The 144,179-nt window shown below is 31.2% G+C and overlaps 9 protein-coding genes across 41 annotated transcripts in view; 5 read left to right on the top strand and 4 right to left on the bottom strand.

Moving 5' to 3' along the window:
• Positions 1-21,694: 21,694 nt before the first annotated feature.
• On the bottom strand, positions 21,695-23,165 carry LOC127066298 (NADH dehydrogenase [ubiquinone] 1 beta subcomplex subunit 5, mitochondrial). Its single transcript, XM_050999840.1, has 3 exons — positions 22,999-23,165; positions 22,272-22,483; positions 21,695-22,160 (listed from the first exon to the last, which is right to left on the bottom strand). Exons 1-3 carry the CDS (start codon positions 23,084-23,086, stop codon positions 21,909-21,911), a joined length of 552 nt encoding a protein of 183 aa, XP_050855797.1. The 5' UTR covers positions 23,087-23,165; the 3' UTR covers positions 21,695-21,908.
• A 2,750-nt stretch (positions 23,166-25,915) lies between these two features.
• Positions 25,916-40,727, top strand: LOC127066293 (facilitated trehalose transporter Tret1-like). 5 transcript variants are annotated; one of them, XM_050999827.1, is made up of 10 exons: positions 25,916-26,417; positions 28,728-28,943; positions 33,640-33,860; positions 35,206-35,335; positions 35,722-35,857; positions 36,339-36,795; positions 36,885-37,134; positions 37,625-37,831; positions 38,243-38,435; positions 38,518-40,727. In XM_050999827.1, the coding sequence occupies exons 3-10, from the start codon at positions 33,826-33,828 to the stop codon at positions 38,766-38,768; spliced, it is 1,659 nt and encodes a 552-aa protein (XP_050855784.1). In that variant the 5' UTR covers positions 25,916-26,417; positions 28,728-28,943; positions 33,640-33,825; the 3' UTR covers positions 38,769-40,727. The 5 variants fall into 5 exon arrangements, with proteins under 5 accessions (XP_050855784.1, XP_050855783.1, XP_050855787.1 ...); XM_050999826.1 differs by having other exon boundaries at positions 33,636-33,860; XM_050999830.1 differs by having other exon boundaries at positions 25,917-26,417; positions 33,636-33,856.
• A 1,134-nt stretch (positions 40,728-41,861) lies between these two features.
• On the bottom strand, positions 41,862-81,081 carry LOC127066286 (CLIP-associating protein 1-A). Of its 16 annotated transcripts, none has more exons than XM_050999793.1 (28): positions 80,789-81,081; positions 66,965-67,070; positions 65,272-65,443; positions 64,997-65,173; positions 64,154-64,230; positions 56,109-56,140; positions 55,936-56,020; positions 55,225-55,302; positions 54,614-54,771; positions 54,299-54,535; positions 53,808-54,061; positions 53,561-53,745; positions 53,271-53,396; positions 52,928-53,038; positions 52,702-52,731; positions 52,491-52,586; positions 52,193-52,373; positions 51,778-52,015; positions 50,796-50,861; positions 49,954-50,285; positions 49,540-49,843; positions 49,280-49,440; positions 49,047-49,200; positions 48,719-48,851; positions 48,466-48,625; positions 48,089-48,320; positions 47,811-48,023; positions 41,862-47,367 (listed from the first exon to the last, which is right to left on the bottom strand). In XM_050999793.1, the coding sequence occupies exons 1-28, from the start codon at positions 80,975-80,977 to the stop codon at positions 47,164-47,166; spliced, it is 4,491 nt and encodes a 1,496-aa protein (XP_050855750.1). In that variant the 5' UTR covers positions 80,978-81,081; the 3' UTR covers positions 41,862-47,163. The 16 variants fall into 16 exon arrangements, with proteins under 16 accessions (XP_050855750.1, XP_050855754.1, XP_050855755.1 ...); XM_050999797.1 differs by having other exon boundaries at positions 48,104-48,320; XM_050999798.1 differs by having other exon boundaries at positions 47,811-48,017; positions 48,104-48,320.
• A 477-nt stretch (positions 81,082-81,558) lies between these two features.
• LOC127066290 (uncharacterized) lies at positions 81,559-88,998 on the bottom strand. Of its 4 annotated transcripts, none has more exons than XM_050999815.1 (11): positions 88,114-88,998; positions 87,507-87,569; positions 86,926-87,054; positions 86,715-86,849; positions 86,434-86,591; positions 86,047-86,112; positions 85,548-85,698; positions 85,272-85,472; positions 84,535-85,168; positions 84,182-84,449; positions 81,559-84,055 (listed from the first exon to the last, which is right to left on the bottom strand). In XM_050999815.1, exons 1-11 carry the CDS (start codon positions 88,186-88,188, stop codon positions 83,920-83,922), a joined length of 2,016 nt encoding a protein of 671 aa, XP_050855772.1. In that variant the 5' UTR covers positions 88,189-88,998; the 3' UTR covers positions 81,559-83,919. The 4 variants fall into 4 exon arrangements, with proteins under 4 accessions (XP_050855772.1, XP_050855771.1, XP_050855774.1 ...); XM_050999814.1 differs by lacking the exon at positions 88,114-88,998 and adding an exon at positions 87,812-88,049; XM_050999817.1 differs by lacking the exon at positions 86,047-86,112.
• A 134-nt stretch (positions 88,999-89,132) lies between these two features.
• On the top strand, positions 89,133-112,032 carry LOC127066295 (PTB domain-containing engulfment adapter protein 1-like). Of its 3 annotated transcripts, none has more exons than XM_050999831.1 (9): positions 89,133-89,281; positions 106,999-107,117; positions 107,353-107,420; positions 108,510-108,692; positions 108,800-109,126; positions 109,295-109,512; positions 109,607-109,821; positions 110,572-110,798; positions 110,903-112,032. In XM_050999831.1, exons 2-9 carry the CDS (start codon positions 107,045-107,047, stop codon positions 110,975-110,977), a joined length of 1,386 nt encoding a protein of 461 aa, XP_050855788.1. In that variant the 5' UTR covers positions 89,133-89,281; positions 106,999-107,044; the 3' UTR covers positions 110,978-112,032. The 3 variants fall into 3 exon arrangements, with proteins under 3 accessions (XP_050855788.1, XP_050855789.1, XP_050855790.1); XM_050999832.1 differs by lacking the exon at positions 89,133-89,281 and adding an exon at positions 99,251-99,520; XM_050999833.1 differs by lacking the exon at positions 89,133-89,281 and adding an exon at positions 103,853-104,059.
• Positions 112,033-113,176: 1,144 nt separating this feature from the next.
• Positions 113,177-129,301, top strand: LOC127066296 (chloride intracellular channel exc-4). 4 transcript variants are annotated; one of them, XM_050999835.1, is made up of 5 exons: positions 113,177-113,691; positions 121,758-121,797; positions 125,932-126,237; positions 126,403-126,729; positions 127,273-129,301. In XM_050999835.1, the coding sequence occupies exons 1-5, from the start codon at positions 113,633-113,635 to the stop codon at positions 127,351-127,353; spliced, it is 813 nt and encodes a 270-aa protein (XP_050855792.1). In that variant the 5' UTR covers positions 113,177-113,632; the 3' UTR covers positions 127,354-129,301. The 4 variants fall into 4 exon arrangements, with proteins under 4 accessions (XP_050855792.1, XP_050855795.1, XP_050855794.1 ...); XM_050999838.1 differs by having other exon boundaries at positions 113,203-113,691; positions 121,758-121,801; XM_050999837.1 differs by having other exon boundaries at positions 113,203-113,691; positions 121,758-121,813.
• A 786-nt stretch (positions 129,302-130,087) lies between these two features.
• Positions 130,088-141,386, top strand: LOC127066292 (TGF-beta-activated kinase 1 and MAP3K7-binding protein 3-like). 6 transcript variants are annotated; one of them, XM_050999823.1, is made up of 11 exons: positions 130,088-130,660; positions 135,036-135,138; positions 135,528-135,666; positions 136,311-136,806; positions 137,601-137,984; positions 138,087-138,299; positions 138,870-139,021; positions 139,097-139,190; positions 139,737-140,003; positions 140,963-141,019; positions 141,114-141,386. In XM_050999823.1, the coding sequence occupies exons 3-11, from the start codon at positions 135,559-135,561 to the stop codon at positions 141,137-141,139; spliced, it is 1,797 nt and encodes a 598-aa protein (XP_050855780.1). In that variant the 5' UTR covers positions 130,088-130,660; positions 135,036-135,138; positions 135,528-135,558; the 3' UTR covers positions 141,140-141,386. The 6 variants fall into 6 exon arrangements, with proteins under 6 accessions (XP_050855780.1, XP_050855778.1, XP_050855776.1 ...); XM_050999819.1 differs by lacking the exons at positions 140,963-141,019; positions 141,114-141,386 and having other exon boundaries at positions 130,089-130,660; positions 139,737-140,711; XM_050999822.1 differs by lacking the exons at positions 130,088-130,660; positions 140,963-141,019; positions 141,114-141,386 and adding an exon at positions 132,815-134,330 and having other exon boundaries at positions 139,737-140,711.
• Positions 141,387-141,488: 102 nt separating this feature from the next.
• LOC127066297 (pre-mRNA-splicing factor Syf2) lies at positions 141,489-142,525 on the bottom strand. Its single transcript, XM_050999839.1, has 3 exons — positions 142,376-142,525; positions 141,861-142,297; positions 141,489-141,744 (listed from the first exon to the last, which is right to left on the bottom strand). The coding sequence occupies exons 1-3, from the start codon at positions 142,463-142,465 to the stop codon at positions 141,579-141,581; spliced, it is 693 nt and encodes a 230-aa protein (XP_050855796.1). The 5' UTR covers positions 142,466-142,525; the 3' UTR covers positions 141,489-141,578.
• A 752-nt stretch (positions 142,526-143,277) lies between these two features.
• The window catches only part of LOC127066291 (DNA ligase 1-like), a 4,802-nt gene continuing 3,900 nt past the window's right edge, over positions 143,278-144,179 (top strand). The window contains exon 1 of the mRNA XM_050999818.1: positions 143,278-143,529. Coding sequence (XP_050855775.1) covers positions 143,278-143,529 — 252 coding nt within the window. The remainder of the gene's footprint in view (positions 143,530-144,179) is intronic.

Genomic DNA, 144,179 nt, shown 5'->3' with positions numbered 1-144,179 from the left:
ATTTATAACAATACGCCTTCTCGTATCACTCTTTTACCATGTATACATATATATATATATACATATATATATATATAACTATATATACATACTTATAGATACATAGATATATATCTAAGTAGAATATATCCCTGACCTGTGCCAATGCGAAAGGCGAGAGGCGAAAACATCGTCCAAGTCGGTGCGCTCTTACCATTAAAACTTGTACATACATACATATAAAACATACATACATACAAAACATACATATATGCATAATAGACACGTCTAAGTAAAGTACCTATCTTTCTTTTGCCCCTTTTTTTTTAATTTTGTTTCTTTTTCTCCTACTTCTTTTTTTTTAATTTTCTTTGGTTCTTTTCTTAAAAATTATTTTTCTTTCTTTCTTTCTTTCTTTCTTTCTTTCTTTCTTTCTTTCTCTCGTTCGTTCTTTTTGTTTCCTTTTTTCATTTTGCAACACATCATAATAACTCAGACATCGCAAAGATGATCGAGCATTTATTTGTTTTGTCTGTCGTTATCACCTGACACTCGTTTTCCTATTTATGGCTATAGTCGATCGAAATTATCTTATGCAATTACATGATGCATTTGTGATAGTTCAAACGTTACACGAAACACCATGTTTAAATACGCAAGTAAGTACACTTTCGTCCTGAGTATAGGATATATTTAGACTTACAAATAAGTACTTAGTCGGTTCGTCAGATCGATCTTGTTTCTCTTGAAACAATGACGAGTTAACTATCTTCAATAAAGAATATTATTTGTAACTATTTCAATCTGGTACGTTCGACGATAACATTTCTTATATCTATGCACGTATGTATAAAGATATTTTTGCATGACTTATCCCAATTACGATCGATGGTATCGTTCTTCCATCTTTGTCTTCTTTGTCGCAGACGGAAGTAGAAAAGATAGAAAGATAAATATAAATATCGTACGAACGTATAATTGTTATATTCTCGTCACCGGCTAACGAAAATTATCTTTTCGCATATATGTCTATTTACGATTGGGATCGTGATCTATTACGATGGAATCTAATCAAAGATAAAAGTAAATATAACGAGAACGTTCGTGAGCATGTTCGCAAACATACATATGCACATATTTAATACGTTTATAATTGAAAAGAAAAGAAACATAAAAATATAATCACAGGATCTTGGTGATTGTAGTCTCTTAATATATGCTTATACATAGATGCATAAGGGTACGTATACATATATAAATATATTATCGATATTTAAAAAAAAAAGATCAATGATAGATTAAAAATAAAAAGAGAGAGAGAAAGAAAGAATAAAATAATAATAATAATAATAATAATAATAATAATAATAATAATAATAATAACAACAACAACAATAACAACAGAAACGAGTTGTTACCAAGCATTGGTAGGTACATATAACTCGTCCCTGACCTGCAAGAATAGTCATTGATTCTTTACTATGTCATTTAAAATCATTCTTACATTCTCTTGAAGCATCGCTTTCCCTTCATCTTCTCGTTCTAAACTTTTTTATTTCTTCTTTTTTTCTCCATCTCTTACAAAAATCCACTTAGTAAATCGATAATATATACATATTATACATACATACATATATATATATATATATATATATATATATATATATATATATAAAACCAGAAAGAAAACGATGTTTCTCGTTTACTCAACTTCCGTCCTGAAAAATGTCAAGAGTGATTTTACGAGCAACGTTAATCACTTCGCTCCGGATAATATTTCGTGGCTGACTGGTTGCAACAATGAAAATTATTTTCTTTGAAAAACGAAAGAATGAGAATCTATTATCTAAAATTTATTACAACGATCGCGTACGAGACATCTCTGTGAACTCTTTTTTCAGACTATGATTGGTTAAAGGTCGAAATAAAGAAAGAATAAGAAGGAAATAAGAAAGAAAGAAGAGAGAGAGAGAGAGAGAGAGAGAGAGAGAGAGAAAGAGAGGGAGAAAAGTTTGATTTCTTTTATCTGCAATGTCGGACAATGACAGAGTCGCAAATATAATAAACATACAATTTCATATAGACCGAGTGTATATAAGAAATAAGTAAACAAGTACATCGGAACTGCATTCTATGCTTTAAAATAAATAAAGAAAAAAGAGAGAGAGAGAAAAAAAAACGAAAAAATAAAACGTTCATATCTCGTGTGAACGCTTTTTTAATTTTCTTTTTTCTTTCCCCCGACTTACAATTCGTTTTATGTCATAATTGTAAAATAATCTTTTCTATCCAAGAGAATTCAGAGAAATTATTTCAATAATCATCTCAAGTTTCAATAGACGTGTGATTCTTATCATCGCAATTGTCGAACACGTTGTACGAACAGGTCGGGCTTTGTACCGCATTTGAAAGCAGCCTTGATCGACAACACGTTGACGAAGTATTTCAACACTATCAATTGGAGTTTTATAAACTACGGACTTTAAATGTCGTCCTCCCTCACTATTCCCCTCGACCAACCGACAGATCGATCGATCCCTCCCCCACTCGTCTCTTGCCCTCCCCATAAGTTAAAATCAAGTGGATTCTGGTCCGGACAAACCGTGAATAACAAAGTATAACTCGAAAACAAGGTCACATCGGGCATACATTTTATATATGAACTGTTTTTTTCTTATCTTCTTTCTCTTTCTTTTCTTTTCTTTTTTTCTTTTTTTTTCTTTTATTGTGCGTAGAATCGACACCTGCCGTTGCTGTTACTTCCCATATGCAACCGGGCACATTCTTCGTATACGTATATTTTGTATGGGATTCGTGCGATTGAACAATAAGAGAATAAAAAGAAAAAAAATCGCGGCGCGTGAGATTAATACGAGAATAGTCATTTACAAAATTAGGCGCTATTTATTCATTGAATGATTATGTACCGATATGCAAAGTGCTTCGATCTTTCTTTAATACGACTATTTTCAAGTAATAGATAATTTATCTTTATTTGTTAAATCTTCGAGGACATTTAATTTATTTTGTTTTTCAAACTAATCAATAAAGAGACAAAAGCAACGTATAATCAACATTTTTGCTATAATAATCGCAATAACAGTTCTAAGAAAGTAAATTACGATAGTAATTCTAAAGAAAAAAATTCTTAATGAGTTTGACAAGTTTAACACGTATTTTCGAATAAATTAATTTAACGTAATTTAATGTGATACGTAATATATATATATATATATATATATATATATATATATATATATCGAAAAAAAAAAAATCGATTTATACGAAATATCTTAATTAAGAAAACGAAAGAGAGAAAGAAGAAAAAGAGAAAGAAAGAGAACTTATGACAATGCAATTCCTCCATTATTTATACTTTAATACTATTAACGTAACGTCTTAACGTAGTATCATTCCTTTTTAATATTTCTAACAGAAGTAAACGATGCATTTAAAAGTTATCGAACAAATTTTATTAATATTTCGCATAGAGTGAAAAAAAGAAAAGAAATATTATTCGCAAATTCTAATAATCTTTCTGCAGTAAAATTGATCGAAGAGCAACGAGGGATAAATAAAATAAAATAAAATAAAACAGAAAAAAAAAAGAAAAAGAATAAGAAGTCCTCGATAAATGATTTTTTAAGGACGTAGATTCGAAGTGAGCAAGGTCAACGTCGTCGGTACTTATTGTCTAGCAAAAGAACCTTAAGAATCGAGGAGGAATCGACTCTCATCGAAGGACGGTTATACGGGGCTAAGGACCGTCTCCTTCGTATTTTCCATAGCGAATGAAAGAAAGATGGTGGACGGCTTACTGACCTCGGCCACCGATCAGTTTAATGCCTTTGAGTCTCGTACCCATGTGTTCTCTTTCTCTTTCTCCTTCTTTCTTTCCTCTTTACTTTCCTTCTTTCTTTCTTTCTTTCTTTTTTTTTTTTATTCATCGTTTGCCTTCCGCCTCTCTTCCTCGTCACGGTGATCCGATTCAACAATGTAATTCACGCGTCGCCCACGCGCGACCCAAATCAACATTGTATGCTTTTGCTTTACGATATATAATTACAATATCGAGTGCAATTTTAATATTTTGATAATATATTAATATATATCCGGTCAATTCTTATTTCCCTACATTTATAATTATATTAGTTGTCAATAAATATTGTAATATCAATAGTGGTAAAATTAATAAGTTAGTAAAAAATGTATTAATATCAAATCATGTAATTGCGAAATTTGTAATATTATTATTAAATAATAAAAAAGGAAATATATGTATATATAATTACAGATATAATATTCTTATATATATATATATGTTATTTATAATATTATTAATAGATGTATATTAATAATTGGTTAGGATATATACGTATATATTATACGTGATCATATATATTTTTATATATATTAGTCATATATTAATTATATAAAATATATTAGTTACTCGAATAATTATGAATTATTTGTACGTACATATTTGTACGTACATATAATTTTTAGATTTTTATTACGATTTGAGTTAAAAAAAAGAAAAGAAAAAATGGAAAGAGAAAAAAAGAACAAAATAAATTCGATCACGAGATAAAATATAAAACATGAACAATTAGAATCCTTGTTAACAGGGAATATGTAGATAAGATAAAAATAGTATTAGATCGATTAGCAGATGAATTAATTGAATTTCAACGTCGAATGTCAGAGGTACAACCAATCATGTCAATTGAAAAATTGTTTTCGATTTAGCCTCGCGCCACTTAATCGCACGATGATTCAATTAGCGCCGGCTCTCACGAGTTTATACTTACTTTACCGATCAACCGTATCACACAACTCTCGAATATATGTTTTGTATGTTATATCGTATCTCATTCGTCTTATCTTCTTTCTCAAAGTTTTCCATCAAAATTATGGTTCCTACGAAGAAAAAAAAAAAAAGAAAAAACAAACAAGCAAGGAAGTCTACGCAAACAAATAATAAATAAGGTTTTACTCGCGCGTTTTACTATCATATTAGCATTATAAAAAAGGAGAAAGAAAAAAAGATAAATAAAACTCTTATTGTATCTTCAATTAAAAATCACGTTATGCAATGCTAACAAATTAAATAATAATAGTCAATAATAATGGACAATATATTGTTAACTAAATAAATATCTTATCGAAGTTAGATCAATTTTTATTTTATTCAAAAATATCATAGAAATTATTTTACGATCTAACGAATATAATTTTTATATATGTATATATCCAAATAATTATTAATATTTTAATATTATATATAAATATATATATATATATATATGTATACATATATATCTTAAAAACAGATCATTTTACATAAACGTAAAACTAATATATAATATGATATTAAATCATGTCAAGAACACTTTATCTAAGTAGATATATATACATTGACATATATTTACATTGAGACGTGTACATATATTTATATATATATATATATATATATATATATATATCGATTCGAAAGAATGACGAAAGAAAGTCTTAATGATCGAAGTAGGAAGTTAAGTCCAAGGACCTGTCGACCCGTCGATGATGACTCGTAGCTCGTGCAACCGTCACTACTCCTGTCAACGACTCTTAAACGAATGCGTGTTACGACTCTACGAAAGGCTTCCGGTCGTAATCAATCGGTCTGACCTTACATATTGTAACTTCTTCCGTATCCTATCCAACGATAGACATGAGTTATGAATAGTTCTAAAGAAAAAAAAGAAAAGAATAGTAAAAAAAGAATGTGATCTGCCACTCTCACTTTTTAGCCAATCATTCAGCAATTACATACATCGATTCAATGTTTTCACATTGTTTCAATGTTCTTTTTCCAAGTAAAAGAAAAAAAAAAAAAAAAGAAGAAAGAACAAAAAGGAAAAAGTAAGAAGAAGAAGAAGAAACAAAAGATCCTCTTTTATTAAATGGAATCTCGTTTCTCGTTAAAACAAATCAATTAGAGATTTAGATAAGCTAAGAACTCTTTAACTGTGCTGTTATATACTTCTTTATCTTACGATTATCATTGTGCATAGATAATTATTAAACCATTAATCTTAGAGTGTAATAGTCGTGCTATTTCGTCGAATAAAAATATCAATAGCCTCATTCTTTTATTCTTTAATCTCGAAAGGATCGGAAAGAAGAATCTAAAGATCCGGAAAAATGAACGAACGATCGAAGTAGTCGCTCTTTTTACATTTTTTGCTTTTTTATTTTTTTATTTTAGGACAATTATTTCTTTTTTGTTATTTTTATTATGGCATTTGTAGCCTCTCGATATCTCTCCTATTTGTAAAAACACGAAGTCATTCTTTTACAGGTTTTTTTTCCCTTGTTTAATTATTTTACAGTATTTTTTCTTTTTAAATACTTATTACGTTTATGTACTTCATTTATTTTTTTTTTTTTATTATTTTTCTTTGCCACGACGTATTTGCAACCTATCGTTGTCTTTCCTCTTCGTATAGACACATTCGTATTAAATGATCTTGTTTATTTCATAATTTGAAAAAAAAAAAAAAACACAAATTACATTGAAGAAGCAATCGATGGAGGTACGGTGCATGTAACTATGCTTTCGATTATATTTTTTTTTCTTAAAAGAAGCTAACTAACTACGTTCTTTCAATCGTCTGAATATATAAAATATTAAAATTACGGCAAATTAGCAGTGTTACTACTAATCTAAAATTGTAATAAAAATGCCGCGGGATATCAGCTTGCGTAATAATTAACATCAAAGTGTTAGAAAAAAGAAAATGAGCGGGTAAGTGTTGCGGGCGTATTTACGTTCGTACTTACGTACCTACGTACTTACAATACATTCGTTACGTACATTACATTCGGGATATATCGAGAAAAATCGAGATAAATCGTGCTTATTGCTAGACATCGAAACTATCCGCCATTAGCCTTTTCCTTTTTATTCTTTTTTTTTTTGCAAAGGTCTTCTACTGATTACACAATCGGTTGGCAAAAAAAGAAAAAAAAAGAAAAAGAAATGATGATTAAAAACTAAGAAATCATTCTGTTCGTCTCTTATCATTTTTATCGGTATTATAATATTATTACCAACGTACCGTATTATTGAGTTGACTAATGCAACGTAAACAAATCTGTGTTGTCTAATAAATACAATAAAGAATCATGGAATGATTAAAAGTCCCGATAGTGATTAATCGATGAAGAGAAAGAAAAAAAAGAAAAAAGAAAAAAAAAAGAAAAAAGAAAAAAAGAGAAAAAAGAAACAATAAAAAAGAAAACGTAAGAAGCGTATCACTTGGCTCTAAACATTTCTTCGTTTAAACTATGCCGCTGCTTCTTCTTCTTTTTCTTGTATTCAGGGTTAATTGAATCACAACCAACAAGAGACTACCATTCGTTCTTGTTATTAAACGATCTAAAGACACTTACGGAAAGCATTATGTTGCTTTTACCTTATCTATCGATAAATTGCTCGACCAATTTGACGAGTTGAAAGAAATACGGTCAAGTACTTCAAGATCTAACCGTTTTTTTCTTCAATAATCATTATCATTAATTGTTTTTAAAGTCTTGGATAAACGGACCTTCGAGAAAGAAAAAGAGAGACGGAAAGACAGAAAAAGAGAGAGAGAGAGAGAGAGAGAGAGAGAGAGAGAGAGAGAGATTGAATGATCGAACGTTTCACTTAAAACGTAAAATAGAAATAATTTATCATATCTTAAATTTAACAAATATGTGTTAAATTTCAAACATTATTTATTTTTAATCTTTCATCGTCAGTGGAAAAAACCATCGAGTCATTTGAAAGGATTATTGTAAATAAACTAATCGGCACGATTTTTATGCAGTTTCATTAGATATCGATCGTGTGAAAGAATCGCGTAATATATGTCTGGAAGTATTAATTATGTTTTCTTCTCTCTCTCTCTCTCTCTCTCTCTCTCTCTCTCTCTCTCTCTCTCTCTCTCTCTCTTTTCTCTCTCTTTCTTTATATACTAGTGACGTATTCTGATAGAACCAATAAGAAAGATGACAAAATTTTTTATTTTATAAATCGGCCCGTTATCTTAACTAGCATTTATATCTATATTTACTATATTCTTATCTTCAATCTTATATTTTGATTATCATCACTACCTATGAATCAATTACGTAACTTCAATCGATACTATAGATAGTTTGTAAAACATTCTAATATGGAATTTTCTAAAAGAATTTTTAATAAACTCTATTATATTCTCTATTATTATATTCTATTATATTTTGTATTTCATATATATGTATATATGTGTGTGTGTGTATTTGTTGCTTTCTATTATTTTCTTTCTTTCTCTTTCTTTCTTTCTCTCTCTCTCTCTCTCTCTCTCTCTCTCTCTCTCTCTCTCTCTTCCTCACTCTTTCCCCCACTCTCTCTACGTTTCCTTCTATCTAGTATATAAATAGTTAACGAAGGATCAATGCGATTCACACGTGAGCGATTGCTCGGCCAGAGAACCATACTGATTAAGAACCACATTAAATTACATAATACCGATAATCCGCGTAACGATGATTAAGAGATTGCGGTACAACATAAACGACGATTATATATACACATATATACGTACATGTATATATTTATATGTGAGATAAGCAAGTTGACCGATCATTCGCGTTGTTCTATCTCGCTTGTTTTCTATTTCCACCGATCTGGTACCATGATGCTTAATCAAAGCAAAAAATAGATTTAGAGAAAGAATGATGGAGATAATAGACGTAGATAAATAGATTAACACGTTGACTCTCACGCGAATTATATACAAATCGATACATCTATTTGATTAATGCCTTTTGTAACCATTTTTATAAAGTAAACATTGAAAGTATATAATATTTATTTATATAATATTATTGCATTTACTGTACGTGATAAAAATATTATAATTATTTAAAAGAAATTCTTAAGAATATTATCGGTGTTCTAATCATAATTTTATCACATATACATTGCAATAATAATGATTACGTATAATACAAACTTCTAATTTAGAGAGAGAGAGAGAGATAACAGAAGTAAGAAAACAAACAAATTAAATTTTATTTATTTGTACAATTGTAATAAGTCAAACGAATAATAAGAAAAATAAAAGGTTCGTTAAAAATGTTTTGTAAAAACTGATTTTTTTTTTTTCATCTTTACAACGTACTGTAATATTCTTAGATTCTCGCAATGAAAAAGTTTGTAGTAGTTTTCATCAATTATATAAAAAAAAATACATTAAATTTTAAATATCATCTGAAGAATATATTACACTGAATATTTTCGTGATTCTCTCTCTTTTTGTATTTCTCTCTCTCTCTCTCTCTCTCTCTCTCTCTCTCTCTCTCTCTCTCTCCCTCTCTTTCTCTCTCTCTCCCTCTCTTTCTCTCTCTCTCTCTCTCTCTCTCTCTCTCTCTTTCTCATACTCGTTCATACATATATGCACACAATGTAATTTTATTATATATTATACATCGGATAATAAGTTCCTCCATAAAACATAAAACGTATTTTATGATTAGCGCGTGAAATAATATCACGTAATACTATGCGAAATAATATCACGTAATACCTTCTTGTTGGCCATACCGACGTAATACGAAACAATTGACGCTGACAACGATCCAAGTAAGTAATCGTCCCAACGCGTAAAATAATTTTTCCTTCTGCGTATATAATATAAACTTATTTTATTTATCGGACCAGTCAATCTCGGTTACGATTCACAACGATTTAAAATGCAATTCCAGTTGAGCGAAATTATTTTTGTATTTTTTGATTCTTTTTTTTTTTTTTGGTGTCCTTTTAATTTTTCCATTATTTTTCCTCTACGCGGATATACTTCTCGATTGGTATTTATTTGAGTTAGTATTTTAAATAAATGGTCGGTAAATATAATATAATATCAGTATGCGATACTGACTTTTAATTGTTTGTACTGAATTAAATATTCGCATATACCGATCATTTATTTTACGAGTTATTTAGCGTATTAATTAATGGGAATATTAATCGAATAACTAGAGATGTATGTTTTTGTATTTCTTTTCTTAAGTATTTATTTATTTATATTATTTGTCATATTAATTTTTTACTTATTACTTATATGATTATTTTTTAATTATTTTTTGTTTTTCTTTTTCTTTTTTTTTCTATGCATAAATAAAAACGCAGGAATTTTCCGGTAAAAATTAATATTAACTAATTGCGTCGGTATCATGCTCGGTGGAATGAGATATTATCACAAACATATATAAACATAAAAGGATCATTTCAATTTTAATCACTATCCGATTCGTTCTTTACATAAGTTATTACTTCAAACAACCATTAACTTTTTTAAATGGTGATGGCAACTATTTTACTAATAAAGTAATAAAATTCGACATTAATGTTGACAAATTATTTTTTGTTATTCTCCGATAAAAATCATAAAATAAACGGTAAAAGAATCATAAAATAAATCTCTTCTTGAAATTTACCTATGTTCTTGAAAAAAAAAAAAGACATCAGTCACTCAATTATCAACAAAAATCATACTTAAATTCTATTAATGTACATACAGAAATAGATACTTAAAAAATTACAAATATCGCACTAGCATTGTTTTATATTTTGTATTCTATTTTCTATACATACGTTTCATCTATCTATTATTGAAAATTGACAGTAAACAAAGTGATAATAATCTAGAAATAAATTATGAGTAATAATATTCTACTTATTGAATATATTTGTTAGCAAATAAATATGTTTACAAATATTTCAACAGATATCCGTCACTCCGATCCGATTTTATATTCATAATCAATCATCGATTTAAACTAAATTAATAATAAATAATTGTCTAAAGGATTTTAAAGGAAGGAAGAATGAAATAAATAAAATAAAAAGAAATAAATAGAAAGAAAGGGAGAGAGAGAGAGAGAAAGAGAGAGAGAGAAGAAAGAAAGAGAAATAAAATTAATTACATAATACAAAAATTATAAAATTTTCTTAATAATAAAAATTATAGGAGTCTTTATAAAATAAATAAAATTTAATAGAGTCCAATTGTGTTTAATACTCGAACATTACCAATAACTTAACAATAAAATTTCAACGATATAATAATAAAAGACATAACGAGATATAATGTGCTGATAAAGAAATTTGAGTGTAATGGAAAAAGCGTGGGAATTAATTCTGATGAAATTAATTCTCAGCAATCTTACATAAAAATATAATATTTTTAAATTCGCCGAAAGAGTGATGAAATTATTTCCATTGACTGAGTTAATCAATGAGTAATAGAAACTATTCGTATAAAATGATATGCAATGAACGAATGAAATCGACGATAAGACTGATAGATAGAATTTGTTTAGAATTCGATATTGCAATCGATATGTTGACTGTTACGATGAGATCTCTCAAAGAGATTTAAATCATGTTTTTAACAAGGCGTGAATGTAACGTAACGTAAACGAAAAAACAAGTTTAACATGCGTCAGTAAATTCTATCTGCGCTCTGCAAATTGTATAAATATAACGTTTTATTATACTTTTTATCTTCGTATTATACAGTATAATTTAATCGGCAAGATGATTAGCACGTCCTGTAATTACGAAAGAGTCCAATCGGTATTTAGTCACGATTAGATCAATTAAAAATCCTCACAATCAATTAATACAATGTAGAAATACATAGTAACACACTAGAAATATAAAAAGAAAAAAGGAAAGAAAAGCAAACAAAGAAAAAAAAACAATTGTCGATATTCTACTTTTGTAAAAACTCTTTCATGACAATTTAATAAAAAAAGAAACAAATATGTATCCATTCTCCCACTCCTCTTCTATCTTTTTATCTCTCTTTCTCTCTCTTTCTCTCTCTCTTTATCTCTCTTTCTCTCTTTCTCTCTCTCTCTCTCTCTCTCTGTCTCTCTCTCTCTTTCGTAATATGTATCGTAACGATATGAATCGTTTTAACAAGCTTCAATTTTTCTTTTACGAACAGTTCTTTCATTTATTTTAACGTAGTATATACTAATGAATATAATACTTTATATATATATTATATATATATATATATATATATATATATATATATATATATGTATAGCGTTGGTTAAATAATACATATTTATAATTTACGTAAGATATACGCATTTCTGATAAAAAGAATATTTAAAGATTCTTAGGTCACACATATAAAAATTACTAATACATCATGAATATTCGTAAACATTTTTACATAACTAAAATAGAGATTGGATTATAGTTATACACTCAGTATAATAAACGTAATGTAATCAAACTATAACATAATAGTTATTTGAATAAAACATGATATTAATAAAAAAATTGTCGTCTTAAATAAATAATTTAGATTAATTTACACTCCCAAAAATATAGAAATAAGCAAACATTAAGATTTATCAATTAACATTTATGTATCACAAATCTTTAAATATCATTTTAACAAGAAAAATGGAATTACACATCATTTTCATAATAAATGGTCTTACTTATTAACTTTTGTATTAAATTTTGTATTAAAAAATTATATTATATTATTGTAGTACTTTATATTTCGCTTTATTTATATATAATACAAATATATATAATATATTATAATATTTTGTATATAAATAGAATTATATATATATATATATATATATATATATATAAAATATTAAAAATTCCGACATTACTTATCGATCAATCCAATGTCGTAAAGTATTACCACTAATTGGATAAATATATATACGTACATTATATTTTATATCTTATTTCTTTATATAAAATATTGAAAATTCCATCGTCACTTATTGACCAATTAAATATCATAAAATATTATATAGAAATGAAAGAAAAAAGATAAAACAAGACTCGAATGATAAAAGTAACTGGAAACGTTCCATGAATTAGGTACTCACTTACATTCTATATCTACATATGTCTCTCGTTTCTTTAAATCCAGTGAGTTATGCAATTCTGACATAATAGTAGTAGAAAACTACGGTAGCCATGGTAACCGTGGTAACAATAGAAGAAGCAAAATGCATGTAATCATCAAAACGATCAACATCGATGTGATTATCGATGAAATACGATTTGTTTCTTTCTATGTCCCGTTTTCTTTTTTTCTTCTTTTTTTTTCTTCTCCTTCTTCTTGTTGTTGATGCTTCTTCCTACTTCTTTTCAATTACAACCTAAAACGATTGCGAAATCGTCCGCTCGTCATTATCGAACGTAAGTAATTGTTCTATGAACATAATTGGATTTTTATTAACTCCTTCGAGCATATAATGCTGCTTAACTATACGTCACTTACAACTTACGTAACTTATCTTTCTCCTTCTTCAAATTTTGTTTGCAATGGTCACGAGAAATAGATATACATAGTTCATTCACTAGAACGAACGAACGATCGTAAATTTGGCCGGCGACAGTCGAACAAAAGAAAAGAAAAAGGAAAATAAGATCGTAAATCCTAAAAAACGATTTGATTTATAATGATTGAACGATCGAATAAGACAATTTCGCAAAACGAGTAAACTTCTGACGAACTATTACATGACGCAACGTATTATCCCCCTCCTTCTTTTTTTTTTATTCTTTTATCTTTGCGTTACATTATGTATGTTTAAAGATCGCGTTTTTTCCTTATTTCTTCACAAGCGTGAGAAAGATAGCAAGAGAAAAAGAGGGTGAGAAAGAGTGAGAGAGAGAGAGAGAGAGAGAGAGAGAGAGAGAGAAGTAGAGGGAGAAAACAACTTAAGAAACTTTATTAAGATTCAAGTAGGAAGTATTTTATCGGTCAATCGGTACCATTCAAGTGATTTAGATATATACTAATATAAAATAAAGATGAAAATATGAGGAAAAAATTATCGGTTAAATTGCTGATTAAAATCTTTTCGATGATGTCTAGGAAATAAGATGGAAAAGAAAAAAACGAAAGAAATAAATAAATTAAATAAAAAAAAAAGAAGGAAGATATCTAAGTACGTAAAACTAAAACAACTATTACGTAGCCGTGAGTAAGTAAGTAAACAAGTAAATAAGATGTATTCAATAGCATCGATATAATATTTTATTCCTGTTTCTGTTATCTTACACATATTGCGTACACATTTATTGCAAAATGATCAACGAATAGGTTAAAAACGCATTAGAATTCGTGTTGAATAAGGGAAGTAAGGTGTACCGGCGATTAAGAAATTGAGACCGTGGAAAATTCGAATACGATTCGCGTTGCGTCATTTTCTTCTTGTTAAAAAAAGAAAAAGAAAAAGAAAAATAAAAGAAAACGGAAAAAAGAAACAGAAGTATCGGATAATTAGATATATGTATACAAATACGTGTGTATGTATGTATGTATATCGATGACGAGTAAATTAGAGTGCAAGAAGAGATCTAATGCGAGGGTGATTTATATGATCCGTTCGTAGAAAGAGAAATAGACAGACAGAGAGAAAGAGAGAGAGAGAAAGAAAGAGAAGAGAGGACGGAGAAGAATAAAAAACTATAGTGTTACGAAATTGTTACGATTACACGTATATATTATCTACGTATATATGTATATGTTCTCGTAAAAAGTAATAAAAAAAAAGAAAGATATCACGATCCATCGCCGAGGGGGTGATGTCCTATCGTCAAGATCTTCCAACAGAAATTACGATTTGTTCAGAGTGACAGTCATTCGTTGAAATCATATGTTTTTAAGCATTTCTTATAATAGTTCATGATTGAGCTCTATTATAAACACGTAACAGGCTATTATTTTCCAATAGAAATTTTACACGTTCGACTACGAAACAAAGCTTGCTATAATATAATTCTCATAAAAAGTTTCACTCTTTTGTTAAAATAGTTAAAAATACTGGCCGATCAACGAGCCGAAATGAAGTTTTGTTTGTAATTAAGTTCGAGGTGGAACGTTTTGTTTCTTTCTTTTTTTCTTTTTCTTTTTTTAAAGTGATCCTCAAAGTCGACGTTATTATCATCGTTTTTATCATTATTCTGCGAGTCTTTTTTAATATTGAAAAAATACATAAAATAATAAAGTAAAATATTAAATTATACTAATTTAAGGAATTTTAAGTCTAAGTTCCTTCTTTGCTTCCGCATCGATAAATGCATTCGCGTTCGACATAGTCGACAATTTACATATATACATACATACATATATAAATAAATAAATAAAAAGAAATATATATATATATAAACGTCTATATGTAGACGTAGGCGCCTATACTACTCTGTATTCGTACAACAGCAATCTAAGAAAACATTATGCAAGGTACAAGTCAGCAGAAACCTGGCCTTGACAATGACCACTAACTGTGGCTCGTGTTTGCGTCGACGTGAGACCTGTCAGCCAACCAGCCAACCAACAACTGGCTGAACGCGATCGGCAGGCTTATCTTCCGTAATGTGTGTGTATGTTTGTTTTACACCATAGCATTCATACAGCGTGCATACATGTACGCTATAAAGATATTCGTAAAAACTTGATATCAAAAACGTCGAGTAATTTTTTAATAAGATATCATCTGCGAATTATTAAAATTATATTTTTCCTTTTTTCCTCTTCTTTCCTATTTTTTCTTTCTTCTTTTTTCTTTTTTCTTTCTTTTTCTTTTTTTTTTCTTTTTTTTTTCTTTTTTTAATGATAAAAATAACGAAACTCAAAACAACGCATTTAAAGAAGATTGTATCTAAATGAAATATTTTAGTTGAATCTTCCTGGTTACTTGACAGATTGCGTGTTCAAACTCATCATGATTCTCCGTTGAGAAATTTAGATATAAAGAATTAGATAAAAAGATAAGAAAGGTCCATTTGTTTTTTCAAAACTCGTTTTATCAAAGTTTTCTTGGAAATGATTAAGCAATATAATATTTATCCTATTCGTTTTAGTTTATAATTCAATTTTATTTCGAATAGATGCAAAATTAAATTGAATTATTTTATAAATTTCGAAAATTCGAAGATTAGAATCGAATCGACGGTTCATATGTTAAATGATACTCAACATTCGGACGAATTATTTGGACTGCAACGATTTTGTTCGGGCGACGTAAGTTTGCACATCAATATTCATAATGCACATTACTTATGTTCTTACTCGATCGTATAATACGTACAATGTATGAAACACATAAGATTTATATAATCCATTTAATAATATTCCGTAAGTATCAAGGAAACAATTTATTCGCATTAAAACATTAGATGTTTGTATATTTGCCGATAATTCGACGCTTTTTATTAGTTTTTTAAATACCAAAAGACACTTTAAAACATGTTTGTAATGGTTTTAAAACAACGTCTTATTCTTTATCTACGATTATATTATCATTGAATATTTCAATATTTACATTGCAACTGTTTGTTAGCGATGAATCCAATTACGATTAAAATATATTACACTAGCGATAAATATTAAACTTGCAAACAGATAAAAAAAAAATGGAAACGTCTTTTTCTTTCTTTCACTTTTTTTTTACCCTCGCATATTCACACGTCACACGAAGCGTTACGTGAGTAGAATACTTTGGGAGACGAACTAATCATCACGTAACACTAAGAAAAAAGTCGTTATGTCGTAATTCTAATGACTCACAAAAGTATATGTTTGATTTTTCTAGTCAAGTTACTTTTTTTTTTGTTTTTTCTGTAAGAAACGACGAACTAATTTATATGTCATATCAAAATTATTCGGACTATTTGCAAATCTCACAATTTCAAAACATCATTCTTCAATCTATTCTTTCTCAATATCGCCATAATGAAGTTAATCAACAAATTAAGTAAAAACATGCTGGATTATGAAAGATCTATCTCTCAAACAGAATGGATTAAATATCTTCAGAATTAACAATAAATAATGCTTCATTTTTTCTGTTTCAGAAACGAAGAGGACAAACAAAATGACACGTCTACTTCGATTACTCGAACACATCCAAGAGTAATTATACCATTTTGTATTATATTCTATTCAGTAGCATTAAGATCTATTATATTATAAGTTATATTATATTGCATTATATTGTTTTATATTATATTACATTATACCGTATTATATCATATTATATTATATTATATTATATTATATTATATTATATTATATTATATTATATTATATTATATTATATTATATTATATTATATTATATCATATTATATTATTTTGTAATATATTGTATTATATTGTATTATATTATATTATATTATATTATATTATATTATATTATATTATACTATATTATGTTATATTATAGCGCTATTTATATGATAAAATAAATATAAGCATGTAACATGTATATCGTTAATAAATATAAAATAAAAATGTTTAACAAAAAAGAAAATTATGTATAATTTACTAAATCCTACCTAATCTTCCATCACACCCCAAAAAAAATATTCTATACCAAATTCTGAAAAAGGCGCAAATTTGACTATCAAATAAAAATTTATTTCAAAATAACAAAACCCGGGAAGAGAGAGATGGCAATATTAACATATGCCGAGAATTGTATCAGGATCACATGATACTCAAAGAGGTGGCACGCGAGATCATGCCACCTGCAGGTAAGGTATATGCTCCTGTTCAAAAACTCGAATTACGAACAACGCGGCAAAGTTTCCCGCAAAACGAGAGTTCTATTAGGATCACATGATGCGCGAAGAGGTGGCACGCGAGATCATGCCACCTCCAGGTAAGGTATATGCTCCTGTTCAAAAACTCGAATTACGAACAACGCGGCAAAGTTTCCCGCAAAACGAGAGTTCTATTAGGATCACATGATGCGCGAAGAGGTGGCACGCGAGATCATGCCACCTCCAGGTAAGGTATATGCTCCTGTTCAAAAATTCGAATTACGAACAACGCGGCAAAGTTTCCCGCAAAACGAGAGTTCTATTAGGATCACATGATGCGCGAAGAGGTGGCACGCGAGATCATGCCACCTCCAGGTAAGGTATATGCTCCTGTTCAAAAATTCGAATTACGAACAACGCGGCAAAGTTTCCCGCAAAACGAGAGTTCCATTAGGATCACATGATGCGCGAAGAGGTGGCACGCGAGATCATGCCACCTCCAGGTAAGGTATATGCTCCTGTTCAAAAATTCGAATTACGAACAACGCGGCAAAGTTTCCCACAAAACGTGTATTGTATCAGGATCACATGATGCTCGAAGAGGAGGCATGCCGTTTCCTGCTACCTTCTGGTAAATTATTTTTTCTTGTATGAAATTTCAAATTCTGGGTTATATGGTGAATTCTGGTCCAATCTAACTTTATTAGAATTATCCTTTTTCAATTAATAACATTTCTACTGGTTATTTATTTATTCTTCATACATTCATTATATACGGTTTAATTTTTTTTATGGGAAAAGAAAGAATTTTTGTGAATGGATTATTAATAGAATGCATTGAAATTGTATTTATAAGAAACATTTATTTTATCTCAATTATTGTATACATAATGTATTGTATTTGTTAATTATAAGGATATTTCTTAATCGTATTGATCGCCTTATGGTATAATACAATATTACAGAATTAGAAGGCATACAGTACAATACAATATAATGTACAATGTATACATTTTTATATATTCTATATTATATTAATTGTGGATCATCCTTTTTGTGTTTTCTTCTTTTTGCCTATCTTCTATGTCTTCGTATTTAATTCTTATTGTCATCACATTTGTCAAAATTTTTCAAACATTTAAAATTTATTTAGTTACGTTGAAATGAGTCTGATCAACTAAAACAGAAATTAATTAAGTTATTTTTATATTTTATATTAAATATAATTATTTTACATTCTATATCTAAAAATTTATTTTAATTTAAAAAGAAATATCACAAACTTACTTTGTTTCTATACTATCTTCCTCGTATAATTCCTGTGCTGTTTGGACTGGAAGGCTGGGTTGTCCACCATTAATTTCCTTTTTCAGCTTGTATCTTGTAATAATAATCGGTTGAAGTTCATTAATAGATCTTTGCAAAGAATGAGATATCATTATTAATGGCCCATTTTTTGCTCTCCTGCAAGATATCTTGATATGTTTCCAATTTTTTCTGCTCTTTATATCATTATAGTTCTGTATTCCTGAAAGAAACCTATTAAACATACATGATCAATATTCACATAATTATTTTAGTTATTATGAATTAGTGTTAATAATTACCATTTATGTAGTCGTTTCAGCACTACTTTTCCTTTGTCGAAAATTTATATCTGTAACTCTATTAGCTTTTATTCTTATTAAAAAATCAACAAAAGATTTTTGATTTATCTTACTTTGAAAAACGTATTCTGTCATCTGGAAGCATTATTCTTCTTATCGTCTCATATTTCTATATCCATTATTAATCTTCCTAATTGTCTATGCTCAAAACATCAAAGTTACGTTTATAATTAATTAAAACTTAATGTTGATAACAAAAATATAGAAATGTATATAGGTATATCTGCAGTTATCAATAAATTAACTTCATTAAGAATGATAAAACAGTTTTATAAATACCCAAGATGTTGTTTCCCAAACACGTTATAAATTATTAACCAATTATTCCATAGCATTTTTAAAAATTCACTCTGCATAGTATAGTATCATTGACGAATTATATCGTAGATACTTGCGAAATCGTTAGCCACGTAAAAACGTGTTAATCATTATGAAACTATTCCGTATAATTATTTTAAACTGCTTAATTACTTTTACTTAAATAATTAATAAAATTAATTTGATCATAAAATCCTTTTTAGATGTCTTCAATAAAAATTTTAATGACTTATTTCTTTTCTTCAAATAATTGTTCCACAAAATCTGAGTAATTTTCGTACTGTTTCTGTTAATGTTTTCTTTATATTCACTTCATATAATTAACTATTTTCAATGTTATCTTTCTTTTTCATTCCAGAACAGTGTTTTGAGTTCTTGTGATAAAAAGGGATTTTTTTTATACCTAACTTTGTCTTACGTAGTAATTATTAATTAAACAATATACAATCGAACGCTGGGACTAAACGGACGATATAAATGGTAACTTCCACGAATTAATATAATATATAACTCAATAATAGAAAGAATAAAGACTATAGCCAATTTTTAAACAATTATAAAGAAGGAAATTATGTCAGGACGTATAGTAAAACAGAAACACGCATATATAAAGAGAGTGTCCCGTTTAAAGGATGACAAGATCGAATTTCTTACGAAATAAATTTCATTTAATTATGATCGATCATTTGATAAACACAAAAAAGATACAAAGTTTATCTTTTGCTTAGAGCATGCAGTTTAATAACTGATAACTGCGATGCAAGGATATTCATGATCATAAATTTATATTTTATAATAATAAATAAACGTATGTTACATGGATTCATCCCAAGAAATGTCATCGAACTGTGAAAAGAAAAATATCTACTTTTATTTAAAACGAAATAAATTTGATTTTGAAGTTTAACTCCGTCGTTCGACCTCTAAAAAAAAAAATTAGTACTGTATGACGCACAAACAAATCCGTAAATAAATTTTTTTGTGAGTCCATCAAAGGTCCGTCAAGAAATATTGCAATTTTTAATGATAAACGGGACAAACTGTATACGTATATATGTATATATATCTTCTAGAGATTTTTTTTCTGTCATATATAATTTACATATTAACTAGTAATAATATCTCTATAAAATGGATAACAAGTATAACAAACAGAACGCTACGTAATCATTACCTCTCACTACTAATATGGAATATAAAAAAAGATATATGTATATAAAGTATATAAAAAAATGAAAAGAGAAATAAAGAAATAATATATTATAATATATATAAAATATATTCTTTAATGGAATATATTTTTACTAATAATGTCTCTATGAAATAAAGAAGTAACAAGTACGACAAACGTAACGCTATATAACTATTACCTCTCACTACTAATATGAAATAGAGCGTAAACTAAGGCATTAATCGGAGAATGATAACTAAACCGTCGAATTAGAGGTAAGAATATTAAAAGATTCGAAAATATGTAGAAAAAGAAAAGTATGAACTCGTTATGAAAGATACTGATATACAAAATAAAAAATAGAAAACAAACGATAATAAACGATATAAGTTTCAATTCATCAGATATATAAGAATCTGAACATTTTAAATGCGCGTATGTAAAAAGTAACCTTTGAAATTTATATAAGATGTACAATCGTTAATTAACTCGATATATAAGCAGACTTTTATAAAAGCTGATTTTTTAAATTCTATACTTCCATATTTTACTAATAGATGGCAACAAATACAAGAGGATTATATATGTTCATCTTTATGCGTCGGTAATGTCGTCATAAATCACTTAAAATGGAACTAAAATCCAAATAAATTTTACTGTATTTCAATAAACGATCAATCCAATTTTTACTTATTACAATCTTAATTATCGATTAACTAACAAAAAACTATGAAATATTTATCATGATATAAGTAATATTTTATAATGTATAAAATCGTGTGCCTTTATTGGATAATCCTTAAAAATAAGTAAAAGCATTTATAAGCACTGAAATATGCATTACAAAAAAGAAATATGTCTTTGTTTTTTGTTACATAAAAAAAAATAAAATTTGAAAATTAATATTCTAAGGAAATACTCAATTTTTGGCAATCTGAAATTATTTTCAAATGCCTTTATTAAATGTAATTTGACAATGGTATAATATATATATGTGTGTATATATATATGTATATATATATATATATATTATTGAATTATTACTATAATAACTTTTTACTATATTTATGATTGCTATTTTTCTTTTTCAATCCACCTGGGCAAGTACTTCATGTATCAAGATCATAAAGACTTCTCATTTCTTTATTAATCAATTATTTTGAGTAAGTCCTGAAAGTATCATCTTGTTCTATGTCATACTTCGCCCGATGAACATATTTGGCAGTTGTTGGCGTGTAGTAGAAGTATTTATAATCGTTTCGTTGTTCGATCAATTCTTCAATGCGTCTTTGAAGCTGTCTTGTTTTTCTAAGTTCTTGTTCTAAATACACAGCATTTAAATATTTTTCATAATCTTGCTGATGCGGCGTATATACATAACGAACAAGAAATCTAGTTATCGGGTGCTGAAAATAATGAAAATATAAACATATTATGTAATATAACCAAATATATAAAGTAATGATATCATATCAATAATATTAATTTATAATATTAAATGAATTAGTATTTCATACTTTATAATATTCCCAAGGCTTTGGTGTATATCCTTCTGGAATAGGTTCAAGTGTTGCTGGACCCACAAACACATTTACGCAAAACGTAAGGATTGATAATGGTATTACACCCAACATAACATAAAAATGTACCAGATCTTTACATTTTGACCATTGCCATCTAGTATTTTTTATCATCATCACTTGGTCATGTGACATACATCTTATTTGATCTGTAATGATATAAAGTAATAATATATTATTAAAAGATTAAATGTACATCGAGACTTACCAATTAATATTTATATATTAATTTAATAGTAATGATGGTTAAAAGTAAAACTAAAGATTTCAAGAAATATTTGTAGAAATATGTCAGACAAATCAAAACGAAATAAAACTGATATAAGAGATTTGTATATATGACATTCTTTTATATAAACTTAAATTTTTGAAATATGTACAATATGATAATTCATAACCTTAAATATATAAAACTTCATTTAATCTAATTTATTATACATAGCAAGTTATTGTATAATAAATAATATTAATGTTTTAAATTTACACTGAAAAATGAAAAAGGATAAAATTATTATCATAATTATTTATCCTAATTATTATAACTAATTCCCTATGAAATGTTGCATAACAAGATTATTATATCGTTCATAAATCGTTTATGATTTAAAATTGACATGGATATACAGATATATAAAATATTCTAGCTATATATTTTAATACTTACTATTTATAGAAGATTCTTTTGACAATAATATAGGAAGTCTACTGAGTTTTTGGCTCGTAGAACGCAGAAAGTTACTCCAGACTGCCATCTTGCCTCTTGCAGACTGAACGTAGTAACACGAATGATCGATTATCCATGTATCGTATTGTGACAACTAATCGAAACAGCGCGAAATTTCAAACATAGTAAATTGTATAACTATCTTTCAAACAAAATATTATAAAAGATATAAAATCTAAGACACTTGTCAGACTATTTGTACGTTAATTCATATGCATTTTTATATTATTATATTTTTGAACGTTTTCAGATTTAAAGAGAAGTTTATAAATTTTCAAAAAAAGATACAAAATAGAAAAAGAAAATAAATAAAATATAGTGATCGTAGAAACGTAAATATTTTAATTGTCATTGAAAATTATAATTTCAATTATCAATATTTAACAAATAACTGAACACTAATTCATAATTCCTCGTTATTACATAATAAATGTAATGTTAAATTATCTTTTCCTTTTTATAACATCTCTTTGAAGTACTTTAGATATATAAGTTGTTAACGATTAGAAAACAAATCGCATTTCTAGATAAAATCAATTACGCGTAAATACAAAACAGATAAGTGAGTCTGATTACGTTACAGTTGCGTGTCGATTGAAAGATAAAAGTATGTAATAATTTTTAAAAATAAGGAGAATTTTTGTTTAATAAATGATTGGTAGTAATGTATTCGTTCGTAGTAACACAATAATTATTTCTTTTCTATTTTCTTTTGATTTTTTAAAAATCGATCGTGAAAAATAAAAAAAGAAATCCAAAAAAAAGATGATGGGCAGGGGAAATGAAATAAATATTTTGTGGTAAGGAAATTTTCAAGATATAAAATTGTTTTGATACGTCCAAGTGACCAATGTTGCCGATGCGATTTAATAGACGCTTAGCGTCAACGCGAGTCGGGTCAAGTGAGTAATTGAACTCAAGAAACGATTGTAAATTAAGATCACTCTGAGAACCCTGGTAACGTGATCGCACTTTCGAGAAAAGTCAAAACAATTTGTTAAAAAATAAAAGTATCCGCGAGAAAATATTAAAAGGAGAAAAAGAATAGAATAATGCGAATAGAATTTATAATTTCTTCATTAGATCTTATAAAATGAATTTTTATTTTAGAGACCTGTTAAATAAGATAGAAACGAGATAAAACTAACGTGATAGTAAAATTTCATAAAAAATTTATATGTCTATAAGTATTTATATTAATTCCTACACTAATAAAACTAGATATTTTTATTAATAAAATAAAATTGCAAATATAATATTTGTTGTTTAGTCATTTTTTCTTTTTTCTTTTGTATTTTTCATGACATTTACTACATAATACAAAGGAGCCAACGAAGACTTCGATTACAAAGGATGAGGAACTAAAACGATATAACTTTCTTAGTATTACTCAGCATATACCTTTAATCTACAGCTTACGAGACAGTAATTTAAGTATCGTCAGTAATAAATAACTGAAGAACAGTAATAACAACCAACGTAGTAACGCAAAATTAAAATAAGGACTTATCTATAAATAACTTTTGACTATCGATGAATATCAAACAATAAAATTTGCTAATTTTTAATGTTTAAAAAATAAAAGAATACGATTGATATTCTTTCTGTTTCATTTAATGGATGGTTAAATGGCGTATCTCTGTTCTGTCGATCGAATATCTCTATGCATAGGATGCTTACACAAATGATTCAAATAATAATATCGAAACACGTTATATAAATATACATAAATATATATATATATATATATATATGTATAAATATATATAATCATTGTAATCGTTTATTGATAAACTTGCAAAAAGAATAAATATTTTTAATAATCATTAAAAATTACTTAAAAAAGAGTTATCGTATTTTTTAAATTGTAATATAAAGGAGATAAAAGAAAGAAGAATCTAACTTATCAACTTGAAAATATTTAACAAAAATATTTATTTTTAAGTCTCAAGTTAAAATCTTTCCAACTATATAGATCTATCGTCTGTTCCAGAAACATAAATTTAACTAATTTTGATCATCGCACTACTTTCACAAATAAGACAGAATGCAACACATTAAATTATAATTTGTAATACGAATCGAATAAAACGATTTAGAGAACAAAAGAGAAAGAGAGAGAGAGAGAGAGAATTTAAGACAAAAAAGATAAAATAGAAGAAAAAAAAAGAAATACTAAAAATCAAATATCAAAAAATTAATTCGATTCAAAAGAATCAATAAATTCAATTTAGCACGATAAATTTTTTGGCGTAATATTTATTTGCATATCAAAGCCCATCGATGTCTTCTTTTAAACGGATTAACATATCTCTATTAGCATAGTGTTCCGGCTTATTAAAAAAAGAAAAAAAAGAAAGAAAAAGCAAATTCAAATTCACCGATACAATTTATTTTACCTATGCGTAACCTTGAAGAAGAAAGAGTGTCGTTTAAGAAAAAAAAAAAAAAAAAAAAAACAACACGAAAAAAAAGAAAACAAAAAAGAATCGATGAAAGAGGGTCTAGAAATTTAGGCGTGTCGATCGAAAAAGAAAGAGAAAAAGAAAAAGTAAAATATATTTTTCGAAGGTGCGTTCGATCGCATGTCGTACTTTTTTGTCAAGATAGATGCACAACCCTTAAATTGGCAATGGATGAAGAATCACTGTTGCAATATTGTATGTTCATCGAATGTATCGAACAACAACGATGATGACAATGACAACGAGGACAACGACAACGACGACGACGACGACAACGACGACGACGACAACGACGACGACGACAACGACGACGACGACGACAACGACGACGACGACGACGACGATCTGCGGCGACTCGATTTGCGGCGGCTCGACTAACGGTGTGTGTAAAGAAGCACCGGCAAGCCGGATGGCAGTCGCGTCTCGACCGTCGTGCGTTTCGCTTCGTAAGGATTATTTTTCGCGTTTCCTACCCTTCTTTATCGTTCCCATATATCCTTACTTCTTATATCAGGACACATTTATATATATATATACACACACATATATACATACATATAGATATATTATTCTACGGACACGTATATGCGCTCGTGTGCACGCATACAAAATTATACGTACACGTACACGTACACGTACACGTACACGTACATACACGACGAACACACACACATCATATATACATACTAAAGAGATTTTACGGTTTCGCCCTTCTCGACTATTCTCTTCGCCGATTATTCCCCCATACTCTTTCGCCGTCCTGCAATTCCCGTTTCTACTGGAGCAACGGACAGAAAAGGAACGAACGGCTCTCGAAACGGAGACCGAACGACCGCGATCAACGTGAACGAAGCGGTCTACTAAGGAAAACAGGGAGGAGAGCAAGGAAGAAAGGTGAGTTTCTTCCACCATTCTCGAATTCCAAACAACTCCTGCGCGTCCTTAGATTGCTGTTACAAAATATATATTTTTATACTCTCGTCTCTCTCTCATTTGCATTAGACTTGTATGACCATCGCAAGTACATTACGTATTGTATGTATTTATTTATGTGTTTACAATATTTATATATGTTTGTACATATATATATATATATATATATATATATATATATATATATATATATATATATATATATATATATACATATATACATCCTATATTAGCAATATTGTCGATCAAAAGCATCGTTCACGTCCTTTTTTTATCTTTTCTTTATTCTCTCCATCGCGTAAGAAAATTATTCATGGTATTACTGCACCGACCATTTTGTATTAAATACATCAGGTAAAATAATTAAAAATAATCTACCGAAGATATTACATAATGCTATTTCTTTTTTCTTTTTTGCAACGTAATGGCAAAAGAAAGAGAGGAGAGAGAGAGAGAGAGAGAGAGAGAGAGAGAGATAGAAAAAGAAGAATAAAAATTCTCTTTACTATACTCTTTTTCAGAACACATTAATCTTAGATATTATCTTCAACCACGCGTGATTTAGCTTCTTTTTCTTTTTTATTAATTATTATCTTTTTTTTTTCGCATACGTTCTATACGTGTCTAAGTCTTGCGATAATGTATGTGTCAATTATTATCGATATGTAACTTTATATTACGACCGTGACCTGTAAAATAGTAGAATAATTTATCGAACGATAAAGCAGTTTCAGTTCGCCCATTTCTCGATCTCTGTTCGTGTAAGCACTTGGAAAGTTACGTATAAAGTCGGTAGTATGTCTGTGTTAGTCGGCCATATAGGCGCTGGTTTCCTTTGTGCAACCTTTGATCGAACTATGTATTCGAACGAATGGATTCAATCGCGTCTGAAAGGTTCGTTGAATCAAATTATAAGTATTTGTATTGTTAATCTAACAAATATTTATAGAATAAAGAAATATATTTCTTTAACAAACGTCATTACGTGAATAGATATATTCGATGATTTAGTTTTACTTTAAGATAAAATGATTATTAGTTATAATCAATTTGATTTTATTATCCGAACGTTACGATCTCTTACGAAATACATAAGACACAAAGACTTATCATTTTAAAAGATCAAAACACAAAAAGAATTGATCAACGATCAATTCTAATTTTACCTTAGACGAGTCTCATTTCAGAGTAGAAAGAACAAGAAGAACGATCCCGTTAAACTTGACGCGCCGGGAAGAAGATAAAACGATATCTTAAGCATTCAATCTCTTTTTTTCTTTTCTTTTTCTTTTTTTCCTATCTATTTTTTTTTTTTTTTGGTTTTTTATACGTACTCGATAAAAAATTGTATTTGCACTGCTTCCTATCTTTCTTTCTCATGTTAATCGCTAAATAACTCTTCAAGAAGATTATCGAGCCTTCGATCGATGAATGATCGAACAAGGTGAATCGTTCTTTAATAAAAAAAAAATATAATGATAGAAATCTTCGAGACGAATATCTATTTTACGTTACTCACGTTGAATTGTTCAACAACGTGATAGAAGAATGTAAAACACGTGTCTCTCTTTGAACGAGAAGCCTGTTGCTTCTCTTTTATAAGAAAAAAAAGCTGGACAAATCACAAATGAATTTCGCTACTAATTGTAAGATCCTTCCTACGAAAATATATTACTTTAATCCTGCTAATAAATATTACATTATAACTTCGATCGAATGATAAAAAGGAAAATTACACGGACATGACGATCTATGATTTTTTTTTATTCTCTTTCTTTCTTTCTTTCTTTCTTTCTTTCTTTTCTCGTTTCGTTTAACGTACTTTCGTACGTAAAGAATCGACTTGGATACAGATAGGAAGTCTTTCTAAACTGCTCCAGAATCTAATCGTTAGAATGGAATTTCTAACTTACGATTGGCATAGACAAGATCGAAAGGAGTTTAGACGTAAGAGATCGATTTCTTCGATAGGCTATAAAACTCGATCGATTTTATACTGTATTATCATTTAATAATAATTTTGCAGTTCTTTTTTTTTCTTGTTTTTTCTTGTTTTTTCTTTCTCCGAGCCCCACCCCTCCTCCCCGCTTACCTCTTTCAAATTAGTAACCAGGGAAAGCAAAAGAAAGTTGTTCGTTTTAACATTTCTCGTAATATTTTCCACGTAGAAAGTTTTCCATAAAATTGTCTTTGACGATAAACGATCGACACGTGTTAATATTGATTTTCTCTCGTGTTCATTTGTAATGTTCGTAAATGTGATTGTTTCAGCGAATAAAATGGTCTTAGTATCGAGGCACGGCATATCCAGTTGATGAGGATTTACTTTAGGAGCAACGTAATTCATTTCTACAAAAGTGGAAAAAGTGGAAAAGAAAAAAAAAGCGAAAAGGAAAGGGAGGAAGCTATTCGACACAAAGGCCGTTCATCAGTACATTAATTTAATAAAAAGGCTTGTAGGACAAACATGGATCCATACTCATTAAGGTGAGTATAACAAAGAGCATAATAATATGATTTATATTTTTGTTTGTACACGCGTATTTTCGTTTAATCTGTTTATTAGAAAGGAATATTTAAGGAAACGAAAGAAATTGAAAGAGAACAAATTTGCCAAGAGTATTCATTTTTAAAAAAGAAAGAAAAAAGAAGAAAAAAAACGATAATTCGTAATATCGTTTTTTCCTCGATAAGCAATCTTCTTTATTTAATATTGAGGTATTTTTTTCTATCTTTTTTTTTTTTTTCTTATATAAGTATTTTTTTCTTTTTCCTTCGGTTGATTACGAACAAACTTGTAAAACACAGCGTTAACTGGAAGTCAGACGTAATAATTTGACACGGAAATTTTCGATAACTTTTCGTGACTAATACTGTTTAATTACTTTACTATAAGAAATAAACATTTATTTCTTTTTTTTTTCGTTTCGAAGATATAACGAATGGCCATTCCAACAAAATTCACGAATTTCTTATTCCTCAATCGTACCCGAAACGATATCTACTCATTACGTTTTCCGACCACGCAATAGTATCTATCTACGTAGCAGTAAATTTCTTTTTTTTTTCTTTTCGAAAACATGTCCTTGTCCTAATCCAACGTGATGTTTGCAAGCCATAAAAGAAAAAAAAAAAAAAGGAAAAAAAGAATAAAGAAATTGCATAGCATCATCGTAAATCGAATTGCCAACGATTATTATTAAGTCAACGGTCTCAAAATCATTGATATCTCAAATCTCTAGATTAAATTGTCATAAGTACTACAAATGATTAATTTATCGCGATTCAAAAAAATGTGTCGTAAAAACGTTTTAATACATGGACAAACATAAAAATTACGTGAACTTCCTTTTGCATTTTTCTTAAGCTTTATTGTCATAGTTTTATTATATCGTTTCCAATGACATAAGAATTCTTACGTTGTTTATTTTATACCATCTTTCTATCTTTCTTACTTCTTTTTTTTCAATTCATTACTTCTTTCTTGAAACAAACTAAACCTCTCCTTCCTATCTTATTTCTTTTTCTACGAAGAATCTTTCCAAATTTCATTTAGTCTTCGTTGCAAACAAAATTTTGTTTGATCATTTCTCTCTCTCTTTCTCTCTCTCTCTCTCTCTCTTTCTTTCTCTCTTTCTTTCTCCTTTATCTCTACATGTTTACTATGATAATGAATCATCACTGATTACCGATTGAGCAGATAAACTGATATGATCGATTATATTTTGATATTATACTTATAACAAGGTAAGGACTTACACTATTCGACGAATTTAAAAGATCATTCAAAAAAAGAAAGAAAGAAATATATATTATATATACATATGTATAAACACATACTTTGATAGAAATAGGTACAAAGATTTCTTTATTTATGATGATCGTCAAAGAAAAAGGAAATGATCGGACTCGCTTATATAATACAAATTCATCCCACGCTAACCATACATTCGAATATATGTACTTACTTACATATGTGCACGTATTACTTCTCGATCCTTGAGTAAGTATCCATTTATTTAACGATGTTTTTCTTTGAATGACGGATAAGAAACGACAAAGTCCTAAATTTGGCCGCAGCTAATGGTAGAGAATTTTTAAAAAACTTTGACATTATTTTCGGACTAAAATCAGTATAACGATTTGATGTATTCTGAGAATTTGGAAAGATTGCGATTGAAAGAAATTACCTGTTTTATTTCTATTAAGTATTCCTAGTTATTATTATTATTATTATTATTATTATTATTATTGTTGTTGTTGTTGTTGTTGTTGTTGTTGTTGTTGTTATTGTTATTATTATTTTTATTGTTGTTGTTGTTGTTGTTGTTGTTATTTTTATTATTATAATTATTATTATACCGTCGTTACAATATTAATTTTGAAATATTGCAATGTTAAAAAAAAGTCATCATTTATCTTCGAGAAAATTCATATAAATAATAATAATATATATTTTTTTTTTTTCATAAACAAGTGTATGTTTTTATGTTGCGGTCACAAAATAAACGATTGCAATATTTGCCTTTTTTTTTCCTTATGATTTATTTTTTGCATTCTCATGTATTTCTGTTATCATGTTCATTTTTGCTGTCTGCTGTTTAAAGTATAGAATATATACATTAACGTATTGATAATAAGTATCTTTTCTATTTTTTATTTTTAATCATCAATTATTCAACAAAATAGATTTTATTTATTAAGGTAATACATTTAAAAAATTCTATGTTTTCCTGAATATTTAACATTTTTATGAACTACGTTATGTACTTAGCACATTTACGAACTTCGTTCATTTCAACTTTTTCTTTTTTCATTTTCTTTTTACTAATACTATAGAATAATTTTTATTAATTGAAATACTAGTAATAATTAACGATTTTGATACCATTTTCGACGGTCTTTATCGAAATTTCAAAACAAAATAAATTATAAAGGTAATGCCTAACAGCGAAGGCGTGTTAGATGACAGAAACTGATTACAATTCTTCCTGCCTCGATACTACTTCAAATTCAAAATATCCATGACGTAACATCATGTATATGAGAGCTAGATAGATAGTCATTTCAACGCATAAGCACAACCGACTAAGAAACGTGTCGGCTATTATACGATATTTCACAGACACCATTAACTAATGTGGCGAATTTTTTTTGTAAGGTTATTAACCCTTACGGTACGTGAAATACGTCAAAAAAAGAACTAAATTAAATCAAGGAAGAAAGAAAAAAAAACTTTTTGCTCGAAATAATAATTTCATTCTATTATTTTCTTTTCTTTTTTCTCGTTTTTTTTTTTTTTTTTTTTTTTTTTTACATTAAATCTCGAAACGCTCTTTGCATTCAAATTTAAATCTTTTTAATCATATTTTCATCTTTTTCAATATGAAAACAAAAAAAAACCGTTATTAAACGTAAAGGATTAGATAATCAAACTCGACCAATGATACATTTTTATTTTTAATTATATTCTTCTTTTTTATCTTGTCTTTTTTTTTTTAATAATTTTTTTACATCTTGAAATGATTAAAACGACATTTTAATCTCTTTTATACCAGATGGCTCAGAGTAAAACACTTTTGCATAACACGTGTCTTTTAATCAAGTATTATTTGATCTGCATACAATTTTTTAATGACTTTTAATAAATAAAACAAAATAATCTATGTAAAGAGAAACAAGAGGTAAAAAAAAAGAAAGAGAGAAAGAAGGAGATAATTGTTCAGAACGATATTTAAAATATTAAATTCATAAATCAACAATGGTATCAAAGAAAACAAACATAAATCATTAATTACAGTGGAAAATATATGTCTATGTATTTAATAGCACATAAAAAGTCAATGGTCGTAGGTGTCAAAAAAATAAATGTTATTCCGTTCTCAACATATGCGAGTGTAATATATTCATTCTAAATCAATTCGAAATATATATATATATATATATACACATATATCAAAAAAGCAGGTATTTTAATCTGTAAAACTGTTAATCTGTAAAAAAAAAATGGTTTCTCATTTTATGAATCAAATAATGAGTAGTTCGTTGATCGTCGTCGATCGTTACGTAAGGAACAACAAAAAAAAGAAAAAAAGTGAAAGGTCTAAGAAAAATTAAATTTTGAATAATGCAGGAAGCCTCGAAAGTTTTTAAATATAGTACGAAAAAAAAATCGATTAGCCTTTTTAGAGACTTTTTAAGTTCATCTTTTTTTTGTTTTTCAGATTGCAAGATCACTTAAGAACGTAGTAACTTTTGTCCCACCCTGTATAACTCGCAGAACTATAATTACTGTCCCTCGTATAGAACGAACGATCGAACGAACGAACGAACGACGAACGAATGAATATTGCACGTTCAAACATATTAGTCCGATGATGTATTACACTTTACAATACATACGTCTTTGGCGTTTTCAACAAGCAGCAGACAAAGCAAGCATCGAGAGCGTGAAACGTTTGGATCGCGTAGAAACGTGAAATGTCATCGAGTAGACCGAGTTAGCTTTGTGTTGTACACCTCTGAACAAAAGTTCGAAGCACCTTATACAGTAGTTGTCGCTGGAGCGATTCCTTAATTTTTCTTAAAGTTATTCTAAATCATTTTTTTTTTCAACTTTCTACTGTGTCGTATAAAATAAATTCGATCAATTTGTAAACGTACTCGATGATACATTATAATCGATTAATTAATTGATTTTTATATATTTATTTTACATATAAACGTTTATTAATAAAATTCCTATTAAGATAGTTATATATTATTTATTTGATCTATAACAATTACAATATACATATATATATTTACGAATATAACTATCTTAATAGGAATTTATTTAAATCAATGTTATATATTATTTATTTGATCTATAACAATTACAATATACATATATATATTTACGAATATAACATTGATTTAAATAAATTTGAATAATTGAAAAGACGTATTACAAGTACTTCAAATTTTTGACACGATTAGTTGAGTCTCTGTATCTTTTTATCTCTCTCTCTCTCTCTCTCTTTTCTCTCTTTCGAAAGATTCATTATAACTTCCAATCAAATCTAAAACGTTAACGGACCAATAAGAAAGAGTTAGTAGAAATAGCGAAGCACGGAAACACCGAAGCTGCGGCATACAACCTTGGCGAAAGAATAAAAATAGAATTTTCTCTGACGAAAGGAAGAATGGATGAGAGGTGGTGGTGTTGGTCGCGGTGGCGTTGATACGAGAGATACAAGATATCAACGTGTTCGTGAAACTGCCATCGGGGCTGTCGGCCGTAGTATAAGAAGGGTCCATGGATGAGAAAGGAAGATAATAACGGTGCTATCGCGACTCTCTACGCGAGTAAGAGCGTCGATAATAATCGATGAATGCTACGGAATGGCGTGCGACGATATGTAGGTAGTACTGCTTTTCTTTACGACATTAAAAAAAAAAGAAAAGAAAGAAAGAAAAAAAAAAAGAATTGAAAAAAAAGCACAGCCGGCATGACTGAGCATAATTCATAACTATTTAGAATCTCATATAACGTCATAATACTTGCAAACATACTGAGTGCATAATCGAAAACAATCAAATAACAAAAATACGTAAGCATTTGTGTATACATGTATAGACACATATATGTATGTATATATTTGCGTATGCAACAAGTAATTCACGATCGTCCAAATGTTTCATCATTATATATCATCGTCGTCCGTCGTTGTAGTTCTAGCTTAGTCGTAGTATTAGTCGAAAGCAAAATGTCATTTAACCGACATTGACCGATTCCGTCGATTCTTTCTGACTTCAACTTTCACACGCGTTTTTTCAAGACGTTAATTGCAGGATGAGCGTGAGAAAAAATAATCCTTGTGAGAGTGCTTAACGTTCGTAAGATCCTTTCGAAAGATGCTTCGTTCGAGCAAGTTAACCATGTGTATACATATATATATATATATATGTGTGTGTATGTATTATATATATATATATAAAAGAATGCATGCCACGAAGCATTACATATATCTATGTGTTTATATATATATATATATTTGTACATATATATGTATGTGTATGTATAGTATCTACGAATCGAGTAAACTCGATTATGAATGCATCTAGAGAACATATGCCAAGTCCCGTCCATTAATGTCACTTTGTTACGAAAGGCAATTCGCTTGGAAACAATCGATTTGACTTTGCAACTTGACATAGAGTTAGCCTAGGAAATGAATAAGTAGTTAAGTTCATTAATTGTTAATTGTAACAGATCGTTGGATTTTAAGTTCCAAGACTTCTTTGATCTGTCAAACTTTGATCTCTGTAGATCTGAACTTATAAGGATCACTTATATATGTTTAAGCAAGATCTTCGACAAATAATATTTCCTATGTGACAATGCGAATAATAAAAGAAAAAAAAAAATAGCTCAGAAGAATATTTCAAATTGCATAAGCATCGCATTAAAATTTTTTTCACGCTCAGAATAAAATTCATTAGAACTAGTCCAGCAGTTAACATGAGGAATAACGCAATTAGAAACACACATCGACACCGCTAATAATGTATGTGGCACAAACTAGAGAGCGATCGACAAGAAGCGAATGCAATTCCATAGTTGACATACCACATAGATAATACCTACCTGTTTGCGAAGAATCGCAGTAATAAATAATTCTCAAGAATGTAGTTCTTCGAAAGATAAAATAAAGAAAGAGAATATCAAAAAAAAAAGAAAAAGCAAAAAAGAAAATTATTCTTACAGTGTCGAACGTGAGGCATCGAAGAACATCGAGGAAAATGAGAGAGAATGCTTTAAAGATGCAATCGTGTCAAGTCGAAGCCTCAACAAGAATTTCGTCGAATCGACGAATATTAGAAGTGCTTTTCGCCAGGTAAATGCTATTACATTAAATAGGTAAGATTTTTAAATAGGAACACCTGAGCGAAAATATCTTACGTTAATTATTAACAAATGATAACAATGACTTCTAAAGAAATTAGAATCTAAATTAGAATCTAGTTATTAATTCTAAAGAAATAATTTCCGAAAAAAAAAGAGAGAGAAAAAAAGAAAACGACCTTGCTCTCTGTCACTACACTTACGTATATATATATCTTTTCCTGCAATAAGTACCACAGTGCGGTTATTATAATTAAACCGAAACATTCAGATGTTCCTACTTAATTATCAAAAAATCATTTCATATAAAATATCTCGAGAATTAGACAAGATTATAGTCGTATAGTATCGTTATCGAATAAATTCTAATCGATTTAGATCTCAGCGTGCTTCATCGCGGCTTCTTTCCACATAGTAGTTGGTCTCAGTATGGCATACTCGGCTATCCTCGTACCGCATCTCGAGGCTAAAGACGCGGAAATACCAGCAACGAAGAAGGAGAGTGCTTGGATAGGTAAGAAATGCTATAAGTAAGAAGATTGAGGTATTACATACATACAAGGTGCGAAAACGAATGAAAAAGATTGACAAATAGATAACAGAGAAAGTTAGAATAAAAAAGAAGTCCTCAGAAAATAGGTTGTGGGAGGTTATTGAAGGAGGGTTTGGCGAAGGAAGGTGCGATGTTAAGTAGTCGGATCGACGAGTAGTCTACTTAGCAACGCCTTAACGCGGATTAAATTAGAGCTCGAGAAGAGTATGACGGCTGTGACCTGTCGAGTTCGCATCTTTCTTTTTATATCGAGAAGCAAGAAACGTTCCTGTTATCACCCCTGGGTCATTCGCAAGTCAGCTTAATGAAGCAAATAACAGTCTATTGAGAGTATCTATAAAAGAAACTTTATCCCCTTTCTTCGTTTCTCCTATTTTTATTTTCATTTCTATTTTTATTGTTATTTTTATTTTTTTGTTTTCGTCCTATTTATTTGTTACAGCTAGCGTGGTGGTATTGTTCGTACCAGTTGGTGCAGTTCTAAGTGGTTTTCTAATGGAAACAATTGGAAGGTTAAAGACATTGCAGATCGGTGCTATCCCATGCATTGTAGGTTGGGCATTGATAGCTTCCTCGAGTAATCTATCAATGCTTCTAGTCGGTCGACTATTATCAGGTATATCATGTGCAATGGGTAGCTCACCTGCAATTGTCTATATAACGGAAGTCGCTAGACCAGACTTAAGAGGTTCGATGATATCTTTCGGACCAACCCTCGCTTCCTTTGGTATGCTTTTATCGTATTTGAAAGGTGCTTACATACATTGGCGTTTAGTAGCTTGGCTCAGCATAATTTATGCTGTTGTACCAATTATCTTAATACAATTCTTCGTACCGGAGTCACCAGTCTGGCTAGTTTCGAAGGGACGAGTCGACGACGCGAGAAAATCCCTAGAATGGTGAGAAGTATACGATCAATAAAATAATAAACATTCCCGTGAAAAATGATTCCTTTGATCTCAATTGGAATCTGATATTTAAAATCCAGGTTATACAAATCCGATGAGAAACAAGGTACCGTTTCGCAGGCCGAAGCACAGTTCGCAATGATCATGAAAGAAAATGAAATTAAACTGAGCGAACAACGAAGGAGCAAACATGGCAACGCCTTTAATAAATTACGTGGTTTTCTCAAGCCTACCGGATGGAAACCGATGACGATACTCTTTCTGTTCTTCATGTTTCAACAATTTTCTGGGATTTATATAACCCTCTTTTATGCTGTCACGTGGTTTCAAGTAAGTCGGACTGAAAATTATATATATTTAGTGGAAAGTAGATCGTTAATATAACGTTAATAAAAACAAAATCTTTTCCTCGTTATCTATAGCCAAGCTAACGATCAGAGAAAATATCGAAACTATTCATTTCCGATGTACAATGTTTTAAAATGAATAATTTCTTTTTCTCAAATTTCTCAAAAAAAAAAAAAAAGATAATAATAATAATTCTACCAAAGTATCGAATATAAATATTACAGAGAAAATTATTCTCGTAACTTCTTCCTTTTTCTTTTCTTTTTTCTTTGGCGAAATTTCATGAGGCGAACTTATATAATACATTGTTGATATACCTTTGACAATTATTTGCATCCGGTTGCAAACTAAATATATTGAATATTAATAATTCTAGAATGATATTCAGTTTAAGTTTAACAAATTAATTTCCTTATCCCTAGGGATAAGCCATCAAATGAAAATGTTATCATTGATTTACTTCAAACATTAGGACGTTGGCGCCGGCGTAGACGAATACCTATCATCGATCCTGGTGGGTCTAACCCGATTTTTATGCTCGATGGTAAATACTTGGCTACTTCGACGATTCAAAAGAAGACCATTATGTATACTTTCATCGTTGGGAATGGCAGCATGTATGATTGTTTCCGGTTATTTCACTTTACGTATTCATCAAGGTGATCGAAGCGGTTACTGGGTGAGTCCTTCATCTAATAATTACCTAATAATTTACCTAATAATTTTATCTAACATTATCTATCTCTAAATCGTTATCGAGAAGAAGATTGAGGATATAAATTTACTCGATATCGTTCACATATTTATATCAACATATTCTATTAAGTTGATCGAATTAATCAAACTTAAAAATTTTCAACACATTATATATCTAAATAAATTAAAACAACACGACTTACTGATTACCTGTTGATCAATTCAATCTCAATGTATTTTTATTCGTTTTAACGTTAGATATTAAACGACATTAATTATCGATCAATATATCAATATTATATTATTAATATATACCGTCGGAAATTTTTATAAATACATTTAGTATTGATATATATAAAACATTGAGAAAATAATGACCAGAACAATGTTTCAGGTACCAATCGTCTGTCTTTTGCTTTATGTTTGTACTTCTATGGTTGGAATGTTGACCATACCATGGACAATGACGGCCGAGTTGTTCCCAACAGAGATTCGAGGAATTGCTCATTCCATTAGTTATTCAATGGCCAATTTAATTATGTTCGCTGCACTTCAAAGTTACCGTAGTTTACAAGACTTTTTAGGAGGTATGACGATTTATTTAATTTAACACTTGAATCGTTAACACAACACGAACAAAAAACTAACTAAATGTATATATGTATATAGGCTCTTATGCCGGTCAATGGTTCTTCGCTGGCGTTTCATTGGCATCTACAGTCTTCGTTTTATTGATGTTACCCGAGACACATGGCAAAAAGTTGTCAGAGATCGAAGAATATTTCCAAAATCATTTCTTAGCAATCAGTTTTGGTAAATCAAAATCAACGAAGAAGCATCGTACGCAGAATAGATCGCAACGAAGAATGAACACGGCGGCTAGCGAACCACTTAATCCGAAAACTGTACCGAACGTTTAATTTAGTTTAGTTTAGTTTAGTTTGTCCTTAGTTTCGTCTTTCACCTTCCATTCTTTTTCTTTTGTCTTAAAATAACAATAGACGTGTAGATACGTAAGTATGTATGTATTTATAGGTATAGACACATACTTACGTATCTCATATAAGTATATTGTATAATAATAATAATATTAATAATATTATTATTAATAATAATAGTAATAATAATAATAATAATAACAGTGATTTAGGAAGATGAAAAACATTTATGTTTGCCGTTTGTACAAAGGCGTCAATACAAGCAGAAAATATTGTTTAAATATGTTCTTAGAAAGAAATATTAGAATTTGGTTTAAAGCGTATCAACGTAATCGTCTGTTTATAAGTTTTGTTTATTACTTCATATGAAAGCCGAGAACGGTCGAAAAGACAAGCAGAAAAAGAATGTCGATGCTTTGATTATGACTGTGAATCATTATTAGCATTATTCCTACTTTCAACGATACAATCTGTAATGATAATAATGATGATGATGATAATAATAATAATAATAATAATAATAATAATAATAATAATAATAATAATAATAATAATAATAATAATAATAATAATAATAATAAAAATCGAACAATCTGTTAATTAAATTTTACGTAATCGATCTCAAAGATGACCACGAAAGATTATATTTAAATCTATATATGTTGACGATATGCTATCAACTTTGTGCGATAATAACAAAAATAGCCAATATAGACGTGAGAAAGTAAACAGAGAGAAAGAGATGGATTAATGTGTATGTATGAGAACAATAAAAAAAAAGAAAAGCCAGTATTAGAGAAAAAGAAATACAAGCTAACATTAAATTCTTGTAATAATGATGGTATTATTAAAGAATATCAATGTCTCTGTAAACAGTGCCTTAGTTCGTACCGAAAATCGAACATTTTCTAACAAAGTTATAATATTACGTATCGATCTGATTTATGTATTATTCCTCTTTGTTAGTTTTGTAATAAATAATATTTAATATAACAACGATTACGATCTAATAGTAAAATGCATGGCTACGACGTGTTACAAATATAAAATAATATTACTTGATATTTCGAGTTACACTTTTCTTTTTCTTTTTTTATTGGATATGAATGTGATATATACACGTATGTTTGTATACATATACATTATATATATATATATATATATATATATATATATATATATATACACATAAATATATATACATATACACGTTACGTAACAACAGTGCATTGTTTTGTTCTTTTATAATAACGAACGCGATATATACATATATATATAATATGTTGTATATATGTACACGATATATATATATATACAATAATGTGTGTGTGTATATATATATATATAAACATGCTACATGACAATAGTACATTGTTTATTTTCTTTCTTTTATAATAACGAATGCAATCGTTATTAATAATAATGATAAAGATCCGAATTTTTAAATAGAGAAGGAAAAAAATGTATACTTAAAAAATCGCATTGTACTTATCCATCTTCTCTTTTTCTCATTTCCCACCATTTTGTATGTTAAAATTTTATATATATATATATATATATATATATGTGTTATCATGCACAAACAAGATGACAAGTTTGTGAGTACGTGCAAGTACCTAATACGTAAAATTTTAATCGAATAATAATGTTTAACATTTACATTTTATTTCTAATACTATGTTTTTTTGTTACGATTTTAATAATTTTAGAATATAAGGTTTCCTAACAAATTATTCGTACATTATAATTTAATTTCCGTAAAATGAAAAGAAAAAGAAATGTAAGAAGCATGATTCAATAAAAAAAACTTTGCAAGTCAAAGTCCGAAAATATTTGGTCGCACATCAGGTTCTCGCATGCGCCTATAGAGATGTAGGATATAATATGAATGTAATATTACATATTAAAACCATTAATAAAATATTCACGCAATAAGATAGATCTTTAACGATTTTCTTTCTATCAAAATTTTCACTTAATAATCCTTATACGATCACATCCCTAATAATAAATACTAATAATATTATACAATGTCATCATACGATAATATTCGTTGACAAAAGAAAATCATTATTTTATCGCAATACTTTATTATGTCAAGTTAGCAATTACAATAACAATACAATTAATATCATCGTAGTAGTAATTTACAGTAATACATTTTTGTCAGCGTGAAAAAATCATCATTCTTGACAACTTTATTATGCGTACATCATTATAATCATAATCATCATCATCATTATCATCATCATCGTCGTCGTCATCATCATCATTATCATTATCATTATCATTATCAATATCATTATCATATCAGAAGCTCTCATTCTTTAATGTGTCTTTTCGACTTAGTACGTCGAAAATCTTATATCATTTCGCGATGTTCGTGTAAAGAGGAAGGAAGTGGAAAGAGAGAATCGCCATTTTTTTTAAAAAGCACGCAAATTTACGATTAAAATATTATTAACGTTGTACACGAGAGAATACACGCTTTGCACTCCTCCATTCAATCACACCGTACCGCATCCGTCCTCTTTCTCTCTCTCTCTCTCTCTCTCTCTCTCTCTCTTTCTCTTTCTCTTTCTCTCTCTTCTTCTCTATCACTCGATAATAATTTTCCCTTTGAAAGGAAATATTACACGATATACACATAACATAGATGAACATGATTGTTCCTGCCAATGTTTCGACGAGGTGTCTCGAGAGGAAATAAACAAAGATTTACACATTCGAAATGAAAATAAAAGGGGTGAGGGAGAGAGAGAAGGAAAAGGAAAGGAAGAGAAAAGAAAAAAAAAAAAGGAAAAAGAAAAAGAAAGAAAAAAAAGAAAGGAAAAGATTTAGCGGACTTTTCGAGACTCATTGTGCAAATTGTATAGTATATGTATGTATGTATGTATAATGTAAGTACCACTTACGAGAAATAATAATAGAATATTCATATGAGAGCGTTCGTGGTGTACAGTGTTGTAACATACATAAACATAAATTTGTTATATACTTGTTCGTCGACGCAAATATTTTCAACTAATAAACTTGCCAATTGCAAATTTTCTTATAAAAAGCTTTGCTCCTTAATTTTCTTTTCTTTTTTTTTTTTTTTTTTTTTTTTTTCCCTCCGTATAATTAAACTATTTAGATCTCAGATTCGCGATCGTATTTTTGCTCAACTTATTTCTAAAAGCGAAACGTAAATAATTGGTAATTCCGTAATAGAAAATGTCGAATGTTCATATTCGAATTTTTCTTTCACAAAATTGCAAATTATTTTCGAAAGTTACATTCATCTCTCGATGAGTCGAACTTTCGCACAACGTATAATGTATGTATAACGCATTATCGATTAACGACTTATACTTTTACTTTTCTTTTCGTTTGTTTCTTTTTTGTTTACTTTTTTTTCTTCTTCTTCTTCTTCTTCTTCTCCTCTCTTTCTCCCTTACATTTTACAATAACGAAAAAACAAACAAACTTCGATCATCGATTTAACAGCCGATCGCGCACAATATCGTTTTGAACAATCTATCGATCGATCGTATTGATTTATCTCTCATTGCTTTCTTATGCCAATAAAAAGTATGTATGCATGTATTTATGTATGTATGTATCTTCCGAGATTGAACATATCTAATATATATAGAATAGTGTCGTATAGAAAGGAATACCAATTGTCGTCGATAAATATTTTTCAAGCAACAAACAGCACGTAGTAGCTTTACGAATACAATAATCTAGCATTGTAACGGACTGATTCGTGTTATAGAAGCGTGTAAATATTAACATTCATTTATTACAATACAAATAAGTTATTTTTTTTTCTTTTCTTTTTCTTTTTTTTTTTTTTGTCGGGTAAGAGTAAGAATAATGTAATGTAAGCATTAGAATTATTAGAACAGAATCGATAGCCACATCACCATTTGGAATTAACGTACATCCGTTATTCTCACGTTAATCCTTATTAAAAACCTCCAGCAAAATCGCACTTAAATAGTTATTATATAATCGTTAGATAGGTTTACCCTTTCATTTTCAACATTTATTATAGCTTTGTGATTCGCGCATTGGCTTTGCCCATTTCATTATGCCTGATTAAATTAATATAATTAACAAATTCGAAACATAACATTTAAAAACGCTCGTGATTCGTTAATTTGTTAATTTCGTAAAATTATTACGATTGTTCCCTATAAATAGAAAGAAAAAAAAAATTCAAGTTACATATTTCGAACGAATAGAATAATCATGTCCAGCTTGTCTCTTTTTTTTTCCTTTTTTTTTTTTTTTTTTTTTTTTTTTTTAAAGAAATAATCGATTTACAAACACAAACGATTTACTAAATGTCTTGTAAATGATATTCAAGAAAAAAAGAACAAGAAAAAGAAAAGGAAAAAAATCAATTGTAATAAAAATGTACAAGTGTACATTTTTTAGTTATTCCTTTGCATAAAATTATCACGTTCATATTTGTATCATCAATTATGAATAATTACAGAACACGCACCCTGTGTATATAGTTAAAAAAAAAAGAAAGAAAGAAAGAAAAAAAATAGAAAAGGAAAGAAAAGAACGAAAGAATGTTTTTCGAAATTCTCTCGATTCTTTGTTTCTTCCTTTTCTTTTTTTTTCTTCTTTGTTTTTCGTTTCTCTTGAAAATTAGAATAACATTAAAAGCAAACTCAGGGCTGCTTGCCAAGAAAAACATAAATTCACGGTCGGCACGACCAAACGCTGGAGGCAGTGACGATGTATTCTCCTAATTATTCTCACTTAAATACTAGATAATATGTAGGTTGTACATTATTTTAATACTATATGTATACATATATACACAACCGATACCGACCGTATGTACCGTCGTCTCGTCCATTTAAAAGTAATTTTTTCCTTTTTTTTTTTTTTTTTAATTCGGACGATGAATGAATAAATGAATGATTGCACGAATGAATGAATGAATGAATTAATTAATTAATTAATTAAAGTATAAAGACTACGGATATCAAAGATGTGAGAGGAAAAAATAAGTCGAGAAACTTAAATCTCTTAGAACATGAACTTCTAAAAACGACAATTTCTATTATTACCGATCTCTACACGTATAAATTTTCGAGATCCTTATTGCAATATTATTTGAAAGAACGGTATAATGCTTTGCCTTTTCGTCTGATATTAAAAAAAAAAAAAGAACAAAAATAAAGATAAATGAAAAAAAAAGTGAAGGCACGATACGAAACCTACACTAAATTTGCTCCAGCAATGAACATTAATATTATTGCATATAAAAAGAATAAAAAAGAAAGCAGAAAATAAATAATAATAATAATAATAATAATAATAATAATAATAATAATAATAATAAAATTTTTTCGATCTATGACATATTATGATGTACCGTATGATTCTGAATGATTTTATTTCCAGGATTAAAAGAATTAATTTATGTATGTATGTATGTATGTATGTATGTATGTATGCATGTATGTATGTATATACTTGACTTATCGCTATCGCAAATTAGCCGCGAAATCATAAATAAAACAGAAACCATAAAAAAAAAACGAGCGATGTAAAAAAGACAACTATCATCAACGAAGCGCTTCCTTTATGTTATATTTCTAAAAGCAGAAACTAACGAATATTAAAAAATAAAATGCTATTCGTACGAATAAAACGTTATACACGTCTTTCGTTTATCTAATACTCGTCGATTATTTTCATAATCTTTTTCACCTGGATATGTTTGGCACGATTTGGCTCTGCTAATTGCCTCTTTTGCTGAATATACGTGTTAACACCATAATTTATTAGAAATTCATTAGTCGAAAAAAAATATTTCTAGACGCTTGTATCATTATTATTATTATTATTACATAAAAAGAGACACGTTCCCCGTCTCCATTCGTATTATTTCTTTTCAGATCTTTTTTTCTCACACTTTTTAATCCTACATCATTCTTACATATGAAGAAGCAAAGGCAATAATGCTTTCTTATATAAATAAAGAGAAAATCTTCAAAAAGAGTTAAATAAAAGAAAGTAAATTAAAGTAAAAATAAAAAATTGACGAGGGTAGAAGAAAGAAACGAGACAAAAAAAAAAAAGAAAAAGAAAAATATTTCTAACAATAACATCTCGACGATTCCCGACGGTACTCCGCCATGTCTTTGCTAACGATAATTAATAAGAAAAGGACAATGATCGACTTATGTCACATGACGCACGCATTTGTATAAATGCATACGCATAATATCTATGTATGTCTCTCTGTGTCTGTGTACGCCTGTCTCTAACACTACTGTGTCATTATGCACGCCGCGTATATAATTTTATTTTTATATAATAAAACAAGAAAAAAAAAAGAAAGAAAGAAAGAAAAACAACAATGGCACGATATTTTACTAAACTCGTTAATGTTAGCTTTGATTTAGCGTTCATTCAAGTATTGGCAACGCGATGGACTTTTAATAATAATAATAATTATTATTATAATTATAATTATAATAATAATAATAATCGTAATAGTAATAATAATAGTAATAAAAATAATAATAATAATAATAATAATTAACATTACTCTAGAGCACATTGGATTATCGAAAAACCTCTATAGTCTTATTCTCAGTTTTTTTTTTGTTTTCCGTTATTGTTACACGTAATTCGTTCATTCACTTTCACTTTCACTCACTCTCTCTCTCTCTCTCTCATTCTTTCCCTTCAACAAAATATTTCACATGTTATTATACGTATCATCATTTCTGTTACTCAAAAACATCGTTTGTGTTCTCTTGCATCATTGTGCGTCCTTGGAAATCTGACTAGCACATTGATTTCAGACGAATAAACTATTTACTTTCCCTTCGACATAAATAATGCCGTATTGTTGTGTTGTGTGAGGTGCAAACATTATTATCACTTTAGATATTTATTTACGATCCTCAAGCCTATTAAAATCTATTTGCTCTCTCTCTCTCTCTCTTCTCTCTCTCTCTCTCTCTTACTCTCTCTCTCTCTCTCTCTCACACACATACACACGCACATTCTTTTTTCTTGGTATTTGCATTACCTTTATGCGTTTTCTAGAAAGGAAGTCGAGTAATCTAAATATCTCCCTCTTGACAGTCATGTCACACTCCAGACCCTGTTATCGCGATCTTTTGTGTATAATTTATTTCCGGTTCTATATAACGACCAAATTAAACAACGTAGTGTAGGATTTTTTAATATCAGTCTCTTATATAATCAATATATGTTTATATACAACTAAACATGACCTGCATTTAGGTTTATGGAAGATTCGGATAAAAGACAGATATGCAATACCGCTGTTTAATGGAGAAAATAAGATGATATCTATATTCACATTTACGCATTTGAAAAAAAAAAAAAAAAGAAAAAAGAAATAATATTAATAATAATAATAATAATAATAATAACAATAATAATAATAGTAATAATAATTGTAATAATAATAGTAGTAATAATAATAATAATAATAATAATAATAATAATAATAATAATAAACACAAAGATCACTTAAAACTAAATGATTTTACACAGAGACGATACTAACTAATCGTAGTGTCTCCCAAAAACGAGAAGTATACAAACCGTGAGTTTCTCTTTTCGGAAATTCTCCGTACAACGTAATGCATACAGATTTTACTATATAGATCTCTGTAACATACGACAAAATTTACGGAATAATCTGTATTACAATAACGACAGTCCTACAAAAATTATTTTATACACGCTTAAAACGATATATACCATCGAAATCAGTTTACCACTTTCCAGATTTCAAAAAAGTAAATATCGTGCTTTCTTTTTCTTTTCCCTTTTTTTTTTTTTTTTAAATAAATACAGAAACAAGAAAAAAAATAAAAAAAAAAGAAGATAAGGTCATACTGTTTGCCCACTTAATTTTTATCGCGTAGGTTCATTCCTACCTCAAAAGACCCGACATACATATAATATGCATATATATTCGCGATTAAATTCGCTACGCTTCTTGTAATAATCTTATTATTCCAATTGAAATGTAAAGACGTCGTATATCTTATTTGTAAAAAGAAAAATACGAATTATTAACGGTTTGCCTGATGATGTTCGATCGAATTAACGTATATCGGTGCGTATGAAGAAAACTTATTCTTTTTTCTCTTTTTTTTTTCATTTTCGAAATTATATATAGTAATTAATCGCCTTCGCGTGTAACATCACTGTCAGGAGGCACAACGTACTCGTACCGACGACGATTCTTCTTTCTCAACGTTTACGGACTCGATTTGCTGAGAAAGCTAACCAACATTCGTTCGTGTCTTGCACTTAGACGCGCGAATCTTCTTAGTATTGCGATTCTTAATGTCGCAGAATTAGTTGTTAGTTAATTCTTGCTGTTGCTACGTGGACTTGCCGGTTGACTGTTCGTTTGCTGTGCACGTTGTATGTAAATATACAAAAGCTTTAATTTACTTGCATATAGAGAACTCAAATGAGGTTTTAAAACTTCTTCGCCAACTGCTGCATGTATTGCTACCATACAAAAAACTGCACTTTTACGAACCGTACTTTCGACGTCGTCATATGCCTGAAATATTTATAATATAATATTATATCGAAAATATCAAACGTACACCTGTGGTTCTCTCTTTTTACACGATTCGCAATTACATAGTTTTCTTAACACGGTTTACTTAGTTTTACAAAGTTGCAAAAACGTATAGTGATTAGCTTGTAAAAAAAAAAAAAAAAAGAAAAAAAAATCGTATACGTATTTTTTTGAAAGAAAACAGATTTCTTTTTTTAAATTGCTCTTTTTTGCATTGCTTCCAGTCAGTTTAATGCTCTTAAGCTTTATACTTTTTTATTTTATATAAATGAATTTTCATATTTTCTTATCTTTTCTTTTTCTTTCTTTCTTTTTTTTTTTTTTTTGTATGATACGCATCTTACGTGTAAAAAAAGGAAAAAATAAAATAAAATAAAAAAGATGTATATTAACGTAAAACTCTTCAATGAAAATTTATATACCTTAATAAGTCCTGGCATAATTTTCGATAAATGAGGCTCTATAGCTTCGCGTCCCCAGTGTTCGACTATTTTGTGAAGCATTTTAATCGCACCCATATTTAAGGGATATGGTTCGGTTGTTATTATAGTTGATACAACGAGAATAATTTGTTCCGGTCTAAGAACCGTGGCAATTGTCGCGGCACACTTCTCCGCTGTCCGAAGAACCTGTGCCTTTTTTTCTTATTATAAATTACACAAACATACATATTTAATAATTATTACGAACGAACAAATACCTCTGACATCCTTACCGGCGCTCTAACGCTCTCTCCGCTGGAACTACCATCGGCTTTCTGATCATCAAACTTATGGGCAGTGATTACTTTCAATACCAACAATTCAGGAAAAACAGAAAAACTTTCCAAAAGTTCTGGACATTTGAGCATATCGATTAACGTCTGAAGTACTTCTATTTGTAACTGTTGACTATCGCTATTTACCCTATCTAATAATGTCTTGAGAAGTTTTCTAAAATAAAAAGAGCCGAGAATAAGGGAAGAAATCGTTAATACTAAAGGATATGTCAATTATATATATATACACATAAAAAAAAAGAAAAAGAAAAAGAAAAATAATAATGATATAAAAATAAATAATATGAAAGAAGTTATACTTGAAATTTTGTTTGACATATGTGGCGTCTCCTTCTCTAACGTATAACTGAAACTCCTGCAAAGCTGCTACCTTTTCTGAAGTTTGCGTCAATTTAGATTGTAACGTTTTAATCATATTATCTAATACTTCTGGTCTCTTGGTTGAGTCGGGGGATGATCCTGAAATAATAATTTAAGATATATTAGCTGGTTAAATTAATTCTCACGTTTATTAAAGTGTGTATGTGTATATCTTAAGTTTTCTTTTTTTACCATGAGTTTTATAACCATTATTTTCTTGAGGTAATATAAGATCTCCGGCAATTGTATCACTAGAACCATTTACTGTTATATTCGTGACCGATCGTCCTCTTTGCGTTGGTGATGATACAGAAGAAGATCTTCCCTGATAATGATAATGATAATAATAATAACAATAGCAACGATACATAACAATATTTATAAAAACGTCATATTAAATTTATATTGATATTTTTATATTATATTTATATTTTTACCTGTCATATTAAACAGGTGAAAATATTTTTATTAAACAAAAAAATAACTTTCGACTTTATAAAAACAATAACTATATCTTTACCGAATTAGACAACGTTAGACCTTCTATCCTTTCTTCTAAATCAGCCATATTACTAATACCACTATCTTTGCTAGTTGTAGCTCTTTCTAAACGCTCAAATCCATAATTTTGAATCTCTGCCGTTGTACGTCGTAATGATCTGTAAGAAGAGGTTCTAGATTAAAATGTTTGAAATATATGAATGAAATATGTTTATTTTTAATGTAATTATTTAAAATCCATTAGTATCTTACTTATAAACTTCTTCCAAATTTTCATCAGCCGTATCAACGTCATTCTTCTTATTACGTGCAGGAGAGTGTTGTGCTCTTGGTGGTGGTGTACCAGGAGAAGCTGGATTACTCGAACCCGATGATCTTCTTAAATGATTTTGGACTAGAGGTAATGCAGCTTCCTGCAGAAAAACAAAACGAAACAAAACAAATAACGTCAATAAAGTATTGAATTTATATTCGTTTAAATGAAAAATGAGGAACAACGTGTAACAACTTACTTGATAATATTTAGGTAATTCCGCTAATATCATTGTCACTTGTGGGGGATTTAAATTGTAAAGCGCTATAAATGCCTCCTGTGCATGCCTTCTAACATCTTGACTTTTTACATCGCTCGTCCAATCAAGCAATCTAGCTAATGCTGTTCCAGCAGAATTGTTTAAGGCAGAGGGTTCCGCAGTCTCTGCTATTTGTGTGATAAAAGTAAGGGTCGCAACTTTTACACGAGAATTTGGTGTTTGTGTTGGGTCGGTTAAATATCTCATCACAGCTGGTAATAATTGTTCACCGGGAAAGGATTCTCTGTGTTTAAAAAATAAAAATATTATAATGGAATTATGATAATAGCAATGAAATTGATCCAGTATGATATAAGGTAAAGATTGTTCGAGATAAAAAAAAAAATGGTTTACCTTACAACATCTAACGTTCGATGAATTTTAGCTTGGATAGATCCTAATAAATCTGTACCCAATTTGTTTAAAAGTCTCGCACATAAAACGTATAGCCAATCGCTAAGATCTTCATTATGAGTCGTAATAAGTTCATTTAAAGTATCCAGAAATAAGCTGAATACTTTAGTATGCGAATCCATGAACATTTTGGTAAATATATCCGTAACTTTGCGCAATTCGGTAGCGGTCAATGTATTTCCATTTGCAAGAAAGTGTTGTAAACCGACTAAACCTTCCTTCCTGTCACCCCAATGCTTGTGAGCACAATTTTCAATTATTTCTTTAATATCCTAAAAAACGTAAATCGTTTATAGTAAATACGGAATTTGATTTTATTATTATTACTATTATCATTATTATTATATCACATGTACTTGTACAAAATACACTTTCTTGTGTAAAATATTATCGTCTGTTATCTACAAATTTATGAATTAGAGAATAACATCATATATATATATATATCCGGTTTCTATAATTTATTGACTGATTGAAGATAATGATTTAATATGTAAATGAATGATACGGAAGAAAATGTAAAAATTAATAAAAAAACTAAAAAGAATAAATTGATCTTGATAATCGATCGTAATGTAAATTTATATTTGTGATATTTAAATATATTTATGATTAACATATATACTTGTCAAGTAAATGATGTAGAAATGCACAATGCATGAAACGCTTCTAATGTCACTGATGATTAATATTGATAGAAATGTTATAAAAAAAAGAAAAAATCAGGGAAAAAGGCAAGTTGTAGGGGAAAAAATTTCTAGAAAAAACTAAATTTCACAAACCTTTGGGATAGACTGATCCCAGATATCACGGTACAGTCTTTGCTGGGAGCCACTCCATGAGAACGACTAATGGGTAGATGGACGATGGACAGATACGAAGTATACAATGGCACATTGCGTTAGTCCAAACCAAACAAACACGCCGCAACAAAAAGGAAAATGAAAAATCAGACATGCGTTAGCTACATTTACGCAGAATGCCCAACTCTGCGTTAAAAAGTTTCCCTTTTTTCATTTATCACATTATTCTCCTCTTGATTCGACACGTTTTATCAAAATTATTTATAATATGTTAATAGACAATGACATAAAAAATACGTTCTCTTTTTTATACAAAATAACGACGTTTTAAAAATGTATCTATTGAGAGACTAATAGAATCAGAATATGCCAAAGACTACTAATACTAGAATATTAAAATTTCGTAAACACAACCATAGATACGTAAATAAAAATTATAATATAATGTGTTAGCATGACGAATACTTATATGATAATGATTTAAGCTATATACACTATGTGTGTGTGTGTATATATATAATATAATAAAAACTGCATTGTAAGCGTTTTACAGCAGTAATATGAAATATTATTCGAGAAATGATCAATAAAATATTAAAATTAGTATTATTGAACTTTTACAAATGTCAAATACATTTATTAATTATAGCATATTCATTATCTGTAATACTTTAATATTTACATGACAAATACTTATCCATGGTGTTGCATTTTAATAAATAATTAAAAAATGCGAACTTAAATAAAGAGCAAGCATACTTAAAACATGTATCATGCATTAAGCATTAAGTGCTTCCACTACTACAAGTTTTTATAAGGAAAAGCTAAGGTCTAACAATGAATATGCTTTGTCGAATGTTATATTACTGATTTGTTTCTTTTTTTTTTTTTGTTTTGTTTGAACTTTGAATTATTTTGTAATGGGAAACATAAGACTGATTTTCAAACTTCAAGAACTCACATCACTAGGTCGCCTGAAACTGTCCATGCTGCGTTCTGAGCATATACTGCTAGTTTCGCTGTCGTCGCTGTGTTCGCCTTTGACTCTTGTAGCTCTATTGTAACAACTGTCAATGCTATCAAAGGTAAGCGCATCTGCTAAAGCAGATTCAGCTTCACGAGATTGCTGTAACATCTTCTGTGCCATAACTGGTCTAGATTGAGGTCTATCTGTTGGTGACATATGTAAACTCCTTCCTCTAATTAATTATAATTACATATCATTATTATCACATGGATTTAATTTATTATTACATATCTTTCTTAGCACTCACAGATAATTGATTTAGTATTATTAAAAAAAAAGAAAAAAAAAAAAGAAAAAAGAGAGAGAGAAGAAAATTATCATCATATTATAAAGGAAAAAACACACATACCGCATTTTACATCCAAAACTTCTGTCCATTCCAAATCTCTGTGGACTGGGTTCACGACTATTCCCAGTACTTCGAATACCATGTCCAGATAATTTCCTTGGTCTTGCTATTAATGATTCTCCTTCGCGATTATACGTTGTATAACTTAATCTCGATGACGGTGAACCCGATCTGCTACTGGCTATTATTAAAAGTAATATAACGTTTATAAAAATCCTTGTTAAATCGTACGTAGATTTGTATGTACATATATGCATACGATTATAGATTGAAATCTGTATCATTTTCAAACACTTACGTTGCGATTGTGAAACTCCTGCCACTCTTGTTCTTGTCCTAGCTGTCCGTTCAGGACTGGCAACTGCAGCGGTATCAGGTGATTTACTGTGTCTTGCTATACGAAAAAAAGTATTAACATTAGCAAAAATAAATTAACATCTATGCATCAAAGCAAATACCTACAAAAATAATATGCAAAGGTTACACTAAAGGGCAAAAAATAATAATACCTTGTTTACCCTGATGACTATGATCATTATCTTCAGGCAGCATATTAATAATAATTCAATAAAAAAGGAATACATACATACATATATACATACATAGATAGATACATACATACATACATACATAACTAACTAATTAACAAATTAACTAACGAATTAACTAACTACTTTTTCATTTATCTTTCATATATCTTTTAAAAGAATCAAAAATAAAAATTTAGTTACTTACGAAGTGTAGCTTTGTATCTACTCATATTTGCATATGTCATCCTTGCTTTGGCTCTTTGTGCAGCTTGTAAATCTATCGCACTAGTAGATCTAACACCTGGCGTGACTCGATCTGGAAAAACATAAACTACGTAATTTTTAGCGTCTTAGAAGGAATTGCAACATTGAATTACATTCAATTAACATATATATATATATATATACATATTTCACGTGGGCCCAAGCTCAAAGTGTCTGTAAATTATCTATGATACTAACGATCATTAAACAATACAATTCTATTTTACATTGAAAAACGTAGAAAAACTGCAGGAAACATAAAATAATTACAATGATGCAATTACAATGATTATCTGTGGGTCTTTGTAGAATTGGGATGCCAGACTGACGATATGAACGAGGTAACGACGGAGTACGTCTGAGCGGACCGTGAGGTGGGCCTGGTGCCTGATGCAAGTTTTCCGTACTACCTTCGTATATTTAATGCAAAGAAGAGACATAAAGCAGCATGAAAAAAAGAGAGCAATATGGGTTTTATTTCAGTCATTGGAAGACCACCGATAATTATTTTTCTTTTTTTTTTTTTTAATCTTCTGTAAATATTTTCCTATTATGAACAAATGGATATATCTACCTGTGGCACTCAACGCAGGTCTTGATGCTCTTGGACTAACGCTCGTTGATCGCGTTACTACATTTAGACTATTGATACTTCCACTGTTACTGAGAGACATCAGTGAACGCTTATAGGTTGCATCAAGACTGTTGAGTAATACCTCTGCTTGTTCCGGAAAGTGATCTTTGAAGGCCCAATATGATCTAAACATATATAACTAAGAATTATAATCTGTTTGAGAGAAATAATATTAATTTGTACTTACTTGCGGGCGAATGCTCTTGCCTCAGAATCAGAATCAGCGATTCCTTTTTTAATAGCATCTTGCAATACCGTTACATGTTTTTGCAACATTTGAGTAGACCACGTTTGTAAAATTGAGTTTAGATATTCACACGAAGCACGACGAATGTCTTTACTTTTGCTATTTAGCGAAGATGTAATAATCGGGACGAATCTGCTGCAATGTGTGTTTTGAAGGATAAATCTAACAGCTACGGCCCCCGCTGTTGCCACGACCTAATGATGTAACAAGTATAATAATAATATACATGGTTAGTTTAGATTATTCTCTTTCATGTTAAAAATTATCAATCAAATAAATTAACAGGATTGAATGTAATATTTGAGAAGTAACATTTACAAATGTGTTAATTTATTTGTTAATCAGTTTTTATACATTTTCAAATCATATATTATCTAACCGTACGTTTACTAATCATATATTATTCACAAATACAGTATCACCATCATTACCTTGGCACTATTCTGTATGAGGTTCATTAGAGTCAAAAGAACTGCTTCTCCGAAACTGGCAAACTTGGTCTTTAAATGCTGACTCAGAAATGCCAAAGTAATGCAAGCTTCTCGTACAACCTGTGACCTAAGATCTGTACATGCTACTTCAAACGGTCGTTGTATACTTTTCAAACAATCCAGAAAATTCTCATAGTTCATACCACCAGCAAGAACTATTGCTCTAAGTTTTTTCATCTGTAAACACAATTCATATAAAACATATATTATAACATCATAAAATTGTGCACTTGCATAAGTTTTGCCAACACATACGCTTTCTGTTCTTTGTTTCCAGTCTTTCTTATCATCTCCAACTGTATCTCTTATAATTTTCATTTGTTCTTCCAAATCCTTTGCAGAGAACAAATTAACGGGTGATACCTCCTCAAACGATGTTAAAAATGTTTCTTCGTCAACAGCACCAGCTTGACCTAAGTATTTTATAAAGTTCAAATAAAAATAAATTTTTCTTTTGAAATGAATTATAAAATTTGTCAATAGCAGATTGTATTAATTTTTTAAATTTAAAATAGAGCTACAGATAAAATTGCTTTACCAAAACTGTAATGTATTTAAACTCAAAAATAAAACGATAAAATTATGATATAGTTGTAAAAAAGCATCTTACTGTAACACTTATGTATTTACATGTAAGTGTGGCACGATCACACAACACATAGACAGAAACATAAAAACAAAATGCACATAATCATATGACCAACTTTTTTAATCCAAGTAAGCTTTTGTATAGAATAATTTTTTATTTAGTTATTTCATTAATATTCTATCAATATCTACTACTCTAGCAGTCATATAGTTATATGTTAAATAGAAGACAGTAATGTAATACTAGAGTAGTAATTGCCAATAAAAATTGTAGATACCTGATGTTGATCTTAGTGACACAGACCTACTGACGGTTGCTGCTCGTGGGACCGTTGCATGTATGTTACCAGGCGTAGCTGTCATGCAAGCAAATTGTTAGCAATCTTATTAACAAAACATCAATACTTTATTGATGCTTTGATAACAAACTTTCAAAAATAATATCATTATTAGGTTGCAATGCAATAATGAATAAGCATAAAGATTATTTCAGTGCACAGATGTGTAGGAAATGCATGAATTTGTGCTACTTGTATGATATTAACAGACAAATTACAACACATGTATGAAGTAATTGAAATTTATCAGGATAAATGTGTGAAAATTATGTTTGGTAAAGAAATTGATCAAAGCCAGTAAAAAAAAAAAAAAGATGAAAGGTACATGACACATGTCTAAAAATAATTATCAATAAATGTCGATATGTATCGTTACTAAACATTATGATATGTGTAAAAAAAAAAATTCATCATAAAACATTCGCATAAAAACAGAACGTTGAATATGCTTAACAAACTTTAAATGTGTAAAATATACAAAATGCATTCTAAATAAAAAAACAATGCAAGCTTCAAAACAATCTGTGAAAAAAAAAAACAAATTCCTTTCTTTTAATGCACCTGTTCTGTTACACCAACATAATCCATTTATGGTAATTAATATATGCAAATATCGCAGATTAATGAATATATTCAAAACCTTGTATATACCTAGCGCAGAACTTGGTGCCTTTGCTGGACCAAATTGGCCTCTTTTGAGAGGTACATTAGTTCTTTTCAAAGGTGCTGACTTAATCTACAACATGGAAACATATAGATTTGGAAAAGATCTTTCTCGATCTTACGAATGAAGTTGAAATTCAAATATGTATATTACTACTTACTGCTCTATCAGGTTCATCTGTGTCTTTACCAACTGTAACAAAAAAGTAAAAAAAAATATATATTATAATTTGAAAGAAATGAAAGAGCTAGAAAGTATCTAATTTTATGATACATTTTTGTAACAGTTATCAAGAAACAGCACAGATAAAAATTAATGTACCTAATTCAGGATATAACCATGGTGGTTTGTGTATATCGCAATGACATCCTCTAGCTCTTGCACCAGGATGTTTCACTATATTATCCCATTGAAGAATCCACCTACTACTAGCATCCCATATCTTTTTATCGATACTAGGATACTTCTTTAATCCACGATGTGGACAACGATGTCCACTCGGAACCAATATCTCATTACCATTCATTTCGTACGAACTTAAAAGGACATATTTCAAATGAATCAATTTTTTCTTTTTTTACTTTCTAACTTATGCCTATAAAAACAACAACAATAACATAACTCACGCAATATTTTCATGGTAACACTTTTTATACATCGTAGATTGCACAATATATCATTTATATATTTCTCAAATATATATAAAATTAAAATTCCAATATCTAGAAGTTTTCCTTTGTTTCTATATACTTGTAGTATATATACAAAAAATCACGTTTTAAAAATACACCAACGTGATCAGGAACATCACTATACTTTATATCACATTGAATAGAAAAAAAATATCAGAAAGTGTAACGTATTTCTCACTTCTAAAGAGAAATTCTGAATTCATTGCGTGTACATACAGTGAAAGTGCGCGCCCCTTCGTATTATTTCGAAGATGATTTTCTATCCACGCTCTCCTAACGACGACTAATTTAATTGTTGATCTTAGACGTGGTTCATTTAAGGACATATAGATGATATAAACTATAAATTTCTACGAGATATACGAAACAAAGCGACGACCTTCAAATAAGCACGCGACCGTAGTTAATATTGCCACGAAACTCCCTTCTCCCTCCTTCTTTCTACTCGCCACAAAATTTATTACCTATACCAAAGAGAAAATATTTATCAATAACACTCTACAAGTAAACACAAACAAATTTATCCTCGTACTAGTTCAATCAATAATACGATGACACTTTTATCGATAATATCATAAAATACGAGATAATTGAACGAACGGAATATATTTTGAAAACAATATTAAATCGGCATAGAATTAAAATTCAAATTAACGTTACATCTTCACGCAATATTAATTAAACGACGAAATGTAATATAATACGAAATATTTTTCAAGGAAAAAGAAAAATATAATGTAACGAAACAACAAAGAATTATTGTTATTATTTGAAAAAAGAAAAAAAAAAAAGAATTACGATTACTTCTTTATTTTTTTAAAATACGAAGAGAAAAGAAGACGATCGGGAGTTATTCGATTTTGATACGGCCCTGAAAATTTCGATTGATGCGACACAACAAAGAAAGAAAGGATCAAAAATACGCAACGTGATCGCGAGAGGAATCGAAGCACGTGTTTGTACCAGTCTTGAATAATAAAAAATAAATAAATAAATACAAAAGATTTATTTTTAACCTATACTTGCGGTTTTACTTTGATCGATATATTTACTCTTATAAGATATATTGTGTGTACGTACGTACGTATGTATGTATGTATGTATGTATGTATGTATGTATGATGTATATATATAAAATGATGTATATATGTGTTAAACCACGAGTCAATACCTTTACCATCGCTTTATCACTTTTAACATTTTTCTTTACGTTACGAATATTTTATTGCTAACATATATATATATATTTTTTCTTTTTCTTTTTCTTTTTCCTTACACACGGATATGAACGAACATTTATACGTTTACTCATGGCCACGTATTTACGTTCGACGTAACACAGTAATTTTTATTTTTATTTTATTACGAGAGCTTCGAATAATCGACGGATATCAAACCGAACAAGGGGAATGAAGAAAAGGATATCAAATATCAGTATTACCAACTTATAATTTGTTTTCTTTTTTTTTTAACGTTCGTATCATCAATCGAATACAAAAGCATGGAATACGTTTAACGAAGACGACATCAAAAAAGAGATAAATAATTTTCATTAATACATAAATATCGATTCTTAACTCTCGTAAAACGCTTCGAGAAAGATCTTAAAAACGAACGATGAAAACAAAAGCATAAATAAAAGTATGTCACTAGACAGAGATAATTAATGTACAATTTATTAAAAAGTGAAGAAAAAAGAAAAAAGAAAAAAACAAACAAAAAAAAAAGAGCACACGAAAAGAAATGACGCACAAAGATCCATCTTGTCATCTAGTCGCTAGTGTGCGTTCGCCAGTATCACACGCGTGTGTGTGTTACGTGTAATATGTAATATATACACATATAAAATGTAAATAAAAAGTACGCCATGATGAAATAATAAACGTGTAATTTATGAAAAAACGAAAGAACGTATCGAAGAGAAACGACGCACAAAGATCCATCTTGTTATTGATGCTTCAACGTGAGTTTGCCGGTACACATGTGTATACATATATTATACATACATATTATATATTATATATACATACACACATCATCGTACATACGTACTATGTTTATGCAAGTACACACTGTTTCGCGAATTCTTAAATTTATCGAAATAAATTGAACAAAGTTCTTTCTATCGATACGACCGATTCACAATAAGCGGTTCGCGACTCGAACTCACGAGGCAAACTGCGGCGTCTCTTGTCGAGAGAACTCCCTAGGTGTTCAACTAAGAGAAAAAGAGAAGGAGGAAGGGGCAAGCAACACAAAGCTCTCTTCCTCCATCCATCGTTGCCCCAAATGCTCTCTATGATGATCACGAGGGTCCAGATACACATTAGGGGAAGGGAGCATGCATGATGCGCCAACGACGACGAGAATCTGCGACCGACGGAAATTCCTTTTTCAATTTTTTTCCATTTCCTTACTACTTCCTATTGCTTTTTTTTTTTTCAAATTTCATTCTTCTCGATTACACGAAGAGACACACACATAGATCGAGGTAACTTGATTATACAAATATCCGAGGAATGCGAAAAGAGATAGGGGGAGGGATATAAAAATGAAAAATGATCTACATATACCAGGATCTTTAAAAAAAGGTAAATAAATAAAAAAGGAAAAAAAGAAAAGGAAAAGAAAAATAAATTGTAAGTACGAGCACGTTTTCTACAGGTGCAAAAAAAAAAAAAAGAACCATTGGCGACTCGTACAAAATCGTTCGGTTAATTTTATTGTATAAAATGACGTGACTCGATTCCAATGGCGGTGGATTTTCTTGGAATTGACGATACGCGAAAGTTATAAGGAAATTAGAGAATGATTTCTACGTGGAATATATTTTTGACGACGACGACGACGACGACAACGACGAGGACGAGGACGACACGACGACTAAATATTACTTGGGAGAAAGCAATATATATAAGACGTGAGGTGAACGTTATTAAAGGGCATTCATTGGACAAAGTCTCCATTTGTTTTGGAATTTCTTTCGACGATCTCTTCGGCGAATTTTAAATCACGATTGTCTCGTTTGTATATATTATGGTCATTAATGTCGTGCCTTTCGCTCGATTCTATGATTTCTTTTTATTTCCTTTTCTTTTTTCTTTTTTTATTTTGCGTAACACGAAAGATGAGAAAGGAGAAGTATACATGTTAAGATACAAAATATTAAATGCCATAGCGTGTTCATGATGGATCATTTCTTTTTTCTTTCAAAGAACAGCGTGACCTTCGTTAAAATAACAAAACGACGTTTATACGATAAATGAGAAGGAAGAGAGAAAGAGAGAGAAAAAAGAAAAAAACGAAGAGTAATGCAATATAATCGAAAAATGAATTTGACATAAAACGAAGAAAATTTATGCAAATGTATGAATCGATTTTCTAAAAGGATTTCGACATTTGCTAAAATTTTGTATTACGTAACATCTACTATCTTCTATTCTGTATATATACATATATATTTCTTGAATTAGTAAATTTAAAAAGATCAAAAATATGTATATATATTTTTTTTGATATTTATAAATTATATACATATATATATATATATATAATCGTTATCGAACTATTAGTAATGAAAAACTTCATCGATTAAATTATGATTATATTTAAAACAAAAAGTAAAAGATCATTAGAATATAAAATATTCTCGTATATTTCTCGGATTCGGTATACTTCTCAAGTATGAGAATGAAATCAACGATTGAATTTCATATTAGTTCGAGAAAAGGAACATCGAACTCCTAACAAATCATTCGTTTATACACATGAAACGTTGTTAAAGAAGAATCGGGCACGCCGACGCTAACGTATATATTCATATATACGTATGTAAAAGTACTTAGATACATAAGGAAGGTGATAATGGCACAGCCGACATTACATAATGTCACATATACGTTGCATATTATCGCACGTAAACACACGTTTATCGTGTATCGTCACAGCCATTAGTGGACTTAAACCAAACATTGAATGGCGATCTGCTTGTTCTCTATGATAATTTGCATTCCTTTCGTTCGTAACTTCTTTTTTTTTTATTTATATATTTCTTTTTTTTCTTTTTTTTCTTTTTTTAGTTCATCCAATCGAAGAAACTTCTTGCTCCGATCAATAAGAAGAACAACGTCGAATTTATTTTTATTCTTTCTTACTTTTATCGTTGTTAATCCTTTAACCTTCGATTCTCGTAGAAAAACTTTGCGGAATAAAAATTTCAACGAATGCGTACCGTTGTTTCTTTCTTTTTTTTCTTCTCTCTTTTTTACAACGACGTTACGATGTTTCATCGATTATGTTAAGTTATAAAAAATCTCGTATCTAAAAACAATGACACATGTAGATATTTAGAATTGGTTTTATAATATAATTCTTAAATTTGAACAACGTTCGATTCATCGTTCGATCGATCGTATTATCGGTAAAACAAATATAACATTTAATAAGATAATATTCTTAGATACTGTAATATTGTTAGCCATTATATACGCGATTACATTCGTAGTTTATCGATATAAACGTAAAGTTCTCTGACGTTGCCAAGTAACGAGAGAAGTAGAGTCAATCGAGTGACCTGAAAGTTAACAGGTCACCAGTTAAAGAACGTCCGGCCAACGACAAAAAGGGCACTAAGCAACATTCTGTATTTCATATCTGATTGTAACTATCGTGCAACGTAAAACTGTGCATACTACAGATAAATCAACGTTACCACCTTAGCCGGCAACTACCTTTCACTTTTTGCTCACGTGTGCACGTGTCTACGATTTATCCGTAAAGAAACAACAAACTCGCGTGATTAAGATGAATTTATTATCGTACCTTTCAACCAATTCCTGGTTTCAATAAAAACTTTTCTCGATATATAATATATATAATAAACATGATATATATAATAGTATCAAATCGTTGAAATATGATCGATTCGTCAATCGACGTAATCATACTCCGCCATTTTTTAAAGAAATACGCGGCTAAATATTGGAAAAACGAATTTAAAGTTTTAACGTATCCCTGACGTGATATTTCTTGGTAAAATCGTCATATTAAAACGGCGAGGTGTTTGAACGAATTCTCTATTTTCATTCTCTTTTTTTTTTAAGAGATTAGATACAAACGGAAATGAGACAATTATTCTTGACCGAACGAAGACGAACATCGACAATTATCTTTTCACGGTTATTTAGAGTTCTATTAATATCATTGAGATCAACTAAACCATCGTGACTTCTGCCGAGCCCATCTATGACCTAATCGCGATCGATGCGTACATACATACATACATGTACGTGTGTACGTATTTATGCGCGAGGTGTATGCACATCATGAAGGAAAAAGAAAAAAAAAAAAAAAGAAAAGAAACGGGCATGCTAGAGTTTAGCTGACAGAGGATATAACGAAGAAAGCTGACTGGGCTCTCCTAGTCACGCTCCTTTAAAATTCTTCTCCGTTCTTAATGTAAACGACGACGACGACGAACGACGAGTACAAAAGCAAAAGAATCAAGAACCACCGTGACAAATTTGACAAATATCGATATATACTGTATGTATGTACGTATATATGTATGGATGGATGCTTTTAATGATTCGTGTCACATACCCCAAACGACACGCCTATATACGTACGTATGTATGCACGTATAATGTACGTATATATATCATCTATATAGTATGTATGTTTATAATTAACAAGATTTATCGAACGATAATATATTGTAACTATATTAATCGTCTATATAAGTTTTTAGATGAAACCCGAGAAATAAAAAGACCTCTAAGAGACTAGACAAAGTTCTTAGATCATCTTCATGTATTTTCCACGAAGCTATAACGTTACGTAGGAGGAAGTTATATCTCGAGGATTCCTTTTCCATGTTTTTCTCTTTCTCTCTCTTTCTCTTCTCTCCTCTTCTTTTCCTTCTCGGTAAAAGAAACAAAAGATTACGTGATCATCGACAGAATCCATCCGTGACGATGTGAATCATTGACTCTCGCGTCTTCTCTTTCTTATCTATCTCTTTTCGTATCAGGATCATCGAGGGTTCGGATTTACTCTACAAGACTTTACTGGTTTTAACGCGTCAAGTATTCGATTGCCAGCGACACGTAATATTTGCGACCGAAATTTGAATACTCTACCACCCCCCTTGCTCAATGTAAATAGAAGGGAGGGGTAGAGGGAGGGACAGTAGTCGTACAACGTTACAAGGCCGGCCATTTCGAGGCGAGACATGTTCTATAACTTGGTATAGATTACAGCGACGTTTGAAAGAATATACCGTCGATATTGCGTGTACCGTAATATCTATCGATACACATCACACGTATATATGCATGTATATATTTATGATGAATTTGTTATGTACGTATTAAATATAAGTAACCCTTATGAACGTATATATTATGTAAGCGCGATACGGTATAATGAGAGTTAGAAAATCCATTATACTTCCGACACAAAAAAAGAATGAACAAAAAGACATTTGCAAATATATATTCTAATGTCTTCTTTTTTGGTCGATCTTTGAACCACGTATGAAACTCGAACGCATGATCGATCATCGGCATTTTACGAACGTTAACGATAAAAGAATTTAGGGTCACTCGGTTCATTTCAGAAAGAATGAAATTAAAAAAGAAAATAAAAGAAAATAAATAAATAAAAAGGATGACGAGGAGTGGCAGATCACGTGTCTTTTTATAAAAGCACCCATAAGCACTCTCTTGCTTTTTCAAGTTCTTTTTTTTCAAGTTCTTTTTTCCTTTTTGCTCATCGTCGATGTAACGCGCTCGGTCTCGCTTGTCGGAAAAGAAGAAAGAGTCTTGCGAAGAAGAGGTTGCATTACGGTGCAATTAAATTAAAATTAGCTAATGCCAGGTAGTAACGTGTACGAAGAATTATTCTTATCGTATTGACGAAGAAGAAGCTTCAGGTACTCGTTAAATATTCATGAGTAACGTATGCAAGAAGCTAGAAAAGGTAGAGAGAGAAAGAGGAAGAGAGAGAGAGAGAGAGAGAGAGACAAAGAGAGATAAAATTAGACAGATAGATAAATAGATAGATAAATAGATAAATAGATAGATGGAGAAAGAAAGAGAGTTTCTATGGAAGGAGAATTCACGAATGCAAAGGTGTATGGTACGTAAAAAGGTGTATGGTAATCTTCGTTTCTCCTGGATGGCAGCACGATGCAAAGTCGTACGTTGAATACTGTTTAACAATGCGATAATAAGACTTTTTTACTTTTTTTTTTTTTTATGAATTTATACTCTCATAGTATTTTATCTTTACATTTCAATACGAAAAGAGAGAAAGAAAGAAAAAGAAAAAAAGAAAGAGAGAGAAAGAGAAAATCTGCATTCTCTGCAGTCATTAGTAAACTATTTATTTTCGTAATTTATTTCACGTGAATAATAACTAAACGATCATTCATGGGTTTTTCAAAGAAATCAATAATTACTTGTGCAATAAAAAAAGAAAAAAATATGTGAAAAATGTGTAATTAACTCACCATCGGACGACATTGCGAGAGGTAACAAATCGCCGGATGCTTTCAATTGATCGAACTTTTTGATCAACAATAGTAATCTGTAAAACAGAAACATACATTTGACGATTATTACTAATTAACAGAACAATTTTAATATACGTTATTAGATCCAGAAAATATTTTTTAATCTAACTTTATCTAACTATTACTCTAGAATATGGCGAACAGCGATAAAATAATTTATATTTCTACATCAGTTATAAAGTTTCTATATTTTCCCGTAAGCATCATAAAAGATTTATCGTTACTCGTTTCTGTGAATTTATCATCCATATGCACTTTTTCAAATCGATCTTGTTAAAAATAACAAGTTCTTCAAGAATTTCTTTCCTTCTTTCCCTTTTCTTTTCTTTTCTTTTTCACTTTTTTTAACGACCTAAGCTACGATTTTACGAACAAACTTAATGATTTTACCGCATACATTTTACGACATAAACAACAACAACAACAACAATAACAACAACAACATAGCAACAATAATGATAATAAAATTGTTATACGAATACAAATGCAAAATATAAAAATGAAAAAGATATTACTGCATATTAATACTTTCTACAGATAAATCGATCATAAGAAGAACAACAAAATCGAAGAGATATCGGTATCTCTACTTTAGAAATTAGATATAAGAAACGCAAGTTTTCGGATTAAAAGAAAGAAAGGAACAAACAAATCAAAGAACGAACGAACGAACGAACTAACGAACTAACGAACGAACGAACGAACGAACAAACGAACGTAACCGTTCAACGAATTAATGCAGGCAAAGGGCCAAAGATCGATTTCTCTCGTTTCGCTCACTTTGCTTGCGGGACATTGTGCTTCCTCTGCAAGTCGACGCGCAATCTTTCGCCAACATGCCTGTACATGTCTGTTAACGTGTTCAATGCAGTTTCCCGAACTTTTTCGGACGGATCCGAGAGTAGTTTGACGATACTGGGAATAACACCGGATAGAGCCATCTCGTCTGCGCCATGTCTAGATAAAAGAAAAATAAAAATGAAAAATACCTATACACGATAAATAAACGGACAGTAATTTATACTAAATCAATAACGTTATTATCGAAAACTTACTCGTTTAATGTTGTCGTTAACAAGACCAATGCTTCTTCTCTTAATTTCGCATTTTTATGGGTGAAAGCGGGACGAAATCTGTCCAACAATTGTTGGGGTGTCAAACAACCTTTCTCCAAGATTTTAAGAAGGACCAAATGTGCCTTTTCTCTGGTCGCATCTTTGCTATCACCTGTTACATAAAAGAAAAAAAAGAAAAGAAAAGAAGAAAAAACCGAACAAAAAAATAAGAAATAAATAAATAAGTAAATAAATAAAACGATCAAAGGAATTCGATTAAGAAGCAATATTGATAATAATAAAAGGAAACGAAACATTGTTCGTGCTTAATATGAGAAAATGTAATGTAAGATGTAAATCGTTAATTAGAATATATTGTCATTAGATTCTATGCTACGGATATATGTATGTATACATAATGTATGAATAGTATGGGTTTTTTTTTTTTACGTACGCGCGTTTGGTGTGAATGACTTTCACGCGCGCGTTTTCTCTCGGTCTAGAATTCGAAGAACGAAGAATTTTCTCATAGTATATGTCTCTTCCGTACTAATTATCATAATAAGCTCTCTTGAATTGCGCGACGTTCTTTATTCTGTTAGATTTAAAACGAGGGAGAGGCCGACGTGGAAGATAATGGACGTGTGTTTAATTCATTAAATAAACGGTGATTCAATAGACCCAAGTACCTTTAAAATAAATAAACCGGGACTCTCTTGTTATCTCTGCACTATGATATGCATATATAAAGTACGTATACACGAATGCTTTAGGTACCGTAGAAATAATAACGTAATATAACGTAACAGAACGTAACAGACGCGAAAAACTTTACTCCACGCTTTATGCGATCGTATCTTAGAAAGTTAGGCGGTAATAATTTCTAGATAACAGTATTAACGCAGAGAAAGAAATATGTAAAAGGAATAGAAAATTCTTATCTAATTACGTAGAAACTGGTATACCTTATTTACTGATTATGCCGGTTAACCTCAACCAAGTTACGTTCAATCCACTTTAGACCTTGACTCACTAACATACATCTGCATGAGACTTAGTCGAGCCTTTTAAAATTTTATCAACTATCCATAAAACGTTTGATTTCACGCGAAGAAAATATTTACGACGATGTCGACTACGTTATATCGACTTATATATTCGATTAAATTCTTTTTTTTTTATATATATATATATATAAAGAGAAAAAAGAATGAAAATAAATAAATAAATAAAAATATACCGTAAACGAGAAAGTCAGTATCGAAGTAAAATTGAAATCTCATTCCAATCGAATTCCTTAAACATCGTATAACACAGGTAAGTTAAAGAGACAAAGAAAAACCGATGGAGAGACCCCGAGTTTGTGCACAAATAAGGGTCGACATCTGTCATAGTCTTAAACCTCGTTAAAGTCCTTTAAAACGTCGATCGAGTTCGTTCTATCTAGAACTCATCTCGTCATTAACGATGATTCAGCGTTGGTACGTCTTTGGTGGGGCTAATTAAAAAATCCTTGACCGTACATGCACTATTCCACGGAAACAAACACCTTCGATGGCAAAATTATGATAACGATTTCATCGAATATACATCGTCGATTTTGAAATTAAAATTTGGCGAACGTTTAGATCTAAGACAAAATTTGACAAAATAAAATTGAATTATTATAATCAATGGCCTTTTTCTTACTCACCTAGCCTATCTATCATTGGCTGTATTACAGTAGAAATATAAGGCTTGAAATCATGACCCATCCGATCGGCAAGGTACGTGAGGATCTCCAATCCATTTTGAACGACCTGCAAAGAAGATTAAGTAGAAGAAAAAGTAGAAGAAGAAGTAGGAGGAGAACAGCAATTTTTGAGATATATATATATATATACATATATATATATGTTAGTACTCGACGATGAATTATGACAATTGGAAATAAGATTAAATCCAATCTAAACTTAACTCGATCAATCAAAATTGATTGTTTCGATTCATTTCGAAAGACATTTATTTTATCTGACATAATTCATAAAAATTAATCAGAAATCAATCACACGACCGATCTATTTACATATTCTTTCCAAGTTAATTTTTCTTTCTATTTTTTTTTCTTTTTTACTTCTATATTAAACTTATATAATATTTTGTAAATATTATTTTATACGTTGAAAGAAAAATGTTATTAAAGAGGACTTTTTACGTTTTCTATTTTCATTTTTATGCTTTCTCTTACATTCTTAATCTTTTATTTGTTTGTCGTTTTCACTATCAATCGAATATGAGGATTCGAATTTGACTCTTTGAGTTTTCTTTTATATACTTATCTCTAACAACAATAATAAATAAATAAATAAATAAATAATGAATAATTTATTTTTTTTATTCGAACGTAACACTCAAGTTTTTCAAGCGTTCCTTTAATGAGAGAGTCGAACAAATTTCGAAGCGGACAGGATCGTTTCCGGAAGGGTAGCAATATCACATTGAAATATTAAGGAGAAGTAAGGGGTGTGAGCAGAGAACGGGAGAGAGAGTTGAGGTATGGCTGAGGGTGGAGGGTGGAGGGTGGAGGGTGGTAGACTATCGATGCAACGTAATTGAATTGGAGTCGGTAAATGTTAGATTTCAATAGCGGCAATGGTAGCGACTGCGATGGCGATAGAGGGCGAGACCGTATTGATCCGGACAAGGAGCAACCCTCGTATAAGGTTCCCTTAAAGTTGAAAAATCGCGGCAGGCAACCCTCTTGCACTTTCCCTCTTTCTCATAATTATGTTTCGTCTGGGAGCTTCACTCGCTCGCCGAAAAGCCGGTACTCGTCGTGTTTTCTCATCTAGAAAGCAGTGCAACGTTCTCACCCTCTTTGCACCACCCACTTCCACCCACATCTTCTTTCTAACACCCCTGACAGTCACCCCTTCATAACTCTCACCAAGGGTTTTGTTTATTCCGGAAATCGTATCATTAAAACGAAAGCGATATATACGCACGTGTGTCATCTCAACATATAGATACGCTTACTCTGTTTCGTCAATAAGACGGAAAACATTTATCACTATTCGCTCGCTTATTACATCGAATTAGAAACTTAAAAAAGAAAACAAAATAAATTAATAAATAAATGATCGATTTTCCAAAAATATTTTATATTCGATGATAGATTCGATAATGTTATTCTTTAAGGATATTGATAAATCTTTATTAGAAAATTTCTAACAAATTTGCAGACTTTCGAAGAAATCGATGTGTAAAATTATCTTGTAAAACATTGTTGTGTTTTTTTTTTCGAACTATGTCTTTGAAATTGTTGCCAATGATATTTTAAAAACTATCGTGATGATTTGTCATACCGTTGTGTAATATCTCTTACGTGGAAATATTTTTTTAAGAGCTATGGCTTCTTTTTTAATCATGAAATGTATGTCGAAAATTGAAACTTTTATTTGAAAGTTTTTACCGAAAATCGCATGGTAAATTCGATCAATCATATTTTTCTTTTAAATGAAAATATGAAAAATCGACTTCGTGAAGGATCGGTTTCTTTTAATATACTTTAAAAGCTTTTTGTTTTATATTTTCAATTTTGATAACAGCCTGAAGAGATACTAATGGAATCGTAAATAGCGTAGAAAATAACTTCTGCTTGTTCGACAAAGATAACTCTAAAAACATAACGGATTGTTTTCATTTCTTTTTTGTTGAGGAAAATATTCCTCGAACTACGTATTATTAAACACATTTAATGATTTTTCATTAATGAAATAGATTATTATATGTAAAAAAGAGATCATAAAAGAAGACTGTTCATAGGTTTATGTACAAATAATCTAAATAATAATATAAAACAGATAGTACGCCGATGTTTGAATGCACAGAAACAAACACATTTGACCAAGGATGATCGCAAATTAGGAAAATTGTTTAAATATATTCGAAACAATATTATTTTTTAGACAAACTATTCCTAAATTATATTTTCTTTTTTTTGTCCCTAAAACTATCTAATGATATTGTCGAATAGTAAGCTTTTGGTCTAACCAAAGCTATGATTGAAATAGCATATAAAATTCACCAGAATCAAACTAGAAAATTAACAAGGATCACTGATATATGCATTAATCAAAGAATAATATCGCGACAAGTAGATATGCTCTAATTCAAGTTTCATCAAATGTGAACAGTGCATAATAAATTCACAAGATCGAAATAGCTTATAAATAACAAATTTGTATTCCACGATCGTAAATATTTTTTGTCACGAATAACGAATTATAATATTCGATACAACAATTGCTAATTGTTATTAATTCCACTATATATCATTATCCACAAATTTGATATCTTGCCTTGAATATAAAATTGAAAAGATTAAAGCGTTATTACTGTATCTAACGCGTATACAAAGTCCAGTTGAATAACTTGCCCAAGAAATAATTTTCACAAGAAAATCACGAAAAGAATACACGTTCGAGAATTTAAAACGAACAATAAAATAAAATTCAAAGAGAGAGATTCGTCGATATTCAAAATTGATATAATAAAAAATCCTTGGATCACAAAAATATCCTTGACGAATTCAAAAAAACAATATTAAAGTTGCATCTTACAGAGATCGTGAAAGAAACATAGAAAATTTATTAACTTAATGACTTAATAATTTAAAATCCCTCAAGCGGTATAAAATTAAACAACGAGGTTACGTTAATTCCGCGGCTCGGTCAATACATTGCGAACCAAGCGATACTTCCTCAATCCAACATTAAATCGTTCAACGGAAATTATACGGAATGATATAGTTTTAATGACACGTTCCGGGCAATAAAACGAAACGAAACGAACACCCGCGTGAATTGAATACAAGAACTAGTCAGGCGATAGCGCGTGTTTATTATGTGCATTAAGAAGAACAAGTTCATAGAAAATAACAAACACTTCTCAACGATCAGTCCTTTATTTCAAAGATGAGAGTAGTAGTTCAGACAAAACCTGTACGAGTATGTAACAATCATTAACGCGTCAATCGATCGATCGTACAATATCGAACACGTGGTTGTCGAATGTGGCTGACGAAAAGCATAATAACAGTTTCTAAACGTTACTGCGACATAGACCAACAAGAATAAAGAGACTCGTGTATCGGGACAAGAATAGCAATCAATAGTCGCAATCAACGGTTTCGCTTGTGTCGAATCGGTAATCAAAAATTTTGTTGCCCACGAATAGTCTTGCATATAGATCGTAGATGCAAACAAACAACATCATCTATCTCACGTATTATTAAATCCGAACTCACAATCGAGTTTTATTATACATAGGGTACACAAGAATTTTTCAATAAATTGAAAATGGTCGCGAACATGTGTGTAGCAAAAATGTGTCGGATTCGTAATTAAAAAGATCGCGCGGATTAAGAAGAAAAAAGAAAATACAAAAAATAATAGATAAATCCAATAAGACGGACTAAACACATTTTCGTAATCGACACTAACTGTCTAGTATTATCGACAATAACCGGCAAGTTGCCATGAAGATAGATAATCCGATTGGTAGATAATCAATGTACCAAATTGGTCAATAGGGAACCACACAAACCGGCATCGACATAGATGCTTTGTAGAATATCTGTTCTACAAGGTGATATAGATCAGACAAATCCGATTGAACGGCTAACGTAGCGAATTACGAAAAACCACGATTAGGTTGGTTCACTTTGGGCAAAGTTCATTGTCATTCAACGGAAAGGACGATCAGATTCCTTTTGTCACGAAAGGAATTAGACAGACAAATGGTTAAGTTCTGGGAATTGGAAGAATGTTCAGAACAAGAACAATCGTCAACGAAAGAGTTAGCTTATGAAGAACATTTTTAAGAAAGAACATATCGAATGATACCAAACAAACGATACTACGTCGTCAGATTATCATTTAACGACCGACAGAACTCTCTTGGAGATTTTCATGCTCATTCATGATTCAAAGATTTAATCTTTTGTAACGTAAATTAAGATATACAAGAGTCAAACCAAAATAAGGAACTAAATCATGCGAAGATATGTTCTAGATAGAGTAAAAAAGATGCTCTGCTATGATTGGATGAAAATCACCAGTTAGGATTCAAAATTAAGCGAATAAAAATTCCTTATGACGACGAATACTATTAGCGAATCCTTTGACTTGACAAACTGAACAAATTTATAAGCACTTATTAATTAAATATAATGACTTAAAGTATCACATCGGCATTCACTTTATCATAGTCAACATTCTATAACAATTAACATTCGACAAGGGAGGAATATAACCATTACATTAGCCGCATTATTAATCAATGGTATTAAGAAGTTACGTTTGCATGGATGATCAACTGACTACACAAGATATTTAATGAATCAATGGCATTCAGAGAGATCGATTAATCGCCCCCACCTAGATTTTAGGTGTTTTCGATTTGAAACAATGCGTCTATACAACGAAAGCACCCGGCTCGTGACTGAACTAAAAAAGCGAGACGACAATGGAACACTGCACCTTGATGAGTCGAATACAAAAAGAAAAGAAAAGAATAGAAACGTGGAACCTGCGTTGGAATTCCAAGAATAATATCGTTGCGTGCACGATCAAATGAAATGAAAACAGACAGACATTCGTAAGTATTTAATCTGTTAAGATTTTTAAGTTCACAACAAAGTCATTATCACAACAAAGCTGATAATGTACAAACTATGAAAGAATCATATTTTAACGAGCTTATAAAATTGTTTATTTCGCTATAAGATATTAAAGATATTCTAATCACGTCCTTTAATCCTTTGTTTTTCGATTATAATGATTTCTAAACCCTTGCACCTGCTCATTTGTTAAACTTGATGGGTCTGTTATACCGGAGCATGGTTTATTAAATTAACAATATGGTAATAGATTCGAAAACTCGACTAATAATTTTCGACAAGATCTTATGAAAAATATTTAAGGAAGTTAAATATTCGAACCAAATGGCGCCATGGACCAACAAAGGGATCTCAAGGTGAACGACCTAATCCTCATCAAGGAGGACAACATCGATGCACTCGATGCTTGGCCGAGTGACGGAAATATACCCGGACGCGGACAAACGCCGTGCGCGTGTTATCAGTCAAAACATTCAGCGGGACGTACAAAAGACCCGTAAATGGGCTCTACCCTATTCCAATAGAGAAAGATTAATAAACAATGAAGACGGTGCTATTGATGCTTAGTTCAAGACAATACCTATGATGACCATTATTTTGTATTCAACTTAAGATTATATTATTCTACTATTTTATGTATAAACTATTTGAATTATCACTGTATTATTATTACCAAATATATATTTCAATTGATTTAAAATTTCTAGATTACAATTAACTTAATATGTCGTATTTAGATATATCAATTGTATAGGTTCAATTAATTAGTAATAAATCATGACAGTTTTTATGATTTTTCAAACCTTGTTGCATGTTTCTTTTCTAATTCTAAGATAGAAAGCATTTATCACTTTGATCATAGGTGAATCTTAATACGATAGGCAATTGCATTGCGACGAATCTAATTATCTCGATCATCGATGGATTTTCGATCCTGATGAATCTTAAATGCTATTTCGTTTCTAGTTTTAATTAAATCGTGTTTTGCCGACTTATAATTTCAAATCAAGAGCATGGGGTAATTTTAGAAAACAGAAAAAGAGAAAGGAAGGAAATGATTCTTGATTGGTCAAAGGTTCATTCGCCTCGAGTATGTTAAAACAATTTTCCTAATTTACGACTACAAATAGATAATTAGACGCACGTGTTTCGGCTCCCATTCTAATTCGGTTCTAATTATTACATATCTGCATGGAATGTACGTACATATGTTAAAAAACAACATCCTTCGTGAATGTCACATGCGTTCGTTGAAACTGCATGCATAATAAAGACTGCTATTTATTAGATCAATATTTTTAAACGTTTTGTAATAAATAAACGCTCGATATTTATAATAAAACATTATTACATATTATATATAACTCGTGAGTATATTACACCGATTAATACAAGAATGATTAATATTTTAATCGAGATATTTGTGAATACGATAACTTAATCAATATTTTAAACGGATGATCAGCATTTATAATAAATCCACACGCAACTCTGACACTTAATTATTTATATTGATCATTTATATTACTTAATGATATTTTGTTATAAATACTGATCAAAATATTTATATATATTGATCATTTATTTTACAAAATTCTTATTTATAATTAATAAAAATATTGACGAAATAAATAAAAGCGACGTTTAAACACTAATAATAAAATTAAATAAATATAATTAAGTATGAGTACTCAGAGAGTTACTTTTATCTCGCAGATTATTTGTAATGAAACATTATTTAAGCGAGCGAACGATGATAAGTGCTTTCCGTTGTAACAACGTGTGTACAGCACTTATAATTATTAATCTATGACACGAAATCACATTTGACACGTTCAGTGATTTTCCGACACAAGAGTGAAACTGTCAAAGTTTCTAAAGTATACATCGATGTTTCTCTAACTTTCAATATCTGTGTATTCCTTTTAACATTTCAGTAACTTCGCTTTACTTCTTCTTAAGTAAAAGTTGACTGAATTTGTTCGAAAAACTTGTCAATATCTCAATACTCGTATATAAGTTATAAATGTGTAAATGGATTATGTTTGCTTGTTTCTTTTTTATTTTTTTTAATTACAAGATATACGCTCGTAAATTAGTTTGATTATATACGACGTAAACCTCATATAACGCGGTACTTAAACAACGCAATTCCGACATAATGCGGTCTTGAAATTTTTTAATTTTCTTTTTGTTTGTATATATATTATTATAAAATGCATATGTACGTGCTTCTTTTTAATTTAATTTTCATATTTCGAAGATAGCTATAACGATTAAAATATACGTTTTATTTTATTTTGCTGAAAATATTTATCCATGCGTTATGTGCGATCAAGTTAATATTCTCTTTGTAGTATTTATAATCTTATATATATATATATATATATATATATATATGCATACACAGACACACACACAATCATTCACATCACGGTTCGTGCGTTAATTTAAATGAATTACTCGAATTAAAATATATTCCTATTTTAATTAAAATATATTCTTGTTTTGTCATGTCGGTATGTTGTCTACGTAATATATATATGAAACTTAACCACTCCCATTCTTTTATTAAATCCAAGTTTCGTATAACGCGATTAATATAACGCGATATTTCTACGAAATATAATATACAAAGTTTACCTATGTTTCGTTACTTTCTTGTCTACCTTATAAAAACTTATTGAATATTTCTTAAAACTAAAAAAAAAAAAAAAAAAGAATAAAAAGGAAAAAGAACATTGGTATTGATTGTAGACAACACTAACAGAAAATCTTTTAGAACAAACACATTGACCGATATGCGTGATATTGGAGATTAAAATATACGGAATATACGAATATGTCTATATGTATGCAAGAGCAAAAGAACAAGAGAGAAAGAGAAAGAGAAAGAGAAAGAGAAAGAGAAAGAAACGATGAAAGAGAAATGACCATGGACAAGGAAGGTAGTAAATCGAAGATAGAAGCTACATGGAAACTTCATTCGATGTTTGCATATACATAGATGCATATATACTACTAAGAAAGTCTAATCCGCATGTGTAGTTGAACGTTTGAATGCGTTTTAACGAAGATCTATACATAGGCATATAAACCTATTTTAAAGCCACGGGGTAAACGTTCTCTTGGGGCTCTCTCGTCTGGCTGTGACATCACTGCCCAGTACCGAAGCTTTTTATTACTCTTCTCTTCCCCCACATCCCTCGCGCTACCGCATAAATTCCGTATTATTAGACTTACCCATAACGCCTTACTTTTCACCCACTGAATGTGGTTTCCCAAAAAAGAAAAAAAAGAAACAAGTTTAATCGTTGATCTTCGACAAGTATCTCGAACGATTATTATATCGAAAATATAATGAACGTAACGATTTTTCTAATAACAAATTCATCAACATTTGTTTATAACTTTTTAATACCTATTACTACGAATTCACATATTCGCTTGACTCTAGTTGTCAAACTCGAGAAAACTATCATAGAGGAGTCACGTGGGTGGTACACATATATTTCTCTTTCTTCAATCGTTAAATTCTTATAAATAAAATAAATGAAAATTATTGTATTATACATACATACATACATACATACATATATATATCATTCTAAAAAACTTTTACAATAACTATCGATTGATACTTGCTTCTGTTAGAAAGGATAGAAGAAAAAGAAAAAGGAAAAAAGAAAACTAAGAAAAGAAAAAAGAAAATGCTTCCACTGCAATTACACGGTTAGATAGTATTATTACGTAAACGGGAAAAAGATAACATTGCAGAGACCTAGAGGTAAACCTTTATAAATTTCTAAAAACAGAGCATTGATAAAAAAGAAAAAAAAAATTAAAGGGAAGCTATCCAATGTATGTGATCGAAAAGATAAAAGAGATTTTCATTCCCCTTGAGAAGACACGAACGAACTTTCAGACAACGTCCAGCTGTCGTAAGGATCGAACATGGCGGTAGGCCGTTTGCCAAAAATGCCAATGTAACACAATGGCCTGTTCACCGAGAAATTAAGGGCGAGTCGCAATCTTAGGTTAGGAGGGATGCTATACGTTCGTTAAGAAACACTGTGCTATCGAATAGTGTGCTTGCTTCTTTTAAGAATACAACGAGATGCTTATACACACACTTTTACTTCTTCGTGTTTCTTATACATTTGTGTGTATGCGTGTATGAGTGGATATATATCTATGTATAAAGGACCATCTGGATAACGATAAGAGAAGCCAAGTCCGATACACACTCTTTTGCTCTTTCAATTTTCTTTTCGTCATGCAGAAAATAAAAGAGAAAAGGAAAGAAATGAGAATGTACAAAAAAAAAAGAAAAAAGTAAGCTCTTATTTGTAGGTTACATGTAAGAAAAAAAGCAACAAGTAGTTAACCTTCCGCTTTAGTAATTAAAACGTGTTAATTTCTTTCGATAAATAGAACGTACATATGTACTTACTTATTTCTTTCCAATTAACTATTCGTAAAGATCAATATACGTATGAAAGATTAATAACGAAATTAAGATCGTAAATGAAATCGTAAATAAATTTAACATACATACATATGTATATGGCGGCCCTTAATTTGTGATTTTTCATTTGTTTCGGTAAATCTTGAAAAAAAATATGTATATATATATATATATATATATATACATATATATGTCGAACGTAGAAGAAATCGTCGTTAGTCGTTAGAGAACGTCATTCTCCGAAGGAAATAGCATCATCTTTCTCTCTCTCTCTCTCTCTTTTTCTACTTTTTTTTCCTTCCAAGGAGAGACATTGAGAGAAAAAAAAAAGAACTAGGAGAGCAACTGACGACCACTCGTCGTATTATGCGTGAACGTAGTTAGTAAGTAGTGGGAGATTCGAGAAACTGTTGGCGCCACTGTCGCGTCGGCTGCAACTACGACGACATAAAAATTCACAATCGGCGGGAAAATGAATATAGCCGATGGAAATATGTATGTATGTTGGAATCGGAGAAGGTGACACACAAGCGTGAAATAATAAAAAAAAAGAAAAAAAAAAGGAACAAAAAACGAGAAAAAAAACCATTCTAAATATAGCAATGAACGGTCCAGATTACGTGTGCACCAAGTGGTAGTGCATTAGTGTACGTGTATGCGTGTCGCTCGTCTGTGTGCGTACATATACGTGTTGATGTACGTGCGTAGATAGAATCTCAGGTAGTAAGACGCACGCGAGCGAATCCAATACGAGTCGAACGCATCCGCGTGTGTTAGTTAGTCTCATGCATAAAACATTTGCCATAAATCCATAATAAGAATTGCACGATCGAAGGAGAACCGAATTTTGATCGATTCGACCCCGGGAACAAGCTCGAGCAGACCGTGTAATCGTCGAGAAAACAATGACAAATTTGTCTCTTCCCTCTCCTTTCCTTTCTTCCTCTTGATCCATACTTCATACTTATTTAGTTACTTACATACTTAGCATTATAAAACAGAATTACATAGATCGCGTCATCGCGACGCAAACTTACGGATAAAAACCTTTTACTCATACGATCTTTCGAACTATGTACATACGTATACAAAAAAAAAAAAAAGACATACATATTTCAATTTCTTTGACATTTTTTATTCGCAAGTTTTATCGAGATTGCTGTTAAACGAATCTCATAATACGCGATGAAATAGAAAACGTATAACGATAATCTAGACGATAATATTGACAAACTTATTCATTTCATTTGTCTTCATTTATTTCCTTTTTATTTTTATTTTTACTTTTTGTACTTCTTCCAAACAAATTCGTTTACTACAAATTCTTGGAAGTTTACTTCTTCGACATTGATAAAGATGTTCTCTCTCTCTCTCTCTCTCTCTCTCTCTCTCTCTCTCTCTCTCTCTCTCTCTCTCTCTCTCTCTCTCTCTCTCTTTTCAAAGTCGTTCTTTATAAACGCGTTTTATAGTATACCGAAGGAAATCTTAGCAAGTACGAATAACGATGACCAGCAAAGGACACCTCTCCCCCACGTACGTACACATACATACATACATATATACGTACTATATATTTATATACATATATACATACATGGCGTGAAAGTTTTTTTCCTTATGCGACATGCGTCTTGAACGAGTCGAGGTTCTCCATGACATCGTCGTCTTCATCGTCGTCTTCTTCGTCGTCTTCGTCTTCGTCTTCGTCTTCGTCGTCGAGAAGCTCAGCGACAAATTTAACCAAGAAAGAAAGCGATCTCCTCAAAGCAAAGGGGACTTGTCGGAGAACTCGTACGAAAGAACGTTCGGAATCGTACTTACTTACGTGTTTTTTAATCGCAATCTCGTTGCAAATATCGCGCGACACAATCTTAAACGCGATCAGCGGTAAAATTCAAGGAGTATCGCCATTTTTGGACATACCGTGCAACTTAAGAAAACAGTTACGCGTCGTAGTCCGTTTTGCTTTATCGATTCTACGGAATATGACTCATCTGAACACACCGTCGTAGATCGTTGACATATGATTTTTTTTCCTTTCTCTCTCTCTCTCTCTCTCTCTCTCTCTCTCTCTCTCTCTCTCTCTCTCTCTCTCTCTCTCTCTCTCTCTCTCTCTCTCTCTCTCTCTATCTATCTCTCTATCACTTTTATAAAATGTTTATAATACGCGTAGGAACTCGTCGTGAAGTTGTTTGACTATAGTTATTAGACTCTTCTCGTTTCTATCATTCGTAATGTAAAAGTTTTCAGATACGTACGTATTTCATTTATTATTAAACAAATTCTCGACACGCAATACTCGATCGTACGATAATTAAATAATACAGAATCATTCGGTTTATTTATCTAACGGAAAAGAAATTCGTCATCGTTTCAGAAAAATAAATAAATAACGGTCAACCAAATACACGGTACGTTTCTTCTTCTTCTTCTTCTTCTTCTTCTTATATACTATTCGCTTACTTATTTATTATATTTTCAAATGGTTATATAACGACCACAATGGACAATTACAATCGCCGCTTGACTACAGATGGTTGACAATGAGCGAGAATAATATAATAACGCGATTTATGTCGATGAGTATGCATGCTAAAACGTGACTCAATTAAAAGAAAGTTATTATTAGAAATGCTTATCAATATTTTGTGATTTGCGTTTAAACGTCAACTGGCTGACTCTTCTTCCGTTATATTTGAGAATTCTTGTGCTTATTTCGACGAAATAAAATCTCGACTTAACATGATAGAATAACAAAAAATACATACATACATACATAGATAAATAATTTTTTTTCACTTAGAACGAAAGAAATCATTATTTCGTACGCAAGTATTTGAATGAACTCGTTTTTGCAGAAAGGAATCCATCTCCTCGTCGAGGGGAGTGTCTCGATTTCGCAAACATTTACTAAACCCTGTAAACCCCTTAAAGGAACACGATACACTCTCCATATAGTTCCGTCAACTATATCGGTTTGCACCTTTCGACGTGCATCGAAGCTATGCTTGAATTGCTCCTTGGTGATCCTCGAACTTTTGAACTTTTGAACTTCAAAAGAGTAAGTATATGTACATATGTATGTGAGTACTATGTATGTACATACGTATGTACCACGTGATATGCAAAATAAGATATCTTTCCGACGTCAAAACGAATTAACCTATTCACATATAAGTACGTCTCTCTTACGAATAATATCACTCGTCAAATTATTAAACTGAAAAAGAGAAAGACAGAGAAAAAGAGATAGAGAGAGAGAGAATGACGAATCTTACAAACTAAACTTTAACGATATAGAGTAATAAAAAAGTTGAGAATAAATAGTCCTCGATATTATATGGTTCCTTGAATTTCGCCGAATGAGCACCTCTGTACGTAACGAAACGAAAGAGTAAACGTAGAGGAAAAGAGAAGGAGAAGGAAAGACAGAGAAAAAGAGAGAGAAAGAGAGAGGGGAATATCGTGTAGGAGAGGGGTTGTCATTCGGCACACCCCACTCCCACTACATGGTCATCGAATGAAAGCGTACTCGAAGAAAGGATATTCGTCAACTTTGTTGTTTTTTTTCTAGTTCCCTTCATCTTCTTCTTCTTCTTCTTCTTCTGTTCCTTCACGACTATAATTCGTATGACGATTCCTTGCGTCTAGACTGCTTAGCGACTAAACTACACTTTAAAGACAGAGAAAGAGAGAGAGAAAGAGAGAGAGAGAGAGAGAGAGAGAGAGAGAGGAGCGCGCATTCGCACGTGCTTTATCCGCGCGTAACCGCAGCACCAAAGATATAATATATATGTATACATGTACGTGTATGTAAATATATACGTGACGACAGAGAAACACACCACCACCACCACAACAACAATACAACAACGATAATGAAAATTCTTCTGGCGTTCTTGTTCCGAGTTCCTTTTATTCTTTCCTTCCTTTTTTTTCTCTCTTATCTCTGTTTAAGTCGTTCTTTCTCTTTACTCCGTTTGAAAAGACGGTAAAATAAATCTGTCATAAGAATGACCGATACCAATCGGAATTCGTCACGTAGAGACATCGCTTTATGATCGATGACGGTTCTCCTTTTGCCATTTACGGAGCGTTTACGGGGTGTTCGCCTTTCCATGCTTATCCGCGCGTTTCCTACGGAGTCGCGAAGGAAAGGCGGACCATCGACAAGGGGAGGAGACAAGAAGGGAATGAGGGAGGGGGGCACGAGGGGAGAAGGAGGAAAGAGAGAGAGAGAAAGAGAGAGAAAGAGAGAGGCTCGAAGAAGATCCGTCGCGAACGTCCGACGCGACCCAGACGCACCCACCCATTCATGTATCTATTTATTTATTTATCTATTTATCTTTTAAAGACATAATCGGTATACGAAAAATCAATTTACTTACCTTCGGATTGCCGTTGGTTAGCCACGGTATCACGTTGTCGATGAAGAGTCCGATGTCTTGACATTCGATGCTTTTATCCGGGTCACCCAGGTAGTTCAGTACCAAATCACCGACCGAAAGTTTTTTCTTTATATCCGTCGTGGACAGCAACGGCATAAAACCGTCCATGTCCCGCGGATTTCCCGACATGGCGCCCGATAGTACGTCTAAAACGATTGTAATCTCTATCAACGTACGAGCACTGCGATCATCGGCACCATACACGCGACGCCATCTTGATTTCACTGTCCTACCGTTTCTCTATCTTTTTCTCTTTCCTTCTCTCTCTCTCTCTCTCTCTCTTTCTCACTCACTCTTTTTCACTCTCTCTCTCTCTCTCTCTCTCTCTCTCTCTCTCTTTCTTTCTCTCTCTTCCTTGCTCCAGCGACAACAGCGCCATTCTACGCTCGCGAGGCGTATAATCAAACTATTTTTCGATAGTTCCTCGAGATATTCGAATTGGCGCCTTTTACGATGTGACGCTCTTAAAGGATAGGCTATTGTGTTTCTCCACGACGATTTATCTTCGGTTGATAGTGAAAATAAACACGTGTGTATCGCACAATCGATCGGCTACTACTAATGTTTTACGTTCACACTTTCGTTCATTCGGATTATTTACAGGATTGTGAGATATTATAAAGATATTTTTGCACGATGGTAAGTACACTTTTTTGTTTTGTTTTTGTTTTGGTTTTTTTTTTCCTTTTTATAAAATTAGTACTACTAAATTACTCGGTTTACATTTGCGATGATTTAATGAATATGTTTGTATATACATAGTTACATTTACATATACATTATTAGATATTTACAATTATTATTATTAATAATTATGCTTTTGCGACAATCTTTAATGCTATAGCATATTAGTGAAGAAAATACTTGTTGAAGTCTATGATTCGTAATTTACATTGAGAACAACAACATGATTATTAACTAATCTTCCTAAGTAGAGTCGAAAGGTTTTTACATTTAACTTTTATGATGGAAGAATCGTGCAAAGTACCTCCCTCTTGGATAAAGATTTCAAAAAAATTATTACGCTCTGTACAATATTGCCAAATAAAATTTTAAAGAAAAAGTATAATATATTGTATATTTTTTCTATAACTTTTACTTTGACAAAATAAAAATTATAAGTGTAAAAAGCTAATTTTAATAAGACACGTTTATATGACATTTTCTGCTTAAGAAATTTCCAAATTTAGAGTATAATATCAGAAAAAATATAGTATTTTATAATTTTACATCAATTTAACTAGTTTATAAATAAAAATATGATAAGAAAATGTGCAGTAATTCTCATGATACCTCTTATAAAAATGTAATTGCCTCTCTTATAAAAACTGCTTTTCGTCTGTGTTTAAAATTTGAATTAATTGTGTTTTTCGGTAATTATATATCAATAATAAATAATATTTGTTAGTATATTATATATATGTTTGTGTGTATGCATTTGTTTATTTACACTCGCACATATATACATATACATTATGTATACATTACATATATATTACTCTTTATAAATAGCATATTGCATGCACATTTTAAAGTATTTATTACAATCCATATATGTCCCATCTTCATATTTAAAAATGCTAACAACTATATCACATCCCGCTGCGATAAAACTGATAAAATCTTTTGTTAGGATATATATTTTAGATAATGTCTTTGCTATAATCTCTTGGAACTAATCGATACGATTTTGTATGACTGGATCATTTCTTATAATAATTTTTAAGATTACATAAGCCATAATATGTAAAACTACAAGATATTTTTTGATAAATGTTTATGTTCTGTATTGTAGCTCTATATTTAAATAAATGTGCTTGTTAGAATTTTTTAAATCCTGGCTATTTTTATCACTTCATTCTACCTGAGTATACAGGTTATTTCCAAATTGGTGTCATTAACTATATAGGCGTATACCACACCTCAAAACTAAAAATCTTAATAAATACAAGTCTTTCTTACATATAATCGTAAATAATTATATGTATATTGCATATATTATATATATATATAAAAGCAACTCCCCACATACATAAGTATGTAAGAAGTTGTTTTAAGGAGACTATATAACATTATTGACTAATGTCAATTACTTTAATGAATTATGATTAATAAAGATCTGTTCTATATATCTTTTAATGATAAAATATAAATACTTTTTCCAAGCACTATATAGCGATGAAGAAAAGAAATGTTCATGAAATTTCAATTTAATACCTATGATAATTTTCTTCGTCGTTCTTGTGCTATGGAAAAAGAGGCATAAAAATTCTATTCTGTTGTAATTTGTTTGAATTTAAATTATAGTTACAAAGTTTCCTACTTTGATTATTAAAGTTTAATATATATTTGTAATAGCTCTGTATTTGTATCGTACAGCAGTTATTACTAATTTAAGCCAAAAATATAGAAGAGCACTGCAAATACAAGAACTGCGTACGATTAGCAAGAGCAATTTATGTAATTAATTAAATATTTATTTAATATTAATATTTACTATATATTGCTTGCTTTAACGAACTTTTTCTCTATGGCTTATTATACATTGAATGAATAGAAGATTAATGGAATGATTTTTAATGATTCTCTGATCAATGTACTTCAGTTAATATATATATATATATATATATATATATATATTAACCATTTTATGCAAGTATATATACATATATATATGCTTCCATAAAATCTTTTAGGCTTTTTAGAATTATAATAATGTACTAAAGTACATACAGATTTAAAAATAGTGATTACTGGCACTAACAGGAAAAAAGCAAATTCAAAAAGTGCATATATAAATATTTTAAAAGACAATGCAATTTCACATTCTACCTTACAGACATTCATTATATATGAAATAGTATTTACAAAATAATATTCTATATGCACCGTATTTTAACTAGTTCCTAGTCATAAAAAATGAAACATAAAACAGTGGATTCACGTGTACAAATGAATTTCTAACAAAAAATACTGCTTTGATATTATATCGCATTATTCAATTTTTGAACACTTTTCTTTTTTATGCTTAATTTGCTAAAATGAGGTCGATATTAAAAAGAAAAAGAACGTTACTGTTGTTGCTGAAGCTGTTGTAATAAAGGACAGACTTCTACCAATGGTGTACCTAGAATCTCTTGACAAACTTGATTCATGTCAGGTTCCATCATAAGAGATGATATTTGATCTTCTGTTAACATCTCCACGCTAAATAAAAAAGACAAAATTATTTATTAACAAATTATTATATAAATATCTGTATATATATACACGCAAACATAAGGATCGTATGTGTGTGTGTATTTCCTTAAGTTTTCTATTTAACAAATTTACCTGGCTAAACTTTCGCTGTCTGAAGTTTCTTCATCTGCATTGAGATAAGTCATAGTTTTTTCTAAAGGACTTGGAACCTTCTTTCCTTTCGATTCTGATTTTTCAAATTTCTCCTTATCTCTTTCACTTGTTTTTGGTTCGCTAGAACGACGCTCTGTTAGACCAGATATGTTTAGCATCATCATTCCATGATTTAACAATTCTTTGACTCGTTCTCCTGTTCCTCCACTCCATAACATATCCAAAGATTGTCTTCTACTTGAATTAGCTAAAAGATAAAATATTTTACATGTTTTAATAAATTTAATCATCCTATAAATAATATGAATTATTTAAAAGCTTCTATAACATACCAGAACTACCATCGCTCATTTCACTGGCAGCGGAACTTCGAGTAATCCAATTAGCTAAACTACTATCCAATTTACCCTTACTTCTTACTGATGGACTTCGTGTGACTTCTGCTCTTTTTTCTTCGCTTAAACTAACTTCATTCGTTCGTGTCATCGCAGGTAGTGATTTTTGTGAAACTAATCGTTTCCGATTATTTTGATCATTATGTAATGTTTGAATGTTCACTGGAAGAATTGGAAGATTGACATTTTCAGGACTCAAATCCATTGGCAAAGGTTTATAAGGAATTTGATCTTCTTCATCGGAATAGATGTCATTGTTGTAATAAATTTCATCCGGAGAATTGTTCAAACTAATTTCTGTCCATTCTTCGCCATTCTGTGTTACAGAATTATTTTTCTCATCGCGCACAGGTGATTGAATCTTAACTTTCTTTTCAATAGGAGATATAATGCTAGAAAGATCAGATAGACGAGATGTAGAAGAACTTGTATGATTTAATTGTACGATATGTTTCGTGTCAGTTGTGGCGATGCTTCGCGGACGGTCTCGCTTTATATATTTTCGAGGTTCTGTAGTTGAAAGATTCATATTATTTAGGCCCAAATATTCAGAGGATGGATTCCTCTCAATCTGTAATAAGTAATATTTATGATTAATTTTAACAATAATTGCAAGTAATTTATAAGCTTGAGAAAATGTTATATACATATATATATATATATATATTATTTACTTTGGTAGGCACAAGGCAAGGAGTACTCGGACTCATTCTTTCAGGGAGACGTAAATATTCATCACTAGTATAATCTGTACTATCCGGTGAACCAGTTACACTTGAGTCAGTTGGAGTCGCTGTATTTGTCTGTATAGAGGAAGGATCTGCACCATCTCTTATATGTTTTCCAAAATCATCTGTAGTATCACATTGCCTTGTCTGAAAGAACGATTACAAATTTTCTGAATTACTTTTGATTATACAAATTTAAAAGATCTATTTTATAATACTTACTCTATGTATCTCGTCACTAATACGTTCCAAATTTCTCAAAGCTTCCGCATATGTCATTTTAGCTTCACCAACTGACCTCTCCAATACACTAACTTTCATCTTTTGTTCTTCCAACATTTGATTGAAATGTGCTTTCATTTCATAATAAGGCCTGCATATAATTTATAATTTAATGATAAATAATTGTTTATGATAATAATATGAAATTTAATTATTTAAAATATTTAATTTGAGAAATTTATACAGATTGACAAAGAACCATGATCTATATCTTATATTCAATTTACAATAGAAGAAAATGAAACATTTTCATTTTTTGCAGATACATATTTTCATAACGTGATTTTGATAATATAAATATTATATTAATATATTTATAAATATACCATTCATGCACAAACAGGATGACAATTCAAAAATAAAATTTCAAATGATGCTGGTTTAATAACTCACACAAAATAAAATATAATACAAAAAAAAGATTATCTATCCTACTTACAACATGAGCAAGTTGTGCCTGTAGGCGATACTGTTTATCAGAAGCAAGCTGCGACGTGCACCCATACTGCCAACATGAATATAACCAAAAGACATAAATATCCTAACATCTATATAAAAAATCATATCTACATTCAAGAATATTATATTAAATATAATTGGTGGAGAAAAAAAGTAAATGCAAACACTACTAAATACAAAAGGAAAGAGAAAATATATTTAAAAAAAACATATAAAAACTTGATAATAATGTATAATCAAGACACTTTGATAAAGGGTTCTAAATTAGCTGGGTTGTTTGTTTAAAAATGCAATAACTTTCATGCAATAATAATATCATTGAAATCGTAAAAAATATTTTAACACATAAATTAATGGTTATTCATACCTTGACTTGGCAATAGCACGTTTCAATTCTCGTTGTAATCTTTGAACTTCGTGTTCTGCTTTATGGTACAACGCAGTCGTATGCCTATGTTCTGCTTCAGAAAGAGCTCGTTCATGTTCTGACTCATTAACTCTAGCTGTTGCATGATTTAACATTTCCTATATTTATGTTCAATGAAAGATTACAAAAGTAGAGATCCTTGTAGTATTTATCAATATTTTGCATTTAAGCTATGATATATATATGTATGCATGTGTATATATATATATATATATATATACCTGCCACGCATGATCAAAACATCTTCCTTCTGTTCTTAATCCCTCTTCGGCTAAATATACCATCTCTTTGGCAGCTGCATGTTGACTATTGGCTCTTTCAAATCTAATTGCAGCCTTTTGTGTCTCCTGTAGAGCCTACAATATATTATTATTTATATATTATATTTATAACAATATTATATATCATTATAAGTATCACTCTTTTAGTTACTTCTTTTGCTTTAAATCTAGCATCATAATAAGGTCTAGACTTTTCTATACAGGCTCCAAGTTTCTTAGCCAGAGAATCAATTTTAATAGTAGATTCGCACAATAACTCCCTGAATGTGGCTCTTGCTTCCTAAAATAAAAATAAGATATATATTTGTTAGTATTTATCAATATATATATTTTCAAATATAATTATAACAAAACAAATTATTTATGAATGGAATCTAATGTATAATATAAAGCAATGTAAAATACATGTATCGTAATTTATCCTGATAAGGCAAATCAGTACAAAGTCTCACGTCATGAATAGTTTCTTTAGCTGTCATTGTGATAAACGACTACGTAGATGATCATCTTCATGAGCTATTATCCATTTTGCCCGTATGCTATACATCAATCACTTCAATGAAATCTAGTCAGAACTCGTTTCAAAACTTGCAATTAATTTGAACCTTTGAAGAATACATGTTTTCTAATTTAAACTTTAGTTAAATAAAAAAAAATAAATAAATAAAAAAAGAAAAAAGAATTAATGACGAAAATTAAAAACACGTTTATATACATTTTTATTATACTCACATCCAAATCGACTTCAAGTTTATTGATATCATCGGTAGCTGTGTTCAATCTTTCAAGTTCAATCTGTAATAATTACAACGGTATAAGAATTAACATATGCATAAAATCATTATGAATATACAGTGATATGTAACATATTGTTACATACGTGATAAAATTAAAAAATTAGAAAAGGTATCTAAGTAATTTGTAAATACAACGACAAAGATAGAGATAATTAATATATTTTTTTTTTCTTTTCTTTTTTTCTTATTTTACTTTATTATAATACAGTTCACTTATATAACGATAAATAAAAAATTTACTGTCATAATTTGTCTCGTGCCAATTGTGATAAAACAGTTTCTATAGGGACGATGGAGGGAGAGAGGAGAAACTAAATGCATCGACCATATTTTCTAACGTAACAAATGACATATAATCGAATAAAATTAGAAAATACATATCGGGCTTGTATAACAATTTAAACACATTACGAATGTATCTTGACGTGTAAAAACACAGCCGATAAAAGCTGCTGATCGCATAATACGGAAATGTCAATGTCGTAAACGCCTGATCGCGAAAGCCATGACACTCTGTTTGTTTAAGAGAAAAATTGTCTTACCTGTACTCTAGGATCCACCGCATCGTCAACACGATCAGAATCATCGTCACATTCCTTTTGTACACGTCCACTCATAATTAAAGCTAAAAATGAATTTTATTTACAATTTTTCATGGCACCTATATCGTCTGCTACATATCAGGTAGCCATGTTGGATGTTAGAACATATCCGCAGGGCCGTGCGTAGATCGTTCTGCTAATCAACGATTACTTAAAACTTCAAAATATAAATCAAGAACTTGTTCAAAACCAATAATACGTGTGATATCATTATCTATCTATTGTGAAAATATACGAGAATATCGAATTAATTGAATTCGATATAGAACGTGCTAGATCAATCTCAAATAACACACTTAAAATTTCAAGCACGAGGTCAGGGTCAACTTTTATATATGTGTGTTTCAAATCGAAGATTCATAGATTTACGACAAACACGCGATTAAGAAAGATCTAACATGGAACAGAATTATCCTACGTCTAAACGTTGACAACGTCGAATCATACGATAATTAAATGAAGCGGGTTTGGATGTTATCAAATCAGAACAAACTAATGGTTATTCGCATGGAAACGTTGAATTTTTCACGTAATACGTTGTTCAGAAAGTTATACGTTATACGTAATACTGTGAATTACTTACATTTCACATCGTTATTTGAATTGCAAAAATAAATCTTCGAGCGTCAAATATTTGTCATTTCAATACGACGGAAAAGATAACATAAAAACATGGAAACAAATATGAAAATTCTTCGAGAATATTTATATTTTATTTATAACAAGGTAAATTAAACGATTAAAGAGGAACGAGGAGTGCTCGATAATTATGAAGAAGAAAAAAAGGATAAAGATATTTATTCCCCTATCGAAGTCGAGAATTCGAATGTTCGCGCGGTTTCGTACGATCGTCAGATTTCAATATGGCGGCGATAGAAGATAAACTCGACTACGGGGATAGAGGGCACTTCAGCGGCGCGATACAGCTGGCCCGTTCGACTCCTCAAACCAAATTGTTTCTCATTCGTTTCGGTGAGTTCTTCGCTGTCGGAGCAGGTGAATATATTACGAGTAGGCTAAACGAGCAGCGGCGATAGATAGCTTGTGAAAACGTCAAACAGTAAAGATCGCAGAATTGAACGAGAACTCTACTCGAACGTTGTCAACGGTGAGTGTAAAAAAAAATATATATATATATATATCTATTTACTTTCACTTCCCTTTTCGATTATAATACCCTTGTTTCCGGTCTCGAATGGAATTTCTTTTCCTCTCTCTCTCTCTCTCTCTCTCGCTCTCGCTCTCTCTCTTTCTCTTCTTTCTTTCAATTTTTTTTCTTTTCTATTCTTTTCTTTTCTTTTCCTTCCCTTTCCTTTCTTAACAATCTTTGCCGGCTTAACAAAGAAACCGCTTAGCTTCTCTGAAGTCAAAGAAAATTTAGTCGCGACAGAGCGAGAAGAAAGGGAAAAGAGCTTTCGAAGCGTGCCAGCGAACTGGTGACTTTCTATTTCGGCATTTTTACGCATATCTACGGTATTGAGGTAGGGAGTGGGGTAACAAGAGAAAAGAAGAGGAGGGGGTGAGATAAATCGCGAGAGCGAGGACACAGTAAGCTGATGAAGGTCCTCCCATCATCGGCTTTCGTGATTGAGATATCAACTCGTATTGTCGAATAGTTTGATATTTATTGTTCGACGTAAACTCAATTGTCTTACCATATAATTGTTTTTCTTTTTAATCAATTTCATCTCTGATATACTCTTCTAAATCTTCTTTCTTTCTCTCTTTCTCTTTCTCATTCTCATTTCTCTTATCTTTCCTTTCTTTAATTTATTCTGTATTTTCTATATTATCTCGTTCGACCTTCGAAAGATCAAGTATAAATATTTATAACGACGAGATAGATAAGCTTTTGAAAAAGCGCGCGCACGATTACTTTCGAATATAATCTTCGGCTAATCTCGATCGTTTCCGATTCACGAACGAACGAACGAACGAACGAACGAACGAACGACGAACTCGTGAAAAACAATTGACTCTCTCGGCTGTCGTTCCACGAACACTTTCATTTTTATCGCTCGGTAAAGAATTGCTTTTCTCTCTATCGAAGAAAATTCTGTTTAAAGAAGAAGAAATTGAAAAAAGATAAAGAAAAGATATATTCGTGGAATCCAATGGAGTTCAAGGAAAAAAAGAAGAGAGAAAGAAAGAGAGAGAAAGAGAGAAGTAAACAAACTTTTTCTGTACAAAAATTATCATTTTTATAGATTCAATTGGTCTTTGAAAATATGTACACTTTTAACCGATACTTTCGCGAGTTACTTTTACATTTTATAATGTCGTTGAAACGATCGATCTCTTAAACGAATGGAATGTTGTAGGTGATTCGCGAGAGAAACTGCATATTTCCTCGATGTAACTACGTGTGACATGTGTATGTGTCTTCATATATGTATATATGTATACATCTATATATGTATGTATATATCTATGTTTGTATTTATGTATGTATGTATGTATGTATGTATGTATGTATGTATACATCTATATATGTATGTATGTATGTATGCATGTATGTATTTATGTTTGTATTTATGTATGTATGTATGATGTATGTATATATGTATGTATGTATGTATGTATGTATGTATGTATGTATGTATGTATATACTTTCCCAGTAGGTTAAGAAGCATGGAAGGACGATGAGTGAAGGTCGTGAAAAAGTAATTACGCGCGATAAATGACCGAGAGAAGTGGTAATCGGAATATAAGGAGAGAGAAAGATGAATGTTTTACGGAAGAGAGAGAAAACGAAGATGAAGAAAAAGAGGAGGAGCATTCTTTTTTTATTTTTCTCTCTTTTTTTTTTTTTTTCCTTTAACAAAATTAGAAAGCGGGTTAATGTACGTATAAGAAAGATTTTCAATGTCATGGTTACGCAAAACAGAAGGTTACACGTATACGAGACGTAGTACTTCGTTTCGTTGACATTGTAAGTACAGATATTAAAAAAATCCATTCGAGTTAGTTCGATTTAGTTTATTATGAAGTCGAATTGTTTATTATGAAACAGAAAGGACGATAGTACGTATATACGTATATAAAATACTTTCTTTCTTTTCTTTTCTTTTCTTTCTTTCTTTCTTTTTTTTTTCTAAGAAAATTAACGACGGAAACGATTAGCTTTTAAATCATCGACGATGTTTATAAAACGTTCTTTATGAATTTTTCTAATTTTATTATCGAACACTCGACCGACGCGTTATATATTTTTATATCATTCTTATCGAGATAGATATTTTACGTGTGTATGGATATATTTATTAAAAATATTCATTACGTTGAAATAATCGTTTCCAAGCTCGTATAGCTCGAATTTCGTTGGTTAGAGATTGTTAGGAAGATGAGTCAAGGACGTATATCGTGAAAAATACACATTCGCTCTCGTCGATGTAGTCAGTGGTAACTTCAAATGTCAAAAGCTATCTTACAAAGTGTACTTACTTGTTGCCATCGCTCTTCCCTCTTCTATCCTTTCTTTACTAGCCTACGTAATCAGTATTCCCTTCTCCTCCCTTATACGATCATAACGATGGCAAAGAACATCTCTTCTAAGAGAAATTTGTGTCGGTAAGCGTCAGTGACTTGACTCTTTTCATGATTTTTGCAAGCAGTGCGATATATTTCGACGTGACGTCCATTTTCGTTAAAGCACGAAGAGCATACTCTCTAAATATGTATATATATGTATGTATGTATGTATGTTTATATAAATGCATGCATGTATGTATATTATACATAATATGTATATATGTATGTATGTATAATATATCTATGTATGTATGTATGTATATTATACATAATATGTATATATGTATGTATGTATGTATCTATGTACGTATGTATGCATATATATTTTTGTGTATCTATGCATGTATGTATGCATATATGTTTCTATGTATATATGTATAAATGTGTGTATATTTGTGTATGCGTGATATGTACGCATGAGTGTATGTATTTACGTATATATCACGTATGTTTCGTGTTACTCGCGAAAGTATTTGTAAACTCTTTCCACTCGACTAGGTTTCGTTGGTGCACGAGTTCGATGATTTGCAATTTTCTGCTTTTTATTAGAGAATCGTTCTCGCTTATTCGCACGGTGAATTCTCAAAACTGCAATCGTTTAAAATTCTGATCTAAGCGAAAAGATGTACGTATTGCGGATAATGTTTTTTGGTACGGTTCCAATCGTTTATGACTGTAAATTTTTTTTTCTTTTTTTTTCCCTTGATTTATTATTATTATCATTATCATTTTTTATGCATCAACTTCACTCAAAATGCATTCGCACCTTTTCCATTTTTTATTGCACTTGCTTCTTCATACCAATCGATTTCAAAGATAGAGAGCATAGAGGGAAAATTTATGAGAATTAACTTTATCGCGAGATCGATCACGTTAACGCGATTAATATTAAAAATAAAAATTCCATTGATATCTTCTTCCTTTTCGATTATGTTATTATTCGTTCGACAAATGACGTCGTGCAATTTTGAAGGAACGATTATGGTATTATGCGATTACAAAACTTCATTTGTGTTTTCTTTCAATCGTAACAATCATCGAGGCGTATACGTTCATTATGTCGATTATGTAACGATAGGAAACGTTCGTTGGTCTCGAAATGAGGTCCTTTTGATTTTTCTAAGATGGAAAATCGTTCTTTTCGATTGTTCCTTCGAATATACATATATATATATATTTATTTATTTATTTATTTACATAAAAGAACGGAAGATTAAGTTGGCCGAGAAAGTGCAGGTTGTCTTGATCGTAGGGTGTGCACATCCGCGAGCAAAATCCTTTTACGTAAGTTACCTTCTTGCTTCGAGATTAAAATCACAGCGTAAAAGTTGTTAGCATATATTATGGAATGTTGCTCGTCGCTTGGCACCTTAGTCATTTTTTTTTTTTCTTTTTTATAAGAAAAGATACGCATTGAAGAATTAACTACCGAACAATGTATTTACTCGCTTATTTTTTTTTTGTTTAATGATTAATCATTAGCTTTAATTGATTGATTTAATTTACTCGGGTCAAATATTTTTAAACGTTTTGTCAGTATTTAAAAGAAATGGTACGTATTCCATAATAAAATATCAACGATTGACAAATCTAACACATAATCATTTATATCGATCATCGATCAAAATATTGTGATGGCGTGTTATTTACTTCGGAATCAATATTTTAAATAAATCGTCGATGTTCGTAATAAACTATCTATATTCAATATTAATTAATGAAAGCTTCATTGTTTATATCGATCAAAATATTTCTATATTAATATTTCAATAAATAATAGTATCAATATAATATATCACTTTTTTAGAAGTGAAATAATTAAATATCATCATCGATTAAACATCATTATCTGAAAATAAAATAATCGCTAACGAATTTCAATCGATTTCATTCTTATTTCTTATTTCGAACAACAGTTACGGTAAAATCTCAATTCTTTTCATATTTGATATTATTTACATATTTATATAAATTATCAGCGCGATTATACGATACAACGAAGTGAATTGGATCGTGAAATTATCGAAAAAGAAAAAAAATTACGAAAACATTAATCTATGTTTATCGTGATTTCGTAACTCTACAAAGATCTTTTATTTATTGAAATTCAAATGATTCAAACGTATTCCACACACATACACACATATATATATATATGTTTTTATTTACATATACTATTTTCGTGTTACTTTCGATCCCATTTCTAGTTTATTCGTCATCACGTTTGTTTTCATTCGCTGAATCCTAACCGAGCGAAACACTCGCGTTTATCTCGCAGCAAGCAACGAAGTGTTTCGTTAGTTGTTGGATGGTTGCTTGCTTGGTTGGTTGGTTGGTTGGTTGCTTGCTTGGTAGCGCATCTTGGGAACAGGTTAGCAGCTGCAGACACCATACGGCAGGTACATATATACATACATACTTACATGCATATATACATGCATATATACATAGTTGGTTTCATTCTTCCATTTATTTACTGCTTCCGATGTATCAACCTTCTTTTTATCAATCTCGTCACGATGGAAGCGAATAATTTTCCAAAATGTAATAAAGATTATTTTCAAGGTTAAAATTCTTGAAGAGTGTGGAGAAATTGAACGAATTTGATCAAAATTATTTCGAGAGAAAAATATGTGAGCGCATCATTTACTTATCGCGTATTAAACAAGCTGCTTAAGGTGTGTCATTTTGTGACCTCAAAGATCGACAAATCTCGCGTGACTTTATAATATTATTGTATAGAATAAGCGAATTCTTTTAATCGAAGAGAGGAGGAAGACAGACAATGAGATACAATGGGCGTTCCGGTGAACAAAGTGTGTGTGTGTGTGTATTTATCGTTATTCATGATGTGTCTGATTTACATTGTTTTTTTTTTTTTTTGCAAACTCTTCAATGCAAATCAATTTCCTTCGTCTTGCTTTCACGAACAATAATAGCGATATCGTAAAGGAGACTGAATTGTTTCGATATTATCTGATCTCGTAAATGGCATGTAGACCGTAATAATTTGCGAAATGTCACTTGTGTATGATTAAATTTGATTCTTTCATTCTAAATTTTAGAATATCCTGTATTATGCAATATATCAATGTGTATCTTACATATACACCCGTATACATATATACATATATATATATATATATATTTAGTACAGTGTTTCCCAAACTTTTCCTATGACGGAACATCTTTAAAATTCTGAAATTTAAACGGAATACCTTGATTGTTTTACGTATTAGATAGATATTAATAATAAATAAACGAAGCTAATAAAATGTAACAGTTAAGAAAACAAAACTTACATTTATTCTCAAGCTTATAATTATGTTTCAAACGAAACGCGTACACAAGTTACATTTATTGACTTTCCATGGAACATAGTTTGGAAAATACTGATACATAGTATACGTAGTAATATTTATTATTAATATTAACTCTAGAAATGGAACGACTTGATTCGTTTCATTTTCTCTGCTAATTGTCTGTAGGTTACATAAAATCATTCATTGTTTTCTATTGAGAAAAGAATCTTTCTCTCTTCGTAATACCGGTCGTGTAATTGCTGTTGCTACCGTTGAAAGTAATGACGTAGTTACACTTAGTTTTTTTGTTATGTATTCTCGGCACATTCGTTGAATTAAAAAAAAGAGAAAGAAAAAAGAAAACAAAAAGGTTAAAGAAAAAGAAAAATGGGAGTCACAATAAAGACACCCGGTATGTATAAATCGCAGAGACACAACGATACATCACGTAGTCGCGATGCACCGCCCGTACAGATACGCGTAATCTCGTTAACCATTTCCTGCGTATTGAAATTCTCGAAATTACTGGGAAAGATTTATCTGTCTCTTTTACTCTCTTTCTTTCTCTCTCTCTCTCTCTCTCTCTCTCTCTGTTTCTTCTCTATCGTCTGATACGCGATTTAATTATCGAATGGGCGGACATAAAATTTCTCAAAAGAGCTTTATAACCCATATTAACCCAATTTTTATTTCTCTTTACAGAAGTATTATATAATATTAAAGTTATGATACAACTTATATTATTATAGTTACTAATAGTACTAATTATTAAGTTATAACTAGTACAATTATATTATAGTAATTACTAAGTCACAAATAGTACAGTTATTTTATACCAATTACTAAGTTACAACTAGTACAGTCATGTTATGTTAATTGTAAGTATGATTAATATAGTTATGGTATGTAGCGAGTATAAATATAAACTATATCAAATATAAGTTATATCATATACGACTATAATATACAAAATGTAATTACTATTATACTACTGTAATATAATAAGTATATGTATCAAATATATAATTATTATACTGATGTAGTATACAGTTACTAATATATTATAACTTATATTAACAAAAAAAAAAAAAGAAAACTGTAGAAAACCAATCACTATTATAACTAGTACAGTTATAACATAGTAATTACAAAGTTTGTATTTATACTACAATTGTATTTATATTAAATACTAAATATAAATACAATTATACTACTGAATATAAGTTATAGCATATAGTTACAGCGTATAGATTGCAGTATAATTATATACAGTAAATATACAACTGCTATACTAATATAGTATATACTATTAAAGTATAACAAACTTAAAAAGAAAATTAAAAGAAAGCTTTAAAACCTTTCTTTTTTTTTTGACGATATCAAAATGAAATAAAGTTGTAAAAACAAATAGATATGTATGTATATGATATAAATGCATGGTTTTAAATTTACCTGATGTTATAGAAATTTAATCGAAAATTACAGAGAAAGAGAGAGAGAGAGTTGGAGACGAATATCACACCTCGCAAAATGTAGATTAACGTAGCACGTCAATCGAGACAGTTCCTTCTCTCTCATCGATACGCTCGATTAAATTTTGCTTACGCACGTTGATAATCCAGTTTTGACGACAAGTTACATTATAAAACGTAATAAATATCGCACATGAGTATATACGTATGTATCCATAGATAGATAGGATGGAGAAGGCGAATCGAATCGGTTACTTAGATTACTTTCCCCACTTTCGCATGCGCGCGCGCGTACACACACAGTGTACGTTAAACTATTCGTTGAAGGAGAGTAACCAGTAAATCGAATGGCGAGCAATCCGAGTCTTTTTACTAGCAATTCGGTATTGTCACGATAGAGAGCGAAACCGGAACTCGAGAAAGTTTAAAAACAAACGATCGAGACTCGTAGAAATGCGAAACTAGAAAGAAACTTTTTGTATTTTTAACATACGTACATATGTGTGTATGTATATGTGTAATGTATTAACTTTGTAACAGTATTATCCTTGGAAAATCACTATAATTATTTTCTATCGGTTTCAATTTACCAGATAGATTTTTCTCAATCGCGATTTTGTTGAAATTATTATATTTTTGAAAAGTGCACTTCTAAGAAATCGTAAGAGGAAAGATGAAAACAACGATTGCGTGCTATCATCTCTCTGGTATTTGATTGTATAATGAATGAGGAGAGAAAACCGGTTTTTTTCTCTCTCTCTCTCTTTTTTTTTCTTTCTTTATTTTTTCGATTTTTATCTCTTTTGTCTTTTCTTTTCTTTTTTTTTTTTTGCTTTTTTCTTGTCAGGTGATATCACACTTCAAAACCTGTCCATATAGAATCGTATCCTCGCTAATTATCTCGTTTGTTTTCATCATCGTTTTCTTTATTTTCGTTTTATAGAAATATTACCAATTCATTGTTTAAACATTAAATTTGATTCTTTTATGATGACATTTCTTATATACCTTTCTGATTGTGTTATTTATTTCCACGATGTAACGAAGATCGGTGTGGGAATTTTTGACGGGTTTAAGAAACCCGTTACCCATTGTGAATCGAATACCTAATAAGTTTGGTTGCATAGTGTCCGTGATTCCCAATGCGTTTGATAGGACATATAACCTTTTTACGTTTTCTTTCGACGAAATTTCATCGGTGATTTATGTTTTTATTTTGGCGAATTTTTTCGAGGACAACTACTGCGTACATATATAAATACATACATACATATATATACATATGATACATATATACATATGCATGTATGTATGTATGTATGTGCGTATGTATATATTGATACATTATTTACATAGATACGTTCGTACGTGAAAATGTTTCGAGATATTACTAGTTAAATTTTATTATCAAGAATATACTTCTTTTCTCTTTCTTTTTCTTTCTTTCTTTCTTTCTTTCTTTCTTTCTTTCTTTCTTTTTTTTTTTTCATCGTCTTTTCTCCCACGGAAAAAAATTTACGAGTATTTTTATATGATAGGTTAGAAGTTAGAAGAGACCGACCGCTCTGTTATTCGAGTCTTATTACGAAGTTACTCTTCAAAGAGCAGTACTATTTTGCCGACGCGATTTAGCTCGCGTATTTAGCACAACGAACGTTCAAAGAGTTTAAGCGATAAGATCATCGACATTATAACTCTTATACGAGCGATAGTTTATAGGTTATACGAACATATGAACTTGCATAAAAATGCATATATATGCGAATAAGGAGGAAAACGATTAAAAGAAATTTTGTTCAAGTTTCTTTATCTATTTATGCATAAAAGATTGAGAACCACTGACAACGATCATTTCGATATACATACATATATATATATATATAATATGAAAGCATATAAAACAGAATTATGTATTATAAAATTCTTTGTTCAAATTGAGCAAAGAGAAACGTATTGAAAGTCATCTTGAAACGAAACAAAGTCGTTTGTTTGTTTGTTTGTTTTGCTTTTTTTTTTTTTTATAATTAGATGTAAAGTACGTCTATTTCGTAACTGTATTGTACAGCGTAGTTGTTGTTTTCAAATAAGAACAAGCGTCGACATTAAAATCGTCGCGACAGTCTATGAATGAGACACGTTCGTCTCTCGTCAATAATACATCTTTCTTTGAGCTGGTTCTTTCCTTGATAAGGAACGAACAGTTCAACGAGGGAAGAGGACGAACGACGACGTTGCTCTCGGCCGTGGCTGGTACCACCATCCTCTATCCCTTCTCGTTCTACCGGATCGTCTACCAACACCGATCTCTATCGTATCCGTGTATGCTCGCATATCGCCGCGGTTAATACGTCTCACAGTCAATCTTTTTTATTTATTTTCTTTTATAATATTCCGATATCTAAAGTCCATCTTATAATATAAAATTTCATAGCTCTTAATAGAACAAAATTAATAGATACGAATGACTTTCAACCGATCGTAAAGTTTCTTTCCAATTACGTACACCCGAACGAAGTTCGTTTTATAAAAAAAAAAAAGAAAGAAAAAATATATATATATATACATATAAATAATAATTTTTCGTAATATTCGATAGAAACAATCTGACGAATGTCAAAAAGATGAGATAATAGCCTTTTAGTATCGTGGAAATATAATAGGGGACTTGCGTTATATTAAACTAACGTAAGAAATCGTTCTCCGCATGGTGGCGATAGTGTCGCGTCAAGGACCGCGCCGACGCCATTACCGCCTCTTCTCACTAGCGTTAGTCTCTTGCGAGCCGTCGGTCAGTGCGGAACCGGCTCGTGTCTTTTTCTCTCTTTTTCTCTCTTTTTTTTTCTTTTTTCTCTCTTTCTTCGGATTATGTAGTTATCTTATTATACTTGTTCTTTTTTCTCTTTCTTTCTCTATCTCTCTCTCTTCGTATATTCTCACTCGTTTTACACGATATCGTGTCGTTAATATTGTTTAGTGCGTTTCATACAAATTAACCTTTGAAGAATTTGATGAATTTCTTCGTACCGGCGAAATACTTTTAGGTGAGTTAAGTTTTTAAATATATATATATATATATATATATATATATACACACATACGTATACATTTTTTTTCTACGATACATATACGATTGAAAAAATATCAAACAGGAAGTTTAAAAAGAGCCGTGTTATAAAACAATATAGTTAAGTGCCCACATCATAGTACTTAGATAAGAATATCCTGTTTCTAGTTATCGTTTACCTTTGAAAGTTCGTTGGACGAATGATCCGAAGAAATCGCTCGGTTATTGGCCGATAAGTTATATCCCATAAAATTGATCTTCGCCGTTGCATAAATTACTTACTTATTTACTTACTTACTTACTTGCTTACTCGCAAATGATCGATTTATTTTCAACTTCAAACGAATTTCATAAGACACTAATAACATAACGATGCTTAACACGAAATCTTCGTGATAATAAGAAACGGAGTAGAGCCAATTAACGCTCTTAACGACGAGTTTCGAGTTTTCAATACTCACGATATTAATGTCATAAAATTTCAAAAGAAAATTAATAACGAAAAAAGAAACGAGAAAGATATAAGATCGAAATATTCGTTTCGATGATATTTCAGAGAAAAAAAAATAAAAAAGGAATAGTTAACTCGAGGCTCGGAATAAATCTAGGTCCGCGTCACCCTAGCGACTAGTTACTGTCCGCGACGACTCTTACGCGACCCAGAAACATTCTCTTTTCTTTCTCATCGCTTCCTCGAGGGCAATAGAACGCGATTGCGCGTACTTACTTGCATCGAAGTTCAAAGTGTCTAGCGACTAACAGTTATATTACTACTTTTTCACTTCTTTTTTTTTTTTCTGTCTGTCTGCCTCTCTCTCTTTCTTTTTTTTCTCTCTCTCTTTTTCTCTCTGTCTCTATCTTTTTCTGTTTTTCGTTTTATTTCTTTCTTTCTCGACGACCAACATCGAGGTCACCGCCATATTACCCTCCCCTCAATACACGCGAACTTGTCATCGTTGCATTTAACCGACTTCGTTTATATCGAAGTTGGAAATCTAGTATTAGATTTTTCTCTCTTTAGTATTAGAATATATCTCTTTTTTTTTCTTTTTTTCTTTTTTCCTTCTAATTCTGTAATTTATTCCAACGTTTTAATTCGAATGGATTAGTAGTGATTAATTTTGCGAACGTTATATCTTTCGTATATCTTTCGAGTTTATTTCAAGTATATATTAGGTTAGATTTTTTATTGTTTATTAGTATTCTCTTTTTCTCTCTATCTTTTTTTTCTTTCTTTTCTTTTCTTTTTTTTTTTTACGGTAAAGATTGTCATTCTACTTAATAATAACATTTCTGATGCATATTCATGAGAGAGATCTAACAAATTATTGATCCGCATAATGAGCAATACAAATTGCTGGAATGGCGACTAAATAATTATTTACGATTAATGAGATATAAATTATTCATTTTCGTTCGATACAATCGCATCTTTTTTTTTTGTTCTTTTTATGTTCGTTTTATATACCTCGTTAGGTTATTCGAATAAATAAAATTGTATTTTTGTAATAATCTCGATCGATGCTGTCAATTATTAATTGTAAGAAGACGTTTGTCGGAAAACTCATTTTCTGACGATAATATTAATCATATCTTTAGGATTTTTCTTTTTCTTTTTCTTTTTCTTTTTCTTTTTCTTTTTCTTTTTCTTTTTCTTTTAACCTATCAATCGAAGGAACCTCATTTGCGGTAAATATATTTCCATCGTTGAACGAAGAAGGAGCACACCCGGAAATGCTACTTTCGCTTTTTAATGCAAAACTTTCGTTTGTATTCGCGATTGATGCAATGTTAATAAACGGACGATGATATCTTTTCTATCATTTCATTTATTACGAAAGAAATGAAAAAGAAACGAACAAAAATTTCGACATTTAACGAGCGATCATGACAAAAGAAAAAGAAAATATATTAGGTTAGGTTAAAAACTTCGTAATTTTGTATTTTTGTTTTGCCTCGTCCGATATTTTCGATTTTCGATTAAACGGAATCTAAAAACGTGTTAATTAATATTTAGTAGGATCATATTGTGTTTTTATTCGAAAACGATAAAGGAGAATAAATTTATCAAGAATAATTAATTTTAATTATTTTATTTTATTTTCTTTTTTAACTATATAAATTAATGTTCGAAATTTATTTATACGCGTAAAGTTATCCAATAAATATACGTTCCAGAGGTAAATAATTTCTTTCTTCGATCATGTTTATTTGCAAGAACGTTAGAGAACTCTACGGAACTTTTTCCTTCGTTCCGTTTCTAGTTGAATGTGAAGAAAGATCTTAACGTAATACACCCACACATCTGTACGTACAAACGACTACATTTAACTATGCTCATAATTCATAATAAGAAAGTAGAATAAAGTCTGTGTACCTTCGTTTAAAGGCACATCTAGAGCGAGAATGGAGAATGTAGGGAAGAGGGGAGAAAAGGGGAGTAGAGAAAGAGAGAGAGAGAGAGGGTGAGAGGGTGAGAGGGGGTGTATACATACTTGGCAGTACTCGAATTACGAGAAGGAATTATCAAGGCGAGTGGTATACTAGTATGTATCAAGAAACAGTGATGATGTGTTAGAATTGTTAGCTTGTTGTATTTTACGCGTACGCACGCTTATTATGTGATTCGAGGAAAAAGTATTTTTTTATTTATTTAATTTAATTTAATTTAATTTATTTCTTTTTAATATACGTTTATAATATTAATTTATAATGTATTTTATTTCATACATGTTTACAATGTTTATGATCTAATAGATTTGTTTTTATTTATTTTATTTTATTTTATTTTATTTTATGTTTCAAAGTTAATTAAATTGAATGTGTTTTTCTTCTGTAAAAGTTAATTTAATTGATATATATATATATATATATCTTTTTTTTTTTTTGTTCTTTTTCCCTCTATGAAAAGAAAAATAAATATAGAAAATTTATAAAATCATGCTACAGTTTGCTAGTAGACCAAAAACATAGACATAGAACAAAAAACAGGATGCATATTACACAGTCTACGAAAACATTTGTATTCTACTGTTAACACGTATATGTACGTACATATATGTCTGTATGAATATATATATATATATATATATATATATATATATATATATATATATATATATATATAAAGATTATGAGTTTTCCATAGACGACGAGCTCGAGATGTGGGTCAGACAGACCGCAATACTTTTCTAAATGGCTCGCCATAGTATCGTATCGACGTTATAAAGACTCGAGAGAAAGTGCGAGCAGACATTTTCTAACTGACCGCATCCGTTGGAAAAATTAGAGACTATCCCAGGTTTTACCTAGCTGAACGTACATACGTACGTACATGCGTAAATACTTATATACATACATTCTTTATTTTTTCTCTCTTTTCTTTCTTTCTTTCTTTCTTTTTTTTTTACAAGCGAAATGAACGACTTGTTCTTGCGTTAGATTAGTTTGTAATTCATAAATCGTATCAAACTTGTCGTAATTAGTCTTTGTTTGTTTCCATCAAAATCGTATGTTCTTTTTTTTCCGAACTATAATGTGTTATTATAGAAAAATAACGTATGATTAATGACTTTATATGTACCTACGTTAATGATAGAGAGTCAGTGTTTCTCAATCAATGTTCCACCGGACAAGATTAAATTTTTAATGAACCGCGAAATCATTCCTAACTGTTACCTTGCGTAAACCGAGCAAATTGATTAATTTCCAACAGATCTATCGAAATTTTTTTCTTAAAATATTAATCGCGAATAATAACACGTATCGATTAACAATCGTATCTTTAAATATAACATAAATTCTTTATCGATCTTTATCAAGATTCGTAAAAAAAAAAAAAAAGTTGGATTATAAATCGTATTTGAGAATAAATCAAGAGTATAACTCCAAAGAAATGTACGGTACGAAAAGAAAGGTTGAGAAATGCTGATCTCAAAAAGAATATCGCAAAAAATAAATAGATAGACGTTATCTCTCTCTATCTATCTATCTCTCTCTCTCTCTCTCTCTCTTTCGTTCTCTTGTTCATCTTGCTTCTCGACTTCGTAATAGTTCTATTAACGGTATGTAGCTGAGATCGAATTAACGTAGATAATAATTGCTTTCGCAGAGAGGCGATGATGGGCGTCAGTAAAAGCTCGCTTATGCACGTGACGCCGCGTACCGCTTCGGAGGAGTTTCACCTTGAACGTTATGCAAGCTAACATTAACATACGCATACCTATGTTATAGGGTTAACGCATAGCGCATAGAGAGAAACTCTACGAGTCCTATTCTATAAACGGCACTGCAGTTCTTCGGATGCAACGAATGTCACTGCTACGAGTCTCCGGTTTTCTTTCTTTCTTCCTTTTTCTCTCTCTCCCCTCTCTCACTCTTTCCCTTTCTATCTATCTCTCTCAATCGCATCGAAAGCAAGATCTTTTTCTAAGAAACCTCTCGAGAACGGGTTATGCTCGAGATGCGATAAATTCCATGGCGGTTCACGACGCAGTCGATGATCTTGTCTCTTCGCGTAAGTTCGTGTGTGTATATCTCTGTGTGTCTGTGTGTGTGTATATATATATATAGAGAGAGAGAGAGATGCAAGTACTAAGTATGGAAGATTAGTTTATATCGCAAATATTATTTTCACGATATATTAACATTTTTGAAGAAGAAGAAAAAAAAAACAAAGAAAGAAGGTTCAATTCGATTCGATTCATTGATCGTTAATATAATCTTGTATTTTTTTTTTCTCCTTTATTTTTTACTTTTCCAAATCATCATACAGTACTTATGTTAAATAATTATATATATATATAATACATGAGCGTACGAGAAACTGGTAACGATGTACAACATTTCATTTAAAAAATTACGATTAGACTGTCGATCGACCTCGAATTTAAATTTCGAATAATCCTTCCCGGATTGATTCATTTTCTCAGTGCAATTGAAGAAAAGATGGCGTCGAGTAATGATGACGTTGAGTAAATTACGCTCGGTTAAATTCGACATCTTTCTTTTGACGGCACCTGAATACGGTGCTCCTTTGCACGATGGAATGTGAGTCTGCCTGTCTATCTGTCTATCTGTCTGTCTAACTGTCTTTCTTTCTGTCTGTCTGTCTGTCTCTCTGTCTGTTTGTCGGTCGGTCGGTTACGGTTCAGGTCGTTTTGCTGGAACAAGTATTCAGCTGTAATACGTGGGAGGAATAGGAAGTCGTGCATTAAATCCGAACGTCCATCTTTCAACGCGCTTAAACGCTTCTCAAATGGAACACAGGCGCTCTTCTACCGGCATCCTTCCCTCGAGGGAAGAGAGAAGAGATGAGAAGAGAAGAGTACTAGAGAAGAGAAGAGAGAGAAGGAGGAGATGATGAGAGGAGAGGAAGTGAGGTTAGGTTCACGCGAGTGCATTGATGGAAGAGATATAACGTGATAACTCTGACCATTTCCAATTCGAACCGCTCTTGATGATAACGTTTGTCCTTATTTTTTTTATTTATTTATTTTTCTTTTTTATTTTTTTTTCTTCTGATCACGATATCGAATCTATGAGCGTTTCGTTAAACGAGAGAAAAATTCGAAGCTTTGCCCTTGAAGAAACGCACTACTGATACGCTTTTCTTTTCTTTTTTTATTTTTCATTTTTACTTGTAGATAAGTACTTGCTCGTTCGATTAGAGATAAAGATTTATTTTTCTCCTTGGATCTTTTTTCTATCGATTTTTTTTTTCTTCTTTTCTTTTCTTTTCTTTGTTGTTTTTTAAATCGTTTTTATGTATCTATGAGTACGTATTTGTATAGATATTTCGTTTGGATTATTATTTTTTTTTTTTTTTTTGATTTTTTTCCTCCAAATAATTCCACGTCGCCGAACGAGAAGATACGGAAATTGTTAATTAAACCGAGAAATTTGAAAATCGTCTTAATCGTCGTAAATGTGCTATGATTTTTCTTCGAGAGTACTTACTTCTTTTTCTTTCTTATCTTCTCTTTCGTTCCCACGACATCGGAGCAATAAAAATACGTATCGATTAAATTGGTCTCTCTCTCTCTCTTTCTTTCTTTTTCTTCTATATCTCTTTCTTTCTCTCTGTATGTCTCAAAGTATAAATAATGTCGCGCGTTCAAGATGATGAAACGCGAAAGGATCTAGCCTTCGTATCCAAGGCTGACCGCTCGTCGAACGGTGAAACACAATCGACTGCATTTTAACATGCTTTTATGCGCTTTGTACTAAGTCTTCATCGCTAATTATGTACATTGAGGACATTATCTATAATCTTTATTTTATTTTATTTTATTTTATTTTATTTTATTTTTCTTTTCCATTCTTTTTTTATTGTAAATTCTTTTCCCTCTCTCTCTCTTTCTCTCTCTCTCTCTTTCTCTCTCTCTTTATATAAATAAACCACGACGTAAAGAAAATAAATAAATTGCCATTCGATATTTCGTAGTACGTCTTTTCTTTGTTACATACATATACACATTATATACATACACACACTCGCGAAATTGTATTCGGTTAGACAGCTGTTTACAGTTTATATGTCAACAATAAAATTCTTATCTCACTTCGAAACGACGCAGAAGGAGTACTCTTGTTCGTATTCTGGTATATTTGCTCGTTGACTTAAAAAAAAAAGAAGAAAAAGTAAAGTGAAATAAAAATATTATAAAAAAAGAACTGCTGGCATATATCGAAACTGACTCCCTCGACATGTATACGAAGCGAACAATAGCTATTCGCATATTCCTTTCTATACACACACACACACACATATATATAATATATATGATGCGTTATATGTATGCATAGATGCGTACCATAAGTGCAATGCTAGATACGTGTACATATACGTATGTCTGTGTGTATGTACATATATATTCACATGTCGCGTCGTGTCGTAGTTGATGATTGCGTCCTAGCGTGAGAACTGCATCGAGAGACGTAGAAAGTAAGTTCTTAACTCGAAAGAAAGCTATTTAACGTAACAAAATAATAAAATAAAAGGGGTGTGATGGAGAAGGACGGGGGGTTGTCTCAAACAAAAAATGAAACAACACGCTTTTCTTTCTTATTTTATAGCGAAGTGCTTGGATAAAAAAGAATAAGAAAAAAAAAAAAGAAAAAAAAAAACACTTGGTGAAAGGAAAAAAAGAGAAATTAGGCTAAAGTAATAGACTCCGGTAGAATCTCTTAAAACTCTCTTTACAGCGTCATAACAAGATCACTTATTTGTACGTTTAACAGACCGTATTTTTTTAACGATAAGATCGCTAAAAAAAGAAAAGAAAACAAACTTTGATTTCGCCCGAATAATAACAATAATAATAATAATAATAATATTAAGAATAAGAATAAGAATATTATTATCGTCTCGTCGTCGTAATTGTATGTATTTTACTTATTAAGTAAAAATCTCTAATGATTATCTTTTTTGGTTTTTGTTTTTCTTCATTACAGCTGCTCGTTAAAAGTCGGTGGATATACTCTTAAGAGGGCCGACAAAATGAGGAACTCGACGTTGCTGAAGTGGGCACAAAATTCGACGAATAATAAAAATCAAACAAGTAAAAATGGAGGTGCGTCTCTCTCTCTCTCTCTCTCTCTTTCTGTATTTCTCTTTTTCTTTATCTGTCTGTCTATCTGTCTATTTCTCCGTGTATCTGTATGTGTGAGTATGTAAGAGAGATAATACGGAAATTAAAAAAAAAAAAAAACAAAACAAAAATTGCTACTCGTTTGTAGACGCGTTTATTACAGTGAGTCTCTCCTTTCGACTTAAAGTAAAGTCCTTCTTGTGAATTGTGTTCGCAGGAACGAGTAGAAACTGGATACACCCACCGGACGCGCTTCAAAAAGGCCACATCGCCTACCTAGTCAAGGTACGGTATAAATATACATACATCGTGTGTGTGTGTGTTGTGTGTGTTGTGTGTGTTGTGTGTGTGTAAATGATTTCCATCTTTAAAGCTGTTTCCAAGTACCACCTCGCACGTTCCTTTCGACTTCGTTGCAAAGAAACACAGAGCAACGAACGATCTCTTTTTGATTTTATTATTATTTATTTAATTAATATTATCATTTCTAATAATAACAATTATTTCCATTTCATTTTATATTCATCATATTTTCCTTCTTTCAATTAATTATTTAAAAAATGTATTCATTTATGAAAAACAAAGAAAGAGGAAAGAAAGAAAAGAAAATTGTAATTTAAAATATAGACAAAAATGTATTTTAGGTAATCTCTAGATGAATATACATGGAATATAAATACGATGTAAATTTATGAAATTTATTCGTACAAATGTATCGTTTTCGGACTTTCAACCTTATTTGCTTATGTAACTTCGTTCTAAAATTCGCAGCACGTTCTTACACGTGCCTCGTGACATATACTATACCCGTTGGGTATTAATGGACAAGAAAAAAAAAGAAGGAAACAAAAAAGGGGGAAATAAAAAGGAAAAAGAAATGCAAGCTTAACCTTAAAAATCTCCGTGAGAGAGAGAAGGTTCGTTCGTTTACCTTATGTTACCCGGAACAGTTACACAATGCTTTTATACGACTCCTTCTTCGCCTTACCTTTCGTTGTTACGTGCGAATTTTTACTCGCAAAATTTCTTAATCTCACTGACTACAAAAGACTCTCTCTCTCTCTCTATTTCTATCTATCTCTTTCTTTTTAACCATTCTTACAAGAGTTAATAAAAGTATGAGAGTTCGTGGAAAGGAGAATTAGAGACGTTGATGCTGAGAACGAGATTAGCATGAATCGATTCATTTAATTTTATTTTCTTAATTACGAAATATTTTATCTATGGTCAATAATCAGATTTCCATAGGATTCGTTAAAATATTTTCGCTTGATCGTTTTATAAAATCATTAACGATATTTGGAAATGGAAATAAACAGATCATGGAAATAATTAATTCGTTAAAAGCTACATCATTATTAAATTGTTATGTAGTACTTGGGCAGTACGGAAGTCGATCAACCGAAGGGAATCGAAGTAGTGAAGGAAGCGATCTGCAAGTTGAAATTTAGTCAGCAATTAAGAAAGAGCGAAGGAACTAAAACACCGAAAGTTGAACTCACGATAAGCATCGATGGCGTGGCAATTCAAGAGCCAAAAACTAAAACCTCACCGAAAGTTGGTATTCAGTAAAACGAGCTGATGAAAACTACATGATATTGATTTAATCGATTATTTCAAAATAGGATCAAAATATAACGTTACGATATTATTTAAAATTACAGCGAATCATGCATCAGTATCCCTTGCATAGAATCTCTTATTGCGCCGACGACAAAGGAGAAAAGAAATTCTTTAGCTTTATCGCAAAGGAAGAGGACGCGGAGAAACATACCTGTTTCGTATTCGTAAGCGACAAGTTGGCGGAAGAGATCACGCTTACGATCGGTCAAGCTTTCGATCTAGCATACAGGCGATTCTTAGAAACGTCTGGCAAGGATCTCGAAACTCAAAGACGTTGCATGGTATTGCAACAAAAGATCAAGAGATTGGAGCACGAGAACAATGTCTATCGACAACGATTGCAAGACATTGCTGCTATCAAAGGCTCGGTCAGTAAATATGTCAATTACTATTATTTTATTATTTTGAAACCGTTATTTGAATATTAAAAAGTTACTTTTAAATCCTATTGAAACAATTATAACGTTACATAAATATTTAAGTTCATCTTTCATTCTTATTTTCTTTTTTCTTTTTTTCCTTTTTTCTTTTTATAGGCGGACGTGTCGACTTACCTCTTGCAGCACGATCTTCCGGATATCCTGCATGTACCAGGAGCACCGAGCGAATCTCCGCAAGTCAACGGCACTACAAACAAGTCTCCTCTGATAGGAATAAACAGCGACAGTAACGGAAACACGTCTAATGGTCCGCAGCAACCACCACCTGTTCCTCCTAGAAGCTTTGAAAAATCCTTTGATGACGATTTCATGGGGTCGGTTATAAAAGACCGATTGATATGATTGATGGATATTAAATGTACAACATATTTTAATAAATAATTTATAACTTTTTTTTTTGTATAACAGAAGCGAGGCAACACCAACGCCGGTTGTTGGTACTAAATTAGAGGGTCTCCTCATGGATGAGTTCGAAGAAGACTTTAATCCTCGTGCATACGAGACGGCAGCTAACGGTCTTGCTAATCATCAAACGAACAACAATCCTCTTCTTAATGGTCAACTGTCGTCTAATTCTAATCTATTTTCACAAACTAATGGCACTGCAAGTCCACCACCATTATGTAAGTTTCTTGATTTTGTATTAACGCATTGATTATCCTCATGTCCTTCGAATTTGGATGACAAGTAAAGTAATCGATAGGTCGCGTCATCCATGTACGAGTTACGGTTATATATTATCTGTTTAGGAATGATTCAAGTTGGTTTTTGAAAGAATCAATAGGAGACGGTAGGACTAATGAAGACGATATAATAATGTATTATTGTAGTTTGTTTGAAAAAATTAATTCAAATGTAGAATTGTAAAAAAACAGCGTATAAAATTGCGATTTCTTACAAGTTGGACGATAAGTTACTGTTTTTTTAAATACTTTTTCTTGTCTTTGATCGAACCACGAAACGTTTTTCATTAGCATAGGATAATGTACTTGATACTCTTCTCACAAATATTTCTTCCGACTGCAATATTATTATGCTAATGATAATTATGACGAGATTGTTTTATATCTACAGTGTTCAGTTAATAATTATCCAAATTGTTTAATCTTCATATCCTTCTTCGTCATTAATTTCTAAACCATCAAAGTATTTTCGATCAAAAATCTCCATATAAATTGTATCTCAAGTTATCGCGACCATTTTATTCAGTAGTTTTTGTCAAATGATATTTTCAAAAGTACTAAATCGAGTTGAATGAAATTTAGTGAGATTTTATTAATAAAATAAATTACACGAAAAGAAAGAAATGTTTGTTTTTTGGGATTTTTAAATGTGTATGTAATATCACATAAAACGTCTCTGTGTATCCTCAGTGGCACCGCCTCCAAAAGCTAAGGATTCGAGACGACAGAATGGAGTAAAAGAGGACCTTTTTGGCAGTGTGCCTTTCAATCCTACGCCATCTATAAATACAAAGAACGACTTCAATGATCCCTTTGAAATGGGAGAATTTGGTGCTACCACCGTAAACTCAAGTCCAAGCCAACAGGAATTAGAAAATGCCATTGGACTTTTGGATAAGAGATTGCTCGAAATGAAAGTTAGTAGTATTATTGTTTTATGTAAGAAATTAATATGTTATACATTAAAAGCATTTCGTAGAAATATCGTTAGTTATTTATATAAATATACATTATTTTTTAGGATGGCTTTAGCAGGGGTTTATCCATCGGTACTGATGATTTTTCATTGGAAAGTTTAGATCCTTTAAGGAATTAAATCGAATCATTGATTATTAATTAAAATTTGTAATGGAATCGATGTAAAGACAGGAAGGAAAAATTCTCTATCGTGGTCTCTGTGAAGAGTAAAAAATCTGTGTGTGAAACCAAAATTAGTCAATTACTGTTACTATACGATACTCGTATATTTATGGTGATGTTTGATATTTATATTATATTATTATAATTATCTATTGAATAACTCCTACTACTACGTACGTGCAGTTTTCTCACGCTCGATCGTTGCACGATTTACTTGTTTTATTCGTTGCTTTTGATATATCATGGTCCAATCACGTTTCATTGTATATTATTGATTGATATGCGTTTAAAAATGGACAAATCAATGAGAGATATATGATCTTAAAGTAATGAAATTTTAATAGGATTAAATCACGTTCCAAGTAAATTTATACAATTTTAAATGAAATTCTTATATACATACATACATAATATATATATATGTATGTATTTATGTTCGCATATATAACGTGTGTGTGTGTGTGTTAGCCGTACAAATATTTTTCGAACGGTCTTACAGAATCTTTAACGTTTTTAGCAGGAATGTTACATAGGAAATCGTGCGGCTATCGTAAATTCTATATTATTGAAAATTCTTTAGAGGATATAATTATTCCTAGTTTGCTATAATAACGATGGATATGGCTAAGAGGAAAGAGAAATTCTAAAAATATATATATATATATATATATATATATATATATATATATATACACATACATACATATACATATATATACATATATTTATGAATATAATAGATTCAGCTTGCTGCTTACGCAGTCTCTCATTAAAGTTGCGTGTCGAGATAAAAAAAAAATTATATATGAACACTAACCGAAGTAGACTTAGAAATTACTAATAATGCTAAAAACGCATAAATAGTATTGATAATCCTTCGGTTAGGTTAGTAGCTATCTTCCCACTATTTTCTTTATCCGTGTTAGAGATTTTCACAGTTTTATATATATTTTTTGCCTTATCCATTAAAAAAAAAAAAGAAAAAAAAAGAAAAAAGAAAAAAAAGAAAAATAATAATCATTATAATAATAATTTTAATAATAATAATAATAATAATAATAATAATAATAATTTTTAAAAGAACAAAAATTAAGAGTAAATAACACGGTTCACGAAATTATTTGTACAAATATAGATCTGATTTGTTATTTTGAAAACTATTATTATTCACTAAGAAAATTATTATTTGCTAGATATATAAAAGTGGAGTATAAAATTAATATTATGTAAATATGCAATTTTTCTTCTTATTGTTATTATATTATATAAGAATAATTGTTAAGAATATATATCGTCTAATTATTACAATTGAAAAATTCTCTTGTTAGTAATTATTACGTTGAAAAATTGATACATCTTTTTTTCTTTTCATTTGTTTTATTCGAATAATATTAATTAATCGAGTTCGCACGAGATGGCGTTACATTACGACGAAACTTATCGGCTCACTAAAATGAAAGTAATGATATATCAGTATGAGTAGAAATATCTTTTTTTTTTTGTCATATTTTATATATATTTTAAAATATATTATTCATTACACGACATTTTAATTTAAATTTGAATAGTAAGAGATATGATTCAACGATAACTTGGTACTAAAGCCACGTGATCCGTGACTCGACCAATCGAGTGCGCAACCGCATTTGATATAACATTGCTACGTCACAATAATTGCATCGCGAGGTTGCCGAATTTATTTGGACTTATTCAAAATCAGTATGTTCGATTTTTCATCGAAATTCTCGTATTAGATACAATGGTGAGATAATTGAACAAAATATCAGGTATATCATAATAACATTACAAACGATCACGATATGGTTTGAATAATCAGTAAAATATCTACTTTGAAATCTTATTCGAGTCGTCATTCAAATTTCTCGCGCTAAAATACGAGAATATCGAATATCGAATATTACTTTGTTACGCGGAACACGAAGATCGTAATAAATCTGAACAATTGTTATTAGATTTTTTCCAACGCATGTAGTCTGTCGCGTTAGATTCCACGTTATTATCACTTTGACATTGAAAATAAATTTGAAAGGTATTGGGCGACGCTGACATATTGACACGAAGCGCCATCTGTCGTGTGAACTATACGGACGCTATAGTATATATATCGTAAAAAAGTATCGAAAGGGAATCAAACGAAGGGATGATGAAAGAACGTTAAAATAATGAAAAAAGAACGAACATAAATTAAAGATAATAATTAGGGAGAAATTCGGAAAAAGAAAACGACGAGATGTAAAGAAGAACAAACACTCGAGACTACGATCGATCTAACAAACGACTTATTCTCGTTCGAATCAACGACCGGTAGACAAGGATAGAGATATACAGAAACACAGGTTCGCACGATCTGGCAACATCGCGTTCGGATCGCTGTAGCGGAGTCTACGTACGGTGGCGTCAGTATTCCGCGAGCTTCCATCGCGTACTCTTCAAAGAAATCGTGACAGTGATTGATCGATCGATCGAGCGACCGAGCAAGAGAGCGAGCGAGCTAGCTAGCCGGATTTTAGAGGTCGAAGAGAAACTGCGAAGAAAAGTCGCCTTTTTCGATTGTTAAGGTACAACGAAGGAGAGAAAATGGCGGACACGGATGGACATGAGAATGGCACCAGCAACGGCGATGTGCCTGAGATCGAGCTTATCATCAAGGTGAGTGTGAGTGGAGTGTGGAGTGTGTGTATGTGCGTATTTATGTGTGTGTATGTATTTCTCTCTCTTTCTCTACGTAAATGTATACGGTAACGTATGCATGCTGCTGTGCGTATTATTTTACACACAAAACGCGCGTCCTCTGCTTTAGCGAGAGAAGGATAGATATGAGACAACTGCTTGAACTCAGAAGAGCTTCTATAGAGAGAGAGAGAAAGAGAGAGAGAGAGAGAGATATTGAGAGGCAGAGGGGATAGAAAAGGAGCTACTCCGCAGGCGATATGGGCGTGGAACGAAACGACTCTTAGCGAGTTCGATCTCTTAAAAACTTCCTGTCTTTCTCGTCTTCCTCGTATCCTTTATCTTTCTCTTTTTTTTTCTTCCTCTCCCTCTCTCTCCCTCTCTCTCTCTCTCTCTCTCTCTCTCTCTCTCTCTCTCTCTTTCTTTCTCTTTTTTCTCATTCTTTTTCCTTCGTCATACGTTAAAGAAGAAAAAGAAAAAGAAAAAGAAGAATTGTTAGAGGACAAGAAAATGATCTTTGGTGAACGTGAGAGAAAGAGAGAGAGAAAAAGAGAAAGAGAGAACGCACGTCACGAGTCAAAAAGCATCCGGTAGTGCTGAACTACTGCTGCCGCTATACTTCGTTATCGGTTGTGTATATATATATATATATATACATACATACATATATATATATATAAAATTATGAACGTCATATTTTCGAAGTGTTTTGGTGCTAATTATGAGTTTAGTGTTGTACCAGTAATAATAATAATGATGATGATGATGATAATTATGGTGATGGTTTTTGGTACTCTCTCTCTCTCTCTCTCTTTCTTTCTCTCTCTCTTTCTCTCTCTCTCTTGACCGTATACGTTCCTACGCCAATGTCGACCACCCTGTCTCAGCTGTCTTTTGTTTTTACATCGCCTCGCCGGATGGCGGCCAATTTTGGAGACTCTCTTTGGGTCGGCAAGGTTGCGTCGAGCGAGCCTGGATCGAAAATGGATCAAAGTATATAATATAAGCTCTCTGTCTTTTTCTTTTTATTATTATTATTATTATTATTATTATTATTATTATTATTATTATTATTATTATTATTAGTAATATTATTATTAATAGTTATTATTATTGTTATTATTATGCACGAGAGTTTCTCGTATTCACGCGTGTGTGCGCATGCGTATACACTTTTTAGGAGATTGCTTCTTATATAAAAAAAAAAGAAAAGAAAAAAGAAAATGGAAAGAGTGAACGAAAAATATCGTACGATCGAAATACAAAGATAAATCGTTCTTTATTTTACTTCACGATTTTTTTTTTTTTTATTTTTTTATTTTAGAATAAATTTTTCTTATCGTATATGAATGCATATATATATATATATATATATATATATATATATATATATATAATATATGATGTATTCGTATACTTATTTGAATATATATTTATTTGACTTCGTATATATTCGTATATATGTATATATGTATATATATATAGATATTTAGACGTAAACGTGAGAGACGACGATACCGAAGAAAACCGTACTGATGCGTCATTGAATTTCTCGAGTTCATTTGAAATGTGCGATCTTTGCTCTCTCCTTTATATGCATTTATTACACTCAATGCATGCCACGTATACCATGTTAATTTCCAGTGCGAATTTTCATTATCTCCTTTCAATTATTTTTTCTTTTAGTCGTTAGTTCCGTGAGACGGACCTCGTTTATACGATTCAATGAACTTTTCCGAGAGTCATCTTTGTTTGGATTGCAAGTAACGGTGGAGAAATATATATTTATATATATATATATATGTTTGTGTGTGTGTGTATGTGTGTGTACATGGTGTATGATTAATAATAACGTGTACCAGTAAATTTGATACCAGTACGAAAAATTCTAATTTTTCTTCTATCTATAATTAATGTTATTATTCTATTTCTATGGAACACTTGTACACATTAATTAGCATAATTTGTTATATGTAGGTTTGTTATCGAACGATTAAGCCATTCGGAGAAGTATATCTCTCAATTCGTTTTCTTATTAATGATCACGCGTAGCAAGAAAACGAATTTCACGAAAAATATTTACGAGGAATGAGAATATGTTCCTTTTTGTTTGTTATCGATTTCGATGTTTTATAGTTCATATTATTCTATCTTTATATATATATATATATATATATATATATATATATATATAAAAGGAAAAGTATAAAAAAACAAAGATTATGTAAAAATTCATTGACAATGATATATATAAAACTCAACAAAAATTATGCGATGAAGCAATTTAAAATAGAGAAATGAATGTATTGAAAACGTTGTATTAAAAAAAAAGAAAAAGAAAAATTAATGCGTCGAGAAAAATGAAAAGAAAAAAAAAAGAGGAGAATATCTTTTCAAAAAAGAAGATAATTTGATTTGCAAAGTATCAGTATGATTTTTCGTGCGACGTATTTTGCATTTTTACACAGTCGCGTGAAAGTAAGTAAAACGTGTGAATAAAACTTGTTAGAAAATAAAAAGAATCGTAATAAGAGAACCAGATGTATTTCGATAGATATTACGTTATCTATTTATTCCGAGAATGTTTCGAACGTGTATTTCTAATAGATAATCATATATATATATATATATATATATATATATATATATATTGTTATCTCCTGTACGATTGAATAAAAATCATGACGTCAAAATCGACTTACCGGGTTAGTAGGCCTTGATTGACCTAAATAGTGTTTACCGACGTCGTGATTTTTTTCGAACGAACGTAATATATATTTCAGGTAATAAAAAGTATCTCCGTACGAAAATGATCATCGTTCGACGATAAGAGATAATCTGGAATCGACGAATAAATTGTTTACCAAGTTGATAAAATCTAAGAGATAAAGTACACATTCTCTCTCCTTTTTTTTTTCTTCGAGAATTTTAGGCCATCCAAAAAAAAAAAAAGAAAAGAAAAAGAAATGATATCAACGTGATCAACATTTTTTATTAATTAAAACACATTCACTTAAATATAATGTCGGAGAAATCATTCTTACAATTCACCTATTGATATCTATATTATCTATCAAAATTTTAATAGAATAAGTTTGTTGTAAATAAGAGTAATGAATAAAGCAGGGAGAAGAGTTACAAGGGGTAAAACGAGTAAAAGAAAAAAAATATATATCTCTTATAAAATATATATAGGCGTGTATGTATGTGTATGTATATTAGCGTTTATGTACATACGTGTGTAGAATATTTTGCGAGCACGAGCGAGTTATCGAGTTATTTATATGTTTATGTAACACAAGCGGCATTTCACTTGGCTACTCTGGAGCTCGCGGGTTTTCCACTTATGTTAATACCACGATCGGTATTCTGTATTAAATAAACGTAAGTAACACGATAACTCGATTTCGTGAGTGCCACGAAAGAACACGAGTGTCACTCTACCTTTTACGATCTATGAATGTGTGTATATATATATATATATGTTTATGTATCTATATAAAAGTAAGTAAACATTTCTTTCGTTCGTCTCTAGCTTCAGCGTACACTTGTAATTTTCCACATGGAATAATGACGTCTGGGTCCACGTTTAGAGCAACGAGCTTGAAAAGAAAAAGAAAAGAAAAAAAAAAACGAAATATCAACGAAACGTTACTTAGAATTAGATAACAGAGTATAATTTGATTCGACGCGATACATAGATAGATGGTTTACAAAATTGATTATCGTGACGAATCATTGATCAAGAAAATTTGTCAGACATTTTATTTTGAAGTCGTCGAAGAAAGAAAAAAAAAAAAAAAAATAATAATAATAATAATAATAATAAAAAGGAATTCTCTTTGCGTCTTCATGGGGAAAGATACGTATCAAGGACGTATTAAATGTATTAACCTTTTCATTCAGAGTCCAACATAATTCATTAAAGAAATCCATAGCGATGAGTATCGAATGCGAAAGAGAAGAAGGAAAGAAAAATCAGAAAAACGCGGGAGAACTCAGTTTTGATAACGAAAGCCAATTTATCGTACCTAATGTAAAGATAACGTTTCCTCGTATGAGACGATATCGATTATATTGTATTCTCTCTCTTTCTCTGTTTTGTTTTTTTTTTTATTTCTTCTTATCATCTTTTATCCGTTTTTTATTGTGTACGTTTTTTTCTTTTTTGCATAAAATTAGCTCGTCTTTTTTTCTCATTTTTTTTTTTTTGTATTTTAAAGATCCCTAAATGCTATGATATCGGATGAAAGCCGATCGAGAGAGACTCTCTCCTTCTTAGATTGCTTTCTTTCGCCAACTTTCCGAAGAAATGTCGCTTGAAATGGAAGCGTTGTCCTATTCTGGAGCAAGAACCGGACAAGTACGAGATATAGAGATATATTAACGAACTCGCGATCGAAACTTTCGCCGATTAGATCGACTTGGACCAGATCTTGATTGGACTCGTCTATTATCTCATTTCTTTTCTTTTCTTTAGTTTCCTTTTTTCTTTTTTTGTATTTTCTTTTTTCCTTTTAATTTTTCCACGTTGTCATTCCACTGAGATCTTATAACGAGTCCAATTCGTATCCACTTTTTTTAATGTGGAAATATAATTAAATCAATGAGCTAATTTCGTTATATAGGGATGAAGAGTAAAGAGGTTTCTCATTTTTCTTAGCAATATATCATTATATCGTCGTAACATTAATTTGATGTTTCTTCTATTGAATTAGTTACACGGTAATATTTGACATTTCAGGTATATCTATATCAATGAAAAATCTAAATATAATAGAGATAAGAGTGTGATAAAATGATGAGAGGTTTATTCTAACGAGAGAAACCAACGGAATTTAACACAGGTAAAATCGATAAAGTCGATAGAGCGATTTTTTAAGCACTGGTGTATTGTTATTGACAAGAAAGGATTTCGATATTTTTGCAACAGATATCTTTGTTTCACAATATATTAATAATTAGAAGATAGTTTTAAAAATTAAATTAAAAAATATATATATAATCTTCTTGATAATTCAATATTGCAAACATATAGTAATAATAATATTACTATATGTAATTAGCGTAAGCATTAAACAACAATGTATTTATTTTCAAATACACAATAGTTGAATTTTTTTAATATTGTTATATTCATAAAAAATTAAAAGTATACATACATCAATCGGTAACAAACTAGTTGTATTTTCTCGTTCTTTCTTTTTTTATATTTATTTTATTTATTTTATTATTAGACATGTCATCAGTTAGTTATTTATATAATTAGTAAATGCATACAGCTTTTACGATGATATCATATAGGATTACAAATATTTTCCTTGTTTGAAGATAGTTCAATCGTCTTAATCCTACCATTATCGTACGTATATTATATATATAAATCATTTATAAACCAATGCGATTAACTTGAATTTTCTTTTTTCAAATTTTACTGTCAAAACACTTGATTGATGCTTTAAACTTTTTATATTTAAAATACATTGATTTAATAATTAAGCGTAATGTCCGCTAAATAATAAAAAAATAATTTATATATGATATAATTTTATCAATTTATCCTCTCTCTCTCTCTCTCTCTCTCTCTTGCTATATATATATATATATGATCTATCAATAATACATCATTCATATCTTTCTATAATCTTTATTCTATTTTATTATTTACTTGAAAACCTATGAACAATTATTTATAACATTATAATTAATTATATAAACAATTTTTACAATAATACATATATAAAATAAGCACATTTAATTATCAAACAACTATGAATGGAACTATGAATTATATAATTATCAAACAATGATCGAAAAGAGAGAGGAGAAATTTTGGAATATTTTTATTCTCTCGTTCTTCTTTAAGGATAAATTACGAGTTTTCGGTACACATTATATATACACGTTATATTTGTACGTACTTACGTTAGAACGTAAGCTCGCTTCTCGATAATGATTAAACGTTAACCGGCTGACCTTGCGATCCGGAGGCGATCCTACAAAGTGTGTCAAATTGTATACGACGAAACGGCGAAGACCGTAACGCGCACGAACGAACGAAGAAGAAGTCCTCGAGAGATTCTACCGTTAAACGATGAACTCCTTTGCCTTCCGCTTTCTTCGCCCGTCTTTCTCCAGTCTGCCGTGTAAACGACAACCTGCCTGTTTTTTCTTTCCCTGTCTTTTTACTCCTTTCTGATTGCTATCTTCTCTCTTCTTCTCTCTTTTCTCTTTTTCCTGATTGCTATCTATCTTTCTCTCTCTTTCACATACGCACACACACACACACATTTGCCTCGTTCTTCCTTTCTCTCTTTCGATATCTTCTCTATATACCTGGTGTTTCATATAATTGCTTAGTAGGTTTATATATCGTTCGATCTGTTTTTTTTTTTTTTTATTTCTTATTTTTCATTTTTTATTTTTATTTGCATCTTAATGAAACTTTTACGATGCATCTTGATTTAGATCGTCTCTATCTAAAATGGCCTACACGTTTGTAGTCCGTTTTCTTTTTATTTTTCTTTCTTTCTTTCTTTTTTTTTTTTTTTTTTTTTTAGGAGAAAGGGTAGTTAGTATAAAGTTTAGGCCAAATGAAATCTCTCCATACTTCTCTTCGATTTATTTTCAGAGAAAATCCGAGGAAAGTAATCATTTTTCAAAGATATCGTTCGAATATGCGTGATATATATTTAACGTTCGAAAAATGGATCGTTTCATTTACAAAGGAGCAGAGAGAAAGAGATAATACTTTTAAAAAGAATAGTGATAAATGTCTGGAAATACCCGTACGATTTGTAATCTTATTATTGTCAGTAAGAAGAATATTTTAGAATGAAATATTCCGTACATATATATTCTATCTTTCTCTCACTCACTTATTCATTCCTTCCTCCGATTAATTCCACGTGGCAATTCACCTCCGGTACTCGATTATTATCGTCATCGACTCGGTAAACGCGACCTAATAGGAATTTGGAGTCATTATATTTCCTTTCTTACCAATCCTCTCTCTCCCTTCTTCCTCAATACTAGATAGCTTGAGAAGGCGATTATTAAAGTGCACTTAAGAACTTTTACGAACTTTTATTCGACCTTTGCATAAAGGGAGCAACGCTATCAATTGTGAATTCATTTAACTCCATTGTAAAACTATGCATAAATACATATACATACATGTACGCATATACACGTAGACGTATATAACAGATGTTGTATTATTATTACGATGTAATTGAGTAAAATGTATTTTCAACAACGTTAATGAAAGAAATGACGTAAAAGAAGAGACACGGTATATAGCGTATATATACTATCGTTCATCATAACAAAGCCTCTTATCATTTTATTCCGCAGTCTTCCGTTGCGGTTATGCGAACAATACTATATGGAGGTTATACGGGATCGAGAGAGATAGAGAATAATAAATTTATTAGCAAAAAAAGGGGTGAGAAAGAGAGAGACATTGGCAGACAATGTGTGCGTGTATGTATTTGTTAGAGAAAGAGAGAGAGAGAGAGAGAAACTTGTTAATCTTTTTTAAAGGTCATAAAAAACGTGCCCAGTCAGAAGTCATAGATGCTTTAGGTTGGTGAATCATCTTCTTCGTGAGATCGTAATAAGGAGTTGAAGAAATAGATCGAAAGACCCTGACGTTGGATAAGGAAGTTGTCCTTCACTTACGAACGAAGAGAGATTCTTTATTTTTCTTTTTCTTTTATATTTCTTTTCTTCAATCTTTCGTTGAATATTTTACTTAAATTCTTCCTTTTTTATATTTTATTTTATTTTATTTTTTATTTTTTATTTTTTATTTTTTATTCTTTGGCCTCACGTTTCCGTCGTGTTTCGGAGTTTTTTTTTTCGTTATTTCATTAAAACACTTGGCGTTTGAAATTTTTCATAAAAATGTACGATATACGTTTATACGTAAATACATATGTATGTATATATATATATATATATATTTGTGTGTCTGTGTGTGTGTGCAGATATGTCTATATACATATAACAGTTTATTCGTTTTTGTATTTATTCAATTTCAGGGGCAGGTCGTTGAAATCACGATTCAGGAATAAAATGGACGTATGTATGTATATATGTATGTATCCGTTGTAACATATACATCAACGTTTCTCAATCCTTTTACCGTGGAACGATCGAATACGTTTTGTTTGTAACGGTACAGCGGCCCAAATGTTTATAATATAAAATTTTGAATTAACCGATGATGGTAAAATTATCACATGATGGTCGGCTATATATTATTTTAAAAGATAATGCTAATAATTATTTTAAAGATCGTTGCGAATTTGCGGTATAAAATATAAGAAATATCTCCAAATTTCTTTAAAAATTTTTAATCACTCTACTCGTAAAATCGTCGTAATACGTAAGCAAGTATTTATTTCGAGGCTCATAGCTTGAAAAAACATACGTTGGTATACACGTAATATTATACATATATACAGATACGTAAGTAGATACGTAAATATGTTCGAAAAATGCTCACGAGTTGCGTTCTAAACGTTTTATTTCGAGACGGTTCTGCTTGAAAATCTGACATTCTACTCGAATATCGTGCGAACGGAAACAGTTTCGTGTTTCTTTGAGTGTCCAATGTTGGATGGTATGTGAACGGAAAAAAGAGAAAAAAGGAAGAAAAAAAAAAATACGTGAATCTTTGACTAAGAAGTCTCAGCATATTTGCATTCTCTTTACCCCTCCTCTTTTGGCATTCGGACAAAAAGATTTCGATTTTTTCTCTTCCTCTCTCTCTCTCTCTCTCTCTCTCTCTCTTTTCATATTTTAATATATCATATAATTCTTTGGTGAAACGTTAAAAAAGAGTACAAGTCGAATTTTGATCTTTGATACAATATATATATATATATATATACGTTAATATATTTTATATTGTAATTATTCCTTACTAGTACTACGTATATATTGTAAGATTAATGAAAACGAGATATACGTTATCAATTTTGACGACTAAAATTTTTTTTTTATAACTAATGTTATATTGTAACACGTTATATTATAAAAGTGTTTCCCAAATTATGTTTGCGTGGATAGAAGGCAATATGGTTCAATGAAAAATTATGAAAATGAATATTATTTTATTATTTTTATAAGTTTTCTTTCACATAATTAATATATGAAAATAAATGTTTTTTTTTTGTTTGTTTTCTTAACTCTTATATTTACTTGTTTCATTTATTTATTATTAATTTATTTAGATATAATTTATGTAATATAATTTATGATGCCTTTCAAAATTATGGGATTTTTTAAAAATTGTTTTTTCAAAAGTTTGGGAAATGCTAATTTTATAAAGGCAGAAACATTCTCTGCGAAATTAATAATCCTAAGTTATGTATATTCTTCCGTCAATTAACATTCAAAAATATGAAAAGAACGATTATTTTTATCATTAATTTTATGTTGATCGTTAATCTTGTTAATCCTTTATAACTCGATTTTATTCGTTCCCGAGATGAAAAAGTATCTTGGAAAAAATTTACTCGTTCTTTTTTCTACGTAGAATTTTTGCATTAGAAAAAGTGTGTTCCTATTAAAAAGAAAAAAAAACAATTAATTCTGAAATAATCTGGAATCTTTCATTAAATAAAAAACGATAAATACCATAATATTTCTATCCTTAAAAATCCGATAATTCTTCTCCGAAGAATTTTTCTCAAAAGCGTCATATTTCGTTTTCAATAAAAATTTGTTACACTTCGTTTTGAACACATTTGTATATATTAAAGTATAGAGTACTATTATTATACCACAATGAGTATAAGAAACTTAAAAAATATAAAAAATGCGTATATGAACCGACAGATAATTTTATAGTGATAAAATGAAATGAAATTTAGAATATTTCGATAGGTATACATATATGTATGAATTGAAATATGTGACTTTAAAGTCATATCGCGTTATAAAGAATGAAATTAACATTTTAATGGTTTATGATAGTATACATACAAAAATATATATGCATATCATGCATACAATCGTTTTACCTTATCGCTGATCGAAGAAATTTCCGGCACTCGAATAACCGAGCTTTCATAAGAGAGAAAGGAGGTGGCGAGAAACGAACGTGGCGATAGATCACACTACCTTCTTGAAGATAGAAGATGTCGAAGAAATGTCTTTCGTGACATTTTATCCGAGATCGAAGTTCTTTGCACGTGATGTGTTATATACCATCAAAGAAATTTCAACGAACGGTAGATTCGTATTTTACATTTTATCTGTAAAATCTCTCTCCTCTCTCTCTCTCTCTGATTCTTTTTCTTGTATATTTTTTCTTATTGTTATTATAATTGTTTCGTTATTTCTCTCTTTTTTTTTTTTAGTTATACACGACCGTAAAGAATTTTTTACATTTTCGATATAGCAAAGCATTACTTTTAAAATTATTTGAAACATCAAATAATTGTTAGACATATATTTATTAAACATGCGAGTCATTAATCTCATTGTTCGTTATAAACACTAAAATTTTGACAATTTTCTTTCCTTTTTTTTTTTATTTATTTATTTTTTTCTATCGTTATTATTATTATTATTATTATTATTAATTGTAAATGAAGTAATAAGATCATTCGACGTTTGAATAAGAATTCGAATATTTTTGAAAGATTAATAATAAAATTATTGATTTCATTTTGATATTGCTTTTACGAAAGAGAATATGATTTCCTTATACGTTTCTATTCATTTTGTTTACTTATGATTCATCTTAACATGAAACTCGTCTCATGGATTTTCTTTATCGTTATACGCACATATAAGATAAAGTATATATTTTCTTCGAATAATTGTACATACATGCGTACACACGTACATATATACATACGTACATATTTCCTTGTACAATAGATTAGGTCATTGCTCAACATATAAACGCATGAGTGCATGTAGTATGCAGATATAGCAAAAGTTGTTCTTACCGTATCGAGAAGACATTCTCTTCTTCACAACCATCTCTTTCACTATACAACGAGAGGTTTTTATTCATTGTTACAAATCAACCATGAAAATTTCTATGAAATTTTTTTTCAAGGACACGTGACAGATACACGTTATAAACGATTAAGGATAATCGAGTTAATCGATATATAAAATATCAATGTATAAAAGCGACTATATTCTACAAAAACAATTTTCTATAAATGAGAATTCTTCTCAGTATTTTTTCTTCTTTTTCTTTCTTTCTTTCTTTCTTTTTTTTTTTTTTTTAATCTTTATTATTCGATTAATGTTTTACCTTCAAATAGAGTACATGTATCCAATAACAGCAGCGATAACAAACAGAAGTGATTTTCTACAAATCATAATTTTTTCTTTTTTAAAATCAACTTATTATTCGATCAATATTTTACCTTCAAATCATGTTCGATATTTTACAAATTAGAATTCCTTTGTTTTTTAATTTTTTTTTTTTTCTAAATCTGTATTATTTGAACATTTGTTTAATTTTTTTCTCTTTTTATATCATCATTATTCGATCAATGCTTTATTTCGGAATTGTTCGAAGGTCAAATGTTTTATGTCAACAAGTTTTTCATTCGGAAACATTGGATCGCATAATTTGAAGGAAACCTTGATAGTTATCTTGCTTTTGTGCAATCCAAAAATTTCGATGGACAGGAATGGCGATGCGTCATCGAGCAAAAAAGGAGTACAACGCAGGAACGCATATGAGATGGAGAGCGTAAATGTAGTATCATCGTAACGCTGACATAAATCCTCGGTGTAAGAAACGTTGAAGGATATCGTTACGCGGAAGGAGTATAACGGAGAGGTCAATTTTTTCGTTCGAGTTTTCTTCTTTTTCTTTTTCTTTTCATTGTTTTCGCATTGGCCTTTTCAATCTCTTAAACGTTATTACGACGACTATTTGCAAAACCGCAGATGCTACGGTATTTAAAGACGATCGTTGGACCGTAAAATAGAATCGATATTGCAAAAGGATGAAACTGGCAAATTGCCAGTTTTATTACGTTTGTCCAGCTGATCTCCATCATTTCCCTGAAATTTATCTTTCAAAGTCATTTCCTCGAGAAAGAGAGAAAGAGAGAGAGAGAGAGAGAGAGGAGAGAAAAGTTGGTATTCTGCCAAAAGTTCTTAATAAATCGATTAGGTAAGATGGATATATGTCAAACATATTTAATATCAATTACGTTGTTCTGTTCGTAGGCGTCAACGATCGATGGTCGTCGAAAAGGCGCTTGTCTCTTTTGTCAGGAGTACTTTATGGATTTGTACCTTCTCGCCGAGTTAAAGACGATCTCGTTGAAAGTAACTACCGTCGATATGCAAAAACCACCACCTGACTTTCGTACCAATTTCCAAGCGACCCCACCTCCTATCTTGATCGACAATGGCGACGCCATATTGGAGAACGAAAAGATCGAACGACACATCATGAAGAATATACCCGGTGGACATAATCTTTTCGTACAGGATAAAGAAGTTGCCACTTTAGTAGAGAATTTGTTTAGCGTAAGTTTTCCCCTATAACATTTAAATATATCTATGTATATATATATATATTTTTTTTCTTATCTACGATAATATGTTTATAAATCTGATAAAATGATAGAAGATTGATATACGTTTGATACGATAATTTTTGTTTTTTGTTTCTTTTTGTTTTATTTTATATAGAAATTGAAATTGCTACTGCTCAATGCAAAAGACAAGGATAAAGATCCGAAGTCATCCTCTTTGATGGCACACTTACGAAAGATCGACGAACACTTGGGTCGCAAGGGTACGCGCTTTCTCACGGGCGATACGATGTGCTGTTTCGATTGCGAACTCATGCCACGACTTCAACACATCAGGGTCGCTGGGAAATACTTTGCGAATTTTGAAATTCCCGAAAGTCTGGTACATCTTTGGAGATACATGCATCATATGTACAGGCTTGATGCATTTCTACAAAGTTGTCCGGCCGATCAAGACATCATTAATCATTATAAATTACAACAGGTAAAATTTACATATGAAATTAACCCTTTTACTTATCTTAGAGACAATGTCACTCGTTAGACTTCAATCTAAGTCGTTAGGCTTTGCGAATTTTTGGAAAAATTTTTAATTGTAATCTGAACGCATATAATGGACACTATTATCATTACAAAATATGTTTATATAGTGAAACATTTTTTACTGAATAGGAATAGATATGTTTTTGTCCATTTTTGTCTTGGATGTTATATATAGTAGATATATAATTTGCATTTATAATATTTTTTCTTTTCAAAAAGAAAAAAAAATCTTCATTCTTAAAAGAAGTATATTAATTTTAATAGATATCTCAAAAATCTCGTACTTATCAAAATATTTTTGTATGATAATCGAAAAATTGATAAGATATTATAAAGTTTAAGAAAAAAATTATGAAATTATATAAAAAGTTTTATTGGAATATGTACTAATATTCTATAGAAACAAACTAAGATAGTAAAGATTTTTCTTTTCTTTTTATTAGCATTATTCTTATCAATTATATATTTACGATACTAATTGTAGAGCATGAAGATGAAAAAGCATGAGGAATTGGAGACGCCAACGTTCACTACCAGCATCCCTATCGAGGTCAATGACGACTAGGCTGGACCTTCGTCGAGTCTAAGATCTCTTTTTTTTTTTTCTTTTCCTTGGATTCGAGACGATATAGTCAACATCATCAACGATAACAACAACAACAACAAAAATATTAAGAACAACAACACAGTCCTCCTAATACGATCGACCTATCGCGACAATGAATATTTGATGTAAGCGAAGTTTCGATGGACCGTGTTTCGAACTTGAAGATGAATCATTCGTGTCTTATCGTTAGAGAAGGAAGGAAGGAATGGAGAAAAGGAGAACATTCCATCGAAACTTCTCGTCGTTTAAAAAATTGCTGTTGACACGATTAAGTCGATCAATGTAAAAAATATTTCGAAAAGCCTTTGCTACATATATATATATATATATATATATATATGTGTGTGTGTGTGTGTATGGCTGAGCCAAATCCAGACTAACTTAGCTTTTTTATCGCGGTACTTTGAACAAGTAAAAAAAAAAATAATAATAATAAAAAAAAAAGAGAAGGAAGAAGAAGAAAAAAAAACAGAAAAAAGTCTACAAGCCCAAGTTTGATTCTTTATTTAAATTTACATGCACGTATGTACATACGAGTATAAATTGACAGCGTCGTGTTTCTTTTCCGCTTATTTTTCTTTGATTTTTAATATTACATACGAATAATGTATGTAAACGTTTATCAGTAGAACAACGCAACGTTGCGTTGATAATAAATCGGACTTGTCATTTTCGATGATGGCGATTATTTCTATTTGGTAATAAAACGAAGAAGAGATATTACGAATAGGAATAAGAGTTTATTTTTTATTTTTATTTTTATCTTTCTTTCTTTCTTTCTTTTTTTTTTTTTTTTTTTCTTTCGAGGCAACGAGCGAGCGTGTGATGATAAGATGAAAGAAGAAAAAGAAAGGAAAAAGAAATTTAAAAAAAAGAAATACATACTATAAATAATTACATAAAAGGTAAAAAAATAAATAAATAAATAAATAAATAAAAAATCACGAAGAACACAGGAGAAACGCCGTGCATCGAAGAAGGAAGAAGAACGATCCCATTAAAGTATATATTATATTTACTTGTGGGATTGATGGTCTTACGTCAGGGCTTAAAAGTAACGCTTTTACGCATGGGGGAGGGATGGGAGGAGCGACACTTCCTCTTTGTTGTGTCCGCATCTTTATTTTATAACACTCCGAAAGATAACGTCTAGTCTTAATCCATCCGGAGCTTGAGTCTTTTAAAACGAATCTTTACCTAAGGACTTTGTTTGAAAATGTTATTAGACGACTTATCGCATTAGTCAGAACGCTTTGTTGTTAGCTTCTCATAGGCTTTTTCATCATTTAGTGTAATACAAATTCTTTAGAAAATGTTATGCATGGAAACATTAAGGGGTAAAGGATATTCGTCGTGTAATACAAAGAAGGAATGTACATACATAATACATACATGCATGCATGCATACATGTATTTCAACTAGCTCGGCATTGCACGGTACATACGTTTCTTCTACGAGTTCTTCGACACGCGAAATACCTTGTTACGTTTACATTTTCGTTATCCACTTATAGGCGAGCGTGCGTAACCGAGAAGATCATAAGTGTCCGATAAGAGCAAAAGTACAACGATTTTTCCGTTCAGAATGAATATGGCGGTTTTTCGTCGTACCATTAAGCGCGATTTTTGCAGATCTTCCGCGTGCTTCTTCCGAACGTTCGCGAATTAGTCGCAAACGTGGATAATTATTAATAATGATAATAATATTGGAAGATGGCAAATAGATCGCGACGTCGTTCGACTTTATTAATAAAAACTGAACGAAGCGAATGCGCGAATAAACGTCTAATTGGATATTTCGTAATAGCGGTTATATTATTATTATTATTATTATTATTATTATTATTATTATTATATTATATTATTATTATTATTATATTATTATATTATATTATTATTATTATTATTATTGCGATAATTATTATTACAATTGTCATTATTCTTTTGACTTTATATTTGTAGAAGTGAATATATGTATATATGTATGTATATATATATATATATATATATATATATATGTACCTGTGTTTTTCCAGTAAATTTAAGCCATTACTCCGATGGAAACATTTTCCCGCCATCTTTCTTCGAAAATAAAGAACGTGTTCCGATCGGTATGTTAGGGAGCGACAAGTTTGAAAAGAACGACGAAAGAGGGCACTCGTGAAGCGCCGGTAAAGAACTTTCTCTCTCTCTCTCTCTCTCTGACCGTGGCGGTACGGAAGACAAATGAATAGAAAAAGAACGAATAGTCTTATCCGAAAGTCAGAAAGGTATCGCAACGCGTCTTCCGATGTGTGTTAAAATAGCCATGCGACTTCCCCTTCCTCATGATACTTACCGAAGGAGGAGCAAACGATTCTGACGAACGTTTCTCTCTTCCCATTCATAAATAGTGAGAGAGAGGCACTCGCTGCGATCCGCCGGCGACGCAACGACTACGCGAGTCGTACGAGCGCATGTTGCATAGATGTAAAGTCACATAGGGAGAGTGAGAAGGAAGGAATGAGAGAAAGAGAAAGAGAAAGAGAAAGAGAAAGAAAGAGAGAACGGTAGTATGCGCGATCGGGTTACTGGCGGGTGGGTGTGCGCGCTCTCTCGCTCGCCGGTTGCTCGCTAGAATCGCGCGGTAGACGTTCTGTTAGGTGGGGGGCAGTGGACAGCTGATCGCTGCCTTCGACGGACGGTCGTCTCGCGTCGCTCCGATTTCGCGAAAACACGAAAGAGAAAGAAAGAGAGAGAGAGAGAGAGAGAGTGAAAAAAGGATAACGCGCGCGCGCGCGCTTCCGGTCGTATGTCCATCTCGAGATAATAATTAGACGAGTAGATTATTAAAAAAAGAAAGAAGATAAAGAACGACAGACAAGAGAAAAAGAAAGAAAGAGAGAGAGAGAGAAAAGTAGAAAAGAAATAGAACATACGAGGGAAAACGAGTGAACACGAGGCGCACTCTCGAGAGGAACAGAGAAACATTGATAGAGATAGAAAGAGAGAAAGAGAGAGAGAGAGAGAGAGAGAGAGGAAAGAAAGAGTGCTCTGACGAGTGGGCGCGCGCGCGCGCGCCTTCGGACGGACAAGTGACACCGCGCTGCGCGTTACGAATATACATAAGTACGTACTTCTGGAAAAAAAAATAAATTACCCTAATCGACGTTTCAAAAGAGTTCAGGAGCGCGATCGTCCGATCAAGCCGTTTCCAACGACTTGTTCGCGCATATTTAACCTCTCCGCACGACGACGTCTTTCCTTCTCCAATGGCCGCCGTCCGGTAAGTTGTTTTTTTTTGTTCTTGCTCTTTTTTTTGTTTCTTTCTTCGTTCATTGCTATTCTTTCTTTCTCTCTTTTTTTCTATTTATCTCTCTCTCTCTCTCTCTCTATCTATCTATCTATCTATCTATCTATCTATCTATCTATCTCTCGTGATTCTCTTCTCTAAACATGGAAAACGGGCAACGGGGCAACGGGGCAACGGGGCAACGGGGCAACGCGTGTATGTACGCGCGCGCGCGCTCCTGCATCTGCGTCTCTCCTGTGAGAGGTGAGAGAGTGAGAGTGAGAGTGAAAATGGTGGGGAGTAGGCGGGTGTGTGGTGGGGTGAGATGGGGCGAGAGTCATTTCTAAAAGCGGCCTCGGCCTCCGGTCTCGCTTCTTCGCTTCTTCTTCGGCTCTCCGAAGAGCCGAAAGCCGCGTACTTCGTTTCTCTCTCTACGTCCCTGACGCGCTCGCCACTGTCGAGTGAGAGTGAGTGAGCTAACGAACGAGAGAGAGAGAGAGAAGGGTAGAGTAAGAGAGAACGAATGAGGAAGGGTTAGGGAGGGTGGTTAGAGGGAAAGGAAGCGCTCTTTGACTTTTATTCGCCGTCTTCTTTGCGCGCGCGCTCCACGCGAAAATACACTCGCGCGGCGCTGCGCGGAATGCGCGTTGTACGTTCTCTACTATCTACGATGCAACCACGCGCATTTGTCTTCCAAGAATTTTTTTTTTTTTCCTTTTTGTTTTCTTTTTTTTTCTTTTTTTTTTTTTTTATTACGTTCGATCGTCCCCAACCGATCGAGATACCATATATTTGCTGTTATGTTTTCTAAGGATATCTTTGATTCTATTATATCTTTGATTTCATTCGATAATATTCGTTTGATGTCATTCTCGATTACGTAGGATTCATGATGGAAATCGTTCGTGATATCGATTGTTATCGAAAATTGGATTTTCTTATTGGATGAATAAAAAAAATATATATATATATATATTGAGAGTGTAGACACGTGTCGTTTGTAATATCGTCGTCGTCGTTGGATAAAAATCATTAGAAACGAATTTGAAAAAAGTACGATATTGTATGCTTGATTATCGTTCGAGAGAAAGAGAAGTGTTTATTCGAAAGTAATTAATTAAGTCAATTGTCGTATGTGAACGGTCTCCGCCATTTTGCAAGTTTTATGAATTATATTGTACAAGAGATATTAATTGTATATCGTAAGTCGTTGTTAATTATAACGAAGTTAAATTTTGATCATTTATGATAGTTTGACAGGCTCGATATTGATCGATTTAGAAGTTGCCCACGTGGATCGAGAAACACGTTCCTTTCAGTGGACAACTTGCTTGTTTTCATAGCGAAGTTGCTCATAGTAATGGTGGGGGAAGGGTAGTGGGGAGGAAATGGTTGGGGGTGGAGGTTTACACGCAGAGGAAGAAATCATCTTGATTATGCAATACTCGACACAAACGCGACCATACAGTCGTGATAAACGTTCGGCACGAAACTTCGAAACATATCATTTCAATTTGTCGGCACGTCGTTAAATAATACATATGTGTGTACGTATGAATAAATATATATATATACATGCAGGCCTATTTAATACGATTTAATTGATATCAATGTATGCTGCTTATATGATTTTTGCCGTATCGAGTAAGAAAAGAACGATATTTGCGTGTTTTCTTCTTTTTCTTTTTTTTCTTTTTTTTTTGTTCTTTTATACTACAAAAAAGATATAAAAACACATTTTTCACATCGGAACGTTTATTTTTTAACGCAAAACTTGGCCTACATACTTACGTATATAAGTAGTTCTGTTTAACGTTATGGACCTTCGTCAATTATTACTCCTCCTTCTCTTATTTTCGTTCGATGCTTTACAAAACGCAGGCTTACCCCACCTACCCTCTCTCAATCGCTGCATTCATCCTTCCAATCCCTCCTCCTTCTCTCCCTCCCCGATTATAAGCAAATTCGCTACGAAAAAAGCCAAAAATTGTTTTACCATTCTCGAAAGAAAATATTCTAAATGTGGAAATAATGTTACAAATTTTGGGAGATACAGGCGCGGCTTTTTTTAAAAAAAAAAAAAAAAAGAAAATATTAAAAAAGGAAGGGATAGTTGGAACGACGAAATGAATTTTTATTCGATTCGAAACGAAATTTATTTTGCAGAATTTTTGTATCGACATAAATAATAGATTCGAAAGCTTCTCTCTCTCTCTCTCTCTCTATCTCTTTCTCTCTCTTTCTCTCTCTCTATCTTCTCTCAGTTTTTTCTTCCACCAACGAAAGCATGAGAAAAATGCATGAAAACGCTCGTGGAAGTCCCTTTTCCTCGTGTTTCTGGTCGTAGACGAAAACAGCAGCTCTGTGTGTCTCCTCATGACACAAATATCTTCTCGCCAAGCTGGAATTTCGCTTTTCCTTTTTCGCCGGCTCGGTGAAATGCGTTTTCGTTTTTCCCCTTTTCTTCCCTCCTCCTCACATCCCCTTGCCATGGTCCAGGCTCAAACACCCTCTTCCCCTTCCCACTCCACGTCTTAGTCGCTTCTCTTAAAGCTTTTACCTCCAACCGAGAGATACGCTTCGATTTCTTTCGGATATATTGCATCGGATCATCATTTTCTAATCTTTTGTTTGTTTTTTATATTTATTTATATTTATTTTTGATTGTCGGTGTTGTTGTTGTTGTTGCTGTTGCTGTTGCTGTTGCTGTTGTTATCGTTAGCTATCGTCGTAACGATAGATATTGAATGAACACAATATCATTCTGTTGTTCTCGTTAGTAACTCGATATTACATTGTAAACATTAATAAACGTCCTCTTGTTCTTTCTCCGTATATATTCGCATTACAAATAATTTCTATGTAAGAACACGCTCGTATATTTTCGTCGATAAATATATTATATCGTTTGAAACGATATTTGGCATATACCCCCGTTAACTTTGTGACCGCGACATAGCTATACGTAGATTCTACGCCAGTGAAAAACTAAACTTTGGCACGCACACCGTCGTTCGCTTGGCTTAGCGCGAGCGAAGCGATAGCTCCCTACAAAACGAATTCGAAACTTACTTACCACCTTCGCTACGAATGTCTGCCCACACAAATTTATTTGTATTTCGGTCATTTACGTATAGACGCTCTTCGAAAGTCGCGAGAAAGCATCGACAAGTATCTCTCGTCTATCTTACCGTGCTTATCTGTACTCCCCTATCGAAGATCGTATTTTCGTATTACTGTCATCCCGATAATTAAAGAATTCATTTAATTGAGATAAAATCTGATCGATCAATTTAACCGCGATCTCGTCGGTCACGAATTCGAGGAAGAGAATTATTTTGAAAAGGAACTTTTGTGTAATTCCGAGAGTCACCATTCGTACGTACAATACGTTTAAGAAATATTATTTGTTGTTTGTTCATTGAGAGAAAAAAGAGGAAGAAGGAGAGAGAGAGAGAGAGAGAGAGAAAAGAAAAGAAATATCAACAAAAACCTCTCTTCGTTTTATCGTGTGACACGGTGTATGAGGTAAAGAAAAGAAAGAAAAGAAAAAAATAAAGAAGAAAAAACAGAAATAATTCTCTTTATCCGCACACACAAACACACACGCACACACACACTTACGGGCGGAAAGCAGAGCATATAACGATGGAAGCTCAAATATGTAAGTACATACATATGAAAGAAATCGATCGATCCGATGCCTTTCGAAGGGACAAATTGTTGATCGTGCTGATCTTGCCTATCAATGATTCTCGATCGTACGGTGGAAGTCGACAATGGAGATCTTTGCTAAAAAAATACATACATACATATATATACATATATATATACACACATATATACATATATATATATGTAATAATTTTCGTTTCGTGTACAATTACTTAGACATAAGAATTGATCTAAATAGTACATTTAAAAAAAGAGAAAAAAAAAAGAGAGAGAAAAAAGATTTATCAAGTTTCTACGAAATAGGACGATTTAAAGAAGGGCTGAAGAGGGAGAGAGAGAGAGAGAGAGAGAGAGAGAGAGAGAGAGAGAGAGAGATTGGCGGGAACGCGCATGCGCGGAAGGATGCGTGGGCGAACGAACGCGCGTGCAACGCCACGACAGTGCCGGCTAATTATGTGGCACACCTACGTAGTGTGAGCACGCGCGCGCGTGTTCAGCACAGGTGTCCACCAATTCCTTACGCGTTGCCAATTTCACGATCTACTTTATTTAGAAAATCAACAACTACGTACGATTTTTAAAGGATGAAACGTCGATATTTTTATTTTGCAGCGAGAATATCATCCATTATCTTTTTTTTTTTTTCGAATTTCATCATAATTTTTATCGTTTTTATCGTCGAATAAATTTTCAGGAAACTCTTCGTCCCAAATAAAAAGTGTCCGTTCGATATAATATAAATACGTGCGAGAATTAAGCTTCCCGGAATAATTTCTTTGCAACGTGGCCAAAAACAGGTACGACAGATATCAATATTTAACGCTAATTTGTATAGCCAACGGATGTTGTTTAAATATTTTCATTTCGTAATAGTCTGTCGACCATTATTAACTCTACCGAAGGTGGACGGTTAACGACGTTTTAATACTTCGTTAATTGATAATTAATGGATAACTTAATAATAACATTTATTTTCGAAACGTTAGGTCATTTGATTTGAAAAGGTGAACGTTCGTTTTGTTATATATTTCATGATAATTTAGATTTGATTTATGAATATATGTAATCAATTTTCGTGCTTCATTTTAATGGTAGTTCTGATCAATAAAAATTTGCTCTGAAAGAGGGAATAAATATGAAGGAAAAGAAATGAGACATGCATAACAAGAGATCCTGGCACCTATAGGTAATCCTTGCCAAGAGGATGGGGGCCCACGATGGGGGAGTGCCACTGCTCTAACATCGCTATCATGCAGCTGTTCCACGAGCTGAAGCAGCAGTTCCCTGCGCTCCCTGATTACGTCGTCTCCCAGTGCATCGCACAGGTACAGCTAACCTTTATCCAGATCATTTTTGAAAATTTCAAGCACGAGTCAATCTTTTAATCCGTTACAATCTCCTAATCCGTTAACCATCTTGATTATTATAATTTTGATTGAATTAATACAATCTTTAATCCATAATATTTTTCTTTCTGTTATCTTGTCATTCCTTTTTTCAGCTATCCTACTTAATCTCTTTTCAATATAATACTTGTGTTGTTTTGTGGAGTTGTATCTTTTGATTGAAAAATTATTTAACCGAAAAATGTATTGTCACGATGTATGTATTATATGTACATATACATATGTATGTATGTATGTATGTATGTATGTATGTATGTATAATGTGCTCGACCGATTCGAATAAATTATAACAAATTTTATACGCATTCGATATCAAATGTGCGAACGTCCCTCCATAATCATTTCACCCTCGCACATTATAATCATTTGCACGTAGCGTGGAACTTGTGTGGGCTCGAGATGCTTTCTATAATCTCTCGCAAGATTTAATATTGATAAATATATATGAGCAATAGATCGTAAGATAAATTAGATGGACAGCTCGTTCTCGATTTTAACGAAGAAAGAATCACGCATGAACAGAGGAAAAAAAGCCGGCTGATTCAGATGCGTGTGCGTTGCAGAACAGCCACGACAGGGAGATATGCGCGAGAAGTCTACGAGCAACCCAAGAATCGCGTCCAACCCCGGGCGCTTTTCCACTGCCCCCACCTGCTGCTGCTGTTGCTGCTCAACATCACCATCAATCGCATCATCAGCAGCAACAACAGCAGCATTATCAGCAACAACAACAACAACAACAACAGCGTTGCTGCGCAATGAATCACCAATCGGCGCAACGTATTACGTCGAATGGCAATGGTTCGCGACCTCCTAGGCCAGCCTCATTGGACATCGGCGTGGCACGACGTTATCCTATTGGCTGTTCACGTACCGCGGCATCCGTAACTACGAACGAACCACCTGCACCCTCTTCCGCACCTGCGGCTTGTAAAGCACGCGGTTTTTTCGATGACGTCCCGTCTGCAAACACCAATGGCAACAATTGCTCAAGTAGCAATGTTGCTCCTGGATTCGAACTCAACGTTAATGTCGCCTGCAGTCCTGCGGGCAACCGCGGTACGATGTGACTACCAGATATATGCTATATCTATATGTTATAGATACGCACGTATTTTTCGTTCTTTTTCTCAAATTTGATAAATATCCTCCCGTTTTTCTCAGGCCTAACAGCAACGATATAATAACAATCAAGATCGTTGAGATATTATTTTTGATCGCACGCGCGAACGCGATGCGAAACTGTTTTGTCAACGATAAGTAATGATAACTAACACACGATCGTAATAATCGATTACATGAGCTTCGAAATTAACCGTCGACTTCTTCCGAATATCGATCGAGAATGATACTACTTAACAGATCGTCCTACTCCCATAAAAAAATAAAATGAAATGAAAAAAGAAGAGAGCAGGCAAAGAGATGCATATAATTAATAACGATTGAGAATAACAGTTAGGGAATTAAAGTTTGGACACGATTCAAAAATCGGTCCTCGGTTTTTCCGTTTGCCCACACCTTCCACGCCAACATTTCTCTTTTCATCTTTTACTCATCGTTTTTCTCTCTTTTTTTCTTTTTTTTTTTTTCTTTTTACACTTCTCTTTTCCGATAAATTTACTTTTCGTTTTGATTTTTATCTTGTTACCATATCCATTGAAATTTATCTCAAATTGAATTTTCTTTATTTCGCCTTTTATATTCTTTATCTCTGTGGCACGGTAAACGTCAAGCATTCCTTTTCTCTCCTTAGCCCCCTCCCCTCTTCTTCGATCGACCTCAGTCATGTCGTTTATCATCATTCAAGGTAAAAACATAATAAATTCATTTTTTGTAACCTATGCAATCCGCAGACTTCCGAACGGTGCCGACAATCGGTACATGTAAACGAAGCGACCTCGTTGTCGAACCCCGACCCCATTACGCGGAACCTCAGTTGGCTGTAGGAAAAAACGCTGGGCAATTTGATCACGCGCGAAGTTACACATCGGTAAGCTTGACACTGAGGCCACCATCGTCAGAACCACAACCACCGATCGACATCAGGTCGCAAGGTTCGAGTTTAACATATTCGACCTCGTCTTTGGACCCACGAGGATTTCAAAGCCGCTTGCAGATTAGCATCGGCCCGGGAAGCGTTGGCAGTGTAGCTGCAGCAAGAATCAGACCACCGATGGGTCCGGCCAGGCCTAATAGTCTGCTTCCCCCCGCTCAAATTAGTCCTCAGAGGCCTCCAGGTACATAACCATTTTTCATTATTATACCTTTGAGCAATCTCATAAAAATCTCAATAAAGCAAGGATCGTTCGAACAACAACGAATGCGTTTCTTGGTTTTAGGACTTCCTGCCGGACCTCCGAGTCAATTGCCAAGGCCGACGACAACAATGAGTGCCCCGACTACGCCTTCGGTTCCAACAATAACGAATATTATTTCGTCTAATAGTCTCCCTGCGACTCCGTCTGAACCAACGGCAATCTCTCCTCCCTCTAGTCCCGTTAAAGAAAAACCGTTAATCGGCCAGGATCAAAATCGTTCGCCGTTAAACCAAGGTAATGGTTTTAATTTACATATGTACATATGCATATATGCACATATTTACATACATCATTCAAATAACATCAGTCTATAACGATTATCGTTCTTTGTCCTTTCTATCCTCGGAGTCTCTTCTTAGATCAACGTCTACGTATATTTACCTGTGAGTTAGTCGGTCGCACGTACTACGCCCACATGAAACAGTGAGAACGATATTTACGCATTCCTAACCCCACGCTCCGGCTATACATAGCCACGCCACGGCTATTCTACGTGGACCACCTGATCTGCTTTTCCTTCTTACGATCGTCGCAATGTACTCTCTCTCTCTCTCTCTCTCTTTCTCTCTTTCTTTCTCTTTCTCTTTCTCTTTCTCTCTCGCATGTTTCCTGAACGTTGCACTCCGCATCGTCGCTCCTTTTTTAGCTTTCTCTGCAACCCAAACTCTTTGTCATTGTAACGTCGAGGTCAGAATTTCTAAAGAGATTTTCTATTTGCGAAAAGCAATAAAAATATTAATAGGGAATCCTACAAACCTTGTATAAGAATATAATCGTTAAGTCTTCGGTCGTTTACGTCTTTAGTGGCTGAACATCAAAGAAAACTGGTCGCTGAACAATTAGCAAGGAAGGAAAGGCTTGCCAAGGAATTAAGAGCTGAAAAGGGACGACTCGAAGCAATGAAGAAAGAACTGCAGTCTTTAGCGAGACCCCCAGATTCTTCGATATCGCCTCAGGTAGGTAAAATGGGAAAAAGAACGGATTCCAAATATTACCTTTACGAAGTCCGTTATGTTTGCTATTTCACTCAGGAACTGAAGAAAAAATTACGAAGCGAAATTTACCAATTGCAAATCGAATGCGATAGACTTGCAGACGAAGTGGATCAGTGGTCGGATCCACGAGGTAATTCGTTGAAAATTATTTTATCTGATTTTATATCGTACATGTATACTTAGCTATACTTATTGATTATAAATTAAGGACCAGTTAAATATCTCGTTTTATCGTTAGGACCAATAAAAAAATATATATATATATTAAGAAAAGTTTCATGATTTCATGTGTCAAATATTTTTAATGTAACCAAGTAAAAAATGTCCGACCCGGTTAAACCGGAAGTTTAATCATTTTTCATTTTTCTTAAAAAACATCTTGTATTTTTTTGATTAATTAATTAAACATTTTAATCAATTATCTTTACAAACAATTGTTGTAAAACGATTACAGGGCTAAATTTAATAATTAACAAAATGTAACGTACGTTATGTATTTGGAAATGAATTTTTCAATTTTTCTTTTCAATTAATACTGATAGAATAATTAAGATCGTTTTGTATGAACTGACCCTTAATTTATAAATAACCTCTACGTTATACATACATCGATGATTACATTACTTTGCAATTTTTCTTTTCTTTTTTTTTTTTTTTTTTCTTATCATTTTTACAGTACCTTTAGGTGAAACAAATGAAGAATTTTATCAGGGCATTTATACCGGTCAACCTTTTCTACCGTCCTCTCATCTGGCACCACCGTCGTTATCAAATCAGCCACCAGTTTGGCAACCTTCTACGGGTACTGCCGATGTAAATGATAGAGAAGAAGATAGAGATGGGCCTTCGTGGGTCTGTAGGATGTGTACTTTTGATAATCATCCGTTGATGAATAAGTGCGAACAGTGTGACATGCCGAGACTTTTGGATCATGGCAATGCAGGTAGGGTACATGGATTGCCGCTTGAACAAGCCAATACGTCATCGTATGTCCAATTTAATAATCTTCTACATGGTTTGTTCGATCGAACGAATAAACCATCCTAACGGCATGTTTTTTAATTTTTTTTTTTTTTTATTTTACAACCAGTTTTGAATGATTTATTGAGTGATTAAACTAATACCAAGAATTTATCAAACCATTTACTAATCTTTTAGATAACTATCTCTTTGCAGTTTTATATTACCTTATGAAAACACTCGATCAAAGGTGATCTTAATTTTTAACTTGTTAATCGGGAATATTTACGATCGGTTAACTTGTGAATTTCTTTGATTAAATATTTGATAATGTTGATAAGAAGTTTTAGACAAAAAATGAATGATTTAAATGTATGTTTCTTTAATAGAAGTGAGAAACAAATGATTTATTTATTCTTTTCTTCAATACTGATTTATTTATTCTTTTCTTCGATAAATGAAGAGAGTTAAAGATAAATCTTTGCAAAGAGATAAATAGCCCGGTTAAGAGGTTAAAACAATGTGATAAAATTTTGTTGAAGTATTTGATTTTTGTCAAGCTCTAATCATTCGTAATTTTAATGAATTTATTATTGTACATAATTTCAGCGAATTTGTTGTTGTATTTATAGTTATTATAACGGCTCGTACGTATTTCTAATCAGTGAATACAGTACAATGATGGAAAGAAGGTATCTCTGTTTTTATTTTTGTTCTATTGCCCTGTTTGTATACTTTTTTCTTGCATGTGAGTATATTAATATGATTGAATACTTATTACGTATGTGCATATTAGATATATTGGTAAGTACAGGGAAAGTATATATTAATTCTCTTTATTTTAAATTTATAATAAAATTTAAAGAGTTTGTTACTTTAAGATGAAAAGTTGAAAAAATAACATTTTTCAACTATTTTTTAACATCTATTTTAAACTTATAGGTGAGACACAAGATATTCATATACGCGTTACACATCACCATAATTTTTCACCAAGACGTAAGTATTTCCAAACATCCGAATGTTTGAATTGATAGATATATAATAGAATATTTCTTTTATATCATTAAATATCTTTTCCCTTTGCTTATAGGTACAGTGCACAGTTGGGTTGTATGATGTGAAGTGAATTAGAAACTTAAAAAAGTGTAAATATAATTTCGAATTATTTAATTTAAATAAAAGCAATGTAGGGATATAAACTGTAAACATAGAGATGCATAAATAATGTAATAATTTAATTTAAATTAACTTAATTTAGTTTAATTTATCTTAATTTTCTATTCGTGATTAGTGCAAACAATGAAATTAAAACTGATCGTTTCATTGTAACAATTTTTTCCAATATGGATTCTTTTTTCAAGTGTTTTTATTTTATACCAAATATATTCCTAATTTTTTAATGCAAGTACATTGCAATAAACGATACGTGGAAACAGGTAAGCAATAAATGGATACACATTTATAATATATTTAAATAATGTATCTTTTATTTATAATTATTTTTTTTGAAAAGTAAATAACACTTAAAGTACTAGTTATATACAATAAAAATAAGTTAAATAGCTGTGCCACGTTCCAAATTGAGTTTGGTCTCACGGGTATATTCGCCATAAAATCTTTCTAACTTCTCATTGAATTTGGCATTACGTTCATTAATATAATCAATATCTGCATCATCATTGTGCATTCTTCTCCTGCTATACCTCTCTCGTTTAGCAATCCTATAAAAATCACGGTAAATACAATTCATTAGTATATTTAAAAAAAAAGATTTATATCATCAAAGTGAAAATTTAAACTTATCGATTTATGCTATCAAAATGAAAATTTTACTCACTGTTTTTCTAAATTGTCAACCATTTTATCGATTGCTTCTTTCTTATCTTCATGAAGGCCATGCAAAATTGTATTTTTATCGCCATAAAATGCAGGTCCAAGTTTTTCTTTGAGTTCTTCGTACGATTCCATATTTGGCTTAATATTTTTAACTAATCTATTATACTGACGAACAGCAGCTTGTTCATAATCTGAAAAGCCTGGATCTGGATTCTTTTTGTTTTTCTTTTTTCTTGCTATGCGCTCTGCTTCTGTTGCATCTATATGAAGTAATTTAATTCTTTCATAATCGTCTCCCTTCTCTTCTGCAATTTTCCTAGCGGCTTCATCTTGTATTATCCATTCGGCTTGTCTTTTTCTTGATTCCCAATTTGCTGGAAGTTTATTTCTTTTATCTTCCTCAACAACTTCTTTGTGATTCTCTTGTCTCGCTTCGTTCTGCAGAATTAAAACACTTTGTATAGTACAATAGCAAAGCAATTGAGGTTAGTATACATTCAAGTGCAAATTATTTACCCTTTTGGTATGAAGTTCCCGCAAACGTTTCTTCCATTCTACTTGCTTTTCTTTCAAAGGCTTTTCTTGTGATTCTACGATCGTTTCCATTACAGAAGAATTTAGTATTAATCGATAAATAGATAAATATCAATTATCGCAGCTTTACTAACAACGCTCGATGAAGTTGCTCGACACTAGCGATGCGTCATCCGCAGTACTTCGATAATTATCGATTGCGTTCGATATATCTTACATGAGAGTCGATACGTTCAAAGCAAAAGTTTATAAATGTTTGTATTGCGTCTGTATTATTAGTACATACGATAAAACGTTCCTAAACGTTATCTTATTTAATTACAAATAACTAGTGCTTTATTTAAAATTCCAATGCATAATTTTTCGTTATGACGCCGTAGAAAATGAAAAAAAGAAAAAGTAATAAATATTCAAACCACCATCGAATTAATGGTATTTGATTAACAATAAAAAAGAGAGTAGGAAGGCACATCGATGTTAAATATGGTAAGAGATCTATCAATTCTATTTTCACATGCAACCTACTTCAGCTCGATCCCTTCTTTCGAGTGGCGGCAAAGCGGGACAAAAGCGCGCTTGCGCGATCGACGTTAGAACTAATCATGACTAGAATATTTTCCGTAAAATGCTTGCGGTCAGTACCGATTGACGCGTACATGCGTACGTACGTATGGGGAAAGTAATGGTGGAATCGTAAACTGTGGAAGATTGTATCGTAAATCGTGTAGGGCGTAGGGTAGTAGGAAATAGATTCTAAAGCTTAGTGTTCCATTGGTAGTGCCGTTATCGGGTGGTGAGTGTAGAGCGCGCACTCGGGAAGTCACGTCGAAAAGTACCGAACGAAGGCGAGGATAACCGAGTGAAACCGAACTAAGCCGAATCATATGCGAGATCGTGGCGCGAGGGAGCGACCCACGAGTATCCACGAGCTCGTAACGTCCGCGAGTGAGAGAGCCACCGAGGATCGTTCTTCTTCGTGCTCCTTCGTCACGACGCACGATCGATCGGGCTTTATGGAGACCCTCGAGGCGAGCCACGCGTGCCGCCTATGCGGCAACAAGTCCGGTATCTCCATAAATATCTTCGACAAGAAGAAGAACCACCTCAGAAAGATCAACGCCGTTCTACCGATCATGGTACGTGCCGTTTTTCTCGCAGCCGATGCTGTTATACTCTTACCTATATAACTTAGAAACTTCTTATTCTTTGGCGGGCATAGACGTGGCTATTATTATGGTCCTTTTGCGATATATCCCTATCTTCCGTATCTCTCTCTCTCTCTCTCTCTCTCTCTCTCTCTCTATCTATCTATCTCTCTTTCTCTCTTATTCCCTGTCGATCCTCTTCGCTTTCTTCTTTCCTCTTTTCTTTCTCCTTCCTTCTCCGTTCCTCCTCGCACCTCTCCTCACTTTCATATTCCAACTAGGCTACTTACTCGAATTTACGGTACACGGTAGACGGACACGTCCTCTCGTCGATCCTAATACGATGAAAATCCGATCGAGGGTGAAACAGCGACTCGATATATTCGATCGATGCGCATTGTTAAACTCTTTGAGATAGGAACTCCGTGTACATTCGAGTCAGAAAATAGGCGCGCTTGGATCTTTAAGGGTAGGCCGCCAAAAAGTTAGGTTATCGCGACGTCGCGTCTGCAAAATGTGCTTGTAAACACACAAAGAGCGATAATCAATGACGTTGCGTAATTTTTTGATCGACAAATTACATCTATCGTATATTGATTTTCTTTCTTTTTTTTTTGTCTTGCCAAATATTAAAAATACAT

Source organism: Vespula vulgaris, chromosome 9 (assembly GCF_905475345.1).
Source record: "Vespula vulgaris chromosome 9, iyVesVulg1.1, whole genome shotgun sequence".
Classification (NCBI taxonomy): domain Eukaryota; kingdom Metazoa; phylum Arthropoda; class Insecta; order Hymenoptera; family Vespidae; genus Vespula; species Vespula vulgaris.
This window is presented reverse-complemented; position numbering and strand designations above follow the sequence as displayed.

Bases quoted from the DNA above. Each gene is read 5' to 3' on its own strand.
- LOC127066298 (XM_050999840.1), bottom strand. From the start codon at position 23,086: ATGGCAGTCTGGAGTAACTTTCTGCGTTCTACGAGCCAAAAACTCAGT. The intron at 22,484-22,998 runs GTAAGTATTAAA...ATATCATTACAG, and splicing joins AAAAGAATCTTCTATAAATA to ATCAAATAAGATGTATGTCA. The intron at 22,161-22,271 runs GTATGAAATACT...CATTATTTTCAG, and splicing joins AGCCTTGGGAATATTATAAA to CACCCGATAACTAGATTTCT.
- LOC127066293 (XM_050999827.1), top strand. From the start codon at position 33,826: ATGAATGCTACGGAATGGCGTGCGACGATATGTAG. The intron at 35,336-35,721 runs GTAAATGCTATT...TAATCGATTTAG, and splicing joins TTAGAAGTGCTTTTCGCCAG to ATCTCAGCGTGCTTCATCGC. The intron at 38,436-38,517 runs GTATGACGATTT...ATATGTATATAG, and splicing joins TTTACAAGACTTTTTAGGAG to GCTCTTATGCCGGTCAATGG.
- LOC127066286 (XM_050999793.1), bottom strand. From the start codon at position 80,977: ATGTCGGGAAATCCGCGGGACATGGACGGTTTTATGCCGTTGCTGTCC. The intron at 56,021-56,108 runs GTAAGTAGTAAT...TCCATGTTGTAG, and splicing joins CAGATGAACCTGATAGAGCA to ATTAAGTCAGCACCTTTGAA. The intron at 54,536-54,613 runs GTATGTGTTGGC...TTGTGTTTACAG, and splicing joins GGAAACAAAGAACAGAAAGC to ATGAAAAAACTTAGAGCAAT.
- LOC127066290 (XM_050999814.1), bottom strand. From the start codon at position 87,892: ATGCATTTAGTTTCTCCTCTCTCCCTCCATCGTCCCTATAGAAACTGT. The intron at 87,055-87,506 runs GTGAGTATAATA...TTTTTATTTTAG, and splicing joins AACTTGAAGTCGATTTGGAT to GAAGCAAGAGCCACATTCAG. The intron at 85,473-85,547 runs GTAAGTATTATA...TCGTTCTTTCAG, and splicing joins TTAGTGACGAGATACATAGA to ACAAGGCAATGTGATACTAC.
- LOC127066295 (XM_050999831.1), top strand. From the start codon at position 107,045: ATGAGGAACTCGACGTTGCTGAAGTGGGCACAAAATTCGACGAATAAT. The intron at 107,421-108,509 runs GTACGGTATAAA...ATTGTTATGTAG, and splicing joins ACATCGCCTACCTAGTCAAG to TACTTGGGCAGTACGGAAGT. The intron at 110,799-110,902 runs GTTAGTAGTATT...ATTATTTTTTAG, and splicing joins AGAGATTGCTCGAAATGAAA to GATGGCTTTAGCAGGGGTTT.
- LOC127066296 (XM_050999835.1), top strand. From the start codon at position 113,633: ATGGACATGAGAATGGCACCAGCAACGGCGATGTGCCTGAGATCGAGC. The intron at 113,692-121,757 runs GTGAGTGTGAGT...ATTCAATTTCAG, and splicing joins AGATCGAGCTTATCATCAAG to GGGCAGGTCGTTGAAATCAC. The intron at 121,798-125,931 runs GTATGTATGTAT...TTCTGTTCGTAG, and splicing joins GATTCAGGAATAAAATGGAC to GCGTCAACGATCGATGGTCG.
- LOC127066292 (XM_050999821.1), top strand. From the start codon at position 135,559: ATGGGGGAGTGCCACTGCTCTAACATCGCTATCATGCAGCTGTTCCAC. The intron at 135,667-136,310 runs GTACAGCTAACC...TGTGCGTTGCAG, and splicing joins TCTCCCAGTGCATCGCACAG to AACAGCCACGACAGGGAGAT. The intron at 136,807-137,600 runs GTACGATGTGAC...TGCAATCCGCAG, and splicing joins CAGTCCTGCGGGCAACCGCG to ACTTCCGAACGGTGCCGACA.
- LOC127066297 (XM_050999839.1), bottom strand. From the start codon at position 142,465: ATGGAAACGATCGTAGAATCACAAGAAAAGCCTTTGAAAGAAAAGCAA. The intron at 142,298-142,375 runs GTAAATAATTTG...TTAATTCTGCAG, and splicing joins GGGAACTTCATACCAAAAGG to AACGAAGCGAGACAAGAGAA. The intron at 141,745-141,860 runs GTGAGTAAAATT...TGATTTTTATAG, and splicing joins GTTGACAATTTAGAAAAACA to GATTGCTAAACGAGAGAGGT.